The following is a 144179-nucleotide window of genomic DNA, read 5'->3' on the forward strand; positions in this document are numbered from 1 at the left end:
GGAGGTCATCAACAGGAGGACCAACGCTCATGAGGGGTACCAGGGACATCTACCACACCTGGAGCAGCGATCCCATCTGTAGTGCATGCTCAAATAGATGCACTCATCATGGATGTCTAGGGCCTGACAAAGAAACCTTCCAATATAGAGCTGGCTCATAGAAGTGGGAGTCCCTTCAGTGCCAAGATCTAAGCTGCTCAACCACCACCGAAATACAAGACCCCGAAACTTCCAACATACACTGGGAAGGAGGACCCAGTAGGACACATTGGAAAGTTCGAGGATCAAATGGAGTTACTCGGTGTGGAGCATGATTATAGGTGCAGGGTATTCCCTACCACTCTCTCTGACTCAGCTCAGGAATTGTATTGGAAATACAAACCTGGATCGTTCACTTCCTGGGAGCAGTTCAGGAAGGAATTTTGCAAGGTCTTTAGTGCCAGATGGATTCAATCACTTTATACCAATCATGTAGCTGATATCAAGCAAGGGAAGGATGAATCCCTGAAGGACTATATCCAAAGATTCATGAGGGAGGCAAACCGAGCATCCACAGTAGGAGATGAAGGGAAGTTTGTTGCCATTTCGGCAGGAATAATTTATCGTAGTCCCTTATGGGATAGCATACACAGGAACCCCATCAACACCTTATAGGAGTTCCTGGACCAAGCAGACAAATACATGAAGCTATATGATGCTATCATGAAGGAAGAAAAAGGCATAAACCATCTGACCACTATCAAGGCAGGAAAGAACGACGCAAACCCTCAGGGAGACAATGGGGGCAACTATAAAAAGAGGAGTACCTCAGGAGCTGAGTACGGTGGAGAAAAGAAAGATAAGTCAGCACCAACCGACAAACAGCCTAAGCCTCAGCCCTACCAGCCCAGGTTCAACAACTATACCATCCTTTCTAAATTAAGGGCTGAGATTTACTTGGCAACATACCAGGAGGTACCATACCGAAAGCCACCACCCTTGCGTTTAGAAGGAAAGAGGGACAAAAATAAGTTTTGTCATTTACACGATGATTATGGGCAAGACACAAACAAATGCAAGCAGTTGAAGGATGAGATAGAGTTTCTCCTTCGATTAGGAAAACTCTCGAGGTACTAAGTCAAGACCAAAACCCCGAGCAGGAATGCAAAGTTCGGAAGGCAAAGGAGTCCACCACTGGAGCCAATAGCCGTGGACTTCACATTGGATACCATATGTGGGGGGGCTCACATAGCAGGCAACAGTAACAATGCTCGTGAGCGATATGCAAGGACCCTAAGACATGAGGTAGGGGAGTCTTCCCAATGCATGGTAGTTGAGGAGTGGTCTCCAAAAAATCCAAAGTATGAAAGGGAAACTCTCACTTTTACAGAGGACGACGACAGGCACGTGAGGTACCCCCACAATGACCCTCTGGTCCTTAACATTCAAATCGACAATGCCCAAGTGAAGATATGCTTGGTGGATACGGGAAGCTCAGCAGATATCATCTACAAATCATCCCTCAAGAAGATGAAGCTCATGGTCAAGGACCTGACACCGTGTTCCCAAGTGATATATGGGTTCATGAGAGAATGCCTAGCACCAGCCGAAACTATCAGACTACCAGTCACGGTGGGGGATGCCCCTAGGCACGAGACTGTGATGACAGAGTTCTTGGTGGTAGATTGCTCACCGGCTTACAATGTAGTACGCAAGAGACCCCTCCTGATGGCGTTACACGCAGTAGTATCTATCTGGCATCTATCTTTGAAGTTCCCCACCAGCGCAGGGCAAGGATGCGTACAGGGTAACCAAAGGGAGGCATGAGAGTCCTATAATGTGTCAGTGGTCAAGGCGAAGAAAGAACCATGCGTAAACAACATGATAGTAACCTGCTGCGAAGAGAATGAAGGAACCGATGAGGTTGTCAACATGGAAGTTGACATTGAAAGAAACACTTTACTGGAGCTGGGGGCTCCTTTTAATGAAGATTTGTTATTATAGCAAGTTTCCCAAAGCGAAGGAAACGACATTGATCCTCGCTTTGGGGATGGCGTCATGGGGGTAGGACCAGTCAAAGATCTTGATGAAGTCTTACCAGATGAGGAGGACCCCACTAGAATAATCAAAGTCGGGAAGGAGTAAAAGGTAGAAATTAAAGCACGGTTGGTGAAATTTTTGAAGAAAAACCAGGACGTCTTTGCCTGGTTACATAAGGACATGGTTAGAATTTCTCCATTCGTGATAAGTCATGTCCTCAATATAGATAAGAACTACCCACCGGTGCAACAAAAAAGGAGACTGCTTGACAAAGACTGATCTCAAGCCCTAAAGGAGGAGGTCGAGCAGCTCAAGGAAAATAATTTTATAAGGGAGGCCCACTACCCTGATTGGGTATCAAACCCCATGCTGGTCCCAAAGCCAAACAGGACCATATCTGAACAAGACCTGTCCCAAAGACTGCTTCCCACTACCCAAAATAGAGCAACTGGTCGATGCAATGGTAGGACATGAAATAATCTCATTCATGGATGCGTATTTTGGGTTTAATCAAATAAGCATGCACCCTCCCGACGAGGAACATACCAGCTTCCGGACAGACAAATGATTGTACTATTATAAGGTGATGCCATTCGGCTTAAAGAATGCAGGAGTCACCTACCAGCGTTTAGTGAATGGCATGTTCGAGACTTGATCGGAAAAAATATGGAGGTATATGTCGATGACATGTTGATCAAGTCCAAAAAATCTGGAGGGCATGTTCAAGACTTGGAGGAATTCTTTGCAATACTTAGAAAGTATAGCATGAAGTTAAACCCTCAATTGCTCGTTTGGAGTTGGCTCTGATAAGTTTCTCGGATACATAGTCAATTTATGTGGAATCGAGGATAAAACCGAGAAGATCAAAGCATTGATTGACATGAAGTCACCTACCACAATCAAAGAAGTGCAAAGCTTAGTCGGGAGAGTAGCTGCCCTCAGTAGGTTCATTCAAAATCTATTGACAAGTGTGTCCCTTTTTTAACTTACTGAGGGGCAGTAAGAAGACCTAATGGACCGAGGAATGTGAGGAAGCTTTCTAAGCCCTGAAGGAGAACCTCACCCATCCTCCCGTCCTAGCGAAGCAAATATATGGTGAAGTACTATTCATCTATTTGGCAATCACCAGGCATGCAATTAGTGCTGCTTTGGTAAAGGAAGAGAACATGGTACAATGCCATGTATACTATATCAGTAAAAGGATAGTAGGTGCGGAGTCTAGGTATCCCCCTCTTGAAAAGCTAGCCTACTGTTTAGTAATCACCTCTTGAAAGCTGCGTCCATATTTCCAAGCTCACTCGATCCGAGTCCTGACTGATCAACCGCTGAGACATGTTCTCCAGAAACCAGAGGCCTCGGGATGATTAATCAAGTGGGCAGTGGAACTAGGACAATTTGATATCACTTATCATTCGAGAACGACGATAAAAGGACAAGCATTGGCAGACTTCATAGTGGAAGGCACCAACCTTGAAGACCCTTCCTACCAATCGGAGAATGAAAGCTATATGTTGATGGAGCATCCAATGAGCACAACTGAGGCGCATGAATCATACTGATCACTCCGGAGAATCATCGAATCCATTGCGCTCTCAGATTTGGATTCGATGCTTCAAACAACGAGGCTGAGTACGGGGCATTATTAGCAGGATTACGCTTGTCTCCGGATGTACATGCTGGCTGAGTACGAGGCATTATTAGCAGGATTATGCTTGTCTCGGGATGTACATGCACAGTCCCTGGAGATATTCAGCGATTCCCAGCTAGTGGTGCTAGGTACTGGGGGAGTATCAAGCCAAATGACTTAGGATGGTGCAGTACCTGAACAAGGTGAAGGACTTGTTGGCACAGTTCAAGAAATACTCAATTACACAAGTCCCTAGAGAGCAAATTGCCACCGTTGATGCCTTAGCCAAGATTGCCAGTGCCAAAGATCCAGACACTCTGAATGTCATTCTCATCGAATACTTGGCAGAAAGAAGTATAGCCGAGCAAGAGGCAAATGTATTGTTTTCGAATTATCTATGTAACAGCCATTGTGCTTCAATGAATGAATGAATTTAATTTCTTAATTTTCACTTAATTCTTTAAATTTCTTTCAATAAGGGACTTGTCCTTTAGACCTGTCAACCCCATCGGATCATGTTTGATTTTGGTCCTTGAGGGACCCATTGACCCATACGATCCAAAAGAGAGACAGATCCTAGGACCTTGTTGTCAAGTTATCGGATCGTGTTCGATTTTGGTCCTTGAGGGACCTATCGACCCATAAGATCCAAACAAGAGACTGGTCCAAGGACCTTGTCATCAAATTATGGATCATGTTCGATCTTGGTTCTTGAGGAGCCTATCAACCCAAACAATCCAAATGAGAGACAGGTCCTAGGACCTTGTTGCCAAATTATGGATCATGTTCGATTTTGGTTCTTGAGGAACCTATCGACCCATACGATCCAAACGAGAGACAGGTCCTAGGACCTTGTCGCCAAATTATGGATAATGTTTGATCTTGTTTCTTGAGGAACCTATCAACCCATACGATCCAAACGAGAGACAGGTCTTAGGACCTTGTCGCCAAATTATGGATAATGTTCGATCTTTGTTCTTGAGGAACCTATCGACCCATACGATCCAAACGAGAGACAGGTCCTAGGACCTTGTCGCCAAACTATGGATCATGTTCAATCTTGGTTCTTGAGGAGCCTATTAACCCATACGATCCAAATGAGAGACAGGTCCTAGGAGCATGTCGCCAAAATATGGATCATGTTCGATCTTGGTTCTTGAGGAGCCTATCGACCCATACGATCCAAACAAGATAGGTACTAGGACCTTGTCGCCAAATTATGGATCATGTTCGATCTTGGTTCTTGAGGAGCCTATCGACCCATACGATCCAAACAAGAGACAGGTCCTAGGACCTTGTCGCTAAAATTATTGATCGCGTTCGATCCTGGTTCTTGAGGAACCTATCGACCCATACGATCAACAAAAGAGACTGGTCCAAGGACCAGTCGCCATTATTTGATCATGCTCGATCCGTGTTCTTGAGGAACCTATCGATCCATACGATGAAAAAAAGAGATTGTTCTGAAGACCAGTTTCCATCATTGGATCATAATCGAATATGGTCCTTGAGGGACCGATCGATAGTTTGATCTAAGACTCATTATAGGCTCGATTAGCCGATCTAGACTTGGTTGGTCCAACTTAGACACTTCTATCTACAATCATTATAATGAGTAAACGAGAGATTACGTAGATCGTGATCGACACTTGCTACACAATCTGCATCTGTGTATAGGTATCATTATTACAGAGTATGAAACCATCACCCGACTACCAATGAAGGACAACCATTTGCTTCTTGCATCATTGGGTGAAAATGATAGTACTATGTGCCTAAACGCTCGAAGCGAGGCATGGTCAAGTAACAAGTGACAAAGGCTTTTAAACCCATGATCACTTGGGGGGCATATAGTACATACCGATTGGGGTATACACAAGCAATGAGGGTGTGACCTTAAGTACTAAGCAAGCTTAAGTTTTTCTAGGACATTTGTTCAACATATGTTCCGAAAGTGCAAAAAACCAAAACAAAAAAGGCATTAGTGGTCAACCTTGGGGTGGTCGACCTGACCTATTTTGTTCATAGTACTTGGTGAAGTATCATACTACTCACATTACGATGGTTGTTAGCATGAAAAACATAAAAGAGTAAGGTTAGTATGGCATGTGAAATACATGTGTTCAGAGTATACTGATACTTGAACCAATGAGGGTTGCGAGTTGATATACTTAGTAAGCATTGGAAATTAAAATTTTCAATCAATACACTGAGTACTCATAACAAAAAAGCATAAAGGCATAAAATGTCATATGTAAAAATTGTCAAGTACAAGGTGCCCCACCAATGGCATGAAAGGAAAGACATAATAAAAGACCAAGAGAAGACTAACTAGGGCGAGGAGTACCATCTGAAAGACCACCCTGAGCCTTGGCAGCCTCACGAGTCAGACACTTTCTAAGCTCCTTCACTCGCGACTTCTCTGGAAGAAAATCCAAGTTCAGATCTTTGTTGGACTTCCAGATCAAGTAGAAGCAAGAGAAAGTTGTCTCTGAATACTCCTCTCGAGCCTTGTCCCGAGCAGCTTTGACCTCTTTCTCCTTCTCGACAAGAGAATCCTTTCGCAATTGGTCCATGTTAGCAATCAACTTCTCTTTCTCAACTTCAGACTGTGGAGCTGATCGGAAAGTTTCCCCTCCATCTGGGTTATTTTGAGAGTCAACTCAATCACTTCTTGTTGTTTGAGCTCCACGGTACTACATAGGGTGTTGATCTCTTCATCATTTGAAGCAATGTCAGCATCCCTAGAGCCAAGAACCCGCCTAAGGTCCAACACCTTATGGCGGATAGCTTCAAGCTCAGAACGAAAGTTGGACCAAAATAATCTGCCCCACCCCGAAAGTATGGATGAAGAGGAAGTAGGGCACCAGACTTGATGGCAGAGCATGTCCATCAGAACCTATGAATAGAACGCTCCTAAGGATGAGTAGCATGGCAATGAGAGCCCTCGGTATGTTCTCTCTGAGAAGAAGAGTGATGGGGAACTCGACTGGTATCCTGATGCAAAGGGCGTTGCAAGGAGTCCGCTAACTGGGCAGACTCCGCTGAGAAGAATGACTTCGTTGGGATGTGCGTCGAGAGCCACGGGAAGTACTATGCTGAGAAGAGATCTGAAAAGAGTCAGGCAAAGAACCTTGGGTGATGTGTCGGGCAATAAGAAGATTATCTTTAGAAGCTGGCCGAGATGTCTGTTTTACTCTCGCCATTTGGCTATACCTTTTCAAGAAGTCTTCCTCACTGAACAAATATAAAGCGGAGTGAGGGAGAATCCTTTTCACCCTTTCCAAGAACTCCTGGGGAGTATGCTCACTTACTGATTTGTTTGATGAAGAGGAGCTGGACATCTGCAACAGAATAAAAATGAAGATTAAAGTTAGTAAATGAGCATAATGAAGCCAATAGCTAGGGGCATATCCATGAACTAATGAGTAAAAATGAAGAAATCAGTAGTAAAATTCTATACAGGGGGTTGGCCGAGTGAGCCTAAGCCTAGGCCGACCACCATGAATCCATCAAATTACAAAGCATAAAAAATGGGGCATAGGTGGTCGGCCTACCACCTTAGGCCGACCACCCCAGGGATGCAAGCCTCAGAAAAGTGCCAGAGGACAGTTCAAGTCTCCAGAAAAAGTAATTTTTACAATACAAGGAAGGCCCCCAAGGAGATCAATTGAGGTGAAAAAAATTATTTTTATGGTCCCAGGTGGTCGGCTTATGCTTGGGCCGACCACTCGGGATCCCTGAAAATCGCCCAAGGGAAAGGAAGTACTCGGCCCATGAAGCTCTAGGGGTGGTTGTCCGAACCCTAATTCTAGGCCTGGAAATTGCCTAAGGCAAGGGAAAGGAATTACTCGACCCATGAAGCTCTAGGGGTGGTCGGCCTAACCCTAATTCTAGGCTTGGAAATCACCTAAGGCAAGGGAAGGAAGTACTCGACCCATGAAGCTCTTGGGGTGGTCGACCTAACCCTACATCTAAGCCTAGAAATCGCCTAAGGAAAGGGAAGGGAAGTACTCAGCCCATAAACCTCTAGGGGTGGTCGGCCTAACCCTGTTCCTAGACCTGGAAATCGCACAAGGAGAAGCTCTGAATGTACTCGGTCCTAACCCTGATCCTATCCTTGGAAATCGCAGGAGTTGGGGTTTGGAGTCCCAGAAATCGCCAGACTAATGAGGTGGTTGGCCTAGGATCTTACATCCCTGGAAATCGCCCATCCTAGGGTTTATAACCCTGGAAATCGCCATTTTTAAAAGAAATCTTGATTCAAGTAAGTTAATTATTTTGGATCAAGATACACCAAAACAAGAAGATTCAGACAAAGATTCCTCATAAATTCAAAGTGTTTCTTATAATCTAAGCACATTTAAATTAAATGATGTGAGGATTAGAAGAAAGTACATACCGAAGATCTGAGTTTGATGAGGAACTGAAGAAATCAGACTTTGATTTTGTTTGGAAGTGACGCATAGAGCAGGAATGAGAAGAGAAGACCTACAAGATATTTTTAGGAATTCAAATTTTCTTGAAAAATATCTGGTATGGTTAAAATTTAAATTCCTTGAAAAATATCTATATTTTTAGGAATTTAAAATTCCTTGAAAAACATTTATATTTTTAGGAAATCGAATTCCTTGAAAAACTATATTATATTTTTAGGAATTAAAATTCCTTGAAAAATATTTTTTATTTTTTAGGACTTTAAAAACTCCTTGAAAAATATGTTATATTTTTAGGATTTCAAATTTCCTTGAAATATATATGATTTTTAGGAAATTAATTTTCCTTGAAAAACCTAATTATTTTTAGGAATTTCTAATTGTCCCTAAAAAATTCGTACCGAGCAAATTATTGATAGTTAAAAAAGTACTACGTAATGTCCTGAGGGACTTGACTATTTAAGTACTGCTACGATATATTTCTCGGGCCAGGATCAAGTTTACTGTAATGCTGAAAACATTACAATAAACTCGGGGGGCAAATGTTATCCCTCAAAAATACAAGGATGATGTGGCGAATAAGAATGCGGCACGTGACATCACAAATCAGGGAAAAACGACGAATTATTGAGAAAATACCAACATGCAAAAAAGATAGGTCCAGGACCTATAGAGAAGTCGACCAAGCCTAGACCCCCTAGGGGTGGTTAGCCTAACCCCTACCCCTGGAGGTGGTCGGCCTAAGCAGGCCTAAGAGCCCTAGGGGTGGTCGGGCCCAGTGTGTCCAAAGACTAGGAGTGATCGGCCCTAATATGTCCAAGGACCCTTAGGGTGATCGGCCTGACATGCTCAAGAACCACCTGGGTGGTAGGTCCACCCTATTCTTCATAGGGTTGTCGGCCTAAACCCTCAAGTACACTTCACTAAGAAATACTCACTCTCGTTCAAACTGAGATCAACAAGCCTAGCACCTAGAAGGTCACAAGCCTAACACCCAGAGAATCAACATGTCCAGCACCCAGGCTCCAGTCATCGGTCCTAAGACCTAAGTCTCATATACCAACAAAGACTTAACATTTTCCCAGAGTTTCTATCGTGCATTATCCACCACGATCTCATAATCATAGGAAGGTGGACACGTATCTCCACTACCTAATAATCGTGTACCAAACCAAGATCTCCATATTATTGGTCATGTAGCAGTCCATGTGTACTATAAATAAAGGACCTAGGGCTTCATTTCAAGGGAATTTTTTTTTCTGGAATTCGGGGGAGAAATTTTTTTTTGACGAGTGAACTCATCAGTTCATACTTGTAATTGTCAATCGAGTAATTCAATACTAAAGACTAAGTGGATTAGGATATTAATGTTCATCAAAACAGGGTTGAACCACTATAAAATTTATGTGTGTTCATTTAACATAATCATACTCTATCGTTTATTCTATTTTATTCGTTCAAAAGGTGTCATATACTGTACATACAACCATTGGCCAATTTCATAGGTCAACAGAATGAAAGGGAAATTGAGCCCTAGGTTTGTTGGACCTTTTGAGATCCTGAAAAGGATTAGGAAAGTGGCTTATAGATTGTCCTAGCCCCAACATTGGCAGGGATTCATAGGGTGTTTTAGGTATCGATGCTAAGGAAAGATTTGTCGAATACTACACATGTTCTGAGATATGAGACCCTAGAATCATAGTGGGATTTATCTTGTGAAGAGAAGCCAATAGAGATTCTGGTTAGAAAGGATAAAGTCTTATGGAATAATATCATCACTTTAGTGAAAGTGTTATGAAGAAACAACAAAGTAGAGAAAATGACTTGGGAGTTAGAGTCAGATATGCGAGACCAGTATCCCGAACTGTTCAAGTAAATTTTGAGGACGAAATTTCTATAAGGAGGAGATAGTGTAGCATCTCAAAACTCTTAATAAGATTAAGTACTTTGATTAGTGTGCCAGGAGGGCACGCGTGACAGCCCGAAAAATACAAGATCAAAATTATGCGGAAAATAAAAAAACTTTTACTTTAGTTCATCTTATCAAAAATCCATATAAAAAAACTTTTAAAAGACCGTGTGCGCACACTTTTAGTTTAGCAAACTGAAATACAAGTAATTATCCTAAAGAATTATAATATAGTTTTTATCCCAAAAGTCATATCGAGTTTTAAACTTTATCTTTTCAAAATGATGATCCATCAAAACCATCCTTAGGTCAGGCCACATGTACATATCGACAAGCAGATTCCGACACTTACCATTCCAACTTTCTCTTACCTACAACATGAATAACTAGGTAAGCAACAAAGCTTAGTAAGGATAGCTTTACAACACAAGTATACTAAATCCTGATAATGGGATGACCTAAGGTAGTTACCACTACCGGTCACTAGGGTATTGGATAAGTTCCAACCCTATCACACAATTTTCTCAAATAGTAGTCATATCAGAAACTAACACTTTGGTTATACCTAACAAGCAATTTCACACATATCATAAAACCTGCACTAAGAAAATCCCAGAACATTCAAGATATATAATTACACAATTTAATCAATTCAAACAAACACAAAGGATCCTGGCTCCAACCTGGATTCAATCTTAACGTCCTGGCTCCAACTCGGACTATATTACTGCTGTCCAAGCTCTAACCTAGACCATTTCATTTTTTTCTTGGTTCCAACCCGGACTATGTCTTACCTTCGTCTTGGCTCCAACCCGGACTTTATCTTACCATGTCTTGGCTCTAACCTGGACTATATTTTACCATTTCCTGGCTCCAACCCGGACTATATTTTACCGTGTCCTAGCTCCAACCTAAACTATATTTTACCATGTCCTGGCTCCAACTCGGATGGTATTACACTAAGGTTCTAGCTCCAACCCGAACCCACTTACCATTAAGTCGTAGAATGCATAAGCATTGCAAAGGTGGGTATCAAGCATACCCTGGTCTTAATGACCCAAACAAAACTAGTTTAATCTACTACTACAAGCACACACTAGTATATTCATGTTATAGCCAAGAAAGGGAAATGCTAACTTACTCGGATTCCTTAGCTTCCAGCGGAATCCTTAATACCACTAATCGTTTCCCCCTTGACAATTACTGTAATTAATACAATGTACTAGGATTAAACTATGACATATACTTATAACTAATATTCTATAATATTTTCACTCAATAAATACTCATAGACTCTATACAGTAGTCTCCCACACACTTCATAATGTATAAAGGTCAGATTTTCGTTTCGGTCTTTAAATTATCATAGGGAACGGTCCCAAAGTAACATGCTCTCCATACCGTATGCTTTAATATTTTTTTGTAAAGAAACTATTTTATTTGATACTTATGTACTCTTTTTTAGAATCAAAAGAGTTAACAAAATCTCTTTTTAGAAAAATACCATAATTTTTTCCTCTTTTATGGTCTTTTTGAAAAGAAGGGAAATTGGACCCTTAATTTATTTAAATGGTAAAAAATATATGTTATTTATCTCAAAATGATTTAGATTGGTTGAATATCCGAAGTCCTTAATTAATTTCATAAAAAGAACAAATTTCTATTTTTCACATTTTTACTCTTTTAACTTTTAATTAAGTGATAAAAATCTATTTTCAAACCTTTTCCATATCTTGAGTTTTTTGCCAAAGCCCCTGAAATTTTGTCCACTTCTTCCTTGCCATAAGGAAAAAAACTAGACGAAAACCTCGATTCAAAAATCTTTTTAGGTTGGGAGAACCAACCTCCCAAAAATCTCATTTCGTTATAGTTAGTATTTTACATTTTCTAGATTTTAGGGAAAACTTTACAAATTTATTTCTCTTACACTTTAACTTATTTTTCTCTAAAATTATACAGGAACCTTTATACATATATAAAATATCGTCTTATAAAGTTTCATAATTTTTAAGATAGTATAACCCACTCAAATATTTAATGAAATCTGGGAAATGCATACTGCCGAGTATATTTGTTTTTCTAGATTTGCATCACAATGCCAAAAAGTGCATAACTTGAGCTTAAAAATACCTTTTTGTGATTTTCCAAAGTCTAACATCAAGTAATCTCAAATTTCTACACAAATAAACAATTTATTGTTGTAAACAGAGGCAAAAAAGTGCATTCTGGCCCGTTGGAAGTCAGACCACGAATTTTGTCAGCATGTATTTTTACTCACAACAATATTACCAAGCTTTCTAGCATAAGCCTAGGCCACAAGCATGCATGCAAATAATCATACCACACTAAACACATCACTACATGCCAAATGAATGATTAACCACAAAAATTATACATGCAACTGAGATTTACCAATCATACACAAAGTTAACCAAAAATCACAAGACTTTTACTATTTGTTGTTCTAGGTTTTGGGTTGTTGTTCTCCTAAGTTTCGAATCCCACCACTAGCTTCCAATACATTCAAACCTTCTCCAAACACCACAAGGTCATATTATACCATAAGGAAATTGGAAAATAATAGAGAGGGATTGAAATCTCAAACCCTAAAGAAATTACCTCTTTTTGTGCTCGAGGTTCATGCGCACTTAAAGGGGCTTGCACGACTTGGGGTTGCTCTTTAAACCTCTAGAACTTAGAACTATTGACATGAGTGAGTAAAATAAGATAATAAAGAGGAGATATAGATGCCTTAGGGTCAGCATGTAGAAGGAAAATAAAAAGGTATATCTATTTTTTTCAGATTCAAGGGTTTACCTTTTGAGATTTCGAAAATCTTGCGTACACCACATTTCTTTCCTTCTTGGCTTATGGGTGCTCTCCTAAGCTTGGAGCTTGCATTACAATGGGAGAAATGAGATCCAACTCAGAGAAGAAGGGTAGAGACATTTTGCATAAAGAAAGACAAGAAGAAAGAGTGAAAGGTGTTACCTTGAACTCGGTTTTGCTTAGGGTTGTTCACTAGCTTCAATGGAGTCTCTCCTTGAGAGAGAAAGAGAGATAGCCAAAGTGAGAGGGAGAGGGAGAGACTCTGATTTTTTTTTAGAGTTGGAAAATGAAAAGAAGGGAGAGGGAAGGAGTGTCTCGGTTTTGGGAGGGAAAGAAGGAAGAGGAAAGGTCTTGTTATATGATTGGTTCTAGATTAACTAGGAGAAGGGTTCGCTACTTTGCATGCATGAGTGACACTTCATGCATTTCAACTCCTCCTATTGGCCAAACCATACCCTCATTTATTTATATATAAATATTAAAACTAACACCTCAAATAATGGCCAAACTAGCTATTAGTTAATTTTCATCATTATGCTAAATAGCCATTTTCCTTCTTTTAACCTATAGTTTTTAAATTTTCATGCATGAATTAATTTGAATATTTTGTGACCAAGAATAATATTTGTCACACTATTATAAATAATTTGTCAATTTATCTCATATTGACCAAAATGCCCTTCAAGGCCAAAGCAAGCATTTTTCACCCTTAAGCATAAATGATTGAAAATCAAACCTCAAACAATCTCTTAAAATTTATTGGCTTAACAATATATTCCCCAATTGTCTAAAATTATTATTATGCCATAGTATTTTTCCTATTTTATTTAATCCGAGAATTTTCTCTCATTAGGGTTTACCCCTGGGTCCAAGACCAAGTTTTTCTATGCAAAAAGACTAGATCATCCACTAGATCATCACATCGGCTATAACAAATCACGAATTGTCTCAAATTCATATAATATTATTAAAAATAATATTTCACAAAATCTTTCACTGGCCCAAACCGGCTACTAACGTGTGTTCAAAACACGGGACGTCACAACACGTGGAGTAATTATGTGAATTATAATATTATATAATTGAGTATGCATGTTTTTATGTGTATTAAATGTGAATAAGACCCGTTGTTGTTAAAAAGTGGCATTTTCGTAATTTTGACTCGTTGAGGGTATATTTGTAATTATTATGTGTATATGCATTGAGACCACATTATTATGTGGATATATATGTGATATTCGGTATGAGTGGGTCCTTTCGAGCAAGTTTAGAGGAAATGTTACAATGGGGATAAATACGCGGCTCAGGGTGAGCCAAGGAATATTTTGGGAATTTTGTATGTTTTGAGGGATTTATTGGTAAATGAAATATTATTGGAGGAAATATTTGCATTTAGAAGATTAGTTGATTAATTTTGGAATTTGAGATATAATTTGAAGTTTAGTGGGAATTAAAAACCTAATGACTCTTTTGCCCTTGGGATACTTTGAGAGTGGGAATATGGAGAAGGTTATTATGGTCATTTGACCAAATTTTAGGAAAAATATGCTAAGTTTTTGAGACTCGGCTGCCATTCACGTTCAAGACCTTATTTTTCCCTCTAATTTCTTTCTTGAATCTTTCTAACACAACCACCAAGCCTAGTCAAATTCCGTGATCTAGGGGATTTGAACTATCAAGTGCACCATTAAACATCTGAGATTTGAATTCTCAGGTATGAATATCCTCTTTGATGATTGTTTTTCATTTGTTCTTTATTCTTCATGGGATTCTTGGGAATTTGGTGGTTTTGTACTTGATTTTTGAATTTTGAGGGTCTAAGCCAGTTAGATATGTGTATGGTTCATAAATACCTACTTATAAACTGATTGAGAGCTTGGTTTTGAGTTGAATTCCATAACATAGTTTGAAAATTTTCAGAATTTTAAGCTTATGAGTGTGAGAACCCAAAAATTTATAAATTTTGGTCTTTGATGTGTTATGTGGTATTTGAGTTGGATATATGGGTTATGTTAGTGATCTCAGGTTAAATATTTGTGTAAAAATCTGGCTGGGGTCATATGGAATTCGAAGTTTAGGTCTTGAAATCGCAGAAGTTGAGTTTGGGGAAAAGTTGTAAATATGGGTTTCGATTGATGTTTTTGGGGTCTAGCGCAATGTAGCGCACCAATTTTTTTTTTAATTAATTTTGTGCTTTATTTTATTATTAATTGTTAAGTGTTAGGAAATTATTTTTAGCTGTTTGAATTGTTTGGTAGAAATTATGTGAATTTAATTTATTAATTATTTTATTTAAATATTTTTAAGTTGCAGGTTCATGAGTTTTGGTTGTATGCACCAATGTGCATGGTTAGTAGAGATGCACTTGAGCACTTGTGTGTGTGCATGTGCATGGTGAGCATGCAATTGTTTTTCCTATGCATAATTTTGTATTATTTTATTTATTTAAGAAATTATAAGGGAAAAGAAAAGGAAGGAAATAGGGAGAGGGTCATGTAGTGTGGAAGGGCAAGGTTGGAAGAGTATAAACTTTCCTTTTTCCTCATTTGTCATCTTTTCTCCAATTTAAGATTTATAGAAAACCAATATATTTAAAATAAATGGACTTGAATACATTAAGGAAAATGGAAATATTGTCTTATTATTATTTGGGTAAGTAAATGAGGATTGCTGGAGAGTGAACAAGCCTTCTTTGGACGAGCATGGAAAGAAGAGGGTGATTGGGTTCGATCAAGAGTGGTGTGTGTGCATAGAGAGAGTTTCCATTTTGTACAAAAATCAATTAGGCCATAGATGACAATCACATGAATTGGGGAGAGGGAATTAAGGGGAAATTAAGGCTTAATTTTGGGAAAGTGAGCTAAGGGTTTGGCTAGGTTAAGAAGGGGAAAACAAGTGAGGATGGAATCATTCTTTGCTTGGTGGCTGCTGTAATGACCCACTAATCTAGACTTTTGGACCATTAACGAAACTATACATACAATCCTTAATAGAACTTACATTTGCGAAAATACCATAATTTTATTAAGTAACTTGTAAAAATAAGAGTTACTTACAAAATAAATACCAAGAAGGATATGGGATCCCATTGTCTTTAAAAACAAAACATGATTTAAATTAAAAAGACATTACATAAATAGTGCGGAAAATACATGTAAAAGACATAAAACAGAAACTACATCCTCGAATCGAATAACGCTCGGCTCCTTGACTTCATTCATCATCGATACACAATCCCAAGCATCCACGAACCTTACCGCCTCTTAAAGCTATTTTCCTGCACATAAAACAAAAAGGAATGAGCCTAATGCCCAGCAAGGAAAATCTAACACATAGTCATAAACATAAATTTCGTAATAAACGTAAAGACATATCATAACACTTAATACATACACTTATTATAATGGTCATTATTACTTGGGGTCCCATTGACTAAACAAGTCATATGCCCATGGGTTAGTGGGGTCCTACTAGCTAAGTAGGTCATATGCCCATAACCCATTTGGGGTCTTGTTAGTCATATGGGTCATATGCCCAAGCCTACAAACATATATACATACATATCATAACACATTTAATAACATAAAACATAAGATAACATAACATATAACATATTGATTCTAGCCTATTTTCCTTACCAAAGTTACCGGGATATGTGGACTGAGTTGGGACTTTTGGAACACTCCTAAAACCATATATAAAGGGTGAGTAGATTTGAAGAAAAAATATGAAATGAAAGGGATGGAAAGACTAAACCATTGAAAGTCACACTTACCAAAACTTATGTGCTCAAGAATTTAGATTTCCTAACCAAAATAAGAATGAGGTTAGGAGACTGAGTAGAAGATTAGGAGAAGGGAAATAACATAAAACAAATGAACTAGAGTTTTGGTTTACCTCAAAGACTTGTAAGACCAATCTACACCACAACCGAAATACTATAGAACCTTACTTCCCAAAGTGTTTGATAAGCTTATGATGTTTAAGCTTATGATTTCCCCAAAACCAAGGTGTTTAACTCTCACACTCTCCTAGCACTTGCAGCTTCTGAACTTAGAGTAAAAGGTGAATAATGGCTGGGTACTAGGTCCTATTTATAGAGTTTGGGAATGAAGGAATCTTAATTCTACTTGAATAAAAATAATAGCTTTTTAGGTGAAAATAATTTGAATAATCGTTCAGCAGAGGCTGAAGACTCGTTCAAAAGATGCTGGACTTATGAAGAAGTTGAATGGCTGAGAGGGAAGAGAATTCAAAAACGTTTGAATATACACTGAAGGAGGCGATAAATCGCCCCCTGTAGGCGATATATCGCCTGGGCCAGTATGCCCGAGGCGACCGTGCAACGTCTCGTGTTTTCCGTATCTACGTGCTGCGATATATCGTCCCCTATAGCTGCGATATATCGGCACACGCTGATTAATCAAACACGAAATTACACATTTTTACCTAAGTTTGAATGGGGTAAACAGCCTTGACTAAGCCCTCAACGTATTCAAAGCTGCTGACTGACCCTATAATATTCAAACTTTACCCTTATTTAATTTAATCCTAAAAAATACTTAATCCTTGATCACCCATTCATAACATGTGCTTAAAATCCTATTGGTTGATATCTAAACCTTATATTATAACAAATATTATCCTTAATATCAGTCATATAATCAAACCTTAGGTTATACGTAATATTCTTAAACTATAGGTTAAACTTAGAAAGTCTATAAGTACTACTATGAGTGTCCAAATAATTCCCGGTCTGAACCAAAAATCCACAGTAACAAAGATAATACTATACATACTATAATACTACTATCTAACTAGCTAAGTAACGTTCTTGGACTCTACGACTTCTAGAGAGAGAAGGAGAGGAGAAAACGTGAAGGAGGAAGAGAATGAGAAGAGAAAGAATAAGAGGCCAAGGCTAGGGATCCTAAGGTATGGGTTGAGGTTCATAGAATTTCATTTTTTTCCCTTCATCTTGATTCTAAGCAAGGCAAAATGATGGTGATGATAGGTTTGGTTTTGTTTCAAGAACTTAGAGGATTGGAGGCTAGGGTTCGAAATCCCTAGGGTAAGTATTTGATTCATAGTGTTTTTGTTAGTTTCCACCTCTTCTTGAATCTAAGATCATATTTTGTTTTGTTCTCTTTTGTGTGGTGTATTCGAAAATCCCTAGGGGGTTTTATCAAGGTGGTGTCCATTGTTTGGTTCCTTGAGTGCTATCAAGAGAGGTAATGGATTCCTCCCTCAATCTATGGTTGTTTTGATTTCTAGGTGATGTTGTGGTTAGAATGTGGGTTGGTATTTGGAAAGAATATTTTGTTTTGTTTTGTTTTGCTTTGCTTTGTTATTGATTTGTTTTGATGATGGAAATATGACCATTTTTCTTGATGTTATGACACTTAAGGTTTTCCTATGTTATGTTGCTATGATTTATTTGATTATAATGATTTATGTAAAAGCATGCAAAGATGATGGTAGATGCATGCTAGGGTTTTGGTTTTAGCCTACTAATATATGTTGATGGTTGTCTTTTATATTTATTTTAAGCATGAAAAAGATTTGTTGTTTTTGGACTATGTAGGTTTCAGTCTAGGGATTTTTTTTAGCATGTTTGGTTCATTTTTTTTTGTTTTGTTGTCACTTATAATATTAGAAATATGTTAGGTTATTTTTAAGATTGAAATTGGTATTAAGTTCTTTATAAATGTTAATTTGGTCTTGTATATATAGTTTTGATTCTTGAAGCTTAAACTAAGTTTTGTTCTTGGAATGCATGACATGGTAGAAACATGCTAGGAAATGGTGTAAACATGATTAAGATGTATTTTTACATAAGTATTGCTTGCTGTTTTTATTTATTTATTTATGTTGTGGTAATTGATTTAGGAATTTAAAATATACAAGTTTTTCCGAAATTAATATTTTATAACCAATGTAATCAAAAGATAATTTTTCTATCATTTTAATGGGACTTTTTAACTAATTAAAAACATGCAGTTTTTTTTTTTTTGTATTTTATGAAAGAAAATATGGTTTATAATTCAAGTATGTGATTTTAATTAAATAAAATGCTTGTTGGAATTTTTGGTTATTAAGAGAAAGAGTCTTTTTAATTAAGATAAGTAAGACATACACTCCAAGAAATTAAGTTTTAGATTTTATATATGAAAAATGTAATTTTTCCATACTTTATTTATGTATTTTCACACTTATAAATATGCAGTTTTTTTTATGACAAGTAAACATTATTTTTCTAAAAGCCATCAAGAAATTCATTTAGACATTATAAGTAACTACAAATTTTGTCACAATCTTTTAATTGTATTTAAATAATAGATGAGATTATTATTTCATGAGAAATTAAAAGGCTAAATGAATTATTTTAGAAAATTAAATTTTGTAGTAAATTTTTGAATGACAAATATGTGGTTAAAGAAATGATGAAGTAATAACTAAGTGGTAAATAAGTTATGTTTGCTGAATTTTTAAGAAAAGGTAACGAGATACAAGTAGAATTATCGACTTTAATCGTTAAATTTTAAGAACACTCCCATGTATGCATGTTACCTACAAGTGTATTTTTACGTTAAAAAATACGCCTATTTTTCAAACATATGATTTTTATTTTGTAACCATGAAGGATTGATGGGTAGAATTAACATTATTCTTTTATGATTTTATGTGAACTTATTCTCTGTTTGTAATTGTAGTGCAACTTGTGCCACGTGTGCATGACTCATGCACATTTAGAGTATGTATGTTGGGCATGAGTATTCTTACGTGATTTTAAAGACAAATGTTTGATTATGATTATAGGCTCATTGTGACGTTTTCGCAATTTATCTTGCTTGGACCTGAGGTAAGGAAGTTAGATAGAATTGTATATGTTTTGTGCTACGGAAGGTTTAAGTTCTATGTTTTGATATGTCATAATAAGCCAAGTGTTATGGAAGGTGAAATTCTATGTTTGATATGTTATGATAAGACAAGTGCTATGAAATGTGTAATTTCTATATTTTGATGTGAACTGTGACGCATGTGCTTGTACGATGAATAAAAAGAAAAGGCTGCTAATGTGCAGAATGCGATGCAACAAAGAAGTTACTAAGGACATGACGTAACTCAAAAGGCGGACACGCCGAGGTTATTCAAGGACCTGAGATCCTGTTTACCTCACAAAGGAGGTCTTACTAGCCTATGTTACACTGGTTACCTCAAGATGTGACATGGACAACAGAGGTACCATGATCACAAAGAGTGTGTTTATGATGTGTGATTATGATGTATGACTATGTTTATGTTTATGATTATAAACTATGAGTATGAAGATGATATGTTCTGCCTTGATTTGTGTTTCATGTTCTCTTGTCTTTTTCTTTGATATTGTTGTATTGTTCTACTTCCTTACTGGACTTTTAGCTCACCCCCTTACTTTCCCCATTTCAAGTAAACAATAGGGTTTCTCCTTGGCATGCGCTCTAATTTGGGGAGTTTTGACGTCTGAGTATCTATGGTGTGGGGTGTCTATGAACATACAACGATCAATATGAGCGCCAAGAATAAAAGAACCTATGCTATGAAGTTTATTTTTAATTACGTTAGTGGGATTTAAACTTTTATTTATTTTTATTTTATTTATGAATATTGCATAAAGACACATTATTTTATTTTTCAACTATTGGGCCCAATATGCATGTTTTACTAAGGCCCCATTGAGATTTTCCTTAAAATGATATTTTTTTCTATTTACTAAGAGTTGAGTGATGTTTTATAAAAGAACAAAATTAGGGCACATTTTACAAATGGTATCAGAGACGGTCGTTCATGTTTCCAAGGACCCTCCTCATACATGCTAAAGATGGGAACATCTCACCTCACTGTGTCGTAAGTACTTACTTTAATTGTTATTTATTTTCTCTATTTTAAATTTTTAGTTTTGTGATTGCAGTATAGAAAGATGATTCCTATCCGTAGGACCACTAAGAAATATTTACTTAAGGAGATCTGCGCTATACCTAAAGTGCAACTCGATGAGGAGAACGAGATTGGAAGATCGTAGTACTTAAAACGACTGCAGCAGTATACGAGTGTATTCAGGGAATGATTAACAAGAGAAGAGCACTGGTTTGGCCCATTGAGCAATACTGGGTGCTAAGGGAATCACTATCAATATATCCCGAGGCTTTCCTTCAGTTGACCATAGCATGGCACGACGTCGTCCAGGACAATTTGGACTTCGATATGATCGAACACACCATTTACGGCCTCGTGGAAAATTACGATTTTAATCGTTTAGAGGTGGTCCTACTTAAGAAAGATGATGGAGAGATGGAGGAACGTTATGAGATGGTACATGACATGGAAGGGGAAATGGCGCGTCAGGAAACAATACGTGCCATACCGAAAGTGAGTGTCAGGATGAGAGCGATGGCTAGCTCCCCTAACTACTTTCACATCTTGGAAAATATCTTCAATTATGATTCAGGGGACGAGTCCACGATCGATGATTAGAGTCCGTATCAAATTTCCCATCAATAAATCTTATTTAAATAAAATAAGTCTTCTTTTAAAAACCCTTAGAAAACCTATGGATTCTTATTATGCTTTTATTTAGACACTTTTTTGGTTGTTTGATTATGGGGTAATTTTGAGAAAAATCTTTGGATATTATAGTTTTATATTTCTCCCTCTCTTGCAAACTCTAAATGCTATTTGGATATGAGTATGTATGACAACTTTCGTGATTGGCTTTAAGTAACCAAAAATACTATGCATTTTATCTCCTCATGTGATTTTCTTTTGGTGACTTAGAATCTCATAATGTCGTCAAGAGGAAGAGGAAGAGGAACAAGAGGTGGAAGGGGAAGAGGCCAAGGAAGAAGTGTCTTCACAAATATGAATGCTTCAGAAATCCTTCACCTAAGAATGCCACCAGCTCAACCAGCAGCCCCAGCTGCACCAGCTGTGGATTTGGCTGCAGAAATAGCTAGATTGAGGGAACGGTTAAGGCAGAGGGACAAGGAGTTGGCCCAAGCCAGAAAATTACTACAAGCACCCCAAATACCATTGGCACAACCTGAGCCTCCAGTACCACCACTAGCACCATTGCCAATGGCTTACGGTTTCGAGCCAGTCTATGAACGCTTTAGGAAGCAAGCCCCACCTAGTTTTGAAGGGAAAGTAAACCCTATGGTGGCAGAGGATTGGCTGAAGTAAGTGGGAGCTATTTTTGACCACATGGAGCTGAATGACCATCAAAGGGTTTTGTGTGTAGCTCACCTACTCAAGATGGATGCAAGGATATGGTGGGATGTAGTGATATAAACTCGTGACTAGAACACTATGAGCTGGGCAGATTTTGTTCAAGCATTTGGCAAAAAGTACTAGAGTGCAACTGTATTGGAAACCATGGTGGATGAGTTCGTGACCTTGGTTCAAAGGAACCTTTCCGTTACCGATTACGCCCAGAAGTTTGACACGCTGGCCAGGTTTGCACCGGAAATAGTACCAACCGAGGTCATGCGGGTCCAAGGGTTTATAAGGGAAATTAAGCCTATACGTTGAGGTTTTGGACAAGTCACTTGAAGCGGAGTACTTGGAGGATCGCATATGGAAGTACAATGCTGCAAGAAGGGAGGCCAACAGAAACAAAGGCTTCCATGAGGGCAACAAAAGGAAGGCCCATAAAGGACAAAGCAGTGGCAATGACAAGAGGCCTAGATCCCCGACCACGAATGGCAACAATCATAACCACCACAGCAACCGAAATAGTCACAACAATGATCCTAACTGCGGAAATCACCAGAACAACAATGTTGGCACCCCAGCTACCCTCAATGCTCATGTCGACATTTGGGAGAATGTCAGGCCAGCACCAACAAGTGTTACAAGTGTGGTCAGACATGCCATCTGAAGAAAGATTGCCCACAGTGGAAACAGGAGCATGGCAGGGAAATAACAACAATCCAATGCCAGCAATAGTCTTTGCATTGACCCAAAAGGAAACAACCAACAGTAACACCATGGTCACAGGTCAGCTCCCTATTTCTAGTATGATATGCAAAGTCCTCATTGATTATGGAGCGACTCACTCTTATGTTGCTATGAATGTAATTGATAAACTGGGTTTGCCTTGTAAACTATTTGAGCGTAGTTTTAGTACAATGTTGCCATCAGGAGACATTATGTCATCAAGTAGGTGGTTACATTCATATTCTATAATAGTTGAGGGCAGAGAGTGCCCATCATACCTCATAGAATTACATATACCAGACTATGATGCTGTACTTGGCATGGATTGGTTAGCCAAATATGAAGCAATGATAGAGTGTCGGCAGAAGATCGTAGAGTTCAGACTAGAGGAAGGAGAACTGTTTTCTTTTAAGGGAGAAGTAACAGGATTTCATACACCAATTATATCAGCATTGGAAGCTAGGAACATGATGCAACATGGGTGTTTAGCATATCTGGAAAATGTGGTGGATAAATTTAAGGAGACGGAGTTGAAACCAAAAAATGTCCACATTGTTTGTGATTTTCTAGAAGTGTTTCTCGAGGATTTACCAAGTTTACCTCGAATAGAGAAATCAAATTTGTGATCGAACTTGCACCAGAAACAACACCAATATCTAAAGTGCCCTACCAAATGGCACCTCTAGAGTTTAAGGAACTTAAGACCCAGCTACATGAATTGTTGGACAATGGGTTCATATGACCTAGTCATTCACCATGGGGGGCACCGGTCCTGCTTGTGAAAAAGAAGGATGGAAGTATGAGAAAGTGCATCGATTACCGAGAACTCAATAAGGTCATGATCAAAAAAAAATATCCTTTGCCCATGATAAATGACCTTTATGATCAACTGCAAGGGGCAACAATGCTCTCAAAGATTGATCTGCGATATGGGTACCATCAATTGAAAGTGAAGGAAGAAGACATTCCTAAAACAACTTTCAGAACTCGCTACAGACATTATGAGTTCCTACTAATGTCTTTTGGAGTCACTAATGCCCCAGCAACATTCATAGACATGATGAACAAAGTATTTAAGGACTACTGGGATAAATTCGCAGTGGTGTTTATAAACGACATCCTTATTTACTCAAATACTAAGAAATAACATGAGAAACACCTAAGGTTGATGCTCAATAGACTACGAGAGCATCAATTATATGCAAAGTTCTTTAAGTGTGAATTTTGGTTGGAACAAGTGACCTTCCTAGGGTATATAGTGTCCAAGAATAGAATAGCAGTGGATCCAGCAAAGATCGAGGCCATTAGAGAATGGCCCCAACCCAAGAATACCTCAAAGGTTAGAAACTTCTTAAGGTTAGCAGGTTATTACGGGAAGTTTGTCGAGGGTTTTTCTAAGATTGTCACACCCTTGACCAAATTAACCCGCAAACACCAAAAGTTCACTTGGATGGAGAAGTGCAAAGAAAGATTTCAGATTATGAAGGATAAGTTGATCTCTGCACCTATCCTTTGTGTTCTCACAGAGGGCGGGAAGTTCGTGGTGTATTGTGACGCATCTAAGAACGGTTTAGGTTGCGTGTTGATGCAGAATGGGAAGGTGGTAGCCTATGCCTCAAGGTAGCTCAAGGACTATGAGCAGAGATATCCCACCCATGATCTTGAGTTAGCAATAGTGGTGTTCGCACTGAAAATATGGAGACATCACCTTTATGAGGATAAGTGTGAAATTTACACCAATCACAAAAGTATGAAGTACTTCTTCACTCAGAAAGAGCTGAATATGAGACAACAGAGGTGGTTAGAATTAGTAAAGGACTATGATTGCGAAATTCTATACCACCCAGGCAAGGCCAATGTGGTGGCAGATGCATTGAGTAGGTGAGGACATGGGAGTGTCTCAACTCTAAGCATAATAGAGACACCTCTGCAGAAAGAGATTATAAATGCCAAAATTGAGTTAGTAACAGGAGGCCTAGCAAACCTCACCCTATAATCCTCCCTACTGGAACATATTCGAGAAGGGAAGAAGGTGGATAAAGCCCTAATGAAGCAAGAGGCTTTGGTATAGGAAAATTATAGTGGTGACTTAACAATGTCCAACGATGGGTTGTTGCGATATAAGAATAGGAACTGTGTTCCTAACAATGATGAGATTAAGGAAAGTATTATGAAAGAGGCGCATACAACACCCTATTTCTTGCATCTAGGATTGACAAATCCTTCATGAACGTTATCGGTAGATTCATCAGCTTTGGGCGCTGGGCCGGAGTTTGGACCAATGCACACATCTCATGGTTGTGTTCGAGTTCGCTAAGGTACCTCTTTTGGTCATTCCGGGATGGTCCCCACAGGTGCGAGCCTCCTGATATGGTAGTGATGTGGCCATCTACTCGAGGGGGTGCAGTTTTGGGCGGATATGGCATGCCAAGTCCAGGAGCCATAGGGTCTCTAGGAGGTCGCACTACTGAGGGGCCTGTGCTCCCAGTCTGAAGCGTACCCTCCCTGAGGGGGCTGAATTGCTCCAATGCTCCCTGAGCAAAAGGTTGTCTGGGAGCTATGGGTTGTCCCAGAACTCCAACCAGCATCCTGACCCACTGGTGGAGGTGCCCCAACTTGTTTAGAATCTCGATCTCATCTTTCAGCTAATGACATTCCTCAATTGTGTGGCCCATGTCCTTATGGTAGGAACATCTTTTGCTCACGTCCCTCAGGTTCTTTCCCCCTTTAAACATGTGGCTTGGTTTTTGGTAGTGGACTACGTTTCCCATTGCAAGGTAAATATTCTCCCGGGTATCCACAAAGTTTGTGTATTCTGTGTATTGGGGCTCGTACCCCCTCTTTCCCTTTGTTGACGCTGTTTTTCGTCAACTTAAGAAAGAAGAGCAATTAATCAATAATATACCAAACGATGTGAATAAAGAGAATGAAGACAAGATCTTTTTACGTGGTTCAGCAATTAAAAATCTTCCTAGTCCACGAGTCTATATTATTAGTTCCTTAAAGTTTTCTGGAAACTTTCAGAGAATAGTTGCCCAGAGTTTTCTTCAAAGCTCAATGTTTCGGCCCCTTACAAATGGAATTTCCTTCTCTATTTATAGAGAAGATTTCAGAATTTGTTCCCACATATTTCGGGAAGATATTCAGTAAATCAAATAAAATAATGCCAATTAATGCATTATTTGCTACGTGCATGATAATATCCCATGAAACGTGGGATTTAATAACAATATCATATTAGATCCCTCAAACATTGGGAAGTTACAACAATAAATACATTCACACACAGCTGACGTGTCTGGATGCTGGATCCATGTGTCTTTGAGACCATTTTCCCATTACGAGCTCGTCGCACTGGTTCGTGCATACCCCCAATAAGTTACCATTGACGAAGCCCTTATGTTTGAGCTTACCCTCTCAAGCTCAAACCATCTTGTCTAAGGGCAAGAACTACATCAAAAAACTTATACAAGTGCTGAACCTTTGATATCGTGAGTTGCGAGTCCAACTTATAAGCTCGGAGCACTTTCAAGGTTACATACTCCTTGAGCTCGCGAGGTCATCGCTCATGAGGTCGTCATTCACAGCGAGACCATCTCTAAATAGTGGGTCAAATGATTGTCATGTTTATTTCAAGCTTACACCTAACGAACCTGGATTTCGAGAACATGATTCCCATGTTCGAAATCTGGGTGTAACATTTTGCCCCCTCAAAAGTATCAGTTTGAATCCTATGAGAAGCAAACTTTTGAACTGCCTTTCTCGGAAACTGAGCTACCTAATATACTCAAGTGCCGACACGCGTCAACCACTGGTTGCTCAACCAGAATACTCGAGTACTTTTGTACCATGCCCATGTCTATTTGTCTGCCATCTTTATGCCGCCATCATCACGATTACACCCATCCATTCGATCTAATATCGAATCCAGCCAATGGCCCAGATTAGCCCGACCTTTGACCTCCTTTTGGAATTTACATATATATAGCCTCATCTTCTCTTCTTCTTCACTTTCATTTTCAATTTTTAGAGAGGAAAGAAAGAATTAGAGCTAAAAACTTCACTTTCATCTTTGCATGCTCTCCAAACGGAAGAAACATAACTCCTTTGGCCTTTACGACTCCGTTAAAGCTTTCTTGCAACCGCTCCTACAATCATCAATCTCTTTGTATCCGCCAGCCACTGTGTGTAAGTTCCTTTTCTTGATCTCATATGTTCATATGCACATTTTCGTGTTTCTGTTGCACCATGAGCATATTTACTAGTTTTGCACTACAATATTTGTAGCAATTTGTAACCTCAACCACATTGTTTAGCTGATATTACGTAGATTTTGGATTCAAAATATTTATGATATCATGGGTTTCAAACCTAGATTTAGTGTACAGGATGCAAATGTAGAGTCCAAGAACTTTACTTAGCTAGTTAGATAGTAGTAGTAGTAGTAATAGCTAGTAGTAGTTATAGTATGTTTATTACTGTGGATTTTGGTTCAAGGCAGGACTTAGTTGGACACTCGTAGCAACACTTGTAGATTTTATAAGTTTAACCTATAGTTTAAGAATATTAATTATAACATACGGTTTGATTAATATAGCTGATTATGAAGATGATATTTATTATACTGCGTGAACAATTCGAGGACGAAGTTGTTTTTAGTCAATTTATTATGTTTCTATGTATTTTCCGCACTTTGTTTTGTAACGAATTTTAAGATTTAAGTTATGCTTTATTTTAGTTTCAAACAATGGGATCCCATATCCTACCCCGAATTTTATGTATTTTAACCTTGGTTTTTAATAAAGTTATGACTATTTTGTATGTAAGTTTTCTTAAGAATAGTGTCTATGTATAAGTAGTTTTAATGGTCCAAAGTCTAGAATAAGTTGGGTCATTATAGTTAGTATCAGAGAAACAGTTCATTCGCATGAAGTTCTCCTCGATACACACACTCAAAGCTTCAAATTTGACCGCCAAGTAAGTGTTTAAGTTATAGTTATTATGTTTATAAGTATAGCTATCGATTTTAGCCTTTATGTTTCAATTAAGAATGAACGGAGCATTACTTATGAGGATCTCCAAGACATTAAGGCTTTAAAAAGATTTAGAGAACCCCGAAACACCGTAGGAGTGCTAGAAAGAATCACTCAGAGGCTACTTTTGTTCCACAGGGAGATAGGTCACCGAGCTAAGGCCGGTCCCTCTCCACCCCATGCTCAAAGTAACTGTTGCCTTCAAGCCTGGTGATCTTGCATTCTCACTGATGGAGGATTCATCAAACAACCCATCCACTTCACAACCGACTGCCATTCTTACCTCAAGGGAGGAATTTTTCGAGGCTGAGCACTATTGGAGCACAGTTTCTTCATTGGGACAAATTTCTGACATCCTGGCTCGCCACAACCTAGGATTATTAGGCTCGCGGAGGTGTTGATCTCCAACCTCCAATGAACGAAGCTGCTACGCCCTAGGTGATGGCCGTCCTGACAATAAACTTAAGCTGGCAGCATGGAGTCGCGAGCATATGAAGGCAGGGGCATTACTACCCTTGAAGTCCTTTTTTAAGGACTTTCTGGATTTTGTTGGGCTCGCACTCTTCCAACTTCAAACCAATTCATACAGGGTCTTGTCAGCCATGAGGTCACTGTACCATGAACTGAAGTGGGAAGGACCTTCGCCAAGAGAGATCATGTATCTCTTTTGCTTGAAAAGCAACCTCTCCCGAGCTAAGGGAGGAGATGGTTTCTATTTCTTGTCGAGCTATCCCAAGGAGAAGAAGATCTTTGAGGACATGCCCAACCATCCCCCCAACTTCAAGCTGGCCTTCTTTTGGACAGATGGCTTGGCTCCTTTGAAATTCTATTCGTTCCGGCGAATTCGTAAGTATATAACCTCTTTTCTTATCATGCTCGATTAATGTTTACGCTCGAACTAATTGAAGTGTATTCGATTCTCCTACAAACTATCACCGTCCTACCCCTACGGACATAATGAGGGAGCACAAGGAGGCTTTGCACCAGCTGCCATACGGTAGGCGTTCTTTATCCTATCTTCTCCACGAAGATAAACTTCGAGCTTGCGGCTTTCTGGAGCAGGATCAATCGACGGATGACGCCACCTACCGAAAATACACCATGTGGGAGCATGTACCACTCCCTACTGACGAAATTCCTCCGAGGTAGAGGTCAACGTGCTTGAGGGCTCGATCCCAGCCTGTCGCCGTAGGAGTCCATGCTCGGGAAATGATACGAACGATGAGGCTTTGAGCTCAAGTGACAGAGGTAAAGTCATTCTCAGCTCGGCCTTGTGATCCTCTTCCCTACTACAATATAAACCTGACACCCTGATCTTATTCCCGGATTCCAGGGATAACTTCCACGTAAGGTCTTGGGTAGACGATGGGTTCATAGGTTCGATAGTGGGCTAGGGAAATACCAAACTATGTACAATTTAAATGAAGTTTGGGATGGGGTAGCCATTCAATATAGAACAAAAGACTATACGAACCTTTCGAGGTTAACTTCCACATATAGGGAAGGGACTCCCCCAGCCTCCTTTGAAGATAGGGGGATTACTTGGTCGCCGAGCACGAGCTCGGTGGAGAGTTCTAGTTAGTTTTCTCTTCACTTGAACCCATGTTTCCATTAAATGTTTGTTTCACATTTTCTTTAGTATTTTAAGCTCATATACTAATGTGACTTGATTATGCAGGCGATATGGACTCTGACCTCGAAAACGTACTCAATAGCCGCTCGGGAGCCAAGCAAAGCAAACGCCCGAGAGCGTCACAAAAAGCAGGACAACCTGCTAAAGTCCCCAAAAGGACTGAGGTGACTCCTCCTCCTCTGGGCCTCAAAGGCCCGAGCCAAGTTGTGTCCTCAGACCCCCAGGTCGGGGTTCCTGTGGAAGTCACTCCTTCCCTGCCTCCTGCCATCCAAGCCCTTCAGACCACTGCACCACCTCCGAAGAAGCCAGTTCCCACTCGGGAGTGCTTGCTGTCGATTTCGACTCACTCTGGTGAGTATGTTATCGACAGTGTTGCGAGGACCCACAGAGCCACTCTTGGCTTGGATGTTTTATCTCAAGTGGGCCAAAGCTTTAGCAATCTTGGGGCTCCTCAGTGGCAGTTCCTGATCAACTCGTGAGACTCTAATGTCCTTTACGACAAGAGTACCAAGCTCATCTCCTCGATAATTTTTCTCTTACTCTGTTGTTATTCATTTAAATTTTACTTAGAACATGTTCTGACTAAATTTGTTTGTGTATTAGGCTCTTGCTACAATTGCTCAACTAAATTACAAGCTGAATAATGAGGTTCACTCAAGCATGACTTATGCTCAGGAGTCGAAGGATCTCCAGCTCAAGCTCGCCGATGAGTTGAAAGCTTCCAAGTGGAAGTTGGAGGCCGAGCTCGAAGAGAAGAACTCGAGAATCAAAGGAGGAGAACTCAAGGGTTAAGGAGCTTGAAAAGTTAAATGTTAAGCTCGAGGAGGAGAAAAAGGCCACCATCAACATAATGGAGGGTGAAAAGGCTCGCCTCCTCAAATAATTCAAGCAAAGGAAGGATCGAGCAGTGGACATGGCCATGTACAGGATTTGGGCCAACAATGTCGATCTTGATACGAGCTTCTTAGTTACCTTTAAGGAAAAGTTCTTAGCTAAGTGGCAGGCTCAGTTGGAGGTGGAGGAAGCTGAGGAAGAGGCTGAAAAGGCTAAGGATGGGTCGAATGCTGCCAAGGGGGATGCTTCTGCTTCCTAGAAGCGCGATCATGGGCTGCGTCCCATTAAAATGTTTGTAACAGTTGAACTTTGTTTATTTTTTATGTATGCCCTCGGGGCAAAAACAATTTACAGCTCGTATAAGGGTTGTTTTTTGTTGATCAAAACTTCCATTTGATATTTTTAATTTTATGCTCAACTTTACTTTAATATTTTTGCCTCACATTTCTTAGATCGAAATATTTTGAACAATTTATATTAAAATTTTTTCTTTATGTTTGTTTATTCATACAAACATTTTTTGGATTTAAGCTCGAGTTTCGATGCATTCATGCACAGTTTGCTCGATATATCCATATTTGATCTCGTTATTTATCAAGGTCAGATCTTACTTTTACCACGCACTCGGAAGTACTTATGTGGCATGTAAGATAGGTAGTTTAGTTGTATCTTGCTTTTTCTAGTCACTTTTCCTCTTTCTCAAGTAGCTCCTTAAGGTTATGAGGTCGAAACTATTTTTACAAAAATATTCCAGCCTCGATCTCGACTTAGCTTGAAGTAGGTTTATCTTTTACCCAACTTTTGTCGATTAGTTTTAGTTGGTTTGTTCCAAACCTGTTTAGGTCGTGTTTGGTTCATAATCCATACACTTTTATATATTTTTAATCTAGTTATGTCCAAATCATATTAGCTCGCGTATCTTGTTGTATCTAGACACTTATGTTTTAATAATCTGGTTACGTCCAAATTATCTTAGCTTGCGCATCTGGTTATATCCAGACACTTATTTTTTTAATAATCTGGTTATGTCCAAATTATCTTAGTTCGTGCTTCTAGTTATATCCATACATTTTTTTTTAATAATCTGGTTACGTCCAAATTATCTGAGCTTGAGCATACACTTATAGCTTCTACGTCGGGTTATGTCCAGACATTTGCTATATTTTCATGTCAAGTTAGCCATCCAGACATTTTTTCTTTAATGTTATTTATTTTTTCAAACTTATGGTATTATTGTATACCACTGATGCCCCCTTAATATCCTATGAGTGTGACCATAGGTTATTAAATTAAGAGAGTTTGCAAAAAATGCAACAAGAAAGAGAATGACTTTTGATCAAAATCGAATATTTTATTAATAAAAATTTTGTAAAAAACATGCTTGGTTTCAATGAGACACTATTGATAGTAAGGTCGTAGATGCTCTCCCTTCCAAGCTTGTGGTACCAAGTCTCCGTTTAATCTGGCCAATTTATATACTCCAGGTCAAATAATGGACTCGATTTGGTAAGGTCCTTCCCAATTAGGTCCAAGTACTCCAGCAGCCGGGTCCTTTGTAGCTAGGAATACACGCCTTAATACTAAGTCTCCCAATCTGAACTTTCTATCCCGAACCTTTTTATTGAAATATCGGGTAGCTCGTTGCTGATATGCCGCATTTTTCAGTTGAGCTTCATCTCGCCTTTCTTCAATAAGGTCCAGACTTACTTCGAGTTGGGATGAATTCGAGGCTTGGTCGTAAGCATGGCTTCGGATTGTGGGTATTTCAACCTTAATTGGTGACATGGCCTCACACCCATATGCCAGGGAGAAAGGGGTATGCCCTGTGCGAAGTGCGATTTATGGTTCGATATGCCCACAAAACTTGGGGTAACTCCTCGGGCCACTTTCCCTTAGACTCTTCTAATCTCTTCTTCATAGAGCTCTTAAGGGTTTTATTTATTGCTTCGACCTGGCCGTTCTCTTGGGGATGGGCAATAGAGGAAAAGCTTTTTATTATTCCCTTTTTTCACAAAAATGGGTAAATAATTCGTTGTCGAATTGAGTACCGTTATCTGATACTATCTTCCTTGGCATTTCGTATCGACAGATGATGTTTTTTACCACAAAATCCAGGACTTTTTTCGAGGTAATCATTGCCAGGGGTTCGTCCTCGGTCCATTTTGAAAAGTAATCTACCACGACCACATCATATCTTACTCCACCTTTGTCGGTTGGTAACGAACCTATGAGATCGATTCCCCATACCGCAAATGGCCATGGGGAGGTCATCATGGTTAGCTCGGATGGCGGAGCTCGAGGAATTGTAGCGAATCTCTAGCATTTATCACATTTCTTGACATATTCGAATGCATCTACTTTGACAGTAGGCTAGAAGTATCCTTGTCTTATAATTTTCTTTGATAGACTATGTCCCCCAGTGTGGTCTCCACAAAATCCTTCATGAATTTCTTCTAGGATTTTCTTCGCCTCAGGTGGAGTCACACATCGGAGTAGTGGCATAGGATATCCTCTTCGATATAACCTTCCTTCCACAATAGTGTATCTCAAAATATGATACATCAATTTCCGAGGCTTGTTCCGTTCTGCTGGGAGAATGCTGGTTTCAAAGTAATCAACTATTGGGGTCATCCAAGTTGGTTCGGAGTCAATCATGCATACGTCTTCCTCTTCAGGCTCGTTGATACTGGGGGTCGACGAGAACTCTATTGGTACTACGTTTAGCGTGTCGGCCTCGTTGGATGTAGTGAGCTTGGCTAAGGCGTCCGCATTTGAGTTTTGTTCTCAAGGAACCTGCTCTATGGCATAGAACTCGAAATATTCGAGTGCAGCCTTAGCTTTTTCTAAATACGCAGCCATTCTTATGCCTCGAGCTTGATATTCCCCCAAAATTTGGTTGACCACCAACTGTGAATCACTGTAGCAGAGAATAGCCTTTGCCTTGAGTTCTTTGGCTATTCGCAGTCCTGCTAATAAAGCTTCGTACTCAGCCTCGTTATTAGATGCTTTGAAGCCGAACCTCAAGGCAGAGTGAAATCGATTTCCTGTTGGAGTGATTAATATGATTCCTGCCCGCGACCCATTCTCGTTGAAAGATCTGTCGACACAAAGTTTCCACATCTTGCATGCTGGGGTTATAACTTCGTCATCGGATACTCCAGTACATTCCATGATGAAATCTACTAGGGCTTGCCCCTTTATTGTCGTTCTTGGACGATAAGTGATCTCAAACTGTCCGAGTTCAACAACCCATTTTAATAATCTGCCCGAGGCCTCTGGTTTGGATAATACTTGTCGCAGTGCTTGGTCAGTCAACACATGGATAGGGTGAGCTTGGAAGTAAGGTCGAAGTTTTTGAGATGAATGGATCAGGCTGAGGGCTAGTTTTTCCATTAAAGGGTATCTTGATTCTGCCCCTAGTAACCTTTTGCTGACATAGTACACTGGTTTTTGTACCTTCTTGTCTTCTCGGACGAGCACTACACTAATGGCGTGCTCGGTTGTAGCGAGATACAAGTATAAGACTTCTCCTGTGATAGGTTTTGATAAGATCAGAGGTTCCGCGAGGTGTTTCTTTGAATATTGGAATGCGAGCTCGCATTCCTCTGTCCATAAATTTTTTGCCTCCTCTCAAAAGGTTGAAGAATGGAAGACAGTGGTCTGTAGATTTAGAAACAGACCTACTTAATGTTGCCATCTGTCCAGTTAAACTCTAAACATCTTTATGCTTTCGAGGCGAGGGCATATCAATTAATGCCTGGATCTTGTCAAGATTAACCTTTATTCCTTGCACGTTTACTATAAAGCCTAGAAAATTCCCTGAAGATACTCTGAAAGAACATTTTTGGGGGTTGAGTTTCATGTTGTACTTCCATAATATGACAAAGCATTCTTCGAGGTCGTATACATGGTTATCATTATGTTTAGATTTGACTAACATATCATCAACATAAACTTCCATGTTATTACCTATATGCTCGGAGAACATTCTGGTCACGAGTCTTTGGTACGTTGCTCCAACATTTTTAAGCCTGAAAGGCATGACATTGTAACAGTATAACCCTTTATCGGTTACAAAGCTCGTATGCTCTTAGTTCGATGCGTGCATGGCGATCTGGTTATATCCAGAATAAGCATCCATGAATGACATAAGATCATGCCTAGCTGTGGCATCTATGAGCTGATCGATCTGAGGTAAGGGAAAACAATCCTTGGGGCATGCCTTGTTGAGGTCGGAGTAGTCGATGCAGGTTCGCCACGTTCCGTTGGGTTTTGGAACCAATATTGGGTTGGCGATCCAATCAGGATAGAAGGCATCTCGTATGAACCGATTTTCCATTAACTTGTTGACCTCCTCCTTTAGGGCTTTCTTTCTATCATCGTCCAGGAGTCTTCGTTTTTGCTGTTTCGGGGGGAAGCTCTTGTCAATAATTAAGTGCATGGCTTATCACATTTGGACTTATCCCTACCATGTCCGAATGTGACCATGCGAAAACATCCTGGTTCTTCTTTAAGAAGTAAATTAATTGCTACTTTTCCTTTTCAGAAAGGTTTTTCCTCACCTTCACAGTCTTTTAGGGATCGACCTCTTCGAGCTTGACCTCTTCGAGCTCTTCTAGCTGCTCAAGGTCAGCCCTTTCCTTTACTCTAGGGTCAATTCACTACTACAAAATACTCTTTTTGGGACACTTTTTTAAGACACCCTTAAATGCAAGTCCTTAAAAAAATTTATGGAGTTTTTAGGACACTCATTGAGAGTCCTGAAAAAACACAATTTAGGACCCGCAATGAGTGTCCTAAAAAAATATGTGAGTCCTAAAAAAGACTTGGGGAGAAAACTAAGAATAGTGACTTTTAAGGACTCTCTTTGTGAGTCCTAAAAAAGTACTAAGGACTCCCAAAGTGAGTCCTGAAAATTGTTAAGTAAAAGAGACTCAAATCTATAGAATAGTCACGATTTGGGCTGCAAATCCTTTTTTTTTTTTTTTAAAAAATCAAAACAATTTGGGGCTTCAGCCCATTTTCCTCTAACCCTACTCCTCCCCCTTTCTCTTAGGCGTTCTCCCTCTCTCACACTACTCGATCTCTCTCTGCCTCTCTCACGCTCATCTCTGTCGATCTCCTCGTCTCTCTCATACTCGATCTCTCCATCTTTCTCTCTGTACGGGACGTCGACGGCGACACAGGGGGCTTGGCGACGAAGACTTAGGCGCAAATGAGGGTGCTAGGTGGTGGTGATGGCAGCGGGTTTGGGGGGCTCAACATCATTGGGTAAGATCTCCTTCTCTCTCTCTCTCACTAGATCTCTTTTTTCTATTTTTTTTCTTTCCTTTGTCTGGGTTCGTGACTGATGATAGTGATAGAACTACATACAATGTATAATATTCATTTAATAAAATTCTTGTTTGGACTGATGAAAGGATTATGTAGTGGATATTATGATTTTATGATTTTTTTTGCCTCTGCCGTTTATTGGAAATAATAGCTTTTAGAGTCATTATTCTTCATTTTATTTAGTTACTTTTCATGCCCAGTTATACCACCTTAGAAAGAATCTAATATAAACACTACAAATGGAAGATTAATTGGGTATGAATTTGATTGCATCACACCAGCATATACAGTGCACCACCAAACCAAAACGTGATGCACCATGAGAGGAACAATTGTTTTAGTTTCCCCTTATATGTTTTTCTTTTTCTTTTATTGCAATACTGATTTTTTTATATAGATAAAGTTTTTGTCCACTTCAATTTGATATTTCAAGCTGAGTCACTTTTTCAAGCATATGCTATTATATATGATGTTTCCAACAGCAGAATACAATAAATGACAAAAAATCTGTTTGTATGTGTTGTGATTGGTGAAATTGCACCATTAGTTTACAAGTTTTGCAGTTGAATACATACATGTTTAATAGGACATGTATAGTCTAGTTGAGTGGATCATGTTGTTAGAGTTTTAAGTGAGTGGAGGAGTGGGTTAAGTTATTGTTTTATGTTTTTTTAATTTGACTAGTTATGATGTATAATATAGATTTAATTTATATTAAATGTATAAGTATAATCCACAACTGACTAGTTATGATTTTTAATTTTGTCGAGTTCATTTTTCATTTTTCATGCGTGGACCTATTGATTTATATATTGAAATTAGTTTCTTGGCATGGGGCTATGGTTATACACATAAGATAAGCAAGCCTTCAATTCATTTGGTTAATTAGTAATTAGAATTATTAGTTATATGATAAATTAATCATGAGATGGTTATGACGAGTATGGATGTTGTTATATGTGAGTAATTAATAATCTTTAAGTATATCTTGATAATTAATTTATTTAGTTAATTTCATGATTTTTATTTTTTGGGTAAATTTTGATGTAGCAAGTAAAAGCATGTGTGGGAAATAATGTTTGATAGAAGTTAGGTTGGGAAATTACAATTTTATAAGGTATGCTTTAAATTTTGTCTCTTAGATATAGCTAGATTAAATAGAAGGGGTCCACGGGTCAATATTACATTTACTACGCTTTTTACTTAAATTATACTTGTATGAATCTATAGGGTGCAAAATACTTGTAGAACTCACTAATAAGATGGCCTATATCACATATAAATCATTTATATGTATAATATTTGTGGATTATACTTATACACTAATAAGATGCCATATATAATATTTCATTTCAAGCACTTTATTTTTTATTTTTTACCCAATTTTATAATAGATTTGCCAAAACTCTAATATAACTTTCTTCAAACACACTCATGAACTCTCTCTCATGTCCCTTGTAGCTTCCCTTCTATCTATTCTTCTAGCCTTGAGTGCAATGTTCTAAAATATTTAAGTTTGACTAGAATGACAAAGGATACCATGGTAGTATAAAATTTTGAAAATTTGATATTTATGTGTATATTCAATTAAATTTTATAGAATATGACCAAGTGGATATGAGGAGCGGGATAGAATATGACCAAGTGGATATGTAAAACTTAAAGCATTGAAAACCACAACAATATATGGCAGCATATGATGGTATGTTAGTCTATTTGAACCTAAGCATATTAACCTTAACATATCAAAATTTCTATATTTTTTTACCATATATGAAAATATCATTTTTCATTATCAAGGAAAAATATAATCACATTCAGTGTAGATTTGGATTGAAACCAAACCAAGATACGAGTCCTCTAATAATTTTGGATCAGTGTTTCCTCTGTTTTTTTATGAATCTTGAGTGCCATGTTTAGGAGTTCCTTATCCAGAGATATGTTTTTGTGTTTCTAAGGCTCCATGATGATGCCAGTCTTTGCTTATTATGTTAAGTAGGCTTTGGAAGTAATGATATGCTGATTTAAACATCGAAATTGAACGGATAGATCATGATTGCAATGATGGTAGAGTTGCTTTTCAAGATGGATTCTCAGCTTGTGCTGATGCCATTTTCTATTGTAAACTTCAAATCATTTTTTTCTTTGATAGTGATTGTGGACAAGATCAAGTAAGACTGTTAAATCGTTGAGTTAATTACTAACTCAAAACTAACTTTGACTCACTTGATTGTGCTACATGTTTACAACAAAATATTGCAGGTTCAAATATGATCATCCATTTCTTGAAACAATGGAGTTGCAACTGTTTGGATTGCTGCCAAACAAAGAGGAAATGATGGCTTCCACAAATGAGTTTTCCAAGCAAATGCAGGACCTTGGCTTGCCAAAACGCTCAGCCCATTTCCTTGCACCATATCAGGTATTGAGTAAATACTTATACATGTTTCCATTGCTTGGTGATTCTTGAGTTATAGAATTGGTCTACATTGGTGATTCTATTTATTATTATGTTATAAGTTTTGTGTCAATCTGATTTGCTTTGTTATGTGCCAAACTTATTTAGGCTTTGTCATGTGTCAAGTTTTAGCTTTGCTATTTGCTATGCTATATGTTATTTTTGTATGTTAAGTTACTATCTTATTTCTTACCTTCTAGCCGATAGAATGTTTAAATCATTTTATTTTCAATTTACATGTTTGCTAGGCTCTATGGAGCATATTAAGTTCTATAGTTATCTGTGCTGTTTTTTAGTTTTTTCTAATGTTATTTAAATCTATTAAATAATTTGTGCCAAATTCTGCATTGGCTTGTTTTGCTTGCTGAAACTAGTTTAATATGTTTGCTATATCTTTATATGCTTGCTATCGTAATTTTTATGTTGCTGAAAGTTAGCTTTCTTAGCATTAATTTAGTTATGAGTATATATATGCACTCTTGTATCTATTGGGTTCTCTTTTTATGATGCAAACCGAGTGTTTGTGATATTGGATTTTGAAGTGTGATGTGTGAAATTTATGCACGTTTCCCTTTCTGCAGTAGCTAGTGACGGCTTAGGGAAGATTACATGACGGTGGCTTGCTGGGTTCATAACTTCGACAAAGGCTCAAGGAAGACGATATAGCAGGCGGACTAGCGAGGGAACTTGAGGCGCCGGGGGCACACGATTACTTTTCTAGACCTCATAATTTTGGAGTTGAAATCATTATGGTAAAGTATGTATATTGATTTTGGAGTCGAATTTTATTGATTGGTGAAGCTTTATTTGACACAAAGGATCATTGTGAAAACTAAATATTATTTGTGTGTCTTGAATTTGTTTGGCGAAGTTCGAGAAGAATGGGCAATGTCATTTTTACAATTGGTTAGAGCAAAATGAATGATGTTATAGCTAGTTAATTACAATACACGTGTTCAGAAATTTTAAATATCTTTTGCAAAAAATTTTTGCCATTTTTTTTCAAATTTCTTTTAATACATTTTCGACACTCAAATGGATATATATTTTTAAATTAAAATGAAAATTGTAGCTGCATTTTTTTTAAAAAAAAAATTACTTTTAAGGGCATGCAAAGCAAGTCCTAAAAAATTACTTAAAGACACTCAACGGGATTTTTTAGGACTCGCAACGTGAGTCCTAAAAAATTACTTAAAGGCACTCAACCCAATTTTTTAGGACTTGCGTTGTGAGTCCTAAAAACATTTTTTTAGGACTCGCGTTGCGAGTCCTAAAAAATTACTTAAAGGCACCCAACTAGATTTTTTAGGACTCGCATTGCGAGTCCTAAAAACATTCTTTTAGGACTAAAAAGCGAGTCCTAAAAACTTAATTAAAGGCACTTAACCAGATTTTTCAGGACTCCTGTTGCGAGTCCTAAAAAACCTCAGTTTTTAAGGCTCTCAAATAGAGGACTCGCGGCTCGCGAGTCCTAAAAACATTTTTAGGACTCGCAATGCTAGTCCTAAAAAACCTTTTTTGTAGTAGTGATTTCTTCATCTATTTCGAAGACCGTCCCGTCCTTGTTCTGAATTATGAAAAGTGCCTTTGCACTTGTTTGTTTCTTCCCTCTAACGGAAATGCTATAGCATTCCCTCCCCGCAAGCTGGTCCCCTTTCAAAGTCCCGATGCCACCAGAAGTTGGGAACTTGATGGCCAAATGCCTAACAGATGAAACTGCCCCCAGCCCTACTAGGGCGGGTCTCCCGAGTAGTACGTTGTAGGAAGATGGAAGATCCACTACGACAAACTCCATCATCTTGGTTATAGAGACTGGGTAGTCTCCCAAGGTCACAGGGAGTTCGATGGATCCCATACATGCAATCCCTTCTCCTGAAAAGCCGTACAACGTGGTTGCACAGGATTTTAGGTTGCGAAGCGTGAGTCCCATCTTTTCTAAAGCGGCTTTATAGAGGATATTCATCGAGCTCCCGTTATCAATTAGGACTCAGTGCACCCTCTTGCTCGCGAGCTGAAGGGTGATGACCAGAGGGTCATTATGGGGAAACTGGACATGAGACACGTCCTCTTCAGTGAAAGTTATGGGTTGAGTTTCAACCCTTTGTTGTTTCAGAGCTCTAGGTTTGGGTTCTTAGGGAGAACCATCACCTATTTTTAGCTCATTCACATATATTTTCTGGCCATTCTTGCCCAGCCCTACGATATAGGGTCCCCCCGAGATGGTTATGACATCTTCTCCATCAATTGGAGGGGGTCGTTCATCCTCCCGAGCTCGGGAGTTACTGTTCTGGGCAGGTGGTGCAGTTGCTGCCCTCTGGCTGGTGGATGCCTGATTGGGGTTTCAGTTTCTTACATACTGCCCGAAATATCCCCTCAAGATCAATCCTTCGATCTCATCTTTTAACTGTCGACATTCATCAGTTGTATGTCTGATATCTCTGTGGAATCTACAATACTTACTAGAGTCTCTTTTCGCCTTTTGGTTTCTCATAGGATCAGGTCGTCTGAATAGGACCTGATTTTCATTAGCCAAGTAGATATTCTCCTGAGACTCATTGAGCTTGGTATACACTTTGTATACGGAGAAGTATCTTTCCCCTTTCTTCTTCTTTCCTCCATCTGCCTCGGGGTTATTCCCTTCATTTTTCTTTCTCTTAGAAGAGTTGTCCCCTGGGGGTTTTGATGTTGTGTGGTCTGCCGAGGTCGAGGCAGAGTTTGCGTTTGTTATTGTAGTTAAGGGCTAAGAGGTCATATTCAATGCTAACCTCGCCTCATCTACATTAACAAACCTCTGAGCTCTTCGATTGAACTCGGTTAAGGACTTGACATGTTTTCTTTGTAAGTCTTCCCAGAGAGGACTTCCTGGCATCACACCAGCTCGAACAACCATTAAATGACCACTATCGTCGACATCTCGAGCTCGAGCCACTTCTAGGTTAAACCTTGTGAGGTAACCTTTTAGTGACTTATTTGGTTGTTGTCAGATATTGGTTTAGGCTGAAGCCTCGGGCCTAATGCCGACCATGGCTTTAAATTGTTTCTTGAAATCTCTCGACAATTGATCCCAGGATGCGATCGAATGTCTTTTGAACTTTTCAAACCAGTTTTTTGTTGGTCCCATGAGAGTGGCTGGGAACAGCATACACCTGAGCTCATAGCCCACATTGCTGGCTTGTATAATTGTGTTGAACGTGCTCAGATGGCTGCAGGGATCAAAATTTCCGTCAAATGGCGAGACATGAGGAATCCTAAACCCTTGAGGAGAAGGAGTGTTGGAGAAATGCGAGGCAAATGGATGTAGTTCTTCATCGAACTCTTCATCCCTTTCCCGGCTACGCTCATTCTGTAAGAGCCTGAACGCTCTCTCCAATGGTTCAATCCTCTATTGGACTATATCTATAGGAGGCTTGGTCTGGACCTAAGGGGGCTGGTTATTGTTGATAACAACTCCAGCTCCCTATCTTGGTGCAGGGTTGTAAATTGGTTGCTTGCGACCGTTTAGATGATCTCGTAGATCTGGGTTTGGGGGATTATCATGCCCCCGATTATGGTTTAAATGTTCCCGTAGATCTGGGTGATCTCCTCAATTCTCGGCATTTCTTGGCTCTGTGTTATATATACTTATGGACCTGGTGTAATCCGAGCTTTCACTGACATGGCTCGTTGCTCGATTATTACGATATGGGTTTCTTGTAGACCTTCTTGTCTTAACAGTTTGTGATCATGACATTTGGCTTCTCGTAGGCTGAGGAACCCTACGGTCTCGAGGAGCCTCTTCATTTCCATGTCTACGTCCAGCTCGCCTATCCTTATCTTGGTGGACAGGTCGTGGAACCCTCTGGATTGACGAGGGATGCCTTATCGACGATGGTGGATGTCTTATTGGAGAAGGTGGCTGCCTCCCATTGAAAGGCCTAGATGGTCCCGAATTTGCCCGATTAGGTTCCGAGACATTCTGCGTGGCACCAGGATTTGAGGTCCGAGCCACTGAGGGGGCTCGGTTATTCCCCATTCCCGTTTGTGCCTCCGTAGGTGGGTCGGCAACACCCTCAGGCCGATTACTCCTCCAGGGTCTTGGTGGAACAGGATGGGCCATTTATGGTGGAGCTTGTTCTGCCCTCCTGGTGGTTGCATTCTTACGAGGGTGTCCCCTAGGCCTACTAGGCGGGACCTGAGTGTCTCGAGGAGGTGGGGTCTGAGTGTCTCGGGGAGGTGCTTGTGCTTTAGCAGCTAGTCTAGCTAGCTCTTCATTGCGTTTTGTAGCTTCTGCCAACTGTTTGCGTAGTTGGCGATTCTCAAGTTCCACAATTGGAACATATCTCTCAGGATTATAATACATGTCCTCGTCGGCCCTGGGAGCGGGTGGTCCCCGAGAGTTGGATGAGTCACTCCTTTCATCGGGATCGGGATCCACCATAGGCTGCTTTCCAGGTTGTCGGGGGTATTCTTCTTCATGAAGAATTTCCTCCTCAGGTATATTGGGATCGTCCGTAGCCATTGCTAATTCGAGAGGCTTTTTGACTAAACAGACTCACGCACTGTTTAATGGCTCTCAATGAAAGCACCAAACTTTTGACTCCGTTTTTTGACAACTTAAGAAAGAAGATCAATTAATCAATAATATACCAAAGGATGTGTATAAAGAGAATGAAGACAAGATCTTTTTACGTGGTTCAGAAGTTAAAAATCTTCCTAGTCCATGAGTCTATATTATTAGTTCCTTAGAGTTTTCTGGAAAATTTCAGAGAATAGTTGCCTGGAGTTTTCTTCAAGGCTTAATGTTTCGGCCCCTTACAAATGGAATTTCCTTCTCTATTTATAGAGAATGTTTCAGAATTAATTCCCACATATTTTGGGAAGATATTCAGTAAATCAAATAAAATAATGGCAATTAATGCATTATTTGCTACGTGCAATATCCCATAAAACGTGGGATTTAATAACAATATCATATTAGATCCCTTAAACATTGGGAAGTTACAACAATAAATACATTCACACACAACTGACATGCCCGGATGCTGGATCCATATGTCTTTGAGACCATTTTCCCATTACGAGCTCGTCGCACTGGTTTGCGCATACCCCCAACAAGTTACCGTTGACGAAGTCCTTATGTTTGAGCTTACCCTCTTGAGCTTGAACCATCTTGTCTAAGGGCAAGAACTGCATCAAAAAACTTAAACAAGTGCTGAACCCTTGATATCGTGAGTTGCGAGTCCAACTTATAAGCTCGGAGCACTTTCGAGGTTACATACTCTTTGAGCTCGCAAGGTTTTCATTCACAGCGAGACCTTCTCTAAATAGTGGGTCAAATGATCGCCATGTTCATTTCGAGCTTACACCTAACGAGCCCAGATTTCGAGATCATGATTCCCATGTTCGAAATCTGGGTGTAACACCCTTCTTTGCAGGCTCGGTCCGACTCTGATTCTTGCTGGATCATTTTCCCTGGGAATGGATTATGCTCGCCTCAGCCGCTTTAGTCTAAGATGGTTGAACCGCTCCGAGAGTGACACTGTATCCAGTCGGTGCCACTCCATATCAAGAAAGAGGGGCTGAAGAAGTTGGAGCATATCCCGATGAAGCGAGCATATAGACAGTCGGGGTTATGAAATATATCTCGAATATTGCTGGAGACGCTGGATAGGGATTTATCGGGTATTACACCCTGTACACAGGAATGGTCTATGTTGTTGGTTACGGTGCTGGATGCCATCTTAGTGCATTGATGAAGCCTTGAGCCCTCCTTATAAACTCTTCAAGAGTGGCCACCTTAGTGCGTTGCATGTCATCCCAGAGTGAGGATCTAACTCTGATTCTGGACTGGAGGGCTACTAAGCGTTGTCCATCATCCACCTTAGTCTTTGAAGCTTCCTTTGTGAAGCGTTGGATGTAAGCTCTAAGGGTTTTAGTGGGATGTTGCTTAATGTTGGCCAGCGCACTGACCTCCATGTCCAGTTTCTAGGCGGCTACGAATTATTTACAGAAAGTTGACTGCAATCCAGACCAAGATTGGATTGATTCTGTCTTGAGCCTTTTCCACCACTCTTTGGCGGGTCCGTCCAAGGTGATCGAAAAGCACATACATTTTTTCGTTGTCACAGACATGGGCTACAGTCATCAAGCAATTGTAGCGGGATATATGGTATCTTGGGTCGGTGTTTCCAGTGTAGGCGAGTATATCCGACATCTTGAACCCCTTGGGTAATACGACGTCTAGGATGTGTTTTGCACACTGTTCCTTTTCTTCATCTTCAGAATCAGAACCTCCACCTTCTTGTTTTTGGACCAAGCAGTCCGTGACCTTTTTCAGATCGACCAGCTGCTCCATGAATTGCCTGACCATTCCATCATCAATGGGAACTCTCTCGTTCCTCCACTTGTTGAGTTTATTCCTCAAATCGCCTCCTCGAGGGCGAATTTTTTCTGTACGGGCCTGCTCCTTTCAAGCATTGAGGCCGTCTTGCAAATCGACACAAGATGTGCCATCTCCAGAACAAACAGCTTATGGTTCCTCTTCGCATTTACACCCTCCGTGATCCTTGTTCATGGACGCCTGGGATAAAAACGTCTTCCCTGGTCGTTATGTCTCAGGACATTCCGGGGTTTGGTGCCCTGCGGGCGTTTCCCTTGTGGATTGTTCGGGTGATTCTATCCTGGGACAGGATTCACCCTTTCTTTCCTAAGGAAATGCCCTGGGTCCACCCTAGTTTTTGGAGTTTGAGGAGTCTTCTTTTGGGGGTTTTCTTTTTCTATGGGATCAACCACTTTGGCTTTCCCATTTTCTTGAGCTTGGTTAGAAGGACCAGGTCTGGGATGAGGGGATCATCCTGGAGGAGGAGTAGGGGTTGTAGCGTTGTTGGGAGTGCTAGTCCCTGTAGGTGGGAGAGGTGGTTGAGTTCATGGGGGAGGAACAACTGGGGGATTAAATATTAATCTCTAAGTAGCAATAAATGCTTAAAGAGCTAGGAAGGTCTCTTGCATATGGCGGGTGGTCTCTTGTTGTTCTGCCATCCTTGCTTCTTGATGGAGGACCTGTTGTCTCAGACGAACCACTTCCAGGTCCTCCTATTCAGGTTCCACATCATTTTCGCTGGGATTGATGGGATTCTCGGCCTCATGGTCTTTGAACCCCTCTTCGTCTTCCTCGTAGTATTCTTCGTCATACTCGCCCCCTTCTCCGAAGTTCTGGGAGTCGTAAGGTAGGGGCCCGCGATAAGGTATATCCTCTGGTTGGTCTTGAGGAAGTTGCTTGTTTTGCAATGGTTCTCCATTGTCCTGTTGCTGTTGTTGTTGAGTGAGATCAAACATAGTATGTCTGGTATTCACCATCTTTGTAGATGACAAAGACTGGTTCAAGCTTTCTTCTGGCTCTCAATGAAAGCACACAAATGTTTATCGAGTTTTTTGAAAACTACAAATATATCAAGAAATAAGAGCTAGAAAGAAAGGAAAAGAAATGAACAATATCACAGTTTTTACGTGGTTGGGGCGTTAATGAGCCTTACTTCACGAGTCACTAGTATTAAGTTTTAGAGAGTTTAACAATGGAGATTTTCTGCAAGTTCAGCAGTGTTTATGCATACATGAGAAAATGATATGCTTGCTACAGTGCACATATAACCCTATTTATAGGTGGTCATGTAGCATGAGCCGGACTAATCCGGGCCCAATAAGGATATAAGCATAAGTGTTCTCTAACGAAGCTATAATACAAGAGTGTAACATGATTACCGATTGTTAATCTAGGCCCACTGGCCGACTTAAGTGTAGTAGAGCCTTAGAGCTGCCCTTTGTATGTTAGTACAGACTGATCCACGTGGGCTACCAGAAGGATTTTCGGGACAAGATCTGTCAGAGTAGTGGTAGTACCGTTCCCTTGGAACATCGTACTTTCCGTGCGTATCCCTTTCTACAGGTTAGTTAGGGAGACCAATCGCTGGATTTCTTGGGGACACGTCAGCTGCATGAAGAACTGGCTTTGATATACTCGGACACATGGTCTGGGTTCATTTACCGAGGTTCAAGTTCGTTTACTCAGGCTCGGGGTCATTTACTAAGGTCCAGGTTCTTCTACCAAGATGGACATTAGCTAGTGATGACAGATCGAAAGGAAGATCCTGGTAGCGAGTTGGATCAAGAGGATGAACCCAAAAACTTCATCTGGATCCCACATGGTGGGATCCGTCCCTTGGAATGGACCGTCTACCACAATGATCTAAACCCCAGATGGTGGAGATTGGGTGAGTATGTCTCAGGTCCGGACTCTTTGCTATACGATTATTCGCCAGTCGTTGAACCTAAGACGGGTTTGGGCCTCTGAGACCCCTGCCTGCTCAGTATTCACTGGGCCTTGACCCCACTTGAGGGCCTATGAGGCCCACTTGACAATGCCATATATTCAAGGTGGAAAATATGGACAACATGTGGAATTTCCATATTTTAAACTTTTTTTTTTTTTTTTGCTAGAGTTACTATATTTTGTGACATGAGTTTTATGCCCATAAATATAAAAAGTAATTTATTTTTTACCATATTTTTGTAAGTGCCCGAATATCAACTTTTTCCAATTTAAATTGGGCTTCTCAAATATATATGACTTTGTTCTCATTGCATATTTTTCTTTTTTATTTTATGGATTCTTTCTAGAATTATTGTAAAAAAAAATAGAATACAAAATATTAAATATATATTTGAGTAACCATTGAGGATAGTGTGGAGCCTAGTTGTATGCAAAGGCTTCTTTTCTTTGTGCCTTTGTTTTTTTTGACAGAGTTAATACTATTTGCTCATGTTTTGGCTAGAAAAGGTTTTGGACTAATGGCGAGGCCATTCCCATGTAATTACCACTTTTTTTTAGCTAATGCATCACAACTTGTTTTGCAGAGTTTTTTTTTTTTTTTTTGAAACTATGAATCAATTTCGGAACAGAGCAAAACAATTAATGGCGGAGAGAAACAGTGGGGGTTAGATTGGACTTCTATTTTCTTTATAGGTAATTTTTATTTGTATGGTTTTTATATTAAAAATTTACAAAAATATGGGAATATATCTTCTCTCAAAATTTTATGGTAAAATCTTATTAAAAATTCAAAATTTATGGGACTAACAAAACAGGAAACCAAATTTGCAAACCCAAAACTCAATCCGGGAACACAAGGGCAAATTGGACCGAACACCCACCTCCAACCGCGTCAGACCTCATTCTCCATCACCGATCTACTTTTCTACTCCCCTCTGCCTCTTCTTTCTCTAAAGCAAAGAACATAAGAAACCGACTTCTTTCTCTAAAAAGAACACGACTCCATGGTTGCATTTTGAGTCACAGATCCGATCGACAACAAAAAGATCGACGTTGGGTTCGATCTTCCTGATTTGAAGAAAAAATTTGATTTGAATATTCTTTTACAGGTAAAAAAATCGTAACAAAAATAAGCATGGTAGTAAACAAAATAATAAATGATACTAAATATTAAAATAATTGTGAAGAAAAAAGAATTGCAATGATGAAAATGTGGAAAAGTGAAAAAAATTATCAATGATACAATATAAAAAATATAAAGAAAAAAACTATTAAAAATAATTATATAATAGAAACTTAATTAAAACGATTTAGTAACTTCTTACAACAATTAAAAAATGTTTTATAATATAAAAAACAAATTTGGATAAAAATAAAAATAAAATTACAAAACTAAACTCCCAATTTTTTTTTAAAAAAAAGGAAGAAATAAAAGTGAAAAAAAAATATGGTGACGGGGTTGAATTTTAGTTATACACTATCACAAGCAGAGTGGGATGAGCGTTTTTCCAGTGACTGCTTGATAAAGGAGTATTTCAATGATGCTGAGAAAGTAAAGCTCCTATAGTTGGAGAATGCTTTCAAAACTTGCATGGTTGTGGAAGATGTGTACAAGTTGGATCTATGTTTGTTGGTTGAGGGGGTTCTAAATGCCATAGAGGGAAAGTTGAATATATGACGAGATATACTGAAGATTGTTGAGGACATAGACTACTTCTTCAGCTATCCATGGGGGAAGTTCTCTTACAAGAGACTTTTAAATTCTTGTAAGAAGGACATGTAGCGCCAGAAGGCTAACTATGAAAAGAAGAAAGATTCCAAGGTGCAACAGGAGTTGAAGTACATTTTTTATGGTTATGCCCCGGCATTACAGTATTGGGCATATGAGGCCATTCAGTAGCTTGCGACAGAGTTTGTTGTGAGATTGAGAAATATGGTCCCAAGGATGCTTAGTTGGTCGAACCGGAAGAGTAAGGATTTCACCAAGTCTGTCCTTTCGTCGATGTTATCGAAGAACACTGTAAGTTATATTTGATTGACGTTAAGAAGTTATGATTAGATATATGTTTATCTTTTATGATTATTTGAGTTAAATCAATGCTTTATGTTGTTTGTAGTTGATCGTCCTTCCATTGTTGAAGCCCCGACCATCAGAGGTCAATTATTACAACTCATTGACTCCGGGAGATGTTCTCTTGTATCCCCAGCTTCGCCAGGATCCTGAGGAGTTTGATGGGGAGGAGGAGGAGGCCATGGATTTTGAGAAAGTGGCTGAGATAGTTTCTCAAGTTGCCCAGGCAGTGAAGATTTTTGATGATGTTGTCCTTAAGGCGGAGGAGGTTGCAAGTCCCACCCCTCTTGCTGCCCCTTCTACAACCCCAACACCAGCCCCCATTCTAGTCAATATTAAAGAGTTGATGCAGCAATTGAAGTGAGTCGAGGCTCGACAGAAGTCCATTCTGAAGAACCATTCAGTGATCATGGATGCAGCCAGTCAAATCCTGACATTTATTAAGGAACGACTGAGGGACACCAGGGCAGATTCAAACTCAAAGTCACTAGATATTCCAGATGACTTTGAACTTGATCCATCCACTCCTCCCACCATTGTTATGACAATTGATGCTGCTACTCCAAGGATTGTTATTGTCAACCTTGAGGAGGTGCACGAGGTTCAGTTTAAGAGGAGAAGACACAGGCCAGAAGGGTTTGAGGACTACACTGATCCAACAAGGAAGAGACCACGCACTGATGCAACTGCAAATACAGAGGGGGCATTGGTGCTCCACCCTCTCAAGAAGCCAGATGTCAAACAATACAAGAATCTCTGCAAGTGGATGCTTGGAGACATTTCCAACAAGACTCCGAGGGATATGAAGACAGGTTGTCACGATCCAGAATGGTTTCTAACATGGAAGACATCTCGGTCGTGACTCACTCGATGATGGGGTAAGCTATTTATTTAAAATGTTAACAAATTCTTTCCTATTTTAAAATTTTTAAGTTATAATTTGACTGGCTCGATATAGCTCGATTCGATATGAGCTCGATGGGGGGTTGCATGAGCTTGATAGGAGCTCGATAGAGGCTCGATGGGGGAACAAGCTATGTTTTGAGGTTAAATGTATGAACCGGCTAGATATGAGCTTGATAGGATCTCGACATGAGCTCGATAGGAGATCGACATGGCTCGATATGAGCTCAATGCATGCTTTTCAAAATACATTTTAGCCATTTATGCTGATTTTTGCTAACTTTTTCTTCTATCTTCTCTTTGTAGCATATTGATTCGACACAACACATGCTTCATAGGTGTCGCCAGTTATTCCCCTAGAAATATCACCAGAGTGCTGTTGTGATGAATGTGATGTTATCACAAGTGATACTTAACAGATATGATCAATACAAGAACATTACTAATAAAGAAAGGTACCTTTGGGATGCTGACATCATGTCCATGGTGACTGACCTCGAGCAATAGTTTCTAGCGTCTTGGTCAGGAGCTCAGGATGTATATTGGTGCCAGAACTATCATCAGCCTCATTGGTTTTCCATTGAGGCTTGTGTTTCTAGTTGGACATTCACCATATATGATTCAAACATCTCGATGATTAATGACACACAGATGGAGAAAATTATGAAGCCATGGTGCATGTTGTTTCCTTCTCTATTGCTACAGAGTAAATTGTCAAGGATAACTTGATGTTGAAGATTCCTGCATCAAGAAAGAAGCCACATCAGTTCTTGTGGCGCCCCCTACAGCGACACGAGCTCACTCAGTCCAAGAGAAGGTAAATAACATCATCTTTGTACTATATTAGTTTCTAAGGAAATTTATAATACCATACATTTAATGTTTATATGTTTTTTACAGTGGAGATTGTGGTGTGTATGCTATCAAGCATATTGAGCATCTCATTTTTGCCCTTCCATTGGACACCATTTGTGATGAAAATATAGAGTTGTTCAGTAACAAGTGGACAACAGACTCATGGTATCAGAATGTGCAACCTTGACTAGCTTCCACACCATCAAATACTTGTATATTTTGTTTTTTTGTTGGACATATTTTACAAGAGCGAATATGATAGGATCTTCATTTTTGATGATGATTGCATATATACAGGTTCTTTACATGTTCTATTTGTGTTTTGGGTTTTTTCGTGTGATAACTATAGAAATATAACTGCTGTAAAGGTATTATCGAGCTCTAATGAGCTGTTATCGAACTATATCGAGTTGTTATCAAGCTGTAATCGAGAAATATACATATTCAACTTTAAATTTAATTTAATATGCTATTATCGAGCATCCATCGAGCTGATATCGATCTACCATCGAGCTAAGAAAATAGCCAGGTTTAAAATTCATTTTATTAAGTCTATCATCGAGCAGTTATCGAGCTGATATCGAGCTATTATCGAAACATCGAGCAGCATCGAGATCTTAACAAAACCTACACCATCTGCCTATTATCGAGCCCCTATCGAGAAATAAATGCTAAACCTATCGAGCTATCATCAAGCCACTATCGAGCAACATCGAGCTGACAACTTAACTGTGTTCTACATATCATCGACCCCTTGCTGTTATTGAGAAAAAATGTTGCAGAAAACCCAAAAAAATGCAAATGGCAAAATATCTCTACCAAACCCAAAAAAACACACTAATATAGGCTCTGATATGTTCGAAATAGCCAAAAAAAGTAAATAAATAATACCAAACGTAAAAAAATGAAAAATCTTCTTACCCATGGTTTTTTCTCCTCCAAAAGCCCTTAAAATGGATGTTGCCTTTGATATTGTGATCTTTATAGAGACAATAGAGATGGCTAAGAATGATTTTAGCACGAAATTTGGCACTCACTGTGGATTTTGGTGAGGGTTTCGTGAGAGAGAAAGAGAAAGAGAGAGAGAGAGAGAGAGAGAAGAGAGAGGAAGAGAGAGTTTTGGTGTTCTTGATATAATGGGAGGGGTATTTTGGGTAGATGGGGAATGTTTAGCATCAAAATGAAAGAGTAGTGGTTGTATTTTTTGGTAATAGTAGAGACTATAAAGCATAAATAGTAAAATTTCCCTAAAAGAACTTGTTTGTTGTTAAGTAACAAGGTAAAGAGTATCACTTGAAGATTCATGCTCGAAAAGATTTTTAGTCAGTAGCAAAGGTTTGCTCAAATATGCTTAGGAGATACAACTTGCTCGAAGGGATCCCCTGCTCGAAGGACGCTTCAATCAACCATAATGACCCGAATTTTAAGGGATATTTATGTAACTGGTATTTGAATGTATTTTTCATGTTCTTTTATTATGTAATCAATTGTAACAAACCCACACTATACATGTAGGGCTTATTTCATGCTTGTTTGGCCTACTAAGGAACTCTGTAAATAGAGATCCCTCATAGTCATTATTCTCTCATGTGCACTTTACATACAAAATCTCAGTCGAATTGTATTCTCTCTCAAGCTTAGGAAACTCAGTTGAATCTTATTCTTCTGATCTTGAGTCTGAGGCCTCTATTGATTAATAAGAGGGCAAGTGGATGTAGGTCATTACCATTTCTTGAGGTCGAAACATTATAAATTTTCTGTGTCAGTTTACTTGAATTCAACTCATTTATTATTTATTGTCATCAAATTAACTCAGTGTTGTTGACCAAAATGTTGGTCAACATTTTGGTACTTCATTGAGAGCTAAAATCAAGGAATCTTAATTCACCAATCTAAATCGATGACTATAACCAATATAAGACAAAGCCAGGAACCACAAGGGGGCCCAACTATTGGAACTCATGACCACCCCTCGAGCAGTCATTTCCCCTCTCTGTATCCAGGCCAATAGATATCTCAACCAAGAAATCAGCCTCCCCAAGTAGCAATGGAATGCGAAGAGCCCCATATGGATTTAGGAGAATATATTAACCCTGACATTGAACAGTTGTAACGACCCGACTTAAATCCCATTAATTTACTAAATACTCCATACTTAAATAAATAAATGTTTACATGAATCTCTTTAGGAAAAATAAACTTTTTTATTGAAACAAACATGAATGAACACCTTTTAAAAAACATGGAACTCGAGATCTCGATATTTAAAATAAATCATGTTTTACATACACAATGTAAGTAAAAATGCATGTTTACGACACAACATAAAACCAAAGGTTAAAGACCTTTATAACAATAACACATAAGTAGCAACCCTATGAGCCCCAAGACAACCATTCACGACATGCACACATCTGACCGAGCCTACTCCAACTCATCGCCTCATCAACTACGCTTTCACTCTTACATGCAACACAAAGTACCCATGAGCTAATTCCCAGTAAGAATAGTTGTGTTTGACACAACCCTCCCAACTCGATGAAAACCAATTCTATCACTATCAATAACAATCCCATGGCATTTTGTTTCCACACCATACCATATCATTCCATGTCATATCATATAATATCATTTCTTGTCATATCAAATCATATTATTTCATGTCATAACAAAGAGAACTTTAAATGCATGTTGTACTCACATACATTCTTAACAAATTTTATCATAAATAATCATATAATGTATGCTATGCTCACATACATTTATCAAGCCATATCAGTTCATGTTATGCTCACACGAAATCATATGACTAGTACCCACGTTGACCAAACGTGTAATGCAACTTGCCCTACCACATGCTATTCACACACATTATATTCCCATGGGGAAATACTTGCCATGAATTGTTTTCACCCATGATAACAACAAAGTTTGTGCAAGTGTTATTTGCACACTGGTAGCCACAACCATAATTCATACACTAAACATAGGCATCAAATAGCATTTTCCCAAATCATACATAAACATTCAACAACCAATTTAGCATCTCATATGCCATCATTTCTAACAAGCAATTAACAATTAACCTAGTGTAAACCCTGTGTGCAGGTGTCCATTTTTCTTACCTCAGGTCCAGCAGCGCTCCAAAACACATTCCTTCTTCCGTTCAAGTATCCCTTAGAAAGTCTTAAGCCAAACAACACACAAGCTTGATCTTAGAGACCATACATCATATTAGACTTTATGCAATCTCTATTAGACTTTCTAGGACTTCTAACAACCTTAAGAAAGTCCTATAAACCTCACTTACAAAGGCCCTAAACCATTCAATTTGAATCCCATCAACTAAAACTCCTTACTATCCCTTCCCACAACTTAGCAAGACATAAATTTATCTCATTATTTTAGCATTTAAGGATTCTGAACTAGAGTTTGGAAATACCATAAAATTTTAGGCCTTTCAATTAGCTTTCCAACCATATAAATATCGTCAAAATTCAATACCCAAGTAAAAAATTTATGCATAAATTACTAAAACATGTTTTCTCAAATTTCTTATCGCAAGTCGGTCGATCGGCCGGTGCATGCTGGTCGACCGGATCAAACCAGATTCCTGATTCTTGACCCCAAATTGCCCCAAATCGATCCTAACTTCATCCTCAACCTTCCTAACTCAATTCCACCAATTATAGACTAAATACAACCTATCATGCATGTTTAATCCATTTAAACAACCTGTAATGATTTCTATTATAATAATCCGTTAAAACTAAAGAAACATAATTTAACACATAAGAATTAGAGATCTTACCGAATCTTATTGCTCAAGCCTCCACAACTCCTTCTAGACCACCAAGTGTTCTTTAATCCAAGATCCTCTTCCTTAATTATTAGTAGCCTCCAAAAGTACACGTGTTTGTGTGTGTGACTCCATCAAAGAAGAGAGAAAAACTCTTGATTGTGCATATGGGAGAGAAGATAGATTATGAACCTAACCCTAACCCTAGCCTCTCTCTTTCTAGTTATAATGACTCATTAATATCATATTACCATCTTACCCTTGATCTAAGCCTTTCTATCAATTCATTAAACAATTTTTAGTAATTTCTCCTTAAACTAATAGTTTTAACATATGGAAATTACAATCTCTTCAACAAGATTCATAATTATACGTTAACCCCATTCAATATCTTTGGCACTTAAGCCTCTAATACTTGAAGGAACTGTGTTTTGTCACTGTCATATATATACATATCATAATCCTAAAATAAATCACATATTATCATGAAATTTAAAAGAAAATAAATCTACATATGCATCAACATAAATTACCAAATTTCCTTCACAGACCAAATTACCATAATACCCAAAAGATGCAAATGCAGATATAACAACAACTGAAGGAAGTCATGGGACAAATGCAAGAAAAATTTATTGCCATGCACGAGAACTAGGCAGCAACCCAAGAGGCTATAGCTGAAGCCTTGAACAAGCAAATACAAGACTTCCAGTCTTGGATGGATCAATGACAACGAACCCTTGAAGCTCAGAAAGAAGAGGTTGGTCGCTGTAATTCTGAAGCGGCAAGACTACTAGAAGCTGTCTTACAACAAACCCGAGCTATAGGGAATCGACTAGTAAATCGTCAACCTGAAAATACTAGTCGAACAAATACTAAGGCTCAAAGGCCTGCTAATCGAGTCCCAAAACCTACTCAACCCGCAAGATCTCGGGATCAGGTGGTTCCCCTTGGACCAACTCGAAGCAATCATTCCAACAGGGAGTATCGACTTGTACAACCCAATCAGATGCCTCAAATGAGTAGGTTTTGCCTGATTGTGGTTGTGAACAATGCAACCACAGGCAAGTCTCTAAGGATAGGAGACCTGCTACTAAACAACCCAGGCACTTAGCCCCGTAAGGGGGGAACCCTCGTAACCAGCATAACCAATTTGATGGACAACAATTTCAGAGCGAAAATCCTCCCTACCAAAAAAATCCTTGTGTTGATCAACATTTTGACAACCAAGGAACGAGCGACCAATAAGCCAAAATCGAGGATAACAACCTCGGCAAAACCCCTCTGGGGGTCAAAACCATGGACATCCTCCATGAAGATATCGGAGATGAAATGACCAAGAAGCAAGTAGTAGTTATCGAACATCCTATCTGGATGGCTATGATTATGATGAAGGAGATAGTAGATACTACCAATATCAAAATGAACAATACTATAATGATCATGGTAATGAGGGGCAACCCAGAGGACAATTTGTTCCTTTGAGGCCACCTATCAAAACATACATGCTCGTGAAAATGTGTAGCTTGAAGGATCGTTTGTCCCACTAATGCAGCCCGAGCAACTCAACTGTCCTGCTAGACCACCTCTTGGCACCCCTCAAGTAGAAAGCTGAAATCCCAGAGGACGATCGAGAGGAAACAAGGTCTTTAACAGACTTGGAAATTGAGGACATGACTTACGGAACATCCTCGACCAGCTTAGGGAAGACAACAGGTCGAATGCCGTAGGACCTGTTGCTCCAGTAATCCCATCAGCAATTCCACATGTTGTTCCTCTGATCGCTTCTTCCATTCAAGCACAACTAGATGCTCTAACACAGATGGTTTGAGAGTTAACAACCCCTAAGCCCACTGACATAGATCTAGAGAGAAGGAAAGACTCCACTTTCTCTGATTGAATCAATGCTTTAACAATTCCTATGAAGTTCTAGATGCCAACTTGGAAGATATACACTGGCAGGGAAGATCCAGTTCCCACATGAACAACTTTAAGATATAGACAGATCTCCAAGGGGTTCGAGATGATGTCCACTGCAGGATTTTTCCTACTACCCTTGCTAACTCTGCTCAACAATAGTTCTTCAAATTAGAGCCTGAGACTATTAATTCATGGGATGCATTTTTGAGGCTCTTCTACTCATAATTCTTGGCTGCTCAAACTCTACCAACAGAGTTTAATGACCTTGTTGACATTAAAGAAGGACCTAAGGAACCTTTTAAAGATTATGTACAACAATTTATGCAAGAAGATGCTCGCTCCAAGATAGTCAGCGATGATGGAAAAATGATGGTTGTAACACCCTGGATAGCCAAGACCGTTACACTGTGTGTTTATAAAGGTGCAAGACTTGCTAATTAAGTCATTAGTTTAGAAACGTGTTACTGAAACTATAACTGAACTAGGGTTAAAAGGTTTTGGTCACAAAAGATATATTTCATTTAATTAAACATTTATACATGGGATCCCAAAAGAAATAGAGTTTAAAAGATAGTTTACAAAAATTCCAGGATTGTAAACAAGTACGGGCCACTCTAAGGGCAAAACAGACATTTACGCTTCTCCTGTCCTGTATCACTCCTCGGCCATGGTGGCAGATCAGCTGACTATGTACATTCAGCCTCAAAGCTCTCCACTCAGGACTGGTCCACCTTGCCCTTGCCTTTACCTGCACCACGTAGCACCCGTGAGCTGAGGTCCAGCAAGAAAACCATAATTCAGAGTATAAATAATAAACATCAGTCAGACATTTTATAAATCATCAATCAGATATACAACAGGTCATATTTCTCACATAAGAAGTAATGCCAATCTACAAGACAATAAACAGTTATTCAGATAACCACCTCGTCACAATTATCAGTTTAAACAACAATAAACATATCAAGCAATATCTAGGTTCAACGCCCTTAGGGCGCACCCTCTAACTATCCTACTGACTCCGGCTCGCTTAGGCCGAGCTCAATGATTATGTATTAAACCTCAGCTACCAGTGGCCGAGCCGCGCCCTGTGCACAAATATTGATTCTGAAACTCTTATGCCATTTATCATATGTCCCCATGGCATAATACCATCTCATGACATCACATACAAATATAGGGAACCCTTAGTCCCAATATCATCACATAACCGGGTGTGGTTTCTTACCTTTGATTCCGATAGCTTTGATTAATGAAATCGACCTTCAAGCACGATCCTGTCCGAGCCCTAGCGTACACCTAGTCACAACCATGAGATAGAACCATCATTAAACTTTAACTCTGAAACCTAACCTCAGGACCAATCTTGAGCCCTCGGGAAGCCCAAATTCCACCAAACAGGGTGGTGGAATCAAACCCCGAGCCCTCGGGCTAAAACCCTAGGAAAATATTCAAAAATCCTTTTCTGAAGGCAGGGTAGCGCTACAGTGCCACAAGGTGGGTGCTACAATGCTACAAGCAGAGGAAAAAACCCCCAGACAACCCAGGCCTAGGGCTGTAGCGCCCTAAGGCTAGCGCTACAGCGCTACTTACAACACAAGAACACTCTGAGTTTTCTCCTTCGATTTTCCTTGAGCCAAAACTCCTTAAAACCCCTCCAAACCTCAACCACACACCAAATTGAGCCTACCATCCCCTACATCTCATCCCACATAGCCCAACAACATAAGACTTAGCCACACGCATCATCAAACAAAGAAAACAAGATTTGAACTCAAAACTCAAGAACTCATTAGTAAAAACCAGAACTAACCCAGCAACTTAGATGATCAAGCTCAAAATTTCTTACCTTTGATGGGGAATTCGACCCTAGGTTGCCCTTAGTATCCTTCTAGCCTTAAGCTCCTCAATTCTTCAGGCTTAATTCCCTCAACTTCCATCCAAAACTCAAGTTCAGAGTTCAATTCTAACAAAGTTCAGAAAACTCAACATAAACCTTTAAACCTTACCTTAATTGAGTAATGAACTCCTGCTAAATCCTTCAGCTTCACCAAGGATCCTAACCCCAAGCTCTAGCCTAAGCTTTCCTTGAGTTAAAGCTTTAAAAATTCTCGAGAGATGATGAAGAATGGGGAAACCGAATAAGAGAGAAAAGGTAAGCTCAATGTTCTGTTTGTCCTCTTCTTTCCTACTTCTTTTCTTTTCTTTCAGCTTCTATTACTTTCTAAACATTCCACTAAGTCTATAAAGGCAGAATATCACTTATCCCTTTTTAAATCAAATGACTATTTTGCCCTCCCATTAAAACCTAAGCCTTTAAACATTCTAAGGGTATTTTGATCATTTGTTCCCAATTCTCGCTAATTCCTCGAGTGTCCCTAATAATTACCGCTTACTTCCCGACACCTAATTAATCACCAATTATTTTCCTCAATGTCAAATAGTCTCCAATATATTTCCCGAATTCCCAGAAATACCCCCAGGCTCCCCCGAGCCGGGTATAAATCCCCACCATGACTTTTTCGCTAAATCGCTCACTAGGATCGCCTCGAGTCTCAAGCTGCAAATATATCCACATAATAATTTAGTCTCAATAATTTATCACAAATACTCATGTTTATGCTCTCAACGGGCCAAAATTACGAATATGCCCTTATAATCTAATCAGGGCCTACATGCATACTAATACACATAATCATTCATCTCACATATCCAAATAATCATATAAGCATGCTTATCACATAATCATGCATTTAATCATTTAAATCAAACATAATCCAGTTATGCCCTCCTGGCACACTAATCAAGGCCCTTAAGCCTTATTAGTAATTTTAGGTCATTACAATGGCCATCATGGATGGAATCAAAGTTAAAGGAGTGCTTTGGACCGACCTTAGAAGAAAAAAAACCTACTCAACCAAAGAGTTTCTCGATCGAGCAGATGAGTTTATAAAATTAGAAGAAGCAATTTAGAAGTTGATCAAGCTGACCAAGATGGAGCTAGCACTGCACCAGCCAAAAACTCAGGTGCAAATTCTAACCAAAACCAGAAAACCAATGGTAATAGTAACAAGAATAATCATCCTGGTGGTAAACAAAACATTAATTCCAATGGTGGAAAAAATAACGACAACAAGCGGACTAAGACCAATGAAAAGCCGCGAGAATATGTACCTAGTTTTACCACCTACTCTATGCTCTTAGAGTCACGAGCAGAGTTCTTTCAAGCCAGACAAGCCGAAATACCCTATTGGAAACAAAATCCTATTAGGAAGGATATAAGCAAGATAGACACCAGCAAATCATACTGCTTCCATAACGATTATGGACATAACACTAACGAGTGTAGCCAACTTAAAGATGAAATCGAGTTCCTCATTCATCAAAATCATCAGGTGATGAGAAGATATATCAATAGCCCAGTTGAACAGAATCTAGTTGTTGCAGGAACGTCAGATGAACCTGCCCAGTCATTATTGCCTGCTCCAGTAATAGGGCGACTAGACATGATTTGTAGGGGACCACAACTAGCTGGACGACACTAGAGCAATATGCTAGAATTTTACGCCATGAACTAGGAGAAGATGTGTTGGGTGTTGAGGAGCTTACTCCCAAAATTCTTGGTATGAGTGTAAGTCTATTACATTTACTGAGGAAGACGCCACTCATGTCAGGTTCCCGTAAAATGATCCATTAGTAATAGAAGCCCAAATTGCTAATATGATTTTTGCACGAACCATGGTGGATCATGGTTCTTCAGTTAACATCCTTTTCAGGACCACTCTTGAAAGGATGAAACTTTCTGTTCAAGATCTTGAGCCCCGCACACAAACCATATACAGTTTCCCTGGAGAAGGAATGACTCCAACAGGGAAAATTAGACTGGTTGTTACAGTTGGAAACGCACCAACGAACAACATAGTTATGGCCACTTTTGTTGTGGTTAACCTTCCCCCACCATTCAACACCTTGCTTGGAAGGTCTATACTCATATATTTGAGGGCAATCACATCCATTTTTCACCTGACAATGAAATTCCCAACCAATGCTGGGATAGGATGTGTGAAAGGGAATCAATTGAAAGCTCAAGAGTGTTATAATTCTGCCATAGCAACTACCAAGAAAGGCTCAGTCATGACTAGCATGATTTTTGCTGGTCCCTCAGAGAATGGGTCAGCTTCAACAATGGAAGTAAGCAACACACTGAAATACGAGCAGACCTTAACAAACGAGGAGGAAGCCTCCAAATAGGGTAATGCCCGAAGCGAGGAAACAGACTTTGATCCTCACTTTTGGAATTATGATTCTAGAGTGGGACCAATTGAAGACCTCGAAGAAGTCCCACTCGACCAAGAAGAGCCGACTGAGACTGTAAAATTTCGAAAAAACTTAGTTAATGAAGTCAAAGCTGAACTAATAATTTTTTTAAAGCACAACCAGGATATGTTTGTTTGGTCGCACAAGGACATGGTAGGTATCAACCCTACAGTGATCAGCCATTTCTCAACATAGATAAGGTCAATTTTAAACATGTTCAACAGAAAAGGAGGTTGCTCGACAAAGAAAGGTCTAAGGCCTTAAAAGATCAAGATGAGAGGTTAAAAGAAAATGAGTTTATACGAGAACCTTTTTATCCTGATTGGTTCTAATTTGTTATAATTTGGTTTATGCGAGAACCTTGCATATACCAATAATTTCTTAAACACAATACAACCTTGATCTGTATGAGTGTAAAATATAAAAACCAAATTAGAACAAGAAACAATTAATTTTGATATTGGATATTAAGTCCCCGACAACGACACCAAAATGATACGCAAGCATATGTAATCGATTCAAGTAATATAGATAGTAAATAAGAATCATTCCCACAGAGACTATAAACCAATTACCAAGAATTGCTTTTAATTTTCTATTTGGTTGTCGAAAATATAGTGATTTTTAAACTAAGACTTCAAATTAAAATAACTTTGCAAAAATAAAGATTGATTCAATAATTAAAAACCTAGGGTATTAACTTCATCAACTTTTTATTCTATTAATTTTATTAATCAGTTCTAAATTTCTTTCTTCCTATTCTAATAGCAGGTTAACATAAATCAATTCCTATTCTTTTCGAGATATAAGATCTCAACCTATATGCAGGTTTTCTACATCTTTGTGATAAACTTAAACATATAGCTTACATTAAGCATGGAAACCTAATTGCTATACAAACCATACAGGTACTTTCGTCCAATATATAACCTATGTCTATATAACGATAGAATATTCAATTCTCATCTTTCGAATTTTGAATCAAAATCATAAATCAAGCAAATATTGATCAGGTATTTACTAGCATTAAACAAACATTATATAGATTAGAATAAAGAAGAAGATTCAATAGAACATCATTATAAGATTAAATAGAAATCCAAGTGACTACATTAACCCCTAGATAGAGGTGTTTAGTTCATATCAGACATGACTAAAACAACAAAATAATTATTCAGAAACATAAAATTTAAAAACATGAAGAAGAAATAACAATATGAAAGTGCAGAAAAAATTGTCTCAGAATTAAATCTAATCTCTAAATTCGTAATGAAAATCTGGCCTAAACCTAATTAAACCCTAAAGTTTGAATTTATACTAAAAAAAACATGATTTCTTTTTTATTTTCCATAGGCGAGCCGCTACTTGGCCTTTCTTAGGTCGCGACCTGTGTCGTTTTGAAGGCGCTTCAATGTCTGGTTCGGTCTTCAGGCGTCGCGACCCTCTAAACCCAAGTCACGGCCTGCGTGTTGATGCATTACTTGGGTTCGCCTCTGTCTTCTACTAGCGCTGTGACTTATAAGGGTAAGTCCCAGCTCTAATTCCCTTCAATAACCTTCAGCCTCTGACTTGACTAGAGTCGTGGCCCTTAAGCCAATGCCGCAACTCTAATTCCATTATTTTCAAATTTTAGCATTTCAACATCCTTTCTTCATCAAAAACTTATTATAACTCATCCTTAGCGCCATTTTGAGTTAAATAATCACTGAAAGCTCTGTTTTCACCATTTCCTCTTCTTTTCACATTTATCTCATGATTCAATGCACCGACCTACAACAAAGATGAAAACAAGCGTAATCTTGCACAAAACAACCATAAATACTCAAGATTACCACAAAAACACATCCTAAAACGACACTAAACTGGAGTTATAATTTTTGCATGGGAAATAGAAACAACCGTCAAATCATTTTTGGGAAACCAAAAATGTCATGATTACTTACATTTTCGAGGAAGTAAGTACAGTCGAATGTGACAAGTCAGCAGGAATGCTGGTCGAGTAAGTTTATTAAATGTTGTTCACATTAAAATAAACTTAGGGGCCAAATGTTTCCCAAAATATTTGCATAATGATGTGGCAAGTTTAAGAGGCACATGAACATCATGTGACTAGTTATTAGTGAAGGCCTGGTCAACCGACGACTAGAGTATTAAGAGGAAATTAAAGCTGCTCGTTAGGTGCAAGGAATATGCTGAGCAACCGGAAAAGAGGGGGTGCAGATGCATACAAACAGAGCTGCTCCTTGAACCGAGACAAACTCTTAGAAATGGTTATAAGTGAGATATTTCTAAGATATTTAACTATTTTAAATGTAAATATCATTATTTTTATGATTATTTTATTATACTTGTAACGCTAGTTAAGGACAACCCATATGTACATCCTTGAGCCTATAAATAGGACTCATGGGATTCATTTATTTCACACGCAATATTTTGTATTTAGAGAGAAATAGTGAGTTCATACACAGAACTTGTAGCTATCCTCAAGACTTGTAAAACTCAGTGAACCCTTGTTCGCTGATCGCAGGTTTTTGGGGTTTTACATCAATAAAATCACTAAGTGGATGTAGGTTATTACCAATCTCTGGGGCCGAACCACTATAACTTCCTTGTGTCATTTACATTCTTGCATTCAGCTCTATAATCCTTATTGTTTTTCGTGACTCCATGTCAATGACTAAATCAAGAGTCAACATTTTAGTGCTTTCATTGAAAGTCGAACTCAAGAATTCCAAGAAAACAATGGCTAAGAACTGTAGGAGAGCGGGTCAAGCTGGGTAGACGTCAGAAAATGTGCCAAATACACCTCCTCCACTAGGTGTAGCGGAGGACGAGCCACATGTAGAATTGGAAGAGGAGGATATGCACACTAGAACCTTGCGAACAGCTCTGGGAGTGTTGCAAGATGAGTTAGCTACCCTAAAAGCTAACCAAGAGAACGTAGGAGAAACTATGGTAATGCAACAGATGGAGATCGACTGAAAACGTCGAGAATTGAGTGGAAGATAGGCGGACATGGATTGTTGACAAAGAAACGCGGCAGTGGCTTTAGAGGCAGACATTCAGTTGGCTCGGGAACAGCTACCTACTCCACATGCACCAACCTCTCAGCCAGATCTACCACCGAATCCTCATCCTCCACAAATCTGCGATTAGATCACCGCCAATGTCCTCCAATTTTACAAGACCCAAGGAGTCCACAGCAACCGGAACAACATCCAGCCGCTCAACAAGAAAGGCAGCCTCAGAATCTTGCTAGAAATAACAAACATCAACAACCTTCTCATGCTTGTCGAGGTAATACACAACAATACAGACAAAATATGGACGAGCAACGTCCCAGAAGCCATAGACGTCAGGAGACAGACGAACAAAACCTTCCTAGCAGGGGACAGCGTCCTTTAGGAAGCACGAGGCAGATAGACTTAGGTTCTGCGGTCTGGGACTCCCCACGACAGAGCAATGTCTGGGGACCCAACGACCAACGCAGGCCTCCTCCTGTTTATCGAGACAGACTAGGGAGAAGAGAGGGAGATAGTACGAACAACAGGCCGCGTACTCACAGGTGGCAGTTTAGAGATGACCATAATTACAATGAAGGGGAGTTCAGTTATAATAGGAGAAACAGTGGTTGACAATAGGAGGAAGGGAATAGGCAGGAGAACTCTCCTCCAATGGACAATTGATGAACAAGCCAGAACACTGGGGGATAGCCTAGACAACCCAACGTCTTTGACCGACTAGGTGAAAGCGAGCAGAGGCAAAGAGATGAGGACCTAAGGGACGTACTAAATGGTTGAAGGGAAATGCATGATGAACATGTCCCACCTTCAGCGGCCGCTCCTTCCCCTGCTATACCAAACTTCATTCAGGCTCAAATAGATGCCCTGAATCAGGTTGTGCAACAGCTGGTCGGGAATAAAATGTCCCATATTGAGTATGACTGAAGAAAGGGTACCCCATTCATCAACAGAATTGTTGTGGTGGAAATTCCAAGAAAATTCAAAATGCTAGTACTGCCCAACTTTACTAGAAGAGAAGACCCGATATCTCACGTGAATAAGTTTGAGATACAAATGGACATTCGAAAGGTGTCCAAATATGCTCGATGCAGGTTCTTTCCTCCTACTTTATCTGATGCTGCCTAGGAATGGTACTTCAAGTTTCCACCGCCCAGCATAATTTCATGGGAGATGTTCGTAAAAGAATTATACGGACAATTTTATGCTAGTCGGATACATCCAATAGATGCCAATCAGCTAGTCAATATCAGACAAAACGAAGGAGAGCCTCTCAAGTAGTACATCCAAAGGTTTATGCGAGATGTTGCTCGGGCCAAGACTATTGGGGATGAAGGAAAAATGATGGCCATCACAGCGGAGTACAACACCAATCTCCCCTTTGGAGCAGCCTATGGAAAAATGGAGTCAAGATTACTCAAGAATTTTTAGATCGAGCAGACAAGTATATCAAGCTGGAGGAGGCTATCGCCAATGAAGGAAAGTCTTCAATGGCCGACCAGGGCAAGAAGGAAGAGTTGACCCAAGCTGCCAATGGGTTTGGCGAACCCAACATCACTTACGTCAAAGGTAATAATAAGAACGGAGGAAAAATGACAAATACTGAACAGACGACGTCTGATAACAAGTGCCCCAAGCAGAACAAATACGAGTCGAAGTTTACTAACTACACGACCCTGGTTGAAAGTAGAGCAAAAGTGTATCAAGCCAGCCATACCACAGTCCCTTTTAGGCGATCGGCCCCAATTAAAAAGGACATATCAAGAGAGACACGACCAAGTTTTGCATTTTCACAACGACTATGGCCATGATACCAACGAATGTAACCAGCTGAAAGATGAAATGGAGTTCCTTATATGACAAGGACATCTGAGGCATTATGTATGAGCGAAGGGAAACTCCCAGCAGGGGCTAACGGAGGCAACAAGTAGGCACATGTGCGCCAACGCTCGCCTCCTCTGCAGCCAGCCCCAGTCACTGGTACTTTACTAACTATCCGCCGGGGACCATATATATCTGGTGACAGTGGTAAGGCAAGAAAGATATTTTCCAGAACCCTACGTCATGAACATGACATAGAAATGCTAAAGCTCGAACAGAGGAAGATAGTATAACTTTCTCTGAGCTAGACGCACAACATGTCTGATTCCCCCACTCATATCCCTTGTTCGTGGACGTTCAAATTGCCAACATAATGGTGAAACGAGTTTTGGTAGATACTGGAAGCTCAATGAACATTCTATATAAGTCTTCACTAGAAATAATGAAGTTGTTAGTGCAAGATTTAGAACCATGCAACCAGACTATCTATGGGTTCTCTGGCGAGGGATTAGCACCAACAGGGTCAATCAGACTCCCGATCACAGTAGGAATGACACCCAAGAATAAGACATTACTCATTAATTGTATATCAGTTGATTGTCCATCTGCTTATAATGTCGTGATTGGAAGACCCATTCTGGTAGATTTATGAGCAGTGACTTCATTCTGGCACTTAGCCATGAAGTTTCCAACCGATGCAGGAGTTGGGTGCGTGTTGGGAAACTAGCGAGAAGCCAAAGAATGTTATAACTCCTCAATCACAAAGGCGAGAAATGGCAGATCGGGGAGCAGAGCAGAAAAAAGGTTGCTAGTGGTAAATGAACCACATGCCCAATCAGGTGAACAAGTCAGCAAATAGGGTGTTTCCCAAAGTAAGTATAGAGACTTAGATCCTCGCTTTGGAGATTTTGAGGAAGGTATTGGACCAGTGGAAGACCTCGAGGAGGCCCAACTAGAAGAAAAAGATCTGACCTGAGTTGTGAAAGTCAATAAAAGACTTAGAGACAACAATCAAAGAAAAGCTGGTGGGGTTTTTTAGGAGAAACCAGGAATTCTTTGCATGGTCGCACAAAGACATGGTTGGAATCGACCCGACAGTTATCAGCCATGTCTTGAACATAGACAAAAAATACCCACTAGTACAACAAAAAAGAAGGTTGCTCGACAAAGATGGGTCTAAAGCCTTAAAAGAAGAAGTCATGAAGCTAAAGGAAAATGGATTCATCAGGGTAGCATTTTATCCATCATGGGTCTCTAATCCCGTATTAGTCCCTAAACCGAATGGTAAAAGGAGGACGTGCATGGATTTCACAGACCATAATAAAGCTTGCATAAATGATTGTTTCCCTCTTCCAAGGATCGACCAGCTAGTCGATGTCACATCAGGGCACAAAATCTTATCATTCATGGATGCATATTCCAGCTACAATCAGCTTAGTATGCATTCACCTAATGAAGAACATACTAGCTTCCAAACAGATTCAAGGTTTTGCTATTACAAATTAATGCTCTTCGGTTTGAAAAACGCTGGTGCGACTTACTAACTACTGGTAAACCACATGTTCAAAGAACAGATCAGCAATAACATGGAGGTTTACGTTGATGATATGTTGGTTAAGTCGAAATGAGCGGGTGAACACATCAAGCACCTTCATGAATGCTTCATCATCTTAAATAAATATCAGATGAAACTTAATCCTTTTAAGTGTTCCTTTGGAGTTGGAATAGGAAAATTTTTAGGATTCAAAGTAAACCCGTGAGGATTCGAAGCCAATCCCAAAATTATTCGAGCACTGATCGAGATGTAGTCACCAGCCAAAGTTAAAGATGTACAAAGCCTGACAGGGAGAATCGCGACTCTGAGTAGATTTATATCTAAGTCTGCGGACAAGTGCGTCCCATTCTTTAATCTACTTAGGGGTAACAAAAAGTTCGAATGGACAGAAGACTTTGAACGAGCTTTTCAGGCACTCAAGGATCATATGTCGCGACCGCCCATTATCTCCAAGTCAGTCGAAGGAGAAACTTTGATATACTTAGAAATAATAGAGTATGCTGCCAATGCTGTTTTAATCAGGGAGGGAGACAACATTCAAAAGACAGTATACTACATAAGTAAGAGGCTAGCGGAAGCAGAATTACGCTATCCAGCTATAGAGAAATTGACTTACTGCCTAATTCTTGTATCAAGAAAACTGCGACCCTACTTTCTGGCTCATCCCATAGTAGTTTTTACCGACCAGCCACTATGAAAAGTCTTGCAAAAACCAGAAGCCGTTGGTCGACTACTAAAATGGGCAGTTGAGCAAGCGTAGTTTGAAATTTCTTATGCACCACCAGCAGCCATAAAGGGACAAGCCTTAGTAGACTTTGTAGCTGAGTTCACCGGACTCCCAGTAAGTGAGATGACTATAGAGTCTAAAGCTTAAGACCAAACTCCTGCCTGGAGTCTGTTCATGGATGGATCATCTAATGAGCATAACTCGGGGGACAGGATTGATTCTAATTGTCCCCGAAGGGCATCGGTTTCATTGCGCAATACAATTCAACTTTACTGCCTCCAACAATGAAGTCGAGTATGAAGCATTACTCACAAGGTTGAGACTAGCCAAAGATGTGAATGTGAAGTCACTACAGATATACAACGACTCTCAACTAGTTGTTAATCAAATCATTAGATAATATCAGGTTAGGGGTCTTAAGATGGTTGCGTATCTAAATAAGGCAAAAGACTTGCTAGCATAATTCGAGAAGTATACTCTACAACAAGTACCTCGCGACCAGATTTCAAATGCTGATGCCTTAACCAAACTAGCAAGCGCCAAAGTCGCTGACACTTTGAGTATAGTACCAGTCAAACATTTGAAAGCTTCCAACATTAAAGTAGAAGAATCCTCCCTAGTAATACAAGTGTCCGACACGTGGATGAATCCCATCATTCAATATCTCAAACAAGGATGGTTATTTGCAGACAGGAATAAGGCGAGGACACTACAAAGGTAATTGGCTTGCTTTATCTTGCTCAATGGAGTTCTATATCGACGAGGATATTCAATGCCTTTGTTGATATGTATTTCCAGGGAAAAAGTTAATGAAATGATGCGAGAAGTACATGAAGGGTTCTGTGGAGATCATGCTGGGGGGCAAAGTTTGTCAAATAAGATTCTCTGACAAGGGTATTTTGGCCTACTATAATCGAGGATTCTACGGAATTTGTCAAGAAGTGTGATAAATGCCAAAGATTCTCCAAGATACCTCGAGTAGCCCCAAATGAGCTTAAATAGATGCAAAGCCCATGGCCATTCGCAGTTTGGGGAATAAACCTGATCGGATCTTTTCCCACAGGAAAAGGGAATGTCCAGTACGTAGTAGTTATTGTCGACTACTTTACAAAGTGGGCAGAAGCTGAACTGTTCGTGCCAATCATGACCAAGAAAGTGGTGGATTTCATTGTCAAAAACATTGTATGCTATGGATTGCCGAAGAAGATTTTATCAAACAATGACACACAATTTAACAATGTACTGTTTACCAATTTTTGTGAACGAAATGGCATAACGAATAGTTTTTCATCAGTTGCCCATCCACAAGCCAACAGACAAGTAGAGGATGTAAACAAAACTTTGAAGGACACACTGAAGAAAATGCTTGAAGAGGCAAAGGGAGTGCGACCAGAATAATTGCTCGAAGTACTCTAGTCGTATAGAAAAACACACTGAACAGCAACAAGCCAAACACCATTTTCTTTAGCATATGGGTATGAGGCCATGTTACCAGTTGAGCTAGATCCACCCTCGCATAGAAGGATAACATATGACCAAAATACGAATAACTAGTTAATAATGGATTTTTTGGACTTGGTTAATGAAAGGCATGAACAAACCCAACTACGAGTGGCAGCTTACCAGCAAAAGGTCGCTCGATACTTTAACTCTAAAGTACACGAAAGAAAGTTTGACATTGGAGACTTGGTACTTAGAAGGGTTTTTCTTAACACTCCCGATTAGGCTGTTGGAGTGCTTGGACCAAACTGGGAAGGTCCGTATAAAATGGAAGAAATTCTCCAACCAGGAACATACAAACTTGCTCACTTAAACGGAGATATCGTTCCTCACTATTGGAGTGGAGAACACCTGTGCAAGTATTATCAATTAACATTTCTTTTTAAAGATTTGGCTTGTATTAATTTTAGCTTTTACAAGTTTTTGAACAACGGATGGCCAGTTAGATGTCTGGTACAGACACAAATTGTTGTCCATTTTTTACGAGAAATAAAAGGAACTGTGTACAGGCAGTTATTCTTTCCAATTATTTTATTTATTACAAGTATTGCTCATTACATGTTGTTTTCCTATATTATCATCAATTGTTTATAAGTACACGAGCAGTAATGTTTGAACAGGTATTGGTCAATGGCAAGTGACCGAGAACCTTAAACTCCTCTATTACTTGGGGGCAGATAAGATATTAAGTGAGCAAAACATATTATAAACATATGTAAACACATGAGCCAAATAAGTGAAAGCATACTACGACACTTAGAGTATTTTTTAAAAATTTTAGCTAATTTTGTAAGATAATAAAGTGTTATCCTAAGTTCGGTCATAAAAGCATATATTATAATAGAAATTGTAATGTCAAAACAAAATATCTTTACACTACTAGAAATTGTTGCTCGGATGTAATTAGAAAATATTAAAAGTAAATAAAACTTCCTTAGGCACCAAATTGTCTTAACACCGCAAATAGTTTGTCCGGGTGTTCTAATTACATATAAAAGAATTTGTTTATTGTACAGCTGCAGGGGGTCCTACTGAGGTTGCTAGTTTATAGTTGTTACAACTTCTTCTTCTTTGGCTCTGTCAATGCTTGTCGCCAAGGAAAATTTAGGAGACTCTAGGGCATTCTTCTCCTCCTCCAAGCGAGTAGCGCACCGGGCAAGTTCAACTTGTTTCTCTACTCGGGAAGGTAATCAAAGTTCGCACCTTATTGTTCTTCCAGAACATGTAAAAGCAATTGAAGGTGGCTCCTTGGAACCTTTCCAAATTACTATCATTCTGCTCTTCGAGCAGTTTAACCCAATCCTCCAGTCTGTTGGCCTCCTTCATGCTTGTGACCAAATCTTCTTGCAGCTTGACTGCCTTCTTATAGTTGGTCTTAGAGGCTTCCTTGAATTTTTCCTTAGCAGCAACAACCTTAGCTAGATCTTCCTTGTTCTTCTTCAACTCCTCAGTCAAAACAACAACTTTTGTCCTCAGCTGCTTTAATTTTTTCCTTCGCTATTTTGATTTTTTCTTCAACTACTTTGACTTTGGCCTCCAACGCCTTGGCATTGGCCTCCCATGCTTTGATCTCCTCAGCATGTTTCGAGTCAATCTCCTCGACACGGCGCCAACCGTTATTCACGGTCAGAAGACCCTGTGAACAGTGAAGAAATGAAGTTGTCAAAGCCAATAAAAGGAAATGATGTTCAATTAAAATAAAATAAAGAAAAGAAACTTACCCTAATTACTTTGTTGAACCCACAAGCAAGGACCTGATCGGGTCTCAGTGAAGGGAGAGAAGCAAAGGCCTCATGGCTGCAGTGGTGCTTGGCTATCCATTGGACTTTATCAATTGTGGAGCAAGAGGCACTGCTCAACAATTCTGTCACCAGAGATCCTCCTGCTTGTTCAGTGGACTCAGTGCGAGGAGAAAGAGGAGGAGTGGTTGTCCTGGAATACGTATGAGCTGGAGGGTCTTGTGGTCGAGCTTTTTTTCTCAGAGGTTCCCACCGACATCTCTAGCACTTTTCCTGCTTGATTTCTTTGAGCTCGCAGGTTTTCCCTTGGAGGCATAAATGCCAAACACAACGTTGCTTTGCATGACTACAAGAGCGAGTAGACATGTCAAAAAAATAGTTCTGCATAATAAGGAAGCCAATCAAAAGAAATTCTAAGTACTGTACTCGAACTACAATTATTGGTTGTTACATTATCTAAGGAACTACAACTACAATCACTATCTGCCTCGAAGAAGTCCAAGATAAAACAACTGGTAAAAAATTTTAAGTTGTCGTCCCTATCGAATAGATGATAAGGGATGGGTAATGTATCTAAGAGTGAAAAACCTGTACCATTCTAGTCGGAGGATTCAAATGTAGGACCAGCATATTCAAGCAATTTTTGTTTCCCCCTCCCATGTTAGGGAGGGATATTAACTGGTCGGGCATTGGGGTTGGGCTCTTGAATGGTGACTCCTGTTGGACAATGCCTTGGGGGTTGTGACACATCTTGTTATTGATTGGGGTTTTCTTGTTCCTCAGTACCATCTTTGGTGGCACTCCCCACGGTCAATTCCTTCACCTCTTGGTGAGGCTTTAGAAGGCTAACCAGCCTTAAATTGCTTTATGTGACCAGCTCCTTGACGCTTTTTCTATATGCATCATGTTGGCCAGGGCTGCAACCCTTATCTCTATTTCTGGAGTGAGGTCTGGTAGATACCATGGACCTAGACACAGTATAAACCGACTAAGGGCAAAAAAAATAAAAAGTGAGTAAAAGAATGCCGAATAGAGACTAAAGAGTTTACCTCCTCGTGTGAAGGTCATGTTATCTGTGACCAAGTCGGTTGTGAGGAAGTACTTTCCCACATTGGATTTGTAGGTTATATCAGTCAGGAATGTGCGACCAAATTCTTGGTGATAAAATTGGATGAACCCCGTGTTACTTTGGTTGGGGTTGGATTTGAGATCGAACAAGTAATTGATCTCGCGAGGGGTGGTCACAGGCCACTTTTTATGGTTGTACAAGATATAGAGTGTTGAAAGTACTCTATATCTATTGTGGGTTATTTGAAGGCAACCTCGAAATAATTGGCTACCCCTTGAAAGAAGTCATGCAAGGGCAGAATTGCCCCCGCTTCTATGTGATACCTCGAGTAGGCGCTAAAGGCACCCTCAGGTACATTTGCCCTCTGGTTGGGTGTAGGCTTGTATAGAGTAATCCCAGGAATTCTGTACTTCTTGGGATACTTTGCCACCATCTTGGTCAATATGACGCTTGAAGGGGCTATGTACTAGGGTACCTCTGCTTGTGGGCCTTCATATGGACGGGCCTTAGGTTGGATCTCTGGTGATGCTACCCTCAAGGGTTGAGGGTCATTCGAAGGACCCTTGATATTAGCTGCTGGCTGGCTGGTAGGTGAGTCTGTGGTTTTTCTTTTTCTATGGGCAGTATGTTTGACACGACCCATGTTTGGTTGTTTCTTTGGAGAATTTTGAGGAAGGTTGGTCGTAGGAATTAGGAGTGGTACCAAAGTCTCTGGAAAGGGCAGAGAAGGTTGTTCCTGATCCTCGAACAGTAGAGCAAGGAGATCTTTGTCTATTGGTCTCTCATCTCCCCAGGGATCATGCATGAATATCTAATAAGAACAAAAGGGAAGTGATAATCTATGACCAATAGAGAAAGAAGAGCAAAATAAAAATAAGGATAGCACTGCTCGTGGATAAAAGTTAAGCTTTTATACAAGCAGTAGCATCCTGATAAAAACACAACAGACATGCGAGCAGGTTGGAAAAATGAATCAAAAAGTGAATGTGAAAAGTTTTTTCGAAAAAGCTTTTCAACTCTAAAAACATGCGAGAAAAACTCAATTTTTCCGAAATACCCAAAATCGAATTTTTACTTTGATTTTGGACCCAAAATCAGTGTAAATAAATCTCAATGCTCCTTCTAAACATTGCTTTATGCACTACATTTCCTACAATACCTATTTTATCATAGTATTTCTGGGTGTTTTTTGCCTAAACCCGATTTACCCAAAAAACTCATCAAGAATATACAAAATCTAGTTACGAAAACATACAAATCATAGCCAAAATGCATGAAAATTGCTACAAAGTTAAGAGTAAGGGTTTTTGAAGAAATCATGAAATTGCTACAAAATTTGCTCAGCGTTGCTCGAAGATGCCTTGAATCGTAGTGAAATGTCTGAAGTTCTTGAAGGTTTTTTCTGAATGTTCTTGAAGGGGAGAATGGTCGAGTAAAATTGAGATAAGGGAAGGAGGGGGTCTTCATATCGGTTAGGGGTATCTGACATGTAATGATAAGATTTGAGGATTTTTGCATGGGAAATAGCAATAACCGTCAAATTGTTTCTGGGAAACCAAAAAGGTCATGATTACTTACATTTTCGAAGAAGTAAGTACATTCAGATGTGACAGGTCAGCAGAAATGTTAGTCGAGTAAGTTTATTAAATGTTGTTCGCATTAAAATAAATTTGGGGGCTGAATCTTTCCCAAAATATTTGCATAATGACGTGGCATGTTTAAGAGGTACATGGACATCATGTGACTGGTTATTAGTGAAGGCCTGGTCGACCGATGACCAGAGTATTAAGAGGAAATTATTCGCCTCAACAGTAGGAGGACGGATACTTGAATGCATCCCTGTAACAGTAAAGAGTACATAATTTCTCAATAGCAGATCGGCCTTAGTTGCATTACCTAGATTTGCATTGTTGTTCACACCGTTATTAGTGTTCTCAGCCATGGAAAAATCCAGCCTTTTCTTGATCTGAATGAGTGTAAAATATAAAAACCAAATTAGAACAAAACACAATTAATTTTGATATTAGATATTAAGTCCCCGACAATGGCGCCAAAATGATATGCAAGTATATGTAATCGATTCAGGTAATATAGATAGTAAATAAGAATCATTCCCACAGAGACTTTAAACCAATTACCAAGAATTGCTTTTAATTTTCTATTTGGCTGTCGAAAATATAGTGATTTTTAAACTAAGACTTCAAATTAAAATAACTTTGCAAAAATAAAGATTGATTCAATAATTAAAAACCTAGGGTATTAACTTCATCAACTTTTTATTTTATTAATTTTATTAATCAGTTCTAAATTTCTTTCTTCCTATTATAATAGCAGGTTAACATAAATCAATTCCTATTCTTTTTCAAGATATAAGATCTCAACCTATATGCAGGTTTTCTACATCTTTGTGATAAACTCAAACATATAGCATACATTAAGCATGGAAACCTAATTGCTATATAAACCATACAGGTACTTTCATCCAATATGTAACCTATGTCTATATAATGATAGCATATTCAATTCTCATCTTTTGAATTTTGAATCAAAATCATAAATCAAGCAAATATTGATCAGGTATTTACTAGCATTAAGCAAACATTATAAAGATTAGAACAAAGAAGAAGATTCAATAGAACATCATAATAAGATTAAATAGAAATCCAAGTGACTACATTAACCCCTAGATAGAGGTGTTTAGTTCATACAGACATGACCAAAACAACAAAATAATTATTCAGAAACATAAAATTTAAAACCTTGAAGAATAAATAACAATATGAAAGTGCATAAAAAATTGTCTCAGAATCAAATCTAATCTCTAAATTCGTAATGAAAATCTGACCTAAACCTAATTAAACCCTAAAGTTTGAATTTATACTAAAAAAAACATGATTTATTTTTTATTTTCAATAGGCGAGCCGCTACTTGGCCTTTCTTAGGTCGCAGCCTGTGTCATTTTTAAGGCACTTCAATGTCTGGTTTGGTCTTCAGGCGCCGCGACTGTCTAAACCCAAGTCACGGCTCGCGTGTTGATGCACTACTTGGGTTCTTCTATGTCTTCTACTAGCGCTGCGACTTATAAGAGCAAGTCGCGGATCTAATTCTCTTCAACAGCCTTCAACCTCTGACTTGACTAGAGTTGCGACCCTTAAGCCAATGTCGCGACTCTAATTCCATTATTTTCAAATTTTAGCTTTTCAACATCCTTTCTTCATCAAAAACTTATTATAACTCATCCTTAGCGCCATTTTGAGTTAAACACTCATTGAAAGCTCTTTTTTCACCATTTCCTCTTATTTTCATATTTATCTCATGATTCAATGCACCGACCTACAACAAAGATGAAAACAAGCGTAATCTTGCACAAAACAACCATAAATACTCAAGATTACCACAAAAACACATCCTAAAACGACACTAAACTGGAGTTATAATTTTTGCATGGGAAATAGAAACAACCGTCAAATCATTTCTGGGAAACCGAAAATGTTATGATTACTTACATTTTCGAGGAAGTAAGTACAGTCGAATGTGACAAGTCAGCAGGAATGTTGGTCGAGTAAGTTTATTAAATGTTGTTCACATTAAAATAAACTTGGGGGCCAAATGTTTCCCATAATATTTGCATAATGATGTGGCATGTTTAAGAGGCACATGAACATCATGTGACTAGTTATTAGTGAAGGCCTGGTCAACCGACGACTAGAGTATTAAGAGGAAATTAAAGCTGCTCAATAAGTGCAAGGAATATGCTGAGCAACAAGAAAAGAGGGGGTGCAAATGCATACAAACAAAGCTGCTCGTTGAACCGAGACAAAGTCTCAGAATTGGTTTAAGTGAGATATTTCTAAGATATTTAACTATTTTAAATGTAAATATCATTATTTTTATGTTTATTTTATTATACTTGTAACGCTAGTTAAGGATGACCCATATGTACATCCTTGAGCCTATAAGTAGGACTCATGGGATTCATTTATTTCACACGCAATATTTTGTATTCAGAGAGAAATAGTGAGTTCATACACAGAACTTGTAGCTATCCTCGAGACTTGTGAAACTCAGTGAACCCTTGTTCGCTGATCGCAGGTTTTTGGGTTTTTACATCAATAAAATCACTAAGTGGATGTAGGTTATTATCAATCTCTGGGGCCGAACCACTATAACTTTCTTGTGTCATTTACATTCTTACATTCAGCTCTATAATCCTTATCATTTTTTGTGACTCTGTGTCGTTGACTAAATCAATAGTCAACAGCCTCAAATATTAATTAAATCAACAAATGAGAAAATTAGGTAAAACCCTAATGTGGCACCACACAGGGATATTTCCTTTATCTGGGATTTGAATTTTGAATCTCAAATAATTTGTTTATGTAATTATTATTTTTTAAATATGATTTAATTTAAAAAATTAAATAGGTTATAACTGATAAATTTTATTTTAATAAAATAAAGATTAATTAAATTAGTTAATTATCTTTATAAACATAAAAATAAGCGATAATTTTAAGGAGGTCATTGTTTTTCATAGACTGTCAGACTATCTCTTTGAAACAGATGCAATAGTTTTCCAAAACCTAAAAACTATTCAATTCCTCTCTCTTTGCTAAATCTCTTAAGATCTCATGTGTTGAGGACATATAGAGAGTCATAAATCAACTTTTTGAATCCTACGTTCCCACACATATCCTTGTGTATTTGAGGAGGGGTTTGGAAAATCAAAGTGTGAGGTTTCAGGACTTGGATAGGAAGATCATTGATTTTATACTAAAAGATTCAAGGATACTTGATAGGATATAAGAGGTAATCTCTAATATGATTGTATTTTATTTAATATATATATGTGTGTGTGTATGTATGATCTGGGCTGGTATTAATAATTATTAGAATTGGCCCATTCCCCGCTGCGTATCTCTGATTTGCTCCTTTAATACCAACAAAGTTGTCATCATTATCGCCTATGAAAGAAAAGGAAAGGTCCATGACATCCTTGACCAGCACTTACTTTCCATTTCCTTTGGCTTTAGGTGTTGTTGAGCCCTTTGCATGAGGAGCATCACCTTGCTTCCTTATGCTTATTCCCCATGTTCTTCTCCTCGTAGGAGTAGGGTTCGACTGGGACTGCTCGTTCTACCTTATTTCTTCACCAGCTTCTTGATAGGTGACTCTTCCACTAGTGGCACTTTCTGTGGCAGCATCTTTGTTCGTTTGGTTTGGATGGAACAGGCCAACCAGCCTAAGGTTGGCATTATTTACTTGTAGCCTGCAATTCTTCTCATCATGTCTGAGGTTGTTTAGTCACTTTACTCGAGTGAGCATGCCCTGAGTAGGAAGAGGTCGCTCCCATGGGCCTAAAAAAAAAAGTAAGGATAGCTAAGTATCAACCTTAAAAAGAAAAAAAGATAAATAAGGAAAAGAAATGAGGGAGGGCTCATTACCTCATCGCTGAAATGATATATTTTCTACGACCATCTCGGTAGTTAGAAAATACTCCTTAATGTATGCACCCACATTAATTTTGAATGTGAGCTCCGTCAAGAACATTTAGGTCGTGTCCCTATGGCAAAAATCAAAAAATCCAATCCTATTTTGGCTTGGATTGGATTTGAGATCGAACAAATAATGGACTTCATAGGGGGTTGGAGGTTCCCATTTACGGTGATGGTATATGATATATAATGTTGAAAGCATTAAATACACATTGGGTGTTATCTAAAATGGAGTAATGCCACAGTACTCAAATATGCTCTTGAAGTACTCATGAAGTGGCAAGGTGGCGCTAGCCAATACCCTGAATGTCCTACCTCTCAGGGTATCCTGTAGCGTCTCAAAATTTTTAACATAAGCCGAGATTTAGTAGTGGATATTGGAAAAAGCCGGGATTTAGTTTTTAACATAAGGTTTGATTAATATAGTTGGTCCTAAGAATATTATTTATTATAACCTAAGGTTTAGATAGAATAATTAAGAGCGTGACACTTGTCACAGGCATGTTTATTAAGGATTTAAGTATTGTTTATGGATAGTTTAATTAAAAAAAGATCTAGAAGCTCTAGAACCTTCCATTATCTGTTAGGATCACATTTTACTCAATCAAAGTAGTTTTAAACAAAATTCAATTATCCTGAAATGTGCAAAAACGTGTTTAAAATATCAACGTATGCCGATATATCGCTTATATTGAAACGAAAAACACGTCGACTTCACACGAATGAAACCACGGACCCTCGATATAACCGTAGGGACGATATATCGCCTACCCTAGGCGATATATCGGCTCCAGTGAGTAATTTTTTATTTTTCATAGAATTCTGAACTAGAAACCACCCTCAACAACCTTGACTCGTTCCTGAACGTTTTTGACCAAGTTCTGGGCATCTGTTGAATATATAATTCCAATTTATTCATTTTTAATCATTTATTTATTCATTGAAATGGGAGTTAGTTTCACTCCTTGAACTCTATAAATAGGACCCATCACTCAGCCATTTTTCTTCATCTTCAAGCACAATCCAGAGCCTCCAAGCTGCTAAGTTCATTCTAGAGAGAAACACAAGGGTTTTGGAGTTAAAGCTTTCAAATCTAAAGCTTTTCTAAACACTTGGGAAGTAAGTTTTTTGTGTGATTTCGGTGTTCGAGGTATAGATCAAGGTTTTAAGCTATCCAAGGTATTCATTATCTTCAGGTTTTGTTCATTATAGTTTCTATTATTCCTTCATTTTTCTTCAAATCCTAACTTGTGATAGTGACTTTTGGTTAGGTGCTCAATTCCTTTGAAACATAAGGTTTTCAGTAAGTTTTTGACTTGATGGTTTAGATCTTCAATTCATCTTCTTTTCTTTAGAGGAATTGTGGGTTCTTATGTTTGGTTTTAGGAGTTTCAATCCCATTCTTGTCTCTAATATTCATGTTTTTGGTGAAGAAAATTAGGTAGTTTAGTATTATGATCTAGTTTATGATATAGTTTATGTTTGTATGACCTAACATCTCAGGTACAATAAAGGGGTAAGTGTGTCCAGACCTAAGGTGTCCAATGATGTATGACGGACTATGTTCGGTAGGCTCAGTTGCCAAAACTTTATGATGGACCTAAGTGATGTTCGGTGTATCACGGACTTATGTCCGAGGCTTAATTGAAATCCCTGTATAAACAATTATCTTTTTATTATATCTGACTTGTTATTATGAGACATAGTTAGTATTATGATTTATGACTTATGACCTATAGTTATGATTATGATTTATGACTTATGACCCATAGGTATGACTTATGACTTATGACCTATGATTTATGATCTATGACTTATGATTTATGGTTATGATTTAGATTATGATTTATGATATACTTTAGGTTATGATTTTACCTATGGTTATTGTTGTATGATTAATATAAATATGCTTTAGTATGACTCTATGTGAAATTTATGGTATGTTTTCATTATATGATTATATGACTAACTCTTGTTTGTAGTTTCCTTACTGGGATTAGAAGCTCACTCCTTATGATGTTGTTATTTCAGGAAATTAAGGATAGAAAGGCCGGTGGCGAGTGGGACCTAAGAGCTTCGTGATGTACTCGTGGGGACCATATAGTCGAGGAAGATCAAGCAGGCCTATTTATTTATTTTTATCAAATAATTTTTTCTTTTAAAGTTTATTTTAAATGTTGCTCATTTTTATGTTAAAGACAATTATTTTATTTTTTGTAAAACCATGGATCCATGTATGTAATTATTTTCAAGATTTTATTCAATAAAAAAGCAATATTTATGAATTATGATTCAACATTGTGTTCTCGGTAATCTATGAGAAATTAGGGCGTTACATATCCTTCAAGTGCATTGCTCAACAATAGTGCTCGCTAGAACTATGTGCGAAGCTACGTTCTGGTCTTCTGAGGTTTAAGCTTCGCCTGGAGTTGAAGTGTATTTGTAACCTCCGCGGTCGTTTTAGCCCTTGTAGGCTGCTTGTTTTGCCATTGCTGGTGATTGCTATTCCCACTGTTCGCTTGCCTTGCAACTTACGACTCTTGAGATGTCCTTTGACAGGTTGTTTGCTTTACTCTAGCCATATCTAGAGAACAGAAAGCAACAATTATAACCTCTTCAACTATTGAAGTCCTGCTCATTGCCCTCCCACTGGTCAGGATTCCAAGCAGGAGAGTATCATCAGAGTTAGGATGGACAACATAAGTCCAGTCCTTTGGAAATTCCTTGGTGCAATTCATCAACCTTACGACGATACTCCTGGTCAGGGATAAATTGAAAATGATACTAATGGGATTTCTCCCCAGGTTGAAATGAAGGTTCAGGAGTATCATAGTTGAGATCAATATTTGGTCGATTATGATCCACATCATCGACCAGCGTTTAGAGTAAATCAGGGTCTATTGAATAATCACTTCCCTAGTGACTGAGTGCATACATTTGGTAAAAATAAAAGGGGAAGTGGGTTATTTGACCAGCATATGTGTGATGCTCGAATAAACATAATTTTTATTCGACCAGGTTTAAAAAATGGATCCAAAAGGTAGTTAAAAAGATTTTTCTCAAACTTTTTCACTTACCTTTTGGTGGGAAAATTCCCACAATTTTTTCCTGGCATTAAAATTCAAAATTTATTTCATTATATGGATTTTCCTAGCATCAAGTACACAATAAAACATACCCACAACCTAGAGTTCATTTTCCTACTTCCCAAACACCAATTAAAGTAGCAATGTTTCAAGAAAATCCTATATTTCTACAGTTTACTCAAGAACACCAAGAACCCAAAGAAATTCTTTTCAAATAATCATCACAGATTTCACAAAGACACTAGCAAGAAAAAAGAACAAGTGAATGATTGAGAAAAATTACTTGTGTATCCAATTTAAAGGAGGAAATGCTAAAGAACTAGCCACGAAATCCAGGCTATGTATAGGCTTGCCTGCATGCAAGCGTCCGACGTCATCAAAGTAAAAGGTTATCATTGTTTCTAAGTAATGTGACATCTGCAACATGGGGAAATGAAAAGAACATCATTACTGCCTAATACGTGGTGTTAGTCTGCCTTAGAAACCTAAAATTTTCGTTTGTTTTATAAAAAAATATCTTCATTACTTCAGAATAATGGTGCTGCCCTTTTTGATGTGTCAGAATTTGAAAGGGTACTAGCCTTGTCGCAACATACAAGTTTATCTAGTATTAGTTGTTCTATGATGAACTTGGAAGGAATATGTTTAACCCAAAGTTAGACATGATGATGTGGAATATAAAAGTGACATGTGGCAGAATCGAATAGTAAGCTAATCCATGTTGGTCGGTTTTCACATGTTGGTCGTTCCTGATCAAGAAAAACAAAAGAACTTATTGTTGTCAAGTAACAAGGTAAAGAGTATCACTTGAAGATTCCTGCTCAAAAAGATGTTTAGTCAATAGCAAAGGTTTGCTCAAAGATGCTTAGGAGATAATGCTTGCTTGAAGGGAGGCCCTACTATGCTAGAAGGACACTTTAGAATGACCCATATTTTAGGGGATATTTATGTAACTGACATTTGAATGTATTTTTCATATTCTTTTATTATGTAATCAGTTGTAACAAACTCACACTATATGTGTAGGGCCTATTTCATGCTTGTAAGGCCCATGACCCACTAAGAGACTCTATAAATAGAGATCCCTTATAGTCATTTGTAACGCCCTAATTTCTCATAGAATACTGAGAACATAGCGTTGGATCATAATCGTAAATATTACTCTTTTATTGAATAAAAACTTGAAAATAAATACATACATACATGGATCCATGGTTTTTAAAATAAACTAATTGTATTTAACATAAAAATGAGCAACATTTAAATCAAACTTTAAAATAAAATTTCTTTAATAAAAATAAATAATTAGGCCCGCTTGATCTTCCTCGACTATATGGTCCCCACGAGTACATCACGAAGCTATTAGGTTCCACTCTCCACCGACCTTTCTATTCTTAATTTTCTGCACAACAACATCATAAGGAGTGAGCATCTAAGTCCACTAAGGAAAATACATACAAAAGTTAGTCATATAATCAAACATAACATAAATTCACAAGAGTCATACAAACACGAACCTCTAGGTCACATCATAGCTTAAGTCATAATTCTACATCATAATCTAAGTCATAAATCATACTCTAAGTCATAAGTCATAAGTCATAGATCATAGGTTATAAGTCACACTCATAATCATAACTATAGGTCATAGGTCATATAATCATAACTATAATAACAAGTCAGATATAATAAAAAGATAAGTGTTTATACAGGGGTGGCAATTAAGCCCCGGACATAAGTCCGTCATACACCAGACATCACTTAGGTCCGTCATAAAGTTTTGGCAACCGAGCTTATCGGACATAGTCCGTCATACATCATTGGACACCTTAGGTCCAGACACACTTACCCCTTTATTGTACCTGAAATGTTAGGTCATACAAACATAAAATATATCATAAACTACATAAACTAGATCATAATACTAAACTACCTAATTTTCTTTACCAAAAACCAGAATATTGGAGACAAGAGCGGGATTGAAACTCCTAAAACCAAACATAAAGAAACCATAAGTTTCCTAAAGAAAATAAGATGAAGAGAAGATCTAAACCATTGGGATAAGAACTTACCGAAAACTTTATGTTTCAAAGGAATTGAACACCTAACCAAAAGTCACTATCACAAGTTAGGGTTTGAAGAAAAATGAAAGAATAATAGAAACTATAGTGAACTAAACCTGAAGATAATGAATACCTTGGATAGTTTAGAACCTCGAACACCGAAATCACATAAAAACTTACTTCCCAAGTGTTTATAAAAGCTATAGATTTGAAAGCTTTAACCCGAAAACCCTAGTGTTTCTCTCTAGAACGAACTTAGCAGCTTGGAGGCTCTGAACTGTGCTTGAATGATGAATAGAATGGCTGAGTGAAGGGTCCTATTTATAGAGTTCAAGGAGTGAAACTAGCTCCCATTTCAATGAATAAATAAATGGTTAAAAATGAATAAACTTGAATTATATGTTCAACGTAAGCTCGAAATTCGGTCAAAAACGTTCAGGAACGAGTCAAGGTTGTTGACGGTTGTTTCTAGTTTCGAATTCTACGAAATTCAAAAGTTGTCCACTAGAGCCGATATATCGCCTTGGGTAGGCGATATATCGCCCCTACCAGCATATCAAAGGTTCGTGGTTTTGTTCGTGCACAGTCGACGTGTTTTTCGTATCTCCCGTAGGCGATATATCGCCCCTATAGCTGCGATATGTCGGAATACGTAGATATTTTAAATGCATTTTTGCACTAATTTAGCATAATTTGAATTGATTAAACAGCTTTGACTGAGTAATACGTGATTCTAGTAGGTTCTGGAAGGTTCTAGAGCTTCTAGATTCTTCTATTATTAAACTATTCATTTAAAATGCTTAAATCATCAAATGAACAAGATTGTGACAAGTGTCAAGCTCTTAAAATTCTATATCAACCTTAGGTTATAATAAATAATATTCTATGTCCAATAATATTAATCAAACTTTATGTTTTAATTAATATTTCTAAACTATAGGTTAAACTTATAAAATCCATAACTATTGCTATGAGTATCCAACTAAGTCCCGGTTTTGTCCAATATTCAAAAAACTAAAATTCTACAGCTACCACTACTACTTTCATTCGCACTTTACATACATAATCACTGTCGAATTGTATTTTCTCTCAAGCTTAGGAAACTTAGTTGAATCTTGTTCTTCTAATCTTGAGTTTGAGACCTCTATTGATTAATAAGAGTGCAAGTGGACGTAGGTCAATACCGTTTTTTGGGGCCGAACCACTATAAATTTTCTGTGTCATTTTACTTGAATTCGGCTTATTTATTATTTATTGTCATTCAAATTGACTGAGTATCGTTGATCAAAACGCTGGTCAACAATTATTTTTTTTTCTTTCAAAATTAGATTATTTATATTATCTTATTAAATATATATAATATATTTGCATCTGTATCATAATGTATTATTTTTATTTAAAATATTATTCCATGATTTTATAAAATATATTTTACAGATATTATGTTATATTATTTAATAGTTAATTATGTGGAGATATTTATAAATATATATAAATATTTTTTTCTACTTGTGTTATGTATTTACAAATTTAAATATTTCTTACTTTTCATATACTGACAATATTGATTGATATTTTTCAACTTTCTTTAACCCTTATATAAATTGTAAATAAAATAGATATACTTTATCTTTTATTATTATTATTATTATTATATATTTCTACAAATTTATTATTAGTTATTGGTTATCAACTTTTTGTTATTTTTGTGGTACAATTGGATTTATATTTATTTTGAATAGTTGCGACATTAGAATTCCTGCAACCAAAGCAGTTCTTCTAATGACATGTTAGATGCACTTGTATATATGTCAAACATATATAATTTTATTGGCATGACATATATCCTTTTTAAGCTATGATATATTGGATTTGGTTAATGTTATTAAAAATAATTTGTTAGAATTTTATATGGTATATAATTTTATTAGAATGATTAATTAGTTATTTGTGCTACAATATATAATCATAAATTGATTAGTGATATTTCATATCTTAAAAAAAATGATGGTTGATAGTATAATGATCATGATATATACATTGTTTATCATAGCATATATATGTAAATCATTTAAAAAAAAACTATGGTGTTTCATATTTTATTGATGATATTTTCTGTTGATTTTTTCACTTTAAAATAAATTTATGGTGTATAATTTTATCATTATGGTATATCAATTATTTAAGCTATGGTATATAAAACATTAGAATAAATACACTTAAAGTATGCAAACTATATAAAACACAAAATCACATTTTTGTGTGTATTCTATTTCTATTTTTTTTTCACATGGTGTTAGAATGTATTAGAATGGAAGTTTAAGGCAGTAATATGGAAGGTGGTGACAAGCTGTACATACACAACATAACGAATGGAGGAAAAAAACATAGAGTACCATCTCAAAACTAATTGGTTCCACCCCAACACAAATCGCACCCAACCTCACGACTAAAACTCAACCCACCAAAACCAAAGATTGCAGAAACCAAGAGCCCCAACCCATGAATCCCCCATCCCGCCGAAACCCACTAGGGGAGGCCACAAAAGAGCACAGGAACTGATGTCAAAATGTCATACACCTTTCCTCCAAACGTCAGAAACCAAGCCTCTAAGGAAAACCCTTGGGGTCGCACCTATGGATTAAAAGAGAGAGAGAGAGAGAGAGAGAGAGAACGTCTATGTTGATGATGGTGTATTTATTTTTTGAGCTACGAAACATTAAATTTAGTTAATATTATTCCTTATCAATTTTTTTATGTCATGAATTTTTATATGTGGTATTCCAATTTGTTATACTACAATATATCAAGGTTGTAATGATATTTCATATTAATTAAAAAAAATTATTTTATGATATTTTTTATTTTTTTGATAATATTTAAACTTATATTTATTTTATTATTAGAAAAGAAGAAGCTAATTTGATGGTACATAATTTTATTAGCATGGTATATACATATTTTTATTATCGTGTATCATATTTGGTTATTATTAGTCCATATCAATTATTTTTATTATAAAAAAATAAGTTTATTGTATATAAGTTTAACAAAAATGGTATATCCAATTTTGTATTACAATATATATGAGTTGGTTAGGGTGCCCCAGAGCCTAAATTGACGCTCATTTTCCCCTTCAATTATGAAAAAGGTTGTCCACCGAAGATGGCAACGAGAAACAAAATTTGGCAGTAGCTTCAGTCACCCATGCATCTATTCAAAGAAGAATACCAGCTTTGAATAGTAGTTTACAACACCCCGTGCTCGTTTGAAGGAAAAAATTATATAAAAAGAATAAATCTGTTATATTATTTAGTATGGTATACTAGTTTTTTTTTAACAATAGTATATCAAATTGTGTTGACGATATTTAGTATTTATTTAGTAAAATAACCAATTTAATGGTATATCATTTTATTAGCATGGTATAGATGTTTTTTAAGTTGTGATATATCAATATTGTTTTTTGTTAGGTTTTTTAAATGGTATATAATTTTGTTATCATAGTATATTGGTTTTCTATTCTAAAGTATGTCAGAAATATTTAGTAGTTATTTTGTTATAACACAAAAACTAATTTGATTATATATATTTTGTACTATAGTATATCAAATTTGGTTTGTTAGGAAAAAAAAATATATGGTATATAGTTTTAATAGTATGGTATAACCACCTTTTATACATTGGTATATCAAAGTTGGTTTGGGTGCGATTCTGATGCCTATTCAAAAAAGAAAACCAAAATTTTATAGTAGCTTAGGGTGCCTTAGCTTTGCACTGCACTACCTCTGCACTGCTTCTGGAAACCACATTTTATTTTTTACTCCACCATGTAACTAAGTTACCTCCAACAAACAAATAGTAGCATTATGTAGATCTTCTATCAACTACGCTTCTAGCCCAATTTGCATCTGTATAAGCTTCAATTTGTAAATGCCCCCTTGACTTAAACATAAGTCCTTTTTCAGGCATTCGTTTTAGATACCTTGAGATTATGTAGATAGCATCGAAGTGCTCAAGCCAAAGTGAATGCATAAACTGACTTGTCATACTCACAGAGATTGCAATATCTGGTTGTGTGTGCGATAGGTAAATCAATCTTCCAACTAGTCTTTGATAACGTTGTCGGTCCCTCACATTCTTTGCTTGTGTGGATTTCAACTTGACATTTGGTTCGATTGGTGTTTCAATAGGCTTACACCCTAGCATACCTGTCTCATTAAGCAGATCAAGAACATACATATGCTAATTGAAAAAGATACCTTCTTTAGACCTAGAAAATTTCATTCCAAGAAAATATTTTAATGTACCCAAGTCTTTGATCTCGAATTCCTCGGCAAGTATCTTTTTTAACTCATTAAGTTCACAATGATCACTCCAAATTAACAAAATATCAACCACATACACGATTAATACAACTGCTTTCCCTTCCTTCGATTGTTTATAGAACATCATATGATTTGCTTGACTCTGAGTATATCCATGGCGTTTTATCACTTTACTGAAGCACTTAAACCAGGCTCTAGGAGATTTCTTAAGCCCATATAAATATTTCTTTAGTTTGCATACTTTCCCAAATCCAAAACCTTTTTCGAAACCATGTGGAGGACTCATAAATACTTTTTCTTCTTCTAGATCTCCAATAAGAAAAGCATTTTTTACTTCTAATTGGTGTAAAGGCCAACTAGAGTTTACATTGAGAGATAGCAATACTCGGATGGAATTTATTTTCACTACAGGGGAAAATGTTTCTTGGTAGTCAATCTCATAGGTTTGAGTAAACCCTTTTGCAACAATGCTAGCTTTATATCTTTCAACACTCCCATCAGCTTTGCTCTTTATTGTGAAAATCCATCTGCACCCTACAATCTTTTTATCCTTTGGCACTTCTACAATCTCCTAAGTACCATTATTTTTTAAGGCATTCATTTATTTAAGTACTTCCAATTTCCAACTCGGTTCATCTAATGCTTCACGTATATTTCTAGGCACAACAAGAACTGAAATATTTGTTGTAAATGCTTTATGGTTTTTTGTCAGATGGTTGTAAGAAACATATATGGCAATGGGATATTTAGTGTAGGTACGAGTTCCTTTTCTTAGGGCAATAGGAAGGTCTAAATTGCCATTTCTTGGGACTAATCCTATACTAGGTTCATGTTCAGGTTTATCGGTATTAGGACTAGTTTGTAATGGCAAGCTTGGTTCAACAATAGATGGAGGTAAAATAGGAGTAGGAAAAGAATTACCTGGAATATTTGGAAGATCGTCGCTCAGGGATTCTGTTTGACCATGCACTGGGATGATACGTTGGTCTTTATTTCTTCCGGTAATACTTCTTCTAGAATAAACCATAGGCTCAAGATTTTTACGATTTTTAATTAATCATAACATTTCTTTTTCAGATAAACCAATTTCAGATTCACATTTAGTAGGTTAAGTTGTTTCAAGTATTATATTAGGAAGATGATTAGTTTCCCAAAAATTTGATTCCACTAAACTCTTCCTATGAATTAATTTTTTGGTAAAAAAAAAAGAGTATTTTCCAAAAAGGAAACATCCATAGTCATATGAAAACGTTTTGTAATGGGATTAAAACATTTATAACCTTTTTTTATTAGAGGGATACCCTAAAAAGACACATTTTCAACTCTTGATTCTAGTTTTGACCTAGATCATTTTGGAATGTGAACATAAGCAGCATGTAGTGTCCCAGAATTTTACGTAGTAGTGGTAGTGGTGGTAGTGGTGGTGGTGGTGGTGGTGGTGGAGCAGCAGCAGCAGCAGCAGCAAGAGTAGTAGTAGTAGTAGTAGTAGTAGTAGTAGTAGTAGTAGTAGGTTAGTTTTCGTGGATATTTGTTCAAGACAGGATTTAGTTAGAAACTTGTAGAAGTAGTTATAGATTTTATAAGTTTAACCTATGGTTTAGAAATATTAATTTTAACACAAGGTTTGATTAATATAGTTGGTCCTAAAAATGTTATTTATTATAACACAAGATTTAGAGAGAATAATTAGTAGTAGTAGTAGTAGTAGTAGTAGTAGCAGTAGCAGTAGCAGTAGTAGTAGTAGTAGCAGTAGCAGTAGTAGTAGTAGCAGTAGTAGTAGTAGCAGTAGTAGTAGTAGCAGTAGTAGTAGTAGGAGCAGTAGTAGTAGTAGTAGGAGCAGTAGTAGTAGTAGGAGCAGTAGTAGTAGTAGGAGCAGTAGTAGTAGTAGTAGTAGTCGTAGTAGTAGTAGTAGTAGTAGTAGTAGTAGTAGTAGTAGTAGTAGTAGTAGGTTAGTTTTCATGGATATTGGTTCAAGACAAGATTTAGTTAGAAACTCGTAGAAGTAGTTATAGATTTTATAAGTTTAACCTATGGTTTAGAAATATTAATTTTAACATAAGGTTTGATTAATATAGTTGGTCCTAAAAATGTTATTTATTATAACACAAGGTTTAGAGAGAATAATTAAGAGCGTGACACTTGTCACAAGCATATTTATTAAGGATTTAAGTATTTTTGATGAATAGTTTAATTAAAAGAAAGATCTAGAAGCTATAGAACCTTCAATTATCTGTTAGGATCACATTTTACTCAGTCAAAGTAGTTTTAAACAAAATTCAATTATCCTGAAATGTTCAAAAACGTGTTTGAAATATCAGCGTATGCCGATATATCGCAGCTATAAGGGCCGATATATCGCCTATATTGATACGGAAAACATGTCGACTTCGCACGAACGAAACCACAGACCCTCGGTATAATGGTAGGGGTGATATATTGCCTACCCTAGGCGATATATCGGCTCCAATGGTCAATTTTTGAATTTTCGTAGAATTCTGAACTAGAAATAGCCCTCAACAACCTTGACTCATTCCTGAACGTTTTTGACCGAGTCCTAGGCATCTGTTGAACATATAATTCCAACTTATTCATTGTTAATCATTTATTTATTCATTGAAATGTGAGTTAGTTTCACTCCTTGAACTCTATAAATAGGACCCCTCACTCAGCCATTCTATTTATCTTTCAAGCACAGTTCAGAGCCTCCAAGCTGCTAAGATTATTCTAGAGAGAAACACTAGGGTTTTCGGGTTAAATCTTTCAAATCTAATGCTTTTATAAACACTTGGGAAGCAAGTTTTTGTGTGATTTCGGTGTTCGAGGTATAGATCGAGGTTCTAAGCTATCCAAGGTATTCATTATCTTCAGGTTTAGTTCATTATAGTTTCTATTATTCTTTCATTTTTTCTTCAAATCCTAACTTGTGATAGTGACTTTTGGTTAGGTGTTCAATTCCTTTGAAACATAAGGTTTTCGGTAAGTTTTTGACTTGCTGGTTTAGATCTTCACTTCAACTTTATTTCTTTAGAAACTTATGGTTTCTTTATGTTTGGTTTTAGGAGTTCCAATCCCGCTCTTGTCTCCAATATTCTAGTTTTTGGCAAGGAAAATTAGGTAGTTTAGTATTATGACTTAGTTTATGTAGTTTATGATATAGTATATGTTTGTATGACCTAACATTTCAGGTACAATAAAGGGGTAAGTGTGGCTGTACCTAAGGTGTCCAATGATGTATGACGGACTATGTCTGGTAGGCTCGGTTGCAAAAACTTTATGACTGACCTAAGTGATGTCTGGTGTATGAAAAACTTATGTCCGGGGCTTAATTGCCACCCCCTGTATAAACACTTATCTTTTTCTTATATCTGACTTGTTATTATGTCCCATAGTTATGATTATGATTATGATTTATGACTTATGACCCATAATTATGACTTATGACCTGTGATTTATGATCTATGACTTGTGATTTATGGTTATGATTTAGATTATGATTTATGATATGATTTAGGTTATGATATGACCTAGGGTTTATTGTTGTATGATTAGTATAGATAAGTTTTGGTATGACTTTTGTGGAATTTATGGTATGTTTTGATTATATGATTATATGACTAACTTTTGTTTGTATTTATCTTACTGGGCTTAGAAGGTCACTCCTTATGATGTTGTCATTTCAGGAAATTAAAGATAGAAAGGCCGGTGGCGAGTGGGACCTAAGAGCTTCGTGATGTACTCGTGGGGACCATATAGTCGAGGAAGATCAAGCAGGCCTATTTTTTTTTTATTTTTATAAAAGCATGTTATTTTAAAGTTTAATCTAAATGTTGCTCGTTTTTGTGTTAAAGACAATTATTTTATTTTTGTAAAACCATGGATCCATATATGTAATTATTTTCAAGTTTTTATTCAATTAAAGAGCAATATTTATGAATTTTGATCCAACATTGTGTTCTCAGTAATCTATGAGAATTTAGGGCGTTATAGGTGGTATCAGAGACCACGGCTATATTGGTTCTGTACGTTTCCATGAAATACACACATAGCTACAAAGGACCTACTCGTTACCAAGTAAGTATACACATTGTTTTTTAAATATGTTTGTAATGACTTCTTGTGTTATTTGCATAAATTAGCCCCGTGGACTCAAGTATGGTTAGAAAGGTTAAAGCTATAAGAAGAATACCTGACCTTAAGTATGATAATGGATCCGATTTGGAGGATTAGACGTATATAAGAACACATCGTTAAAATTCTTATTTTATGATGTTTTAGAAAAAATTTTCACTTGTTTGTAAATTTTTTTTTATATATAAAATGTTATTTGCCTTTATTATTATTTCATTATTTAGTAAGTGTTAAGAATTTTTGGATTTAATTGAAAGTGTAAAGTTTAAATTCCTCTCTTATTGGTTAGCCAATTTGCTTTGCATTATTAGATTGGGTCCAATTTTAAACGAATAACAATTAATAAAGCAAGGGTTTAAATTCTTGTCTTTTGGGTCCAAGTGGAAGTTAGGGGGCCTTAGTAGTGGGTATGATATACTGAACCCAACCCTCCTCCATGGAAGATTCAATTGTTAAGGCCCATTTACCCAAGTTGGTCTTAATTGTAATAGGGTAGTTTTGATAAATAGATGGACCTAATAGACAATAGTACAATAGGCTAAGTTATAACCTCTACTTGTTTTGTTTGTCTTAGTTTTTCAACTTTTCTCTTTTGGGGAAACAGAAAAGACACATGGAGCAGGAACCCAGAAGATCTGAAAGACTAAATGACCAAGGTAGAGGCCGAGGCAGAGGCAGGGGAAGGGGGCGAGGAAGAGGAGTAGCCGCCACCCCCATATATGAAGAAATTCCAGCAGCCCCGGGAGTGTCAGAAGCACCCAATGTAGTGGAAGAGCCGGCAACTGCTATTACTTGAGAAAATTTGGAAAGAGAAAATGCCCGTCTTAGGGCAGAGCTAAGGAGAAGGGAAGAAGAGTTCCAAATAAATTTAGGGCAACAACAACAAGTGGCGCAGCAAGTCATTCCTCTAGCGCAATTACTACAGTTGGCAGAACCTCACTACGAGGCAGTGTATGAACGCTTTAGAAAGAAGCAACCACCGAACTTTGATGACGGGTCAGACCCAATAGAAGCAGAAGAATGGCTTCGATCGGTGAAGTCCATTCTAGAACACATGCGGCTGGAAAACGAAGATCGAGTCTCTTGCACTTCAAGCTTGCTAAAGAAAGACGCTCACATCTGGTGGGATATAGTGAAGCAGACTAGAGATGTGAACATGACTTGGGATGAGTTTATCCAAGTGTTCAACAAGAAGTACTACAGTCTTGCAATTCTAGCCACAAGGGTGAACGAATTCGTTGCGCTTACTCAAGGGAATTCGACTACGACGGAGTATGCCAGGAAGTTTGATAGGCTGGCTAAGTTCGTGGCAGACATGGTACCCACTGAGACACCAAGAATTCGAAGATTCGTGAAGGGACTGAAACCTATGATAGCCCATGTCGTGAAGTTGATTCGGGGAATAACCACTTATGCAGAAACATTAGAGGTAGCTTTGGAAGCTGAGCAGGCTGAAGAAAGGATATGGAAGGAAGGTGCGGCTAGAAGGGAAGCCATAAAGAATAACAATGACCAGAGCGACCACAAACAAAAACATGACGGTGGTCAAAATCAAAAGGCCGACAAGAAGAATAAGATTGCATCAGAAAGTAATGGGAATAAGAAGCCCTATGTGGAATATCCCCAGTGCCTTATCTGCAAGAGAAAGCATTCAGGGGAATGTCAATATAAGACGAAAGGTTGTTTCAATTATGGAGAAGGACACATTAAAAAGGATTGCCCAAAGTTGAAGGACCAAAAGAAAGATGGCAAGCATGTGCCAGCCAGAGTTTTTGCTCTTACTAGGGGTGAAGCAGAAACTAGTAATACAGTGGTAACAGGTTAGGTCACTATCTCTGGTAAACTATGCAATGTATTATTCAATTCAGGAGCTACGCATTCTTATGTTTCTATGAATATGATTGATAGCTTAGATAGACCATGCGAACTTTTTAGAGATATGTTTGTCACAGATTTTCCCTTGGGGGAAAGAATGCTATCTAGTAGAGGAGTGCGTAGTGTTGTAGTAAGAATCGAAGTAAGAGAATTACCAATAGATTTGATCGAGTTAGACCTTAAGGATTATGATGTAATTTTAGGCATGGAGTGGTTAGCAAAATATGGGGCAACGATGGACTATAAGGGTAAGACAGTCAACTTTCAAACAGAAGGCGGAGAACAGTTCACCTTCAAAGGAGAAGTTTCCCGAACTCGCATACCGATAGTCTCAGCTCTCAAAGCTCAACGGTTAATCAATAGTGGTTGCCAAGCATTTCTAGCTAGTGTGGTGGACAAAACATGAGAGACGTAGCTCGAACCAAAGGATGTACATATTGTATGTGAATTTTTCGAGGTGTTTCCAAAAGATTTACAGGGATTACCTCCAAATAGGGAAATCGAGTTTGAAAAACAATTGCACTTGAGACGCCACCAATTTCAAAATCTCCTTATAGAATGGTGCCTACCGAGTTAAAGGAGTTAAAAATACAACTGTAGGAGCTTTTAACAAGGGTTTCATCCGACCAAGCTATTAGCCTTGGGGAACACCAGTGATTTTTGTCAAAAAGAAGGACGGGAGTATGAGGATGTGCATCGAATATCGATAACTAAATAAAGTGACGATCAAGAACAAATACCCTTTACCTCGAACAGACGATCTTTTTGATCAACTACAAGGATCTACGGTATTCTCGAAGATAGACTTGCGGTCAGGGTATCATCAGTTAAGAGTACGAGAAGAAGATATATCAAAGATGACTTTTCAGACTAGATATGGAAACTACGAGTTTCTGGTGATGTCTTTTGGCTTAACGAACGCACCAGCAGCGTTCATGGATCTTATGAACCGAGTATTTAAGGACTACTTGGATAAGTTCGTGGTGGTGTTTATAGATGACATATTGATTTACTCAATGACAAAAATTGAGCATGAAGAACACCTACAACTGACGTTGGGACAACTCAAAAGTCATCAATTATATGCTAAGTTTAAGAAATGAGAATTCTGGCTAGAGAAGGTGGCATTTCTAGGACACATTGTATCTAAAAATGGCATAGAAGTAGATCTAGCCAAGATCGAAGCAGTGAAGGACTGGCCCAAACCTAAGAGTGCCATGGATGTGAGAAGTTTTCTAGGATTTGCAGGATACTATAAACAATTTTTTGAAGGGTTTTCCAAAATAGCCGCACCCTTAACAAATTTAACGCGAAAGCAATAGAAATTTGTATGGACGAAAAAGTACGAAGAAAGCTTCCAAACGTTAAAAGACAAGCTTATATCAGTGTAATGCCCCGGATTCCCTATTGTGGTTAATGGCTGGATTAGTAGGCCGGGAGGGCCATAACTGTTTAATTATGCCATTAAATGTGTTTATGCATGTTTATGAGAATGATATTATAATATGATGTTAAATGCGTGCATGTGAGTCCACATTTGTTTACAGGGGTATTTTGGTAATTTGGCCCGTTAAGGGTATAATTGAATATTTGTTTGCGTGTTAATGGCATATTGTGAGACCACATTATAATGTGGATTGGTTCGAGTATTTCGACATGAGACGATCTTTCAACATAATTTAGCGGTTTAGTCATAACGGGATTAGGTTCGAGGCTCGGGGTGAGTCTCGGGATGTTTTAATAATTAGAATGTCGCCGGGAGTAAAAAGGGTAACGGGATATGAATTATTGGTGTTTGGGAATTTTGAGAATAGCGGGAATTGGAGAGCGTTAATTATGATTAACGAAATAGGTGGAAGATGACGATTTTACCCTTGGGGAGACATTAGAAGCTTTTGATGACCTAGGGGTATTAAAGTCTTTTTGCTTGGGTTATATATGTTTCAAGAGGCTGTAGAAAGTTGTAGAACAAAAACAGAGCAGTTTCTTCACCTTCCCGTACATCCATTTCCTCTCTATCTTTCTTTGAGGTTTTTGGTCCCAAGTTGAGGTAGCAAGCTAGGAATCAAGGCTTGGAGGATGTGGACTTAGCTCATCATCTTAAGAGGATTCAAAACCAGTTGAAGGTAAGGAATTGTCTTTGAATTTCAGGTGTACTCTGTTTTTCTCTTATAGCTTTCAGCTCTAGAACTTGATGTGGAAGGTTGGAATCAAGGGGAGTTTTTGGTGTGTGTGTGATTGGGTTTTGGTGAGGAGGTGATATAGGTAAGGTTTAGGGGTTGAATTGGATGTTTTGGTAAGGTTTGGGATGTGTTTGGAAGGTTGGTTTCATGAGGAATCGCAAGAATGGAGTTTTAGTGCAGCTGCTGGTCTGAAGCTGGCGCCCCAGCGCCAGCCCTAGCGCCCCAGCGCCAGCCCTAGCGCCCCAGCGCTACTCAGGGCAGAGAGCAGCCCTCTCTGTTTCTGGGACAGCGCCCCAGCGCTGGTGGGTGGCGCCTAGGCGCTAGGCCAGTTTCAGGAGGAGTTGATTTTAGGGTTCGGGATGGTTCTCAAGGCTCGGGGGTTGGTTCCTTTGCTCCTTTTGAGTAGTTTGAGAGTCCCGAGAGTGGGGGATTGGTCCCGGGAGTGTGGTTTAGTTTGTAAATCATCCATTGATTTATTCTATTAATGGTTTCTAATTGGTTATGATTAGGTAACAGCTAAGGAGTCTAAAGGTTGATCGTTCTCAGGGGTCGTTCTTTTAATCATTCTCACTCGAACCAGAGGTAAGAAAACAGTGTATGAATACAGTTGCACCCTGTATAGGTATATGACATGCATGGTTTGATATTGAGGCGTGTTGGTTGATTTACGTGGATATGGATTGCATGTTAGATGCTAGTGAACGCTGATTACCTATTTGGGACACTGACTAGTCAGGGACCGACTCTAAAGTCGATGATCACGCATTGAATGGCTCTATAGCATTAATGCGGGACCGACCCTAAGGTCGAAGAACTTATAAGCGCTTGCCTGGTCTACGACCAGATGACTATAGCCAAGGTATATGACCCCGGTGACCGTTTGTCACGTGGCTAAGGGACGTTGTCCATAGCTTCGACTCTAGAGTCGTGAGGAAGGTTATGTTGGTGACCAGTCACCATGCACGTGTCCTGAACAAGCTTATGAAGGAAATCACCTATCAGTTAAGCCCTGGTGACCCTACCGTCACATGGCTAGAGGGAGCGATGCTCATTACTGTGACTTTTGGCTATTGTCACCTATTTGTTGGACTCATAGTCCTGAATGGTTATTATGATCGTTGTTGATATTATATCTTGTTTTACTATGTTTTCTTGCTGGGCCTTGGCTCATGGGTGCTATGTGGTGCAGGTAATGGAAAGGAAAAGCTTGGCCAGCCTTGAGTGGAGAGCTTGGGCGATGTGATGTACATACAGGGCCGCTTGACTGCCACGGTCAAGGAGTTCTCAGAGGAACTAGGGGTTTACCCTATTTTTGCCGCTTAGGCCGGCGGGGATTGTAAATTTGAAACTGTAGCGACTCTTTTGTATTATGAACATCTTGTAAACATTTTAAAAGGCTCATGAGCAGTTTATTTACCTAATGAAATGTACCCTTTCCTTTTTATTGGTTTTCACCTTATCCTGTTAATGGTACCTAGATCACGTTTTTTAACCAAAGGACTCGGGTAGCGAGTCAAATTTCTGGTTCACTGTTCACCGTAATTTTTCTGGGGTAACCAGGGCGTTACAACTTGGTATCAGAGCAATGCCAAGGTTAGGGTTCCTGTAGGCTGGCTGGGTATGTACACACATCACCGAAGACAAGCTCGACTCACGGTTTGGTAACTATTTACGTGGTTACATGTATTTTTGTTAAAATGTGATATATATGCTTTACCTGCGTGTATGAGATACTGTGTTGAGCCTGTGCCTTGAAATACTATATCTTCAGCAAATGTGTACTGATTATTACTGAGATTGTTGGCGCCTGCTTATTAGTATGGTTGTTTATTATGTGATACATGCTGAGTGCTGAATGCCATGAACATGTATCTGATTGTGAATATTGAATGACTGTGGAATGTTATTATTATCTGTTTGTTCTTGGACCGTAAGGCGGCAAGAGGTTTAGTTATTACTACCTGACTGGCCGTATTGATTATTGTTTCAGTAAGGTATCAGTGACAGAATGAACTCGGGACAGACAGACATGTCAGCTGGCCAGAGTGATCCAGGCCAGAATAATAACAGTCAGGGTCAAGAGAATGACCAATCCCAGGTTCCATAGCCAGCACCTGCAAACTGGCAGCAAATGTTTAGTGATTTGCAGGCTATAGTGATAAAACAGGGAGAGGAGCTTCGTCTCCTAAGACAGCAGCAAGTGCCTGTAGTTGCCAGCATTGCAGAGGCACCTTCTATGTCGGTGCCAGTTATTGGCCCACTGCCTGGGGTTGAGAACAGATTGGAACCTCTTTATGAGCAGTTCAGGAAACAACAACCTCCTGTGTTTGAAGGCAGTGCTGATCCCACCAAAGCTGAACAATGGATGAGCATGATTACCACTGTTCTTGACTTTATGAAGGTAGTTGGTACTGAGAGGCTGGCCTGAGCTGCCTATATGTTTCGGGAAGATGCCCGGGTTTGGTGGGAAGTGGTTGGTCAGACCAAGGATGTTAATCTCCTGAGCTGGGAGGAATTTCAGACCTTGTTCAATGAAAAGTACTACAATGACGCTATTAGAGCGGCGAAGGCTAATGAATTTATGAGGCTACTTCAGGGAAACTTATCAGTGACCGAGTATGCCTTAAGGTTTGACTGTTTGACGAAGTTTGCCAAGGAGTTGGTACCCACTGATGGGACCAGGAGAGAGCGTTTCTTACAGGGGCTACAGCCTAGGTTAGCCCGAGATGTGCGCATCACCACTGTGGCACGAGTGACTACTTATGCACAGGTGGTGGAGAAGGCACTTACAGCTGAAACTGCAGAGATTAAGATCTGGCGTGAAAGTGCAGCCAGAAGGGATTTCAGGAGGCCAGGTCCTCCATTTGTGGGTTCTGGTAGGGGTGTTGGCCCCAGTGATCAGAAGAGGAAGGTTCCTGATACCTTCCCAATTCCGGGTCCTGACAGGAGACCTGGTGGTATTACAATAGGTCATCCTGGGGGCAGTGAAGCCTGGAAGTCTTATCCCGAGTGTCCTAGATGCAAGAGGCATCACTTGGGAGAGTGTTAGGCAAGGGCCTGCTTCTCTTGTGGAGCAGTGGGTCATCTCAAGAAGGATTGCCCTAAGGCAAGAAAGGAAGAGCCCAGAAAGGCAGACAGATCGGCCCCAGCGCGAGTGTTTGCATTGACTCAGGCAGAAGCTGAGGCTTCCCCCTCAGTTGTTACAGGTCAGCTTCTTAGTGCAGGAACTGCTTATAATGTATTGATTGACTCTGGTGCTACACATTCTTTTGTTGCTAGTAGTGTTATTGATAGGTTGTGTAGACCTTGTGATTTCCATGCTGTGGGGTTTGGTACCTTGTTACCCACTGGGGAGCTGGTAGTATCCAGGAGGTGGGTCAGATCTTTGCCAGTGATAGTAGAGGGCAGAGAGTTGTTAGTGGATCTTATAGAGTTAGTTATGACTGACTTTGATATGATACTGGGTATGGACTGGTTGGCCAAGTATGGGGCAACCATAGACTGTAGAAGGAAGATGGTCACCTTTGAGCCTGAGGGTGAGGATCCTTTTGTATTTGTTGGTGCTGTGCATGGACCCCGTATTCCTATGATTTCGATATTGAAGGCTAGGGATTTATTGCAAGGGGGTTGCATGGGATTCTTAGCCAGTGTGGTTGATACCACCCAGGTCGTGCCAGTGAGACCAGAGGATACTAGACTTGTATGTGAGTTTCTGGATGTGTTCCCAGAAGATTTGCCAGGGTTGCCACCACACAGAGAGATTGAGTTCGTTATAGAACTGGCCCCAGGGACGGAGCCAGTGTCTAGAGCACCATACAGAATGGCCCCAGCTGAGTTGAAATAATTAAAGGTACAGCTGCAAGAGTTGTTGGATTTGGGTTTTATCAGACCTAGCTTTTCACCTTGGGGTGCGCCAGTTCTGTTTGTGAAGAAGAAAGATGGTTCTCTGAGGATGTGTATAGATTACAAAGAGCTGAACAAGTTGACAATTAAGAACCGGTATCCTTTGCCAAGGATAGACGATCTGTTTGATCAGTTGCAGGGTAAGACGGTATTCTCTAAGATCGACCTTCGTTCTGGTTATCATCAGTTAAGGGTTAAAGAGGGAGATATACCGAAGACCGCTTTTCGCACTAGGTATGGGCATTATGAGTTTCTAGTTATGTCATTTGGGTTGACTAATGCCCTTGCTGCTTTCATGGATATGATGAACAGAGTGTTCAAGGATTATTTGGACCAGTTTGTGATCGTCTTCATCGATGATATTCTGGTATATTCGCAGACTGAGTCAGAGCATGAGCATCATCTGAGGTTGGTTTTACAGAGATTGAGAGAACACAGATTGTTTGCAAAGTTCAAGAAGTGTGAGTTCTGGTTGTCTCAGGTGTCCTTCCTCGGGCACATTGTCAGTAAGGAGGGGATTAAAGTCGATCCATCAAAGATTGAAGCGGTCAGAGATTGGCCAAGGCCAAAGAATCCTTCTGAGGTTAGAATTTTCCTTGGATTGGCAGGGTATTACAGGCGTATTGTGGAGGGGTTCTCAAAGATTACTACTTCGTTGACTGAGCTGACACGCAAGGGTCAGAAGTTTGTGTGGTCAGACAAGTGTGAGAACAGCTTCCAAGAGTTGAAACAGAGGTTGATTACAGCTCCAGTTTTGAGTCTTCCTACAGACCAGGAGAAGTTTGTGATATACTGTGATGCTTCTCATAAGGGTTTGGGCTGTGTTTTGATGCAATCAGAGAGAGTTATAGCTTATGCTTCTCGTCAGCTGAAGGAGTACGAGAAGAGGTATCCTACTCATGACTTAGAGTTGGCAGCGGTGGTTTTTTCTTTAAAGATATAAAGGCACTATCTCTATGGAGAGAAGTGTGAGATTTATACAGACCACAAGAGCCGTAAGTACTTCTTCACCCAGAAGGACTTGAACATGAGACAAAGGCGTTGGCTAGAATTAGTGAAAGATTATGATTGCGAGATTCTGTATCACCCAGGGAAGGCCAACGTGGTAGTGAATGCTTTAAGCCGGAAGGGTCCAGGACAGATTCATGGTGTTAGGCTGATAGCCAGAGAGTTAGCTGATGATATGACCAGAGCTGGTATAGAGTTACTGGTGGGCCAGTTGGCCAATATTACGCTACAGTCTACGCTGCTAGAGAGGATCAAAGAGGGTCAATTGAGTGATCCACAGCTGATCAGGATTAGAGAGGATGTCTTGGCTGGAGCATCCAAGGATTATACAGTGTCTGATTTGGGGTTGTTGAGATACAAGGGACGGATATGTGTTCCGTTAGACACTGCATTGAGACGAGAGATTCTGGATGAATCTCATACTACACCTTACTCTTTGCATCCAGGCACCACGAAGATGTACCAGGATGTGAGATCATTGTATTGGTGGCCAGGGATGAAGAGAGATGTAGTGGAATATGTAGCTAAGTGCTTGACATGTCAACAGGTCAAGGCTGAGCATCAGAGGCCGGCAGGGTTACTGCAGCCTCTGGATATCCCAGAGTGGAAGTGGGAAGATATCACAATGGACTTTGTGGTGGGCTTGTCCAAGACAGTTGGTCAGCACGATTCCATTTGGGTGATAGTGGATCGCTATACCAAGTCAGCTCACTTTCTACCAGTGAGGACTACTTATACTGTTGACCAGTATGCAGATCTCTATGCGAAAGAGATCGTGCGCCTCCATGGAGCTCCTAGGTCGATCGTGTCAGATCGGGACCCTACTTTCACTTCCAAGTTTTGGAGGAGTTTACAGACGGCCATGGGTACACGACTGAAGTTCAGTACAGCTTATCATCCTCAGACAGATGGGCAATCTGAGAGGACGATCCAGATATTGGAGGACATGCTGCGGGCATGTGTGCTGGACTTTGGTGGGTCGTGGAGTAAGTATCTGCCTTTGATAGAATTCTCCTATAATAACAGTTATCAGTCTACCACTGGTGTTGCACCTTATGAGATGCTGTATGGTAGGAAATGTAGATCACCCATTCATTGGGATGAGACAGGTGAAAGGAGATACTTAGGTCCTGAGGCGGTTCAGAGGACCAGTGAGGCTATTGACAAGATTAGAGCTCGGATGCTTACTTCTCAGAGTAGACAGAAGAGCTATGCAGATCCAAACGCAGGAACGTGGAGTTCCAGGTAGGAGACTATGTCTTCCTTAGAGTCTTGCCATGGAAAGGGGTGAGAAGGTTTGGGAAGAAAGGCAAGCTGAGTCCCAGGTTTGTAGGTCCATTTGAGATCCTGGAGAGGATTGGTCAAGTGGCATATAGGCTAGCCTTGCCTCCGGCATTGTCGGCCGTGCATAATGTGTTCCATGTATCCGCTCTTCGGAGGTATGTGTCTGATGAGAGTCATGTTTTGAGTTATGAGGATCTGGAGCTTGAGCCAGATCTCTCCTTTGAGGAACAGCCTGTTTAGATACTTGATCAGAAGGATAAAGTCCTCAGGAACAAGACAATACCTTTGGTTAAGGTATTGTGGAGGAACAACAAGGTCGAGGAGGCGACCTGGGAGCTGGAGTCTGATATGCAGAGTCAGTTTCCTGAGCTGTTCAGGTAAATTTCGAGGATGAAATTTCTGTAAGGAGGGGATAGTTGTAATGCCCCGGATTCCCCATTGTGGTTAATGGCTGGATTAGTAGGCGGGGAGGGCCATAACTGTTTAATTATGCCATTAAATGTGTTTATGCATGTTTATGAGAATTATATTATAATATGATGTTAAATGCGTGCATGTGAGTCCACATTTGTTTACAGGGGTATTTTGGTAATTTGGCCCGTTAAGGGTATAATTGAATATTTGTTTGCGTGTTAATGGTATATTGTGAGACCACATTATAATGTGGATTGGTTCGAGTATTTCGACATGAGACGATCTTTCAACATAAGTTAGCGGTTTAGTCATAACGGGATTAGGTTCGAGGCTCGGGGTGAGTCTCGGGATGATTTAATGATTAGAATGTCGCCGGGAGTAAAAAGGGTAACGGGATATGAATTATTGGTGTTTGGGAATTTTGAGAATAGCGGGAATTGGAGAGCGTTAATTATGATTAACGAAATAGGTGGAAGATGACGATTTTGCCCTTGGGGAGACATTAGAAGCTTTTGATGACCTAGGGGTATTAAAGTCTTTTTGCTTGGGTTATATATGTTTCAAGAGGCTGTAGAAAGTTGTAGAACAAAGACAGAGCAGTTTCTTCACCTTCCCGTACATCCATTTCCTCTCTATCTTTCTTTGAGGTTTTTGGTCCCAAGTTGAGGTAGCAAGCTAGGAATCAAGGCTTGGAGGATGTGGACTTAGCTCATCATCTTAAGAGGATTCAAAACCAGTTGAAGGTAAGGAATTGTCTTTGAATTTCAGGTGTACTCTGTTTTTCTCTTATAGCTTTCAGCTCTAGAACTTGATGTGGAAGGTTGGAATCAAGGGGAGTTTTTGGTGTGTGTGTGATTGGGTTTTGGTGAGGAGGTGATATAGGTAAGGTTTAGGGGTTGAATTGGATGTTTTGGTAAGGTTTGGGATGTGTTTGGAAGGTTTGTTTCATGAGGAATCGCAAGAATGGAGTTTTAGTGCAGCTGCTGGTCTGAAGCTGGCGCCCCAGCGCCAGCCCTAGCGCCCCAGCGCCAGCCCTAGCGCCCCAGCGCTACTCAGGGCAGAGAGCAGCCCTCTCTGTTGCTGGGACAGCGCCCCAGCGCTGGTGGGTGGCGCCTAGGCGCTAGGCCAGTTTCAGGAGGAGTTGATTTTAGGGTTCGGGATGGTTCTCAAGGCTCGGGGGTTGGTTCCTTTGCTCCTTTTGAGTAGTTTGAGAGTCCCGAGAGTGGGGGATTGGTCCCGGGAGTGTGGTTTAGTTTGTAAATCATCCATTGATTTATTCTATTAATGGTTTCTAATTGGTTATGATTAGGTAACAGCTAAGGAGTCTAAAGGTTGATCGTTCTCAGGGGTCGTTCTTTTAATCATTCTCACTCGAACCAGAGGTAAGAAAACAGTGTATGAATACAGTTGCACCCTGTATAGGTATATGACATGCATGGTTTGATATTGAGGCGTGTTGGTTGATTTACGTGGACATGGATTGCATGTTAGATGCTAGTGAACGCTGATTACCTGTTTGGGACACTGACTAGTCAGGGACCGACTCTAAAGTCGATGATCACGCATTGAATGGCTCTATAGCATTAATGCGGGACTGACCCTAAGGTCGAAGAACTTATAAGCGCTTGCCTGGTCTACGACCAGATGACTATAGCCAAGGTATATGACCCCGGTGACCGTTTGTCACGTGGCTAAGGGACGTTGTCCATAGCTTCGACTCTAGAGTCGTGAGGAAGGTTATGTTGGTGACCAGTCACCATGCACCTGTCCTGAACAAGCTTATGAAGGAAATCACCTATCAGTTAAGCCCTGGTGACCCTACCGTCACATGGCTAGAGGGAGCGATGCTCATTACTGTGACTTTTGGCTATTGTCACCTATTTGTTGGACTCATAGTCCTGAATGGTTATTATGATCGTTGTTGATATTATATCTTGTTTTACTATGTTTTCTTGCTGGGCCTTGGCTCATGGGTGCTATGTGGTGCAGGTAATGGAAAGGAAAAGCTTGGCCAGCCTTGAGTGGAGAGCTTGGGCGATGTGATGTACATACAGGGCCGCTTGACTGCCACGGTCAAGGAGTTCTCAGAGGAACTAGGGGTTTACCCTATTTTTGCCGCTTAGGCCGGCGGGGATTGTAAATTTGAAACTGTAGCGACTCTTTTGTATTATGAACATCTTGTAAACATTTTAAAAGGCTCATGAGCAGTTTATTTACCTAATGAAATGTACCCTTTCCTTTTTATTGGTTTTCACCTTATCCTGTTAATGGTACCTAGATCACGTTTTTTAACCAAAGGACTCGGGTAGCGAGTCAAATTTCTGGTTCACTGTTCACCGTAACTGTTCTGGGGTAACCAGGGCGTTGCAATCAGCCCCAGTTCTATGCGTCCCAAACGATAATGGTAAGTTTGTAGTGTATTGCGACGCATCGATGCAGGGACTTGGATGCATTTTGATGCAAGAAGAAAGAGTGGTCGCATATGCCTCGAGACAGCTAAGGGAGTACAGCAGCAGTATCCGACCCATGACTTAGAATTAGCAGCGGTGGTTTTTGCTCTAAAGATTTGGAGGCACTATCTATAAGAAGAAAAGTGTGAAATCTATACTGACTACAAAAGTCTTAAGTACTTCTTTATGCAAAAAGAGCTCAATATGAGGCAACGGAGGTGGCTGGTGTCAGTAAAGGACTATGATTGTGAGATCTTGTATCTGTTAGGAGTGTGTCCTAAAAACATGTAAAAGACATTTGTTTTTTCTGTGAATAAATAAATACAATGGTTTACTATTATTGTTATATTTAGATTGTTAAATTATTGTTTGAATAATTTTGTAAATATCAGAAAAATTCCATGTTCATTATTGAGGATGTGATCTTGTATTAGTACGAGAGAATTAAGATCACATGAATGAATAAAAATTATCAACAACAACAAATTAAAGTTATGGAATTCTTTAATTAGAGTTGTAAGTACGGTTTACTGAGTATCATAATGATACAAATAATCTAGATTCGGATTATTGATGTGGTAAGACATCTCGGTAAAGGTGCTTTATATAATATGATTATATATGACATGGATCGATATGAATTAAAGTCTTTATCCAAAAACCATTTAATAATAAAGACTTGTAATTCATATCATAACTGATGATCATTTATAGATCAACCTAAATTATTAGTGTTCATGAACTCCTATTCATGTTTATTAAATCTTTTGATTCATTCGTTAAGGTCTCTTCATAGAATGAGGCTAATGACTTTTGTTTTGGAGATTTAATATCATGGATGGCTGGGAACATGTATCAACAATATGGAATCTAATCTTTCCTAACAGATCGTATATTAGTTCCCTTAAGGGTTAATTCTGGAACTGAATGATTTTGAGCTCAAATCTATAATTAGATTATAGATTAATTATTCACTAGTGAATTAATGGTACTTAAGGAATAAGAAGTAAATTAGAAAGGTAAAATGGTAATTCTTCCATTCTAATTTATGAACTAATTAATTAGAGGGTTGAACTATTGTAAGATGGTTATATCAATGGACGACTTAAGATAAGATTTCTGTAAAAGTATATCTATAACATAAAGAGTGCAATTATGATTTTATAGTGGAGAAATATCATAATTAATAAATTAACTATCATAATTAAAAGAGTTTAATTATTTAGTTTCAATTTATTGGAGCTTAATGTTATAGGTCTATGGTCCCCGAAATGGCTCAAACAAACACTGACAAAGGTAAATACAAAAAAAAAGGGCAAATGCCTTATTTGATAAGTAAAATATTTTTCTATGCATCAAACATAATTATTGTATAATTATGTGTAATTAATTAATTATTTGATTTAACAAAAATATAATTAATTTTGAATTAATTTATTTTTGGAATTTTTGGTATTTAAATAATAAGAAAAAATTGGGAAAAATCACATATCATCCCTGGCATGTGGTACAAATGTAGCACAGTGCACAGTCACTATGCTACACACATAAGAGACTCTGAGTAGTTTCTTGGTTCCACAATTTTAGTTATTTAAATATTAAATAAATAATGAGATATTGTAATATGATTAAAATATTATTATTTAAACATAATCTGATAACTGATTAGTTATTTTCAAATTGTTTAAAATAACTAATATTCTATTTTTAATATATTGGATATATTAAATATAGGATATCAGTTTTTTAGAACGGAACTTTCAGGGATAGAAAAATATCTTAAAATCTCTCTCAAAGAAAGAGAACAATGATACAAACAAAAGTCATTGTTCTTCACAAAACCTAGGTCCAAATTTTATCAGATCTCATGTGTTGAAAACATCTGATAAATATATTTTGCCTAGTATTTTGTATAGCGAGCCCACACTCATCATTTGTGTGCTGAGAACATTTTGGAAGATCTTGGTGTGAGATCTCAAGGATTTTTCCATACAAAAAAATAGCAGCAAGGAAGGACCTGAGGTAATTTTCTATTCATGTCTTTGATTCAATATATATATGCATGTGAAGAAGTAGATCAAGAAATCTTGTGGGATTAAATTAACAATTTGATTGTTATTCCGCTGTGTATAATCTCTTATTTGATCAATAAAAACCAACAGTGTCATCCGGGGAAGGCTAATGTCGTGGCAGACGCAGTCAGTAGGCGGAGTTACGGAAGCTTATTAACACTTAAGGGGATAGTTCAACACTTACAAGATGATATTAAGAGGTCCGGAATTGAGCTAATAACTGGACAACTAGCTGACCTCACAATCAAGTCAACACTAATGGCAGAAAAAAAGGAGAAGTAACAAGAATACGAGTTTCTTCTTAAGAAGAAGGCAGCAATACAAAGCTCAGAAAATGCTGATTTCTCCTTGACAAAAGAAGTCATGCTACGATATAGAAACCGAGTATGTGTGCCCGAAAGTGGTGAATTAAGATAAAGTATCATGAAGGAAGCACACATTACTCCATATTCCCTTCACCTGAGATCGACCAAGATGTACAACGATGTCAAAACAATGTACTGGTGGTCGGGGATGAAGAAAGACATAGCAGAATTTGTAGCAAAATGCCTTACATGTCAACAAGTTAAGGTCGAACATTAGAGACCTGCTGGAACTTTGCAACTATTAGAGATTCCCGAATATTATTTATTATAACCCAAGGTTTAGAGAGAATAATTAAGAGCGTGACACTTGTCACAAGCATATTTATTAATGATTAAAGTATTTTTGATGAATAATTTAATTAAAAGAAAGATCTAGAAGCTCTAGAACCTTCCATTATCTCTTAGGATCACGTTTTACTCAGTCAAAGTAGTTTTAGACAAAATTCAATTATCCTGAAATGTGCACAAATGTGTTTGAAATATCAGTGTATGCCGATCTATCGCCCCATATTGATACAGAAAACACGTCGACTTCGCACGAACGAAACCACAGACCCTCGGTATAATGGTAGGGGCAATATATCGCCTACCCTAGGTGATATATCGGCTCCAATGATCAATATTTGAATTTTCGTAGAATTCTAAACTAGAAACAGCCCTCAACAACCATAACTCGTTCTTGAACGTTTTTGACTGAGTTCTAGGCATCTGTTGAACAGATAATTCCAATTTACTAATTTTTAATCATTTATTTATTCATTGAAATGGGAGTTAGTTTCACTCCTTGAACTCTATATATAGGACCCTTCACTCAGCCATTCTATTCATATTTCAAGCACAGTTTAGAGCCTCTAAGCTACTAAGATTATTCTAGAGAGAAACACTAGGGTTTTGGGGTTAAAGCTTTCAAATCTAAAGCTTTTATAAACACTTGGCAAGTAAGTTTTTGTATGATTTCGGTGTTCGAGGTATAGATTGAGGTTCTAAGCTATCCAAGGTATTCATTGTCTTCAGGTTTAGTTCATTATAGTTTCTATTATTCTTTCATTTTTTTCTTCAAATCCTAACTTGTGATAGTGACTTTTGGTTAGGTGTTCAATTCCTTTGAAACATAAGGTTTTCGGTAAGTTTTTGACTTGCTGGTATAGATCTTCTCTTCAACTTCATTTCTTTAGAAACTTATGGTTTCTTTATGTTTGGTTTTAGGAGTTCCAATCCCACTCTTGTCTCCAATATTCTGGTTTTTGGTAAGGAAAATTAGGTAGTTTAGTATTATGACTTAGTTTATGTTGTTTATGATATAGGTTATGTTTGTATGACCTAACATTTCAGGTACAATAATGGGGTAAGTGTGTCTGGACTTAAGGTGTGCAATGATGTATGACAGACTATGTCTGGTAGGCTCGGTTGCCAAAACTTTATGACAAACCTAAGTGATGTCCGGTGTATGACGGTCTTATGTCCGAGGCTTAATTGCCACCCCCTGTATAAACACTTATCTTTTTATTATATCTAACTTGTTATTATAACCCATAGTTTTGATTATGATTTATGACTTATGACCCATAATTATGACTTATGACCTATGATTTATGTTCTATGACTTGTGATTTATAGTTATGATTTAGATTATGATTTATGATATGATTTAGGTTATGATATGACCTAGGGTTTATTGTTGTATGATTAGTATAGATAAGTTTTGGTATGACTTTTGTGGAATTTATGGTATGTTTTGATTATATGATTATATGAATAACTTTTGTTTGTATTTTCCTTACTAGGCTTAGAAGCTCACTCCTTATGATGTTTTTATTTCATGAAATTAAGGATAGAAAGGTTGCTGGCGAGTGGGACCTAAGAGCTTCGTGATGTACTTGTGGGGACCATATAGTGGAGGAAGATCAAGTGGGCATATTATTTTATAAAAGCATGTTATTTTAAAGTTTTATCTAAATGTTGCTCATTTTTATGTTAAAGACAATTATTTTATTTTTGTAAAACCATGGATCCATGTGTGTAATTATTTTCAAGTTTTTATTCAATAAAAGAGCAATATTTATGAATTATGATCCAACACTGTGTTCTCGGTACTCTATGAGATATTAGGGCGTTACACAGTGCAACCAAATATTTTAAATGTATATATGAGTTAATTATAGACTCTAGAAAAAAAAATCAAGCATTCTAACGAAGTAGTTTACTATAAAACTCTTGTGGACATTCTATTAATTAGATAAGAGGCAATAAGAACAACATCTCCCCACAAGTACTTAGGAACATTCATGTAAAACACATAGCTCTAGCAACTTCTAACAAGTGTTTCTTTTTTTGGTTAGCTAAGCCATTTTTTTAGGGGGTGTTAGGACAAGAAGATTGCGGTAAAATTCCTTTTTCTTTTAAAAAATTGCCTAAAGTTTTATCAAAAAACTCTGTTCCATTATCAGACCTTAAGATATTGATTTTGCTTTGAAATTGAGTTTCAATCATACAGTAAAAATCTTTAAACATTTGTGCCACTTTGGATTTTTCTTTCGTCAAATAGACCCAACAAAGACGAGTATGGTCATCTATAAAAGTAACAAACCATTTTTTACCTGAAAAAGTGGTGATCTTGGAGGGTCCCCAAACATTGTTGGGAAAAAGATAAAATGGTTGAGATGGACAATTAGATTTTTAATATAAGTGTTTCTATGGCTCTTGGCCAATAAACAGTTATCACAATGAAAAGATAAAGGATTTAATTTCTTAAACAATTATGGAAATAAATTCTTTAAATAAGAGAAACTAGGATGACCTAATCTATAATGCCATATCATTATTTGATCATAAACAGAAAAAAAAAAGTTGATGTTACTAAGTGCTTGATCAATTTTATTACTAGATAGAGTATCCTCAAAATAGTAGAGACCATTATTCATCCTAGCACTGCCAATCGTCTTCCCCAAGCTCTAGTCCTGAAAAATACAATGAGATTCATAGAAAACAACACAACAATTAGAATCTCTAGATAATTGACTTGCAGACAAGAGATTACAATGAAGTTGAAGAACATGAAGAACAGATTTAAGATCTATTCCCTCGTATATATTTTTACTATGCATTTTCCTGCCATAGGTGCAAGGGTACCAATAGCTATCCTAACTTTTTTATTTCCTGGACATGGTGTATAGGATTCAAAAAATTAGAAGAATTGGTCATATGGTCAGAAGCTCCATAATCATTTATCAATGGAGTGGATGGTGCAAAACAACAATTAAGAGCATATTTTTCATTACATGTGTGTGCCACAGAAGTAACATAAATATAAGATGATTGCAGGTTGGATTTCGGCAGTGCAAAAGATGATCCATCTATTCTTTGGTGAAGAGATTGGTTTCTACCTCATTAGATATAGGGAATACATGCCCAGTCTTCTCTCGCAATTTCCAGTTTGTTGGTTTCCCATGGATGCACCAGCAGATCTCATGAGTATGGTGGGGTTGTTAGGATTAATGCCCTAAAAGCATGTAAAGACATTTTATTGAATTAAATAAAAGAAATTTTTTATTATATTTGAGTATTATAATTATTGTTTGAATTAATTATATGATAATATCAAGAAAATTCCTTATTCATTCATGAGAATATGATCTTGTATTAGTACGAGAGAATTAAGATCATATATAATGAATAAAATAATCAATAACATATTAAAGTATGGAATCTTTAATGAATGGTTACTAGTGCGGTTTACTAAGCATACAAGATGCAAGTGATCTAGATTCAGATTATCGATGTTGATAGACATCTTAGTAAATGTGTTGTATACAATAGAGATTATATACGACAGGACTGAGAAGAATTAATTATATTTATAAACTTACCGTTTGACATAAAGATTTGATTCTTATCATAATAGATGATCTTTTGTAGATCGGTCTAAATCGTGAGTATTCATGAACTCTTGTTTGTGTTTATTGGATCTTTTGATTCACTAGTCAATGTTTCTTATTATAATGAGGCTCATAACTTTTGTTTAGGAGATTCAATATCATGAATGACTGGGAACATGAATTATAATAATGGAGTCCATACTTTCCTAAAAAGATCAAATATTGGTTCCCTTAAGGGTTAATTCTGGAACTGGATAGTGATTAAGCTCAAATCTATAATTTGATTATAGATTAATTATTCGCTAGTGAATAAATGGTACTTAAGGATCAAGAGGTAATTAGAAGGGTAAAACAATAATTTTGACCAGCTCTAATTAACGAACCAATAAATGGAGGACATAGCTACATGTATTGATTGTATCAATGAACTACAAGAGAAAACTCTATAAATATAATTCTACAAATACTTAGAGTGCAATTCCATATTTATAGTGGAGTAATCATGGAATTAATAAATAAGATTATCGGATTAAAGAGTTTAATTAATAATTTTGTTTATTGGAGCTTCGTATTATAGGTCCATGATCCATAGATCACATCTGCCCTACATTGTCAAGGGTAAGGATTCCAAAAGAAAGATTTGTAGAGATAATGATTTAATTACAAATGAAATAATTTTACAGGGTAAGGAAATAATTATGTGATAGTTATGGGCAATTTATTAATTATGAATAAATTAATTATTTAAGTATATAGTTTTTATTTTAAAAAACTACAAGTTAAAATTAATAATAATCTTGTTTGGATTAATATATAGAGAGAATAATAAATATCTTAGAATATGATATTTATTTATTTAAAACTTATATTTTAAGATAAATTTAATTTTGAATTAAACTTAAACTTATTTTGGAATAAATATATTGTCTTAAATATTAATTAAATAAACAATAAGAAAATTAAGGATAACCTTAACCCCCCCCCCCCCCTCCCCACGTCCAGATCTTCGGCATTGGTGGCGGCATATATCTTCTTCTGGTCCAAGATGAACTTGGTTGGCCAGGTCTGAGCATATGGATATATTCATAGGAATGTGAGTATCTGATAAATTAAACAAAGGATGAGACCAAGAACGATAAAGGATAACTTACCCACATGCTAAAAGTCCATAACCAAAGTGGGGTTCTTCTCTAGAAGGAACTCGGATGTCATAAACTAGTAGTGTCTGACATCCCGAGGATGTTTCTAGGAACTGTATGGAGCCGGACTGACACTATGGCTCTTCAATTAATAAAACTCATCTCGCATCTTATCCTTGGAGTTCACCTGCGGCTCCAATCGATAGTAATACAACACCTCCGTGATGTGGGCTCTGGGATCTCCTTCCAGGTGCAAAATACATTCCACCCTGCAAGAAACTTGTACGCCTGGGGCAGAAGCTGGAACAATGCGATCCCCATGAATTTGAGAAATTGCGCGAAGTAGTTGGGAAGTGGGAGAATGACTCCCGCACTAATGTGGCTTATGCTCCAGGCCCCGAATATGCGCACTCCAGTATGGGCCTTCTCTTCTTTCCAGACCAGCATGTTGAAGAATAACCTTGGAGTCAATTCTATCTCGAAGGATTTCTCCAGCTCGTTCAACTCCAGTAATTCCGAAACTCGTTTACCTCCGCGTCCATTTCCCACGTGTTACCAGTGGGAAGCTTTTGCCCTTCTAGGATGATGGGGCCCACATTTACTGCATCTTCCGAGTGGAGGGTAATGCCACGACCCATGATCAAATACCTAGAAGCGACAAGAAAAGTAAGAACCAAGCAATCAGCACCAAAACCAAAGAATTGGTTAAGGTACAGGGATTCTCCTAAATTGCTTAGAGAGGTCCCTTCCAGACACAGATCTAGGAACAATTAAGGTTCCATGAGCATGAGTCGCGAACTAAAGGCTAAATGTTGTTGCAAAAGGAAACTAATTCACCCGGACGATTTTAAGGCATCTAGGTTCGATGATTCAAAGTAGTCCAGCTCGCTCCATCGATCAATTTATCTACGAAAGAAAGTGTCATCTAGAAAGTTCCCTATTATTCAACACTACCTGCAACCACCCTACACGGTGGTCGCGGCCCTAACAGCTGCATGGTTGCAGAGGCAATATGATAATAAAAATAATGAGGGAAAATAAGGAATTGACCAAAAAACTTACTTAAGAGACTTGAACTTGGGATTTGTTGATGTATAGTCGAGAACACCGGCAAATACTCAATCTTGAACTTGAGGATGTGGTAGAATAACTCGTAGATATTTTTAGAAGGGTCGTCCCGGGCGAAGTCGTCCTCTTGATGAACGAAGGGTGGCTCCGTTGGAAATAGGTGGGCTAAAAAATGCAGTAGACATCAGAATTGTTTGTCTGCGATTTTAGACATTTAGAGTTTTAGCTCTCTGCTCTCTGGTTTGAAAGTTTAGAATCAGTGAAAAGCGAGGAAATGAGTCCACTGGGGTATTTATAGGAGAAAAATCTCCTGTTTGATCCAACAGTCCACATAGAATACCCCCAAAAGATCCACATCTGACGATTCTGGATAGCAAAGGCGCATCAACTAGCACAATCAAGTGCTAAACTGTGGATTTGTCAATCCCCGATCTGTGCCTTTCTCATCCAATGGTTTGCATTGAAAATCCCAAGACAATCCTCATCTGATAGTCTCAGACAATGCATATACATTAAACAGCCCACTCGAGTACTAAAAGAACCTTTTCGTCTAGACAGGATGCTTCAAGAAATGTGCTGACATCCATCAGTCACCCAAGACATCAAAGGATTTTCCCCAGGTTATTTGGGCACGAGTGGCGCAAACGTACCATTTACGTGGAGACATGTGCCTAGGTCAGTGGGAATTCAAAAGGTTAAGGATTAACCAGTTAGCCCCCAAGTAAATGAATCGTGACTCAAGTAAACAAATCGGGACTTAGGTAAACGAACTGAGACTCAAGTAAACAAACCAAGACTTAGGTAAATAAACCGGGGGTCAGGTGACTGATCTGGGATGAAGAAGGCAAGTCTTCACCGCACAAACACAGACGAAGACTTGGGGGGTAAATGTTGTCCATAATTTCCACCTTGGACATGTGGCATTGTTAAGTGGGCCTCATAGGCCCTCAAGAGGGGTCAAGGCCCAGCGAATACTGAGCAGCTGGGGGCCCGGAGGCCCAGACCCATCTTAGGTTCAAAAACTGGCGAATAATCGTATAGCAAAGAGCTCAGACCTAAGACATAGGCCCGAAAAAAATTCATGGACTTACCCGATCTTCACCATCCAGGGTTTAGATCATTGTGGTAGACGGTCCATTCCAAGGGACGGATCCCACGGATCCGAATGAAGTTTCCAGGTTCATCCTCTCGATCCAACTCGCTACCAGGATCTTCCTTTCGATCTATCATCACTAGTTGATGTCCATCTTGGTAGAAGAACCCGGACCTTGGTAAATGACCCTGAGCCTGAGTAAACGAACCTGAACCTCGGTAAATGAACCCGGACCATGCATCTGAGTAGATCAAGGCCAGTTCTTCATGCAAGTGAGGTGTCCCCAAGAAATTCAGCTATTGGTCTCCCTAACTAACATGTAGAAAGGGATACTGTAAAATGCCCTAATCTAGTACTTTGTAAAACATTTGCATACTCATGAATTTATAGGAGAAAAGTCACTTATTATAAAATCCCAGTGGGGCCTTGCTAAAACATGCAAGTTGGGCCCAATAGTTTTAAAAGAAAAATAGTAGTTATCATGAAATATTTTTAAAAATAACCAAAGTTCAAGTCCTACTGATAAGTTCTGAATGTCAAAATAAATATAACATTATTTTTAGAAAAATGGCGTTTAAACTGATCGTTTCTTGTCCATAGGATGCCCCCACGCCATACACAGCCTGACGATAGAACTCCCCATATCACCACACGTGCCAAAGAGAAAACCTATTTGCTACCTGGAAGGGAAAGTAAAGCGGGTGAGCTAAAAGCCCAGTAAGGAAGTACAAATAACACACAAGTAAATCACAACAAAACATATTCACATTCATACATCGTCATACATCATAGCATCATTATCGTAATAGCATCATTATCGTAAACATAAACATAATCATCATATACAAGGTCATCACCATCATAACATCATAACATCATAACAAAAACATCATATCTTTGTGAACATGGCCCGCTAACTTGTCCATGTCACCTCTCAAGGTAAATAGGATCTCTGATCCTTGAATAACCTCGGCGCATCCGCCCTATGAGTTACGTCATCATATCCTTAGTAACTCAGGTTACGTCTTCACATCCTTAGCAACCCATTTTTGTTGAGTCGCGTTCATCACGCTAACAACCATTCATAACATACAACATTCAAATGACATGCAATCCAGTCATATCAGCACAATATAACATTTCATAATTCATATCGCAAAAGTATCATCAATCATAACATTCTTATTCATACAAGCCAACCTTACCATTCACAGCATAAACAACTAAAATTTCTATCTAATTTCCTTACATTAGGTCCAAGCAAAGCACAACTGACATACTTCACAATAAGCCTATACCATAACCAAACAACATCCTTTAGCATCACATAAGACTTTATTATGCCCACACATCTATCCCATGTGTGCATGGGCCATGCACACATGGTGGAAACTATTCATCATTCTTAAAATAGACAATTACACATAAAATCACCAAAAGAATAATGCAACTTATACCTATGTTACATGCATGGTTTTTAAATAAAAATCACATGGTTAAATATTAGACATATTTTTTAATGTAAAAGTGCATTTACATGCAACATGCATACGTGGGAACATTGTTAAAAAGTGGCATTAAATACGATAATTCCTACGCGCTTATTTTTATCATTTTGAAAATAATGAATTAGTAACATTGTAACGTCCTGGATAGCCAATACCGCTACACTGTGTACTTATAAAGGTGCAAGACTTGCTAATCAAGTCATTAATTTGAAAACGTGTCATTAAACATGTATGAGCTAGGGTTAAAAAGGTTTTGGTCTCAAAAGACTTGTTTTATATAATTAAATTGTTATATACACGGGATCCCAAAAGAAATAGAGTTAAAAGTTGATTTACAGACTTCCAAAAAGAAACGTAAACAAAGGTTAGCCATACTAAGGCAAAATAGACAATCTCTGGGTTTTGCGTCCCTGCCTAAACCTCAACCGTGGCGGCTGAGCAGCTGGCTATGTACATTTCGCTCAAAGAGCTCTCCAATCAGGGCTGATCAAGCTTACCCTTGCCTTTACCTGCACCACGTAGCACCCGTGAGCCAAGGCCCAGCAAGAAAACTTGAAATGCAACACAATCAATAATATCAGACAGTAAAATTCACCAAGCATGAACTCTCATCAAATAATCCACATTAATACCTCTTAGCATATATTCAGAATCATGGATGCAATCAAACACTTATAACATTCATATCACATAATAATCAGGGTCGACAACTTAGGCCGCACCCTCTGTTTATCCCACTGACTCCGACCCGCTTAAACCGAGCTCAGTGCATATGAAGCTGTCCTCGGCTACCACTGGCCGAGCCGCGCCCTGTGCGCTAGTGTAACCCTTGGCACCCTTAGGTCGTTGGTTCACTAAATAGCTTGCATGGCATAATACCATCTTTTCAAGCATTCACAATAGGGAACCCTTAGTCACGTCACATATATTCAACCAGGTGCAGTTTTCTTACCTTTAAAACTTTGCAGTTATTGTTTACGAGCGACACTCCTCAAGCACGATCTGTTCCCGTGCCTAAGCTTTTATCACCTAGTCACAACCAAAATATAGGGTTCCATTAATATTCAAATTAGGGTTTCCGATTAAAAACCTAACTTCCGAGAACCTGAATCCCACCAAGCAAGATGGTGAAATCGATCCCGAGCATTCTAGACCACATTCCCATGCCTAAAATCCCCAAAAGTTCAAGTGCACAACCAAGGGCTGCGACCCTTGAAGCTTAGCCGTGGCCCTGCCCTCAAAACAGAACCAAAGCTACCCCTGAAAGAGGACACGCGCCGTGGCCCTTGCCTTGGGCGCCGCGGCGCTCACCTTTGGCCGAGCCCTCTTGGCTCATCTTCATCCTAGGGCCGCAGCGCTCTAGAACAGAGTCGCGGCCCTTCCCTTCGAGCCCAGAAAACCCACCATTTCCAACATATAAACCTCATCCAAAGCCATCCCAAAGCTTCCCATTTCAACACCCAACAACCCCAACACTTTCAGAGCAAGTTAAGCCACACAATTCAACAGAAAATTCAACTTAAAACTCATAGAAATCACACACTTAGTTCCTGAAACTTAAGAACATAAACACCCAAAGTTAACCAGTCAAAAACTCAAATTCAAACCTTGAATTCATAAATTAAAGCTTACCTGGTTAGTGGAATCCTTCCTCTAATCAAGACCCAGCTGATTCCCAATGTATTTCCAGCTCAAACTCCACCCTAAACATCAATTAAGCAATAACCTCAATACCCAGCTGAAAACTCAAGGTTGAACTTCAGAGAACACATGGTTTAATCCTTACCTTAGCTTTGACTTGATTCCCTTGAGTAGGTCTTGAACTAAGCCTCAGAAATCCAACTCAATTTCCCAACGATTCCTAGCTCTAAAGTCCCAGAATTTCCCTGCTTCTCATTTGAGTTTTCACTTAGTTTCCCTTGTGCTTTCCTTGAGAGAGAGGAAAGAAGAACTGAGAAAGAATGTTTAGGTCGGTTTAGTCTTTCTACGAGTTTCCTCAAACTTGTCTTTTCCGTTAAGTTAATCCCAAGGCTCAGGGTGCCGGAACCGTCCCCGAGGGCAAAACGGTAAAATCCCCCAATATTCCCACCTAGACTTCCTAACCTCAAATATATCTCCATATATTTATTTTCATAACCCGATAGTCTAAATAGCTACCCGATACCTAAAATACCTCTGACTTATCCAAAGTCAACAGCTAAGCCCTGTTGTGACTTTTCCCCGTTAACTAGCTCTAGGATCGCCTCGAGTCGTGCTCTGCAGATCTACCCACATAATAATGTGGTTCTCACATATATCACATATGTATATCATATTATCATCAATTATCATTCAAACATTATTAATCATAGAATCATGCATTTAAATCAATATATTCATGCAAACCATATTTATTCCAATTATGCCCTCTTGGTATGCTAATCAAGGCCTTTAAGCCTCATTAGCAAATTTGGGGTCGTTACAACTATCCCCTCCTAATGAGAATTTTGTCCTCAAAATTTACCTGAATAGCTCGGGATACTGATCTCGCATCGTCGTCTCTAACTCTCTGGTCGCTTCCTCGACCTTGTTGTTCCTCCACAATACTTTCACTAACGGAATTGTCTTATTCCGTAAGACTTTGTCCTTCCGATCCAAAATTTGAACTGGTCGCTCCTCATAGGACAAGTCTGTTTGCAACTCTAAGTCCTCATACTTCAACACATGTGTTGTATCAGAAACATACTTCCACAACATGGATACATGGAAAACATTATGAACTCATGATAGGGACAGTGGCAAGGCCAGCCTATAAGCCAGCTGTCCAATCCTCTCTAGGATCTCAAAAGGTCCAAAAAATCGAGGGCTCAACTTGCCCTTCACTCCAAACCTCTTCACACCTCTCAATGGTGAAACTCGCAGAAACACGTGATCCCCAACCTGGAACTCCACGTTCCTACACTTAGGGTCAGCGTAGCTTTTCTGCCTACTCTGCGAGGCAAGCATTCTTGCTCGAATCTTCTCAATAGCCTCATTGGTCTTCTGAACCATGTCTGGTCCTAAGTACCTCCTCTCACCCATCTCATCCCAATGTATGGGTGATCTACACTTCCTCCCATATAACATCTCATAAGGAGTCACTCCAACCGTGGGCTGATAGCTGTTGTTATACGAGAATTCAATCAACGGTAAGTACTTACTCCAAGACCCCTCGAAGTCAATCACACATGCTCTAAGCATGTCCTCCAATACCTGAATCATCCTCTCAGACTGTCCATCAGTCTGAGGATGAAAAGATGTGCTAAACTTCAGCTAGGTCCCCATGGCTCCCTGCAGAGCTCCCCAAAACTTGGAGGTAAAGATAGGGTCTCGTTCAGACACAATAGACTTTGGAGCCCCATGGAAACGAACTATCTCCCTCACATATAGCTTTGCATACTGTTCCACTGTGTAGGTCAACCTCACTGGTAGAAAATGAGCTGACTTGGTGTATCTGTCCACTATCACCCACACCGAGTCATGAAGTCCAACTGTCCTGGGTAATCCTCCCACGAAATCCATCGTAATATCCTCCCACTTCCACTCTGGGATACCCAAGGGCTGAAGCAATCCCGTTGGTCGCTGATGCTTATCCTTAACCTGCTGACATGTCAAACATCTAGACACATACTCTACCATATCCTTCTTCATCCCAGGCCACCAATATAATGACCGTAGATCTTGATACATCTTTGTGGTACCTGGATGAAGTGAGTATGGCGTAGTGTGAGACTCATCCAGTATCTCTCGTCTGATCCCCTCATCTGCCAGAACACAAATCCGTCCCTGATATCGAAGCAAACCTGTCTGAGAAACTAAATATTCCTTAACTGTCCCCGCTAAGACATGTTGCCTAACTTCCTGCAACTGCGCGTTCACCAACTGACCCTCTTTGACCTGCTCTAACAGGGTCCACTGCAAAGTAATATTGGCTAACTGGCCTACCACCAGTTCTATACCTGCCCTGGCCATCTCATCAGCTAATTCCCTCGAGATTTGGGTGGAACTATACAACTGTCTTGGGCCCCTCCGACTCAACGCATCTGCCACCACATTGGCTTTCTAAGGGTGGTAAAGGATGTCATAATAATAATCCTTAACCAACTCCAACCAACGTCTCTGTCTCATATTCAGATCCTTCTGGGTAAAGAAATACTTCAAACTCTTATGGTCAGTTTGTATCCGTACTTCTTCCCATACAGATAGTGACGCCACACCTTCAGTGCGAATACCACTGCTGCTAACTCCAAATCATGAGTCAGATATCGCTGCTCATACTCCTTCAGCTGCCGAGATGCATAGGCTATAACTTTCTCATTATGCATCAACACGCAGCCTAAACCCATCCTCCATGCATCATAATAGACCACAAACTTTCCTTCCTCCGAAGGAAGACTCAACACAGGTGCAGAAATAAGTCGTCGCTTCAACTCTTGGAAACTGTTCTCACACTTCTCTAACCAAACGAACTTCTGATTCTTCCTTGTCAACTCTGTCATCGGTGAAGAAATCTTTGAGAACCCCTCTAAAAATCGCCTATAATAGCCGGCCAACCCAAGGAAACTTCGCACCTCCGAGGCGTTCCTTGGCCTCAGCCAATCCCTTACTGCTTCTACCTTGGACGGATCCACCTTAATCCCTTCTACCCGAACTATGTGTCCAAGGAACGTCACCTCTGGCAACCAAAACTCACACTTCTTAAACTTAGCGTACAATTGATGTTCCCTTAACCTCTGTAGAACCTTTCAAAGATGCTGCTCATGCTCTACCTCTGAACTGAAGTATACCAAAATGTCATCGATGAAGACAATGACGAACTGATCGAAGAAGTCCTTGAACACCCTGTTCATTAAGTCCATGAAGGCTGCTGGGGCATTGGTCAGACCAAAAGACATGACCAAGAACTCATAATGCCCATACCATGTCTGGAAGGCCGTCTTCGGTATATCCTCATCCTTGATCCTCAGCTGGTGATAACCAGATCGAAGATCAATCTTTGAGAACACCATCTTTCCCTGCAGCAGATCGAACAAGTCATCAATCCTTGGTAGAGGGTACTTATTCTTGATAGTCAACTTGTTCAATTCTCTGTAATCTATAGACATCCTCAAAGTTCTGTCCTTCTTCTTAATAAACAACACTGGAGCACCCCATGGAGAATAACTAGGCTTGATGAATCCCAAATCCAGAAGTTCTTGCAACTGCATCTTCAACTCTTTCAGTTCTACTGGTGCCATTCTGTACAGTGTCCTAGATACTGGTTCTGTCCCCGGTGCTAACTCAATCTCAAACTGAATCTCCCTGCGCGGCGGCAACCCTGGCAGATCCTCAGAAAATACATCCAAAAACTCACATACCAATCTGGTCTCTCCCGGCCCTGCCAGCATAACTCTAGCAGTATCCACTACACTGGCCAGAAAACCTATGCATCCCCAGGAACGCGGGTCACAAGGCCATGCCTTTGCTGCACCCAAGTGCCCAAGACCACCCACCATCTCGCGAACCACACCTCGCGAGGCCAAGCCTTGGCCGCACCTAGGTGCCCAGGCCCCCATCCCGTCTCGTGAGGCTACGCCTTGGCCACGCCTAGGTGCCCAAGTCCCTAGCACCGTCTCACAAACCACATCTCACGATGCCACGCCTCGGCCGCACCTAGGTGCCCAGGCCCCTATCCCGTCTCGTGAACCACGTCTCGCGAGGCCACGCCTCGGCCGCACCTAGGTGCCCAGGTCCCAGCACTGTCTCGTGAACCACACCTCGTGAGGCAACGCCTTAGGCGCGCCTAGGTGCCCAAGCCCCCATCCCATCTCGCCAGCCACGTCTTGCGAGGCTACGCCTCGGCCGCGCCTAGATGCCCAGGTCCCCCGCATCATCTCGCGAAGCCACACCTCGGCTGCGCCTAGGTGCCCAGGCTCCTATCCCGTCTCGCGAGCCACGCCTTGGCCGCGCCTAGGTGCCCAGGACCGCACATCATCTCGCGAGGCCACGCCTCTATGGTATAAGCATATGCCCTGCTGATGAGGCCCTTCTCTATTTTCTAAGGAAGGTGTCACCAGCGAGGTGTGACTCCCACATGCTTATCACACTCAAGGCTACAAGTCCTCTTATACTTAACAAATAAAAAGGGGGTTTGGAGCAAGGGTGTATCTTGGATATACGAGAGCAACCTTCAGGTACAAGGCACGCATACGGGAACAGGTTGTACAACCATAAGGAGCATAGAGGCATGACTCTGACATCTGTACTAGACAGGTAGTGATGGCACAAGTTAGTACCAATGGTGGAGGCACTACCTACACGTCTCTGACCATGTATCAGGGTCGACACCACAACCACCTGTGCCACTACGTCTAGTGCCACTTCTTTGACACTCGTACTAAATAAGTAGTGGAGGTGTTCCCACGGACCCTGACTACGTACCAGAGCAGCACCACGACCTTCTTCACCACTACTACCTATGCCACCACACTGACAACGTACTTGTGAACAATCTGGTACCTATGCCATTAGAGCCCACTATAAAGGGAACCTCACTTCATCATTGAAGGGGGTTTGAAAATTCTTGTAAGATCAGATTAATCTAAGGGCAATATACGTGTTTTCTTTCTATTTTCTACGTGCAATTTTCCTTCAAGTTTTTATGAGTTCATTTGTGTTCATTAGATATTGATTGAAGTTTCTGAGTTTTCCATTCATATTTCGTTGACTAGTTCTTACCGTCAACAACTTGTATTATTTTTAAGACTTAATTTTAAATAGAATAAATTCATAAGTGATAATCTAATAATTATTTTAAAATATTTTAATAAAGATTCAGCCATTATTTGATTTACTTTTAAAAAAAAATCACAAGTAAATTAAATTAAAAAAAATTCTTAATTAAAATAAAGAAAAATCATAACTATTAAAATGAACACTCATAGTTATATTTAAAAATACCATTTTTAATATTTTCCTAGTTTAGGGTATTAATTTATTTCAACATACACATCAAATTCATTTTATTTAAAAACACAACTTCACATTTTTTACTAAAATTCCAGCAACTAAATATATCCTTAAAATCACCATTTTTATTTTTAAAAACTCATATTTTTCTCAAAAATATAAAAAAAAAAATCTATAGGTAATTATTTGTGCAAAAATATCATTTTAAGTGTGAAATAAAGCACCCTTTTATTCTCATAAAATCAACATATCATTAGAGACATCACTTATGCATGCACATCATTATTTTACCAAACTTATTCACCAATTATTCACAAAATCAGTACGCATAAATCATCATGAAATTCATCTTTAATTGATGCGTCTCAAAACCCAATCCATAACCTTCATGAAATCACTAATATATCAATTTATAAAAGATTCAAGACAATCCTTTCTTTTATCCAAATTAACCTAGCATGTTCCTAACATGTATAAGTGACACAAAAATAAAAACATCACAACATTCATCACACCCTACAGGTCGAAACCCCATGCATCACAATTTCCACATATTAACAATTTACCCCAAACTCATAGTAATGTTTACCAACAATTTCAATAAACTTACGAACCCTAATAAAAATACAAGATCACATAATCCCAACATGTTTTCCAAGAGTGAGATAAAATAATGATTCAACAACAACAATAATACATTTGCTTGAATCAATCATCATCCTTATATTCTTATTACATAAACCCTTTGATTCAAAATAACCATAAGAATTTTAGATTTCATGTATGACCAAAATCTCTAATCATGCTTGCCCATATACACCACACGCCCATGCCAAAAATTTCATGCATCAAACAAAACAACCCTTCATCCCAAAATCAATAATATCAATCAAAACAACATAGTATCCTACCCTAAACATAAACCCAATTTCAGCCATGATCTCTCAAAATAACAACATAAAATAATAATAACCAATAAATTGAAGGGGAGAAAATCCAATACCTCTCTTGATAGAAATCAAGAGCCCAACTAGAACCACCTCCTTGCTCAAAGTCCTAGGGGTTTCGAACACCATAGAGCCAAAGAAAGAAAAACACCATTATTCTAAGATTAAAGAAGAAGAATATTCTTAACCAAGGGTTTAAAAAAACACCATAGATGAACACATACCTAGAGCTTTGAAACTCTTTTTCCTTTCTCCTCCTTCTCTTCTTTCTTTCCTCCTCTCTAGAAAATGGCTGCCCCTCTCTCTCTCTTTCTCTCTCTAGCTCGCCACTCTCTCTCTCTCCTCTTCTCTCTAGTTTCGGCAGCCACCAAGCACAATGGCTCTCTTCACTTTTTCCTTCCCTCTTTATTCTAATCTACTCATAATAGCCTAATAAAAATAAAAGGGTAAGTTTCCTATTCCTAATTATTTTCTCTTAATTCTTATTTAATTGATTTTATTTTAAAATGGTATGGAATAAAGATGACACATCTCTTCCATTTTTAACTAGAATTGACCCAAATAAAATAGGAATTGTAATCCTCCTTTCCCACTTAGGCTCACACGACCAAGCTCTTGTTTCCCTTTTCTTTTATTTTTTTCAAATAAATAATTAAATCTAAATAAAAGGAAACTGCAAGTGTGTAGAAAATTCTACACATGTGCACCATGCAACCATGCACATGCACACACTCAATAACTAGGGTGCATCACTACCTACCATGCACCTTAGTGCATTCAACCAAAACTCAAATAAGCACATTTTTTAAATAAATAAATAACATTTAACAATTAAATTCACAAAATTCTACCAACAATTCTAACAATTAATTTAAACAAACAAACAATTAAATAAAATAATTAACAATTAAATAAAATGAAACACAAAAATTTAATAACTAAAAAAAAATTGGTGCACTACAGATATGCACGGAATGTACGATGTTCCAAGGGAACGGTACTGCCACTACTCTAACAGATCCTGTCCCCAGAATCCCCCTGGTAGCCCACGCTAATCAGTCCGTACTAACATACAAATGGCAGCTATAAGGCTCTACTATGCTTAAGTTGGCCTAATGGACCTAGATTAACAACCTATAATCTTGTTACACTCTTGTATTATAGCTCTGTTAGAGAGCACTTATGCTTATATCCTTATTGGATCTGGATTAGTCCGGCCCAAGCTACATGACTATCTATAAATAGGGTCATATGTGCATTGTAGCAAGCATCTGATTTTCTCATGTATGCATAAACGCCATTGAACTTGCAGAAAACCTCTATTGTTAAACTCTCTAAAGCTCAATACTAGTGACTCATGGACTAAGGCTCATTAATGCCCCAACCATGTAAAAATGGTGATCTTGTTCATTTCTTTGCCTTTCTTTCTAGCTCTTACTTCTTGATATATTTGTAGTTTCCAAAAAACTCGGTAAACACCACAAAATACTATTAACCAAATACCATAAACAAAAATACACACATTCTCTCTCTCACGTAACTTTCACTCACTCTCTCCATTTTCTCTCACAACAATGGGAGCTCTCTCACACAGGAAAATGGACGACGTACCTCCGGTCACCACCGACACCATCTCTGGCTCGTCTTCTTCTTCTTCACTTTCTTCTTCCTTTTTGTGTTCTTATTTGTTGACATCATTTTTGTCAACTTAATTATGAAGAGCACTAAACAATAATATAGAAAGAATAGAAGAAATCATAGAGTATTTACATGGTTTAGCATTTAAATCTGCTTGTGTCCATGAGTCACTGTTATTATCAATACTCTCTCAAGCTTTGAAGGAAAGAAATTTGGCAGAGTTTCTTTTTTACAATTTGTGCGTGCATACAAATGAATCTGTCCAGGCTATTTATAAACCTGGTTGTAGAAATATCTTCCCCCCAATTCAGGGAAGTGTTGGTTCAAATCCTCCTAGAAGGAAACTTTTGAACTTCACTTTCAGAAAACGTGCCCACCTACCACACTCGAGTGTGGACACGTGTCACTAGGGGATTGCTCAGCGAGAGTACTAGAGTACTCTTTTATCTACACACATTCTTTCCTATTCCCTTTTTGCTGCCATCTTTGAGATTGAATAAGGTACGTCAGTTCTTGTTAATTTATCATGCACCGGTCCAGATCCATTCGATTTTTACCATTCCTCTTTCCTATATATGCATCCTCTCTTTTTCTCCATTTTTCACTTTTGCTTTTTAACTTTCAGAAAATAAAACATGAACCAAAGCTTCTTCTTTATTCATGTTCTCCAAACTGAATAAGCAAAGCAACCTCACCACCTTCGGCTCCGTGGGATCATTTTTGCTTCTCCTTCTCCAGTCAACAATCCCTTCATTCCCACAATCAACATTGTGTAAGTTCTCTGATCTTTACCACCCATCATTTTTTTATACATTTATTCTCTATACGGAAGAAAACTTCTCTAGTTTCTACCAGATTCTTGAAATTTCCTTCGCAATAAGTAGTTTTTGATTATGTAAACTTGTATTGATCAGAAGCATGTTTGAGGCAAAAAGTTTTGGTAAAAACAGATAAAAATGGAACCTTTTTAGGTTATGGGGTATTAGGTTATAGGTTTCGTGTAGCTTAAGAAAAAGGGTTTTGGTTAGGGTTTTAACGCACGTATCCCAATAGTATCTCCTTTTTGGGTAACTGTCCACTTTTTCCTAGAAACTCGGGATACTCCAAACTGACAGTAACTGCCCCACTCTCGCGTGGATACACTCTCAATGCCCCAAACTTTTTAATAGTTTGGTGTTGGAATTTGAGTTAATCTCGCTATTTTGAGCCTTTAGGCTCAATTAAGGTGATCTCGTTATATCGAGCTTGTAAACTCAAGTTATGGAGATTTAATCTTTTCCACTCTTTTAAACAATGGGCCCTCGACTTTTTTCTTTCTTGTTAGATGTTGCAGTCTTCAGAGAATTGATGGGAGCCCGAGCTTGCGATCCCTTACCACCCACCGTCTTCTCGACCTGAGTCGTCATTTACCTGAAATCAGCGGCTGATCTGGGAGCATAAAGAACTTCTTGATCAAGAAGATATCCGAGTCCTCTTTCGACGTCAGAACAAGGAGGTCGAAGAGGGAAAAAGGAAGATGCTTCCCCAAGATCCAACCAATTCCTTTAGATCCCAAGTGTAGGGTCACCATAGCCTTTTCCTTAGGTGAACTTTCATTCAGCCTCATGGAGAGCACTTCGAACCAGCCAATCAAACACACAACCTCTAAAGACCTTTCCATTCTAGTCTCAGAGAGTTCTTTCTTCGAGGCTAAACATTATCAAAGCTCGGTCACCTCCACCGAGCATATTTTAGAATCGTTGTCCTACCATGGGTTAAAGTTATCTGGCAAACTAATGTGTCAGCCTGCAAGCTCCAACGAATGGAATTGCTTCGCTCTAGGTGAAAACGACCTTGAGAGGAAGGTTAAGCTCATGGCCTAGAGTCATGAACACATGCGAGTTAGTTTCCGGAGCTTCCTGGATTATGCTGGGATTGCTCTATTACAGCTCCAGACCAATTCATACAGAGTCTTGGCCGCTTTGAGATCATTATACCGCGAGATGAAGTGGGACGGGCCTTCGGCACAGGAGATTTTATATCTCTTCTGCCTCAAGAGTAACCCCTCTCACGCTCATGGTGGAGATGAGTTTTATTATCTCTCAAGCTACCCAAACGAAAAAACGGTTGTTTGAATATATTCCTAGTCATCCTCCCAACTTTAAAACCATTTTCTTTTGGACAGACGACCTCGCTCCTTCCCAGTTCTACTCCTATCAACGTATTTGTAAGTATCTCATCATAGTTCTTTTTATAATTTCTTTTTTCATTTTGAGCTTGAAACGCTCATTCAAACTTCCCACGCAGCCAATTATCACTGACCACGACCCATAAAGGCCATAAATAACCATAAGGAAGTGAACCTCAAGCTCCCCTATGGTCGGCGGTCCCTCACTTATCTCATTCATGAGGATAAACTCTGAGCATGCAGTCTTCTGGGTGAAGGCGAGTCTACTGATGACTCGGGAATCCACAAGTTCGCGAGATGGGAAGACGTCCCAATCCCAAACGCTAAGCTTCCCTCCAGAAGGAGACCCTTGAGCTTGCACACCTGGTCTGTTATTCCTCGCCTACCTAAGCCTCCTTGCTCGAGAACTGAAGCCCAGAACGAGGCGTCACCGAGCTCAGCCGATGCAGGTAAAGTTGTGTTAGACTTGTCCAAGTAGTCTCCCACTCTCCTTAGAAGAGAGCCTAATGAAGTGGTTCTTTTTAATGACCCTAGGAATAATTTTATGGCCTGGTCGGGGTAGATCTTAAGGTCCATAGGTTTGATAGTTGGTTAGGGAAGTACCAAACTATGTATAATTTAAACAAAGTTTGGGATGTGATAGTTTTCCAATATGGGACCAATGATTATAGGGGTTTATCGAGATTGTCTCCCACCTATAGAGAGGGAACCTCTTTAGAGTCATCAAAAGACAGAGGGATTTCCTTGTCCCCAAGCTCAAGCTCGACATAATCTTCTAGTTAGGTTTCCTTTCACCTAGAAGTCTCATCATACAACTCCTGCTGTTTTATTTCCCCCTTTTTCAAGTAAGATGGATTCAGACCTAGATAACCTCCTCAACCAACCTATTGTCTCGAGAGGAAACAAATGCCATCGGGCATTTTCAAAGGGGGGCCACCCTTCCAAGCTCACCAAGAAGTCCGAACAGCCCCTATCAGTCTCGAAGCAATCCAACTTGGGCTAGGTCACCGACCCTATAGCACTTCCGAAAGTTGTGGCCCCTCCTCCTGCGGGTCAACCAAAGCAAGCTCGTCTTGCCCAACCTCCTATCCAAGATCGCCACCTCACTGTCTCAACCTACGCACCTGAATTTATGGTCAACAATGTTGTCGATACTTCTGGGGTTCAGCTTGGTTCTGATGCATTGACCTGCGTGGGCCAATGCCTCAGCAACCTTGGGGCTCCCCAGTGGGAGTTCTTGATCACCTACCAGAGTGCCAACACTCTTTTTGATAAGAGTGGATAGTTACTTTCTTCGGTAAGTTATCCTCTAAGAATTTATAGGCTCCATGCTCTGTGCCAACTCTTTATTTCTCTGTCTCTAACATCAGTTTTTAATTGCAGGCCCTCTTAACCTTCGTTCAGCATAATTATATCCTAAATTGTGAGGTTAAAATGAGCAAGGTGCATGCCCAAGAGGCAAGAGATGCACAGCTCAGGGCTGAAGACGACCTTAAAAAGGCTTGGCAAGAGCATAAAGCGACCTAGAGAGAGCTGGATACAATTCGGCGGGAGGTGGAGGCCAGAGAGGTAGAGATTAAGAGGATCTAGGAGCTAAACGCCAAGATGAAGGAGGTAAGAAGATGACTTTCGAGTTCATCAAGAGTGAGAAGTGTCGTCTTCTTGAGAAGTTTAGGACAAAAAAAAATCATGCCATCGACATGGTGATGTATCAAATCTGGGCCAACAATCCTGACCTCGACACCAGCTTTCTGTCTATCAAGGAGACCGAGTTTTTCACTAGATGGCAAGCTCGACCGGAGGAGGAAGAGGCCAGGCTCGATGCTCAAGAGGCAGCGGAGGCCACCGAGCAAATCGGGTATATGGTTGATGGAGCTTCTAATCCTTGAAGTCCAACTCATGGGTTGTGACCCACTTTTGTTTCCCTTGTAATTATATTTTTTTATGTCATTGGGGCAAAGACAATTATAACTCAAAGGTATCGTTACTTTACAAGTTTACATTTTAATGGTAGTTTATGTTTCATTCTTAAATCTCTTTCTCGAAATCTTTATGCATACTGTTATACCCAGATTTCGAGCTATAATAAATATGACCTCGAAAGCTGAGTTCGCAATAAATGGTCTCGTGAGGGTTAGGGCATGCTCTAGGATTGTAAATCGAGCCTGCAAAGTACGATACATGACCTCGAGTATAGTGACCTCGAAATGATCCCGATCTCGAAAGGTAGCTCTGAGAGCACCCTCATCTTCAGGAACAACTTCGGAGCAGGGGTCTTGAGCTCGACGTACTATCTCGAAAGCCACGTTAGCTCGGAAGATGTCACTGACTCGAGCAATGATGGGAAACTTGGGAGGCAAGAGCCTTAGAGATACGCGATCGCCGCTTTGAATATCAACAAGTATTATAAACATGAGATGTAATCCTCATTTATTAATGTAAATCCCCAAGAATCGTGGGATATTATTTAATCAGTTATGCGTTTCCTGGCCTTCAGGAACGTTTCCTTTTTTATCTGATTATAGGCATTTAAAGCCATTTATTTTATTCACAAAAGAGTAACTACCCAAAATATGTGGGATAGTATTCTGCATCCTTCTCTATAAATAGAGAAGCCATGCACCATTGTAAAGGACCGAAAATTCTGATCCTTGAGAGAAAACTCTGGAGAATTCATACTAAAGAATTTTTCCGAAATAATCTTGAGATTAATAACAGAGACTCGTGGACTAGGCAGATTTAACTGCTGAACCACGTAAAAAATCGTGTGTTTGATTTGTTTGTTTCGTTTGGCCATTGTCATTCATTGTTTTTGTGCTCTTCTTTTATCTGTTGACGAAAAACGGCGTCAACAGTTTGGTGCTTTCGTTGAGAGCCTCAAGCATTCATCCCTGAGAGATTCATGGCTACAAACAATCAGAACACCCCTGACGAAACCTACCCAAGGCGTCCTGGAAAACAACCAATGGAGAACCCGGAGTTTGAGGAGAGAAGTGGGTCCTCCGATTCCCGGGGACCACCGCCTCCACCAAGGGATGAGGATATGTACTACAATCCTGAACGTTACGTTCCTATTGTAGAACTGGAAAACCGGCAGTTGAAACAGCTGTTGGCAGAAGCCAACAAACGGAATGAGGAGTTGACTAGGATAGCCGCGGAGGCGCAGGTGGCTCAGCCCCCGCCTTCACGCGAAAACCAAGTCCCTCCTCCAAGGGACGTGCATGTTCCTCCCCGGAGGCCCCGTGGACGACCACGAAAAGATGCTGCCACGAGGAGGTCGACTCAACCTCCGGCACCAGCAGAGCCATCTGCTCCTCCTAGGCCCCAGAGGAATACCCGAGCTCGGGTCCCGCCTAATCCACCTGCGGAAGCGCCTGCAGGAACTGCGAATAATCGAGCTCCTACCGAGGCTCGGACTCAGGTTCCTGGTAGCGCACCGAACGCGACTGACCCATCTCGGGCAAATATTGGACCCTCTAGGCCGAGGCAAGGGAGGCAGCCACCGTCGCCTATCCGGTTCCCTCCATCTCCCATAAGATATACTTCACCTCCCCGCAGAAACGCTCAACCTGTTCAGAATCAGGATCAAGGGCGTACGGGGGATAGACAAGGACACAGGGAGACTTTCCAGGAGCGAAGAGGCGCACAATCTGAGAGAAGTCAGACGTCCCGGTCTTGCACTGCGGAGACAAGGCGACATGGGAAGAACCCATCTCGAAATGACCGATCAATGAGTTTCACCAGTGACGAGTCCGGAGAGACCAGGTCCGTCAGTAAACGCGACCGAGGTCGTAAAAATACTGGAAGCCGCAAGACCCGTCCTGACCTGCGGAATCATCTGAATCAGAGCAGGGGGAAGGGAGATCAGACAAATCCGGACCTAAGGAATCACCTAAATGGGCGTAGAGATCCCTCACGGAGACGCGAGCCTGGGATCATGATCAATGACTGTCAATTCCAGACACCACCTAAGGACCCAGTCCAAGAGAGGATTGATCAGCTCGAAAAAGCCTTTAGGCTTTTAAAGAATGAACGAGGGAATGGTCGATATGAGGACTCTGACGAGGAGCTCGAGCCGTTTGCTCCAAATATTTCTAACACGCAATTTCCTCAAGGGTTCCGGATTCCTCACGTCCCAGCATTTGGGGGAAAAACCGACCCATGCAGTCACCTGAGTACATTCAACACTATTATGAGAGCTAGTAACGTGGGTTACGAGCTCAGGTGTATGTTGTTTCCAACATCATTGGCCGGACCTGCTAAGAGTTGGTTCGAAAAGTACAAGAGACACTCGATAACTTCATGGGATCAGTTGTCTAGGGACTTCAAGAAGCAGTTCCGAGCCATGATGGGAGTCAGACCAGAGGCATCCACTTTGACTAACGTCCGACAACAGCCGGGCGAAACACTGAAAAGCTACCTGACAAGATTTAATCTAGAGGTCGCACGGGCTCGAGATGTGGATGACAGTGGGCACCTGATGGCTATCCGAGCTGGTGTGTTACCCGGAAGTGCCCTTTGGGATGACATGCAAGGGAAACCGGTGAGGTCAATAACCGAGTTTAACAGACGGGCACAGAGATTTGTCAATGTAGAGGAGGCGAGGTCAACGCTGAAGGCGACCTCGCAGACCGAAACTACAACGATAAACATTAACTCCGCCTCAACCCCGGCTGACCAAGCAGCTCCACAGCCTACCTCGGAGAATCCCTCCAAGAGGAAAAAGAGCGAGGGAAATAACCCCGAGGCTGAAGGAGGAAAGAAAAAGAAAGGAGAAAGGTATTTCTCCGTATATAAAGTACACACCGAACTCAACGAGTCTCGGGAAAACATATACCTGGCCAATGAAAACCAGGTCCCCTTCAGGCGTCCGGACCCAATGAGAAATCAAAAGTCAAAAAGGGATTCCAGTAAGTATTGTCGGTTCCATAGAGACACCGGACACACCACTGATGAATGTCGATAGCTGAAGGACGAGATCGAGGGGTTGATCTCGAGGTTATTTTCGGCAGTATGTCAAAAACCAGAGTACTGGACAGACTACTGCGAGTCAGAGAGTAGCCGCGCCTTCGACGGCACAAAATAATAACTCCCGATCTCGGGAAGAAGACAAGCCCCCGCCGATTGATGGAGAGGATGTAATAACCATCTCGGGAGGGCCTCATCTCGCGGGAGGGGGCAGAAATGCTCAAAAGCGATACGTTAACGAGTTGAAGACAGGGGACGGGTCTCCTTATGAACCCGAACCGAGGGCACCAAAAAGCCAAAGGGTTGAAACGCAACCGATAACATTCACTGAGGAGGACGCATCTCATGTTCAGTTCCCTCATCATGACCCATTGGTTATTACCCTTCAGCTTGCCAACAAGAGAGTCCGCCGAGTTCTCATAGATAATGGGAGCTCGGTCAACATTCTTTATAAGGCGACCCTCGAGAAAATGGGACTCTCCCTTCGCGACCTGAAGGCATGTGCAACTACTTTGTACGGCTTTTCAGGAGAAGGGACTGCTTGTATGGGATCCATTGAACTCCCCGTGACCTTGGGAGACTATCCAGTCTCGGTGACCAAGATGATGGAATTCGTGGTGGTAGAGTTACCATCTGCCTACAATGTACTGCTCGGGAGACCCGCCCTGGTCGGGCTGGGGGCAGTGTCATCTGTGAGGCACTTGGCCCTTAAGTTCCCAACCCCAAGCGGGGTCGGGACTTTAAAAGGAGATCAATTGGCAGGAAGGGAGTGCTATAGCATTTCTTTGAGGGGAAAGAAACAAACGAGCGCTCAGGCACTTATTATCATACAAAATAAAGATGGGACGGTTTTGGAAATTGATGAGGAGATCGATCCGAGGATCGAGGAAAAAGTTGACCTCCAACCTTTGGAGGAGCTCGAAGAAGTTCAGCTCGAGGCAGCTGATCCCTCAAAGAAGGTGAAGGTCGGAAAACACCTCCAAGACGAGGCGAAATAGCAATTAATTTGCTTTCTGAAGGAAAACCAGGATGTCTTCGCGTGGTCACACTCAGATATGGTGGGGATAAGCCCGAATGTAGCGAGCCATGCATTGAATATAGACAAAGGCTTTCCCCCGAAGCAACAAAAGCGAAGACAGCTGGACGAAGACAGAAAGAAAGCACTAAAGGAGCAAGTTGACAGGCTGAAAGCGAACAATTTCATTAGGGACGCTTTTTACCCTGACTGGGTAGCCAATCCAGTGTTAGTCCCGAAGCCCAATGGGACGTGGAGAACCTGCATTGACTACTCAGACCTCAACAAGGCCTGCCCAAAAGACTGTTTTCCGCTGCCAAGAATTGACCAGCTCGGGGATGCCATGGCGGGGCATGGCCTGATGTCGTTCATGGATGCCTATTCTGGATATAACCAGATTCCCATGCATGCCCCCAACCAAGAACATACGAGCTTCATCACAGACAAAGGGCTCTACTGCTACAATGTCATGCCATTCGGACTCAAGAATGCTGGAGCCACGTACCAGCGGCTCGTAAACATGATGTTTTCAGAGCAAATAGGGAACAACATGGAAGTTTATGTTGATGACATGCTTGTAAAGTCTCAACTTAACAAGAACCATGTTGATGATCTCGAAGAGTGCTTTGGCATACTCAGGAAATACAACATGAAGCTAAATCCTCAGAAGTGCACTTTTGGGGAATCTTCGGGAAAATTTCTGGGCTTTATTGTCAACTCTTGAGGGATCGAGGCTAATCCCGACAAAATAAAGGCCCTGATTGATATGCCTTCACCTCGGAAGCATAAAGATGTCCAAAGCTTGACAGGCAGGATGGCCGCCCTGAGCAGGTTCATCTCGAAGTCAACGGATCGAGGCCTTCCGTTCTTCAACATATTGAAAGGAAGTAAGAAGTTTGAATGGACAGAGGAGTGCGAGCTGGCCTTTCAGGAGCTCAAAAAGCACTTAGCTGAATCGCTCATCTTATCGAAGCCTGAGACGGGAGAAGTATTGTTCTTATACCTCTCAACTACCGAACACGCGATAAGCACGGTGCTCCTTCGAGAAGAAGAAAAACTGCAAGAACCCGTCTATTACATCAGCAAAAGATTACTGGGGGCAGAGTCAAGATATCCATTGATGGAAAAGCTTGCCCTCAGCCTAATCCATTCATCTCGCAAGCTCCGCCCTTACTTTCAAGCAAATCCCATCCATGTACTGACAGATCAACCACTTAGGCAAGTCCTGTCTAAACCAGAGGCGTTAGGTCGGCTCCTTAAATGGGCTGTTGAGCTCGGACAATTCGAGATCACTTACCATCCAAGAACGACCATTAAGGCACAAGCCTTGGCGGACTTCATAGTGGAGTGCACTGGTATAGCCGACGACGAGGTAATAACCACGGCCCACGAGCTGTGGAAACTTTAAGTCGACGGCTCGTCAAATGAAAATGGAGCGGGGGCAGGAGTTATTCTGATCACTCCTGCAGGGAGCAAATTTCACTCTGCTTTAAGATTTGGTTTTAAAGCATCTAATAATGAAGCTGAATACGAGGCTCTACTTGCGGGACTACGAATAGCAAAAGAGCTCAAGCCCAAAGCTATACATTGCTACAGCGACTCCCAGCTCGTGGTTAATCAAATCTTGGGGGAATATCAGGCTCGTGGCACAAGAATGGCAGCTTATCTGGCGAAGGAAAAATCCACATTAGAGTATTTCGAGTTTTATGCAATCGAACAGGTTCCCCGAGAACAAAACTCAAATGCAGATGCCTTAGCTCGGCTCGCCACTTTCGCCGAAAATGAAGAGCTGAATGTTATACCCGTAGAACACCTATCAGCACCAAGCATTACTGAGCCAGACGAGGAAGATGTGTGTATGATTGAAACAGAACCAACCTGGATGAGTCCAATAGTTGATTATCTCAAAAATGGAATTCTTCCAAGAGATCGAAATCAAGCTCGAAGGTTGATGTATCAACTTCCTCGTTACACCATTCTGGATGGAAAGTTGTACAGAAAAGGGTACTCCATGCCGCTGCTTAGATGTGTAACTCCTCCCGAAGCTAAAAAGATCATTGAAGAAATTCATGAAGGGTTCTGCGGAGATCATACCGGGGGGCATAGCCTGTCCAAGAAGATTATACGCCAAGGATATTTCTGGCCAACCATTAAAACGGACTCTTTCGAGTACGTGAAAAAGTGCGACAAATGCCAGAGATTCGCAACGATACCCCGAGCTCCACCTTCCGAACTGACCATGTTGACATCCCCATGGCCTTTCGCGGTATGGGGCATCGACCTCATAGGCTCACTCCCAACTGGCAAAGGCGGAGTAAAATATGCTGTGGTCGCCGTTGATTACTTCACAAAATGGACAGAGGCTGAACCATTGGCGACCATAACTTCGAAAAAGATCCTTGATTTCGTGGTAAAGAACATCATATGCCGATATGGAGTACCAAGAAAGATTGTATCTGATAACGGAACCCAGTTCGATTGTGACTTATTCACCAACTTTTGTGACAAGAACGGTATAATAAAGAGCCTTTCATCAGTGGCTCACCCTCAAGCGAATGGTCAGGTCGAAGCCGTTAACAAAACCCTCAAGAGTTCTCTAAAGAAGAAGTTGGAGGAGGCGAAGGGACGATGGCCCGAGGAATTACCTCAAGTCCTTTGGGGATATAGAACTACAGCTCGGACATCAACGGGACATACCCCGTTCTCTCTAGCGTACAGATGCGAGGCGATGTTGCCCATCGAGGTCGAAATCCCAACGATTCGAACTCAAATTTACGATCAGGATTCAAATCACACTCGGCTCGAAGAAACCCTAGACTTGATCGAAGAAAAAAGGGAAGAGGCTCAGCTGAGAAATGCTGCTTACCAGCAACGAACCACAAGATATTTCAATAAAAGGGTTCGAGATCGAAAGTTCGGAGTGGGAGACCTGATTTTGAGACGCGTATTCTTAGCAACCCGAGATCCAGCAGCTGGAGTGCTCGGGCCAAACTGGGAAGGACCATACCAGATAGAATCAGTCGTCCGACCTGGAGTATACAAACTTGCGAGATTAGATGGGAGCCTGATACCACGAGCATGGAATAGCGAACACCTTAGACCATATTATCAATAGTGTAGGAAGTGTTGCCTGTAACCATGAATTTCTATCTGTACTAGTTTGTTTGTTTATTTGTTTGTTTCTGAATTTCATCAAATAAAAGGTCTGCTTTGTTTCACATGTAATGTATTTTTATTTTTGCAATCTCCCTTAATTTAATAACCTATGGTCACACTCATAGGATATTAAGGGGGCATCATTGGTATACATACCACCAGCTTAAAAAATAAAAAATATATATAAAGTATTTGGATGTAACCAAGTACGCGATTTAGATAGTTCGGACATAACCGAATTATCAAAAACATAAAGTATTTGGATGTAACCAAATACGCGAGCTTAGATAGTTCGGACATAACCGAATTATCAAAAACAAAATACTTGGATATGACCACGTACGCGAGCTTAGATAGATCGGATATAACCGACCATCAAGAACCTAAAACATTTGGAGTTAACCAGATGTGCAAACACAACAGGTTTGGAACAAACCACCCAAATTATCGATCGATGATAAATGGGAGCCTAAACCTATTGCGAAATATGTCGAGATCGAGGCTGGAATATCTTAAAGAAAAATAGTTTCGAACTTATAACCTCGGAGGCAAAATACTGAGGATAAGGAAAAGTGACTAAAAAGATAACCAAATCATTCATATTACATACCATATAAGTACTTTCGAGTTCATGGTTAAAGTAATATTCGACCTTGATAAGTAACGAGGTCGGAAGCGGATAATTCGAATAAACTATGCATGAATGCATCGAATTTCGAGCCCAAATCAAAACTATGTTTATATGAATAAATAAACATAACCGGTTCATCAATTTAAAAATATGCAAAATATTTCGAGCCAAGAAATGTAAAGCATATAGAAGAATGGTAAAAGAAATTGTATCAGCCCCGTGGGCATATACTAAAATAGTTACAGAAATAAGGGGACGCAGCCCCGATAACTGATCTCCCCGAGGTCAGATTCAAGAGAGAGGAGTCTCCTTGGCCTTCTCAGCATCAGTGGCACCGGACCCCTCAGGACGAATAGCATGGCTATCCTCCTGAGCTTCCTCCGAAACGGTGCCCGGAGCAGCCTTTTCCTTCTCGAGCTGCTCAGCCTTCTCCTTCTCAAGCCGTTCGGCCTCCTCCTTCTCGAGCCGAGCATTCCATCGTTCAAGAAATGGCGCCTCGTGGGGACCCAAGAAGCTGGTGTCCAGCTCTTCGTTATAAGCCCACATCCGGTACATGGCTGAGTCAACCGCCTTTTCCTTCTTTTCTTTGAACTCGGTAGTAAGGAGAGCTTTGACATCCTCTATGAAGTCGAAGGTGGCGATCTTGTCCTCTTCGAGCTTCTTGTTGGTCTCCCGAAGCTGGATGTTATCTTTCTTTTGCTCCTCGAGTTCAGTTTTCAGCTTTCTGAGCTCCTTGGCCATTTCGTCACGCTCCTTAACCACTGACTCGAGCTTAGTATTCGCCGCCTTCAGATCGTCGTTCGCTCTAAGGTGGAGGTCCCTCTCTTCTTGAGCATGAGTCTTGCTCAAATGGATCTCGTTGTTCAGCTCGTAATTGAGCTGGGCAGTGAAGGCAAGAGCCTGAAAAAAGGAAGAAACCACCATTAGCCTCGGGACAGTATGAATGTAAGCAAAAGGAATATAGAAGGATACTTACCGCGGCAGTGTGCTCGATACTTTTCTCGTACAGGACAGTGCGGTCTCGGGTGCCAGTTAGGCACTGCCACTGAGGAGCCTCGAAACTGCCGTAGCTCTGGCCGATCCGGGACATGACATCCGAACTCAGCGTAGATCCATGAGGTCCAGCAGCGTTATCCACCACATACGAGTCCATATGGGTGGAGATGGTTAGCTTCTGAGCTCGAGAAGCAGAAGGTCTCTTGGCGAGCTGAGCAGAAGACGTTTGACCCGCCACACGAGGTCGGGATTCGACCATGACAGGGGTACCAGCCTGCGAGGCCGGTGCCACCGCGGAGATGATAGCCTGTGAGGTCGTGGGGGCGCTGATCTGGCCAGTCGGCGTAGCAGCAGAGCTCGAAGCCGGCAGGGGAGCAGGAGGCGTTTTCTCAGATCTCTTGGAGCCTTTCCCCGGCTGGCTGGTCTTCACCAACCCTGCCCTGGGGCGTTTGCTCCTCTTGGCGCCTGCATTGTCGATAAGGGCGTCGAGGTCGGAGTCCATCTCGCCTGCACAAGTCACAACACTGAGTCAGTAAAAGAGAAATTTACAACAAGTAATTTCGGTATCAGACACAGAGTGATATGGAGGAAACCTAACTGGAACTCTCCCCCGAGCTCGAACTTGGGGACCATGAAATTCCCCCATCTTCAGAGGAGGTGGGGGGAGTGCCCTCCCTATAAGTAGGGGATAACCTCGAGAGGTCCCTATAGTCATTGGTCCCGTACTGCACCGCTATCCCATTCCACACCTCGTCCGTGGATTACATGGTATCATATTTCCCGAGCCCACTATCGAACCTATGGACACAGTCGTCTACCCAACTCCATATGTAGAAGTGGTATCTATCCTGTGGGCACGAGACTAACCTATTGGGCCTGTGTTCTAGTAGTGTGGGGGACCACATCCTCGAGGTAGGGAGGACTTTACCTTCATCTGATTCCGAGCTTGAGGCTTCATCGTTGGCCTCATTCCCGGACCGCGGACTCCTCAGACGAACTGGGAGTGTTGGCCTTCTCTCTCTCCTCGGAGGAAGAGCGCCTGTAGGCAGGGGCACCTCCTCCCAACGTTCGTATTTTTTAATAGACCAGTCAGAGGTTGACTGGCCTTCTCCCAACAACCCACAGGCTCGGAGCTTGCCCTCTTGAAGAAGATACGAAAGAGACCTCCTGCCATAAGGAAGTCGGAGCAAGGCCTCTCTGTGCTCCCCCATTGCCTTGGTGGGGGAGGGACGCTTAAAATTAGCTGAAAAGCGAAACACATTTCAGCTAAGTACGGTCTTAAGGGCTAAAATTCCGAGCTCAAAAAAAAATATATAATAATAAAAGTAACAAGAGTACTTACGAATCCGCCTGAACGAACGATGTCGAGACAGGGACAAACCGTCTGTCCAGAAAAAAGCCTTTTTGGAGTCAGGAGGGTGGTTTGGAAGATCTTCAAAAATCTTCGTCTCCTTGGGGTAGCTCGAAAGATAATAAAAACCATCTCCTCCCCGAGCTCGGGAGGGGTTACTTTTCAAACAAAAGAGATATAAGATCTCTTGAGGTGAGGGTCCTTCCCACCCCAGCTCGTGGAACAAGGACCTCAGGGCAGACAGCACCCTGTATGAATTGGTGTTGAGTTGGAATGGAGCCAACCCAACGAAATCAGCGAAGTCTCTGAAAAAGGACTTCAAGGGCAGCAGAGCTCCTGCCCTCATTTGTTCCTGGCTCCAGGCCGAATATTTTACACTGACGTCGCGGCCCCCAGGGGCAAAACAGCTCCGTTCATGACTAGCTGGAGCTCGACACTTCAGGGTGTCCAAGGAACTAAGGCCATGGAGGGCCAAAATGTCAGTTATTTGGTCGGTGGTGGTAACCGAGCTCTGGTAGAGCTCGGCTTCGAACATCTCTCTCCGAGGCTGCGAGGACGAAGGTTCCGCCATTAAAGAAAATTGGAGTTCCCCTGGATGATATGCAACCGTGACTTTTAGCGCAGGGTCGAGGGGAATTGGCCTAGGTCCTGGGTGGGGCTTCGGATAGATGGCCTCCCGAAGAACTCTTCTCTTCTTTTCAATGACCTCGTCTATCTGACGGCGATAGTGGGCTCGAGTGTCTTCTTGCTCGCGCGCAAGCTCGTATTCTTGTATCCGACGCTGATTCCGGACGAACAGCGATTCTGGGCTCGGAGATTTAGGCTCGTAAGGGATGGCTCGCAATGACCCCCACCGTCTTTCCAGATTCTGTGACATCTAGCGAGAAAGAAAAAATGGTGAGGGCCATGCATGCAAGAATCACGAGCTCGATGGAATGAGCTCGGAAATTTAGGAACAAGAAATTAAATATTGAGACCCTTACTAAAGAGTCAGAGCGTGTGTTCCACGGGAGAGAAAAGGAGCGTGGAAGATTTTTTGAAAATCCCAAAATTCAAGGGAAAGAAAGGTGGCGGTTAGCCAGGAAGGGCATTCTCGGTTTTCGTGCATTTGTCAAGGACAAGGGTTTTTACCCGAAAACTTAGTAGACAAGAAACATGGCCTAAAATTTTCAAAACCCAGAAAATTGAAACTTTGCTCAAACGTTAAAACTGGATATAAACCAGTGATGCGAAGTCCGGCAGGGGAAGTCTAGGAAACTTGAAAGACTATCGAAATGAAACCCTATCGAAATGAAACCCCCTATCTTATTATGCTAAGAACGTAAACTAGCATACACAGCAAAAACAGTATAAAAAGAAAAACAACAGAAATGGCATACTTACACAGTGATGGTGATTGCAGAGAAATCGTCGACTGAAGAAGAGGTTGCAAGAAAGAACTCACTGACTCGAACAGACCAGGATTTCTTTGTTTCTTGGGTTGAGAAAACATGCGCAGGACAGAAGCTTCTTAGGAGAGTCTGGTTTTCTGGTTGTTTTTCTTTTCTTGCTTAAGATGAACAAACGTGAAGAAGAAGATGAAGAGGAGGGGTCTTGTATATATAGGTGGAAAAATGGAATTAATCGGGAGCGTCGAATGAAATCCTCACTAGATCGAACGGATGGGGATCAATGACAAGAAGGCGCCGAAAAGTTGTCAGACGGACGATCGTGGGCATGTTTCCAAGGTACTCAAGTGCCTAAAGTGAGCAATACCCGGCTGACGCGTGTCCATTTTCAAGAGTGTGACGGTACGGTCCCCCAGAGGAAGTAGTTCAAAAGTTTCCTTCTCTTAGGATTCGAACAAATACTTTTGAGGGGGCAAGATGTTATACCCAGATCTCGAGCTATAATAAATATGACCTCGAAAGCTGAGTTTGCAATAAATGGTCTCGTGAGGGTTAGGGCATGCTCTAGGATTGTAAATCGAGCCTAAAAAAGTACGATACACGACCTCGAGTATAGTGACCTCGAAATGATCCCGATCTCGAAAGGTAGCTCTGAGAGCACCCTCATCTTCAGGAACAACTTCGGAGCAGAGGTCTTGAGCTCAACGTACTATCTCGAAAGCCACGTTAGCTCGGAAGATGTCACTGACTCGGGCAATGATGGGAAACTTGGGAGGCAAGAGCCTTAGAGATACGCGATCGCCGCTTTGAATATCAACAAGTATTATAAACATGAGATGTAATCCTCATTTATTAATGTAAATCCCCAAGAATCGTGGGATATTATTTAATCAGTTATGCGTTTCCTGGTCTTCAGGAACGTTTCCTTTTTTATCTGATTATAGGCATTTAAAGCCATTTATTTTATTCACAAAAGAGTAACTACCCAAAATATGTGGGATAGTATTCTGCATCCTTCTCTATAAATAGAGAAGCCATGCACCATTGTAAAGGACCGAAAATTTTGATCCTTGAGAGAAAACTCTGGAGAATTCATACTAAAGATTTTGTCAGAAATAATCTTGAGATTAATAACAGAGACTCGTGGACTAGGCAGATTTAACTGCTGAACCACGTAAAAAATCGTGTGTTTGATTTGTTTGTTTCGTTTGGCCATTGTCATTCATTGTTTTTGTGCTCTTCTTTTATCTGTTGACGAAAAACGGCGTCAACACATACTATCTACCTTTATCGTTTCCCTTATAGCATACTTTAAATTTCTAGTTCAAAATATTCTGAGCATACTATAAAATAATTTGCTTTTATATTTGTTTACCTACACAAATACTATCGTGCTTGAGTTCAAACTTCCATGTATTCATACATAGTTCATTCAATTGCACATTTTTTGACTTCGTTATCCTCAAAATTGAATATTACTTTTACAACGTATCTTCATTAAAAATACTTATCGACGTGTAATCTTGTTAGTCTTGTTATTTCTTGCTTAACTACAGTAATTTTTTCTCATCCTCAAGTATGGTCTCGAAGTTACAAGATCGAAACTTATTTGAAAAAAATTCCAGCTCTATCTCGACTCATGATTTATGTTGGTTATCTAGAATTCCAACTTTTAATCATGTCGATCAGAGTTTGATGGTTAGTTCTAGACTTATTTAATCTATGTTTGGTTAATAATCCATACATTGTTATTTTTTTGGTTAATAATCCATGCTATTATTGTTTACTTCGTGCTTGGTTAACAATCCATGCACTGCTATTAGAGTTTGTTTTTATTGATGTTATGTTTTTTCAAGCTCATGGTATGATTGTGTACCACTTATGCCCCCTTAATATCCTGTGATTGTAATCTTAGGTTATTGAATTTAGAGAGCTTGCAAAAAGTATAACAATAAAAATATACAAAATTTGAATAAAAATCGGTGATTTATTGATGAAAACCAAGAATTAAGTACAAACTTGGTTACAACTGAATAAACATCATTCCTACATTACTGATAATAAGGTTGTAGATGTTCACCATTCCAAGCTTGTGGGACCAATTCTCCATTTAATATCGCTAGTTTATAAACACCAGGTCGAATAATGGATTCAATTCTGTAGGGTCCTTCCCAATTAGGCCCGAGCATGCGTGCAGAGGGGTCTCGTGTGGCCAAAAACACACGTCTGAGCACCAAATCTCTCAATCTAAATTTTCTGTATTGAAGCCTCTTATTGAAGTACCTTGTAGCCCTTTGGTAGTATGAAGTGTTTTTAAGTCGGGCTTCGTCTCGTCTTTCTTCAATTAGGTCTAGAGTTTCTTCAAGCGGGATTGGTTTGAGGTCTGGTTGTATGCCTGACATCTGATTGTTGGGCTTTCAACCTCAATAGGTAGCATAGCTTCGCAATCGTAAGCCAGGGAGAATGAGGTATGCCATGTTGAGGTCTGAGCTGTCACTCTGTAGGCCCATAGGACTTGTAATAACTCTTCTAGCCATTTTCCTTTTGCCTCTTCGAGCCTCTTCTTAATAGACTCTTCAGGGTCTTGTTTACAGCTTCGACCTTGCCATTTGCTTGTGGATGGGCTACTAAGGAAAAACTTTTGATTATCCCATTCTTTTCATAGAACTGTGTGAATAGTTCATTGTCGAACTGGGTCCCATTGTCTAACACTATTTTCCTCGGTACCCCATATCTGCAAATAATGTTTTTTTACCACAAAGTTCAGAACTTTCTTTGAGGTGATAGTGGCTAGAGGTTCAACCTTGGTCCATTCGTGAAGTAATCAACAGCAACTAAGACGTATTTTACTCCCCTATTTCCCATTGGTAGGAATCCTATGAGGTCGATTCCCCATACCGCGAATAGCCATGGGGAGCTCATCCTTACCTAATTATCTTTTTTGATAGACTATGCCCCCCAATTTGGTCTCTGCAAAATCCTTCATGGATTTCTTCTAAAAAAATTCTAGCCTTAGGTGGAGTTACACACCTTAGCAAGGGCATAAAATATCCCCTTCTGTACAATTTTCCCTCCAAGATAGTGTACCTTGGTATCTTGTACATAAATTTTCTTACCTCATTCTGATCTGCTAGGAGGCTCTCGGTTTTGAGGTAGTCTACAATTGGAGTCATCAAGGTAGGCTGCGAGTCTATCATGTTGAAATCATCTTCTTCAAGTTTGACTATGCTTGGAACTGGTAGAAGCTCGACCGATACCACATTGAGTGTATCAGCTTCCTTGGTTGTGGCGAGTCGAGACAAAGCATCTACATTCGAGTTTTTCTCCCATGGAACTTGTTCAATGGCGTAGAAATTGAATTGCCCTACTCTTTCTTTGACCTTCTCCAAATATTCTGTCATTTTAATTCCATGAGGTTGGTATTCTCCTAAAACCTGGTTGACTACCAAGTAGGAATCACAATAGCAGTGGATGGCTTTTGCTTTAAGTTCGGAAGCTATCCAAAGTCCTGCTAATAGTGCTTCGTACTCGGCCTTGTTATTTGATGCTTCGAAGCCAAACCATAAGGATGAGTGGAAACAATTTCCTGTCGGGGTGATTAAGATAATTCTTGCCCTCGATCCATTCTCATTCGAAGAGCCATTGACGTAAAGTCTCCACAGCTCACGGGATGGGGTTATGACCTCCTCGTTGGTGATTCTTGTACATTCAACTATGAAATCCAATAAGGCTTCTCCTTTGATCTTCGTTCTTGGATGATATGTGATCTTGAACTGTCAAGGTTCGACCGCTCATTTTAACAGTCTCCCAGATGCCTCAGGTTTTGACAACTCCTGTCTCAATGGTTGATCAGTCAATACGTGTACAGGATGCACTTGGAGGTAAGGTTGGAGCTTTCGAGATGCATGAATCAAGAAAAAGGCTAGCT

General features: G+C 39.6%; 1 protein-coding gene across 1 annotated transcript; it reads left to right on the forward strand.

The window, feature by feature from the left end:
- Positions 1-37675: 37675 nt before the first annotated feature.
- Positions 37676-38219, forward strand: LOC133784935 (uncharacterized). The gene is made up of 3 exons (XM_062224201.1): positions 37676-37800; positions 37892-38051; positions 38196-38219. Exons 1-3 carry the CDS (start codon positions 37682-37684, stop codon positions 38217-38219), a joined length of 303 nt encoding a protein of 100 aa, XP_062080185.1. The 5' UTR covers positions 37676-37681.
- The last annotated feature ends 105960 nt before the right edge of the window (positions 38220-144179 follow it).

Source organism: Humulus lupulus, chromosome 6, assembly GCF_963169125.1.
Source record: "Humulus lupulus chromosome 6, drHumLupu1.1, whole genome shotgun sequence".
Taxonomy (NCBI): Eukaryota; Viridiplantae; Streptophyta; class Magnoliopsida; order Rosales; family Cannabaceae; genus Humulus; species Humulus lupulus.

Coding starts and splice junctions, on each gene's coding strand:
- LOC133784935 (XM_062224201.1), top strand. CDS start 37,682: ATGATTGCAATGATGGTAGAGTTGCTTTTCAAGATGGATTCTCAGCTT. Junction 37,801..37,891: donor GTGATTGTGGACAAGATCAA/GTAAGACTGTTA, acceptor AAAATATTGCAG/GTTCAAATATGATCATCCAT. Junction 38,052..38,195: donor ATTTCCTTGCACCATATCAG/GTATTGAGTAAA, acceptor AAACTTATTTAG/GCTTTGTCATGTGTCAAGTT.